Source organism: Entelurus aequoreus, linkage group LG04, assembly GCF_033978785.1.
Source record: "Entelurus aequoreus isolate RoL-2023_Sb linkage group LG04, RoL_Eaeq_v1.1, whole genome shotgun sequence".
In the NCBI taxonomy this organism is placed as follows: Eukaryota; Metazoa; Chordata; class Actinopteri; order Syngnathiformes; family Syngnathidae; genus Entelurus; species Entelurus aequoreus.
This window is the reverse complement of record NC_084734.1, coordinates 28612102-28756280: the sequence shown is the minus strand read 5'-3', so window position 1 is coordinate 28756280 and position 144179 is coordinate 28612102. Positions and strand designations below refer to the sequence as shown.

General features: G+C 40.9%; 3 protein-coding genes across 3 annotated transcripts; 1 reads left to right on the top strand and 2 right to left on the bottom strand.

Moving 5' to 3' along the window:
• Nucleotides 1-40193: 40193 nt before the first annotated feature.
• On the top strand, nt 40194-86039 carry ylpm1 (YLP motif containing 1). The gene is made up of 21 exons (XM_062044535.1): nt 40194-41012; nt 44514-44729; nt 44861-45049; nt 45141-45628; nt 47571-50423; nt 57883-58006; nt 58067-58163; nt 58226-58306; nt 64698-64878; nt 72139-72326; nt 72415-72563; nt 72636-72698; nt 72786-72905; nt 73393-73569; nt 73645-73728; nt 73803-73886; nt 74013-74087; nt 82443-82494; nt 84125-84252; nt 85376-85561; nt 85822-86039. The coding sequence occupies exons 1-20, from the start codon at nt 40497-40499 to the stop codon at nt 85520-85522; spliced, it is 6012 nt and encodes a 2003-aa protein (XP_061900519.1). The 5' UTR covers nt 40194-40496; the 3' UTR covers nt 85523-85561; nt 85822-86039.
• Nucleotides 86040-87403: 1364 nt separating this feature from the next.
• LOC133648441 (prospero homeobox protein 1-like) lies at nt 87404-104959 on the bottom strand. Its single transcript, XM_062044536.1, has 5 exons — nt 104932-104959; nt 103934-104840; nt 101661-101762; nt 101363-101557; nt 87404-89987 (listed from the first exon to the last, which is right to left on the bottom strand). The coding sequence occupies exons 2-5, from the start codon at nt 104837-104839 to the stop codon at nt 89826-89828; spliced, it is 1365 nt and encodes a 454-aa protein (XP_061900520.1). The 5' UTR covers nt 104840; nt 104932-104959; the 3' UTR covers nt 87404-89825.
• Nucleotides 104960-116272: 11313 nt separating this feature from the next.
• Nucleotides 116273-141804, bottom strand: LOC133648443 (jun dimerization protein 2-like). The gene is made up of 5 exons (XM_062044540.1): nt 141662-141804; nt 140962-141005; nt 117644-117861; nt 117268-117372; nt 116273-117167 (listed from the first exon to the last, which is right to left on the bottom strand). Exons 3-5 carry the CDS (start codon nt 117836-117838, stop codon nt 116976-116978), a joined length of 492 nt encoding a protein of 163 aa, XP_061900524.1. The 5' UTR covers nt 117839-117861; nt 140962-141005; nt 141662-141804; the 3' UTR covers nt 116273-116975.
• Between the last annotated feature and the right edge of the window lie 2375 nt (nt 141805-144179).

The following is a 144179-nucleotide window of genomic DNA, read 5'->3' as shown; positions in this document are numbered from 1 at the left end:
GGTGCATTCTTCCATCACATGCCCAGATAATTCCCAGCATGCTACACACTACAGCAGTGCTATTGAGGCCACACTAGTATTTGAGCCCAAGGACTTCATCCAGTCAGGTAAGTTTTGATGATATTACTGGGGTAAATATATTTGATCTATGGTATTTAAGTTTAATAGCGGTGTAATTGCTTGTTACTGTATGACTGTAGACTACTCCAGCAGACTTCCACTCAAGCTAGCTAGCTGTTCCTGTACTTGTTAAATGATTTTGGGGCCAATATCTCTAGCTAGCTAGGTTTATGTACCATTACAGTCTCATAATGAACCGAAAATATTTCTCCGTTAGCCGTGATGCTAATTTTCTCAATGTTAAATCCCATTAATTTATGCTAACAACGTTAGCGATCCGAATTTACCTTTTTTGTGATCTGTAAAGTTCACCTTGCAAATACTAAATCAAAACAGGTGGTTTCCTCTACTTCTGTTCTGCTAGCCATTCTGTTGTCATACAAGAATGTAGGTTATAGTTTGATATAGCATGCTGATTGAGTGTTCATTTATTCATTAAGCCTATTTCTATTCATTTGTCCATCAGTAAAATATTTTTAAAGACTACTCTAATTGTTTAGCTGATTATTTATATCTGTTTGTGGCATTGCATTAGTGTTTTACAAGCTTCTCATCTTATTCTACAGAATAAGATGGACGGTGTCCAACTTTGAATAATCAAAAAATTGTCAAAATTTCCAAACTTTCCGAGCTTAACTTCCCGTGGTAAATTTCCGGAAAGTTTCCGGAAATTTACCGGAAACTTTCCACCCCTTTGCAACTCTAGTTAGAATAACACATAATGTTGGTGCTAGATAACATTCAAACCCACTATTTGGTGCATTTGCAAACAGCTAAAATTATGCACAAAGAAAACAATAACCTGCCACCCAAAAACGTACATTTCTTCTCAACAAAGAGGAGAAATATAACTTTAAGAAAAACATCTGTGTGCACGTATAACACTTAAAACCTTTAGTTTTTCAGTATATGGATTTAAAATATGGAATGGATTAAGCAAAGTAGTCAGACAATTACACTTGGACTTAGACAAACTTTATTGATCCACAAGGGAAATTGTTCCACACAGTAGCTCAGTTACAAAGGATGGAAAGGGTAAGGATGGAAACAATAATGCAGGTGTAAAGTAGACAAAAAATTTACCATAGTAGCAATATAAAATATAACATATAAGTCATATTTAGATATTATACATACAGTATATAAAATATACTGACATATTATATTATTATATTATATTATATTTTTATATAATACATACAATATATAATAAATCCCAATTACCATGTACAATATTACAGTATATGTAACAGCTGAAGCAAAAAAAAAAAGGGCAATATAAAATAGAGAGTAGATCCAAAGTTTGTCAATCCGGTTTAAGTCCCTTTTGCTGGTGCTGCGCCCCCAACAAACCACTGCAAAGTACAGGGCACTGGCCACAACAGGCTGAAAAAAGATCAACAGCTTGCTGCACACATTAAAGGACCTAAACTTCCTCAGTAAAAAGAGTCTGCTCATGCCCTTCTTGTATAGACCTTTGCTGTTGTCCTTCCAGTCCAGTCCACTGTTTAAGTGGACTCCAAGGTACTAATGTATGTGTATGTACTAAATGTACTAATATGATCATTTTCAAGAAACTGTTCTAACTTAAAGTTTACTAAGTATAAAGAAGAAGAATCAAGATAAACTTCCTGAACCCTATTTAAAAAAAATAGATAATCTTATTCATCTCATTGGTGAACCATAAATGACTTAACTATTTATGAGGAATTTAATTATTGTTTATTTATGTATTTGTATAAACGGCGTGGCCCCTGTTTAACTGCAATTGTAAAATTGACAAAAAAGAAACATATAACAATAACATGTTGTTGCATTCCCACGTTTCATGGGCAAGCAGGTCAAGCGTAATGGGAAAAAAAAGTAATAATAAACATTGCAAACACACAAGGAAAAGGTGTCAGTGGTGGTTAATGGGGCAACAGAAGAAAAAAAAACTCCCCTCTTAATTAATTTTCGGTCTGTCCATACAAGGTTGATCCATGAAAAGCCATTCATTTCACACAGCACACAATTTTCATATTTAATGAGCATGACTCCAATACAATTACTGTAATTAGTCACAAAGCTCACTCATGGCCAATGGGACTCGCCCACCATTATTAGTGGCTCTTATTAACGATGTTGCACATGTGGAGCTCGCAGGGTAATTGGGGGCATGTGTGGGTGTGGGAACAACAGGAGGTGGGGGTTAGCGGAGCATTGGGAAGCCTTGGTGGTATCAGTGGGTTTATACAACCCACTGATACAACAACACATAAATAATAGATCAAGCAGCTGGAAAAATAACACATTTCAACATTCCATCTGTCAACTGTAAATAGAGTCATATAAAAATTATACTAGAACAATGTAAAACTACTTACCCGGTTGAAGACGCCTGACAGACACACAATTTAAAGGCCTACTGAAACCCACTACTACCGACCACGCAGTCTGATAGTTTATATATCAATAATGAAATCTTATCATTGCAACACATGCCAATACGGCCGGGTTAACTTATAAAGTGCAATTTTAAATTTCCCGCTAAACTTCCGGTTGAAAACGTCTTTGTATTATGACGTATGCGCGTGACGTCAATTGAATCCTATACAAAAAGCTCTGTTTTCATCTCAAAATTCCACAGTATTCTGGACATCTGTGTTGGTGAATCTTTTGCAATTTGTTTAATGAACAATGAAGACTGCAAAGAAGAAAGTTGTAGGTGGGATCGGTGTATTAGCGATGGACTACAGCAACACAACCAGGAGGACTTTGAGATGGATAGCAGACGCGCTAGCCGCCGACCTCACCTTGACTTCCTCTGTCTCCAGGCCGCCGACCGCATCTGTGATCGGGTGAAGTCCTTCATCGCGCCGTCGATCGCTGGAACGCAGGTGAGTACGGGTGTTGATGAGCAGATGAGGGCTGGCTGTCGTAGGTGGATAGCTAATGTTTTTAGCTTAGCTCTGTGAGGTCCGGTTGCTAAGTTAGCTTCAATGGCGTCGTTAGCAACAGCATTGTTAAGCTTCGCCAAGCTGGAAAGCATTAACCGTGTAGTTACAGGTCCATGGTTGAATAGCAGGGGTTTATTTATTTTGTTTCTATATGCAGTTAAGCACGATGCTATCACGTTAGCTCCGTAGCTAAAGTGCTTCGCCGATGTATTGTAGTGGAGATAAAAGTCACTGTGAATGTCCATTTCGCGTTCTCGACTCTCATTTTCAAGAGGATATAGTATCCGAGGTGGTTTAAAATACAAATCCGTGATCCACAATAGAAAAAGGAGAAAGTGTGGAATCCAATGAGCCAGCTTGTACCTAAGTTACGGTCAGAGCGAAAAAAGATGCGTCCTGCACTGCACTCTAGTCCTTCACTCTAACGTCCCTCATCCACAAATCTTTCATCCTGGCTCAAATGAATGGGGTAATCGTCGCTTTCTCGGTCCGAATCACTCTCGCTGCATTGAAAACAATGGGGAAATGTGAGGAGCCTTTCAATTTGTGACGTCACGCTACTTCCGGTACAGGCAAGGCTTTTTTTATCAGCGACCAAAAGTTGCAACTTTATTGTCGATGTTCTCTACTAAATCCTTTCAGCAAAAATATGGCAATATCGCGAAATGATCAAGTATGACACATAGAATGGATCTGCTATCCCCGTTTAAATTTTAAAAATTTATTTCAGTAGGCCTTTAAAGCAGTGCTATTCAACTGGCGGCTTGGGGGGCAATTCTGGTCAGTTCAAAACTTGATAGACAAATATTTTTGCAGCAAATGCCTAAAAACAATAGAGTGATCCTGTTGTACAGAGGAACTTGGACCACTGTCAACACATTGGCAAATCCTTACGTTGACATTTGAACCTTACTGGTAATGTGTATTTCTGGTCTTGTCATCCTCCTTTGGACAGAAGGACGACACGGCAGTGCAGCCGGATCAAAAGAGACGTCGGAGACGCTTTACTGAACCAAAAGTTGCTTTATTACAAGCGAGCGTCATTATTCAAGACTGCAGTACCTAGTGGAGAAAGTCAAAAAGATATGTTCCTCCTAACTTGGAGAAGCCAAACCATCAGTTTTATATTCCTCCTTCCTGTCTCTGTGTGTGTGTGCTAAGTCAGGAGAGCGCATCCTGACCATGTGTGTAAGTGACTGGGAAGACAACAGATGTATACCAGTACCCCGTAGGTTGACGCTAACATAAGCAAGGAATCTCTCCTTAAGGATAGAGCTATCACTTTTGCATTCCGAAGCCTGGTTTTATTGCTTCTTCTCGTGAGAGAGCTCATTCCAGTCCACATGTGAATGTCCAACTAAGGCTCTTAATTTATTATGGGCTCAACCATTTTTTACTTAAACCCGGTGGTTCACTTTCTCCAAGTTGAATATAAACATTCATCGTACGTAGAACATAATATAAGTTAATTAATTTACTTCATTGGCAAACATAAAACACTGGGGTCCAAAATTGTTATTTACATGACTGAGGCGTTCCTCAAGGTATCCCTTTAAGTCTTCTCCTTTTTGACAGTTACACTTTTTCTGTAATATGATTTATGTAACTAAAGTGTTGCTGTAGCTTGTTTACTTCAGATGCAGCAAGTAACTTATTTGATATAGTAGTGGTGTTCCTCAAGGTTCCATTTTAGGTCCTCTCTTTTTTCCCATTTGTGCTATTCAGCTGGCGGCCTGCAAGTTACCGTATTTTCCGGACCATAGAGCGCACCGTTTTATCACCATTATAAGGGGCACTGCCGATGAGCGGGTCTATTTAGGTCTATTTTCATACAAAAGGCACATTAAAGGAGTCATATTATTTTAATTTTTTTTCTAAATGTAAAACACTTCCTTGTGGTCTACATAACATGTAATGGTGGTTCCTTGGTCAAAATGTTGCATAGATTATGTTTTACAGATCATGTTCAAGCCGCTTTCTGACAGTCGCTTCAGGAAGCGCCGTTTTGTGGGTGGTCTTATTTACGTGGATCACCTTCGACAGCGTCTTCTCCCCGTCATCTTTGTTGTAGCGGTGTAGCGTGCAAGGACGGGAGTGTAAGAAGTGTCAAAAGATGGAGCTAACTGTTTTAATGACATTCAGACTTTACTTAAATCAATAACGAAGCAGCATCTTCTCATCCGTGGCTCACTAGTGCAACACCGGAAATGTGTCCCATGAAAAACCATCCGACCAGAACTCTCTAATAACTAAAGTTCATTGGGTGAATAATGTAAACTCACTACACCGGTATGTTTTAGCGCTTTCATGGCGAGTTCACTGACAGATATAAGTAAGAACTTTACACTACTTTATATTAGAAATGGCAACAGCAGAAGATGAATGTCCCATAACAAGAAGATAGAGAAAAAGAAGAAACTTATTGACTACTTTGTCGGCACGGACTACAAAGGCGGACGCATGCAAATTGTCAGGACTTATGCAGATCCCAAATACAGATCAGCAGGTATTAGAAGGTAAGAAAAGTTGCTTTTGCGAAACAAAATCTAGATAATATGTCTTACCTTATACATACGCCTTAATAATGCTCGTATGTTTAAAGTGCCAACAATCCATCAAGCGGTGCGGCTTCATAGCTTACCAAAGTTGTACTAAAACATTTTGATAGATTTCTGAATGCCGTGTGTAATGTTCTATATTTTCAATGGCACAAACAAAATGTTGATGTTGTTTACTTGAGTGATATTGCCATCATATTGCAGTCTACACGTAGCACTTATGTTTGACTGCCATCTACTGGTCACACTTATCATTACACCATGTACCAAATAAAATAGCTTCCAGTTCGGTAAGCAAAACCAGAATTATTCTGTACATTAGGTGCTGCGAGTTTTGAGAAAAAAAAATATTTTAAGTGTGCCTTATATTTCAGAAAATACAGTAGCTTTTTTGCAGAGGGTCCTTAAACAGCAAAACACTGAAAAAATAAATAGACCAAAATCAAATGTCTACTGTATACGACGCTGGTTCTCCGGACTTTACAAAATAAGACATGTTCCCCCCGGCCCCCGGTCCTTAGCTTTCTGGAAATGTGGCCCCTCAAACCAACTCAGTTGAATGGCCCTGATTTAGAGGGTACAGCAAAGTGTTTGCTCATGGCACCTAATGATGTTTGGTGTCGTTGTTTGCAGTGCTGGGATTAATAAATAGTGGTTTGTTTGTTTTCACAGTAAAGGTTTGAACTCCATGCATTCGTTAATTTGTGGCAGCCTGCCAAGTACACTTTTATACCCCCACAAATAAATTTGGGACTTCCTGTTTGCACCAGCTCTTAAACACCTTATAGTGGGAGTGTCTGTAAATGTACTGTTATGATCCGTTTCCCGGATCATGTGTTATTTGATTTTGACTCCCTCAGTTCTGTTTTCAGCAGCCTTGAGTTTGTGTGTTTTGGTTACCATGGGTGCTGACTAGTTTCACCTGCCTCTGATTAGTGTCCGGGGCGCTCACCTGCTGCCGGGCACTAATCAGAGAGCTATTTATTCCCGTTTTTTTCCACCCTCGGTCTGGCTTTCTTGTTTGCACTACGCAACAATGACGACGTCTACTATTTGCTTCCATGCACTACACTACGTTAAGTATTTCTACGATCTTTGATTGCTGTTCCTGTGCTAAGCATCGCCATAGCTCCCACGCTATTGGCACACTTTTCTGTCTTTTTGTATTTTTGCATGTTTCATGGACAATAAATCATTGTCTCACCCGCACCTTGCCTCCGGAGTTCCTGCTGCATCTTGGGAGAACGATCCGCGCAGTAAAATGCGACCCCGTCCTTAAATGTACCTTAAAAGTCTGCGAGCTATAGAGCGTTTTCTATTCGGGCTCCAGTACTATGAAATGCCCTTCCGGTAACAGTTAGAGATGCTACCTCAGTAGAAGCATTTAAGTCCCATCTTAAAACTCATTTGTATACTCTGGCCTTTAAATAGACCCCCTTTTTAGACCAGTTGATCTGCCGTTTCTTTTCTCCTCTGCCCCCTCTCCCTTGTGGAGGGTGGGGCACAGGTCCGGTAGCCATGGATGAAGTGCTGGCTGTACAGAGTCGGGACCCGGGGTGGACCGCTCGCCTGTGCATCGGTTGGGGACATCTCTGCGCTGCTGACCTGCCTCCGCTCGGGATGGTCTCCTGCTGGCCCCACTATGGACTGGACTCTCACTATTATGTTAGATCCACTATGGACTGGACTTTCACAATATTATGCTAGACCCACTCGACGTCCATTGGATCCGGTCTCCCCTAGGGGGGGTCACCCACATCTGCGGTCCTCTCCAAGGTTTCTCATAGTCATTCACATTGACATCCCACTGGGTTGTGAGTTTTTCCTTGTCCTGTTGTGGGCTCTGAACCGAGGATGTCGTCGTGGCTCGTGCAGCCCTTTGAGACACTTGTGATTTAGGGCTATATAAATAAACATTGATTGATTGATTGATTGATTGTGACAACTCCATTGTAACTCAGCTTTTTGACACACCTGGTCTGCTAGAGAATAAGAGGACATAGTGTTGCCATCCAAATTTTCTTGTTTTGCTTTTCAAATTTTTTTCTCATTTGTTGACTCCCCCACAGTGTCCGTAAGAATTACATGCACATGCGTCATGGCCAACTTTGCAAATTAGAAGATGTCATCTCGTTGTGTTTACCATTCCTACTGTATGGTGTCTCTCGTTGTGCTTGATATTGCGTTATATTGAAAAAGTCAACATTGGAGGCGCAAATCCAATTGCATGCATTTTTACAAGCTGTAAATTATGTCAATCCTCCGCATCGTCGCCGCACAAAAGGCCCACGAGGTCAGCCCGGCGAGAGGCGGCAGAACAATCCCATTTACTGTGAATAATGATACCGCAGTGTCTGACATTTTGGAACTTCTTCTGATTCTTATTAAACCTGCAGAGCCTTGTTGTCATAAAGAGCAACTCCAGTGGTTTGTTGTTGGCAATAGTTGACGTCATGGTTTTAAAAGGAAACAACCAAATAGAAGTGACCTCAAGTCCTTTATCCAATTAGGGAAAGAGTTACCACTGAGTTAATTAGTTGACGCCATAAGAGGGAAAACATATTAACAGCAGCTAATTAGTGGAACTGAGCCAAAGAAATTTAGTTGGCTTTTATTAGACGTGGGGAAAAGACAACAATTGAGGCAAATCTGAAAAGACTGTGGTGGTACTAATCAGAGAGGACATGTTTTGTTTTGGAGACGCTCTTCGGGGACGCTCAAGTTTGAAAAGCAGCTCAAAGTGACTGAGGTCATGACAGCCGTGGCTTTTACACATAAAAGATGCCTTTGTTGTTTTTAAACACCTTTTCTATTAGAGTCCAAAAGAGTTAGGATTAGGATTAGGATTAGGATTAACCTCAACCCAAATGAAAAATGATGACCCTATTAACTTAAAATATTGCAGAGGATATGTATTTATTCAACTGCCGGCGTTCATTTCAGGAAGTTGAGTGTAAACCGTTACTTCAACAAAAGGTGCATATACCTTTCTATGCCAATGTGTCTTATTGTATTGTATTATTGGAATTTGTCAAGGGAAACCCCGCGAATGCTCCAAAGCATTCACACATATGGTTTTCTACACCAAAATTCATCTATTTACTGTTATTATTCTGCTATTTCTTCTTCTCCAGATTTTGGCGCGCTCCACCTTACACATTTTCCCCCCGATTCAAACCGTTCCAACTTCAAACTGTTCAGCCTATTCGGGAATCGCGGGGTTTCCCTTGACAAATTCCAAAAATTCCCAGATTTCCCAGAATTCAAGGTTTTCCGCGACATTTTTCCCCATTCAAAATGAATTGGCCATTTTTCAAACGTCCACCATTTCCACATTTTTCAACCTATTCCAAACCATTTCACCTTCAACACATTACACTCATTCTGGAAATTCAATCTACCTTTTTTTCCAAGTAAAAAGAAATTCCAGGATTTTCCAGAATTCCTGGTTTTCCAAAGCCCTATTTCCACCCTTTATTCTGGCGACTACTCCTTCCACATTTTTCAACGCATTTCAACCGTTCCACCGTCAAAACATTGCTCTTAATCAGGTCAAAAAACTAAGTTCTTCTTTGAACTGAAAAAAATCCTGATTTTCCTGAAATTCCAGGAATTCCGTAACACCATTTCTCATTTCAACATGTTACTACTTCAACATTTCTCGACCGATTTGAAAAATTCAACACCAACCATTTCAACCATTCAGACCAATCAAGTTTTTTACCATTTTCAAAAAAAATTACAGATTTTCCTGAAATTCCCTAATACCATTTACTACTTCAACATTTATTGCCCTATTTAAACAATTCCAACACCAACCAATTCAGCTCATTCAGGACATTTTCGCTCCTAATCATTTTCCAAAAAATCCCGCTTTTTCCAAAATTCCCAAATTTCCAGGAAGTTCCCATTGAAATGAATGGAACATTTTTCCAAGTTGCACAATTCCCACATTTTTCAACCTATTCAAACCATTCCAACATCAACACATTCCACTCATCCTGGACATTCAAACTAACACTTTCCCAAGTTCCAAACCAAATACTGGTTTTCCTAGAAATTTAAACTCTTCAACATTCGAGCCATTCCAACATTCAAACTAGTCTTACATTCATACTACATTCTGTCAGCATTTCAGTTCAACTTCAGCATTGGAGCATTTACACGCAATTCCTTCAGGAATTGCCTCATCTAGTTCTTATGTATTGTTTTGATTTAAAATGGCATGGGAGACAACTCTATCTTGTCCTTAGTTTTCTCCCTCGTCCTTCCTTCTCCCACGTCCCTCTGCGTTACCTTGATGCCAAACCTCCATGACCTAGGCCAAGATCAATAGCCCAGTTTAAAGAGGATGGACTGTGTAAATAGAGAGCATAGATCCTGCCGATGAGGATATCTCAACCACTGATGGCCTCTGACTGGTGCGGCAGCATTTGATCAAGTCTCAACATTGACGCCTGCCAATACGTTGGCCACAACGTTTGCATCCTGTCAACTTGAAATGTGTCAAGGCCCTTTAGATGATTGTATACTGAAGTGTTACCTTCAGGGTCAAGCTGGGATTTGGACTTGTAGTCAAATATTGTCAAGTAATCACTCGATAGGAGCTTCTATTGTGGAGTCGCAATTGGTTTGGTTCACAGTGGTGGATGTGTATTTATTTATCAACACTCTGATCCTCATTCCTCTATCTTTATTTAATAATATTGTAAACAAAAACATGTTTCGTTGTTAAACAATGACATAAATACAAACAAATATGTGTACACAATGTATAGATAACTTAATTTACAAACATTAAATTTAAAAAATACCGTATTTTCTGGAATATAGGACGCACCGGATTATAAGACGCACTGCCGATGAGCGGGTCTAGTCAGGTTTTTTACCTTATACACACACCATAATAATACTCGTATGTTAAAGCACATCAAGCGGTGCGGCTTCATAGCTTACCAAAGTCGTACTAAAACATTTTGATAGATTTTTGAGCGCCGTGTGTAACGTTCTATATTTTCAATGGAACATATAAAATGTTGGTGTTGTTCACTTGAGTCATATTGCAGTCTACACGTATCTCTTATGTGTGACTGCCATTATATTGCAGTCTACACGTATCTCTTATGTGTGACTGCCATTATATTACAGTCTACACATATCTCTTATGTGTGGCTGCCATCATATTACAGTCTACACGTATCTCTTATATGTGACTGCCATCGTATTCAACACTTATCTCTTATGTGTGACTGCCATTATATTGCAGTCTATAAGTATCTCTTATGTTTGACTGCCATCTACTGGTCACACTTATCATCACACCATGTACCAAATAAAATAGCTTCGAGGTTGGTAAGCAAAACCAGAATAATTCCTTACATTATAAGTTATAAGGCGCACTGTCGAGTTTTGAGGAAAAAAAAATATTTTAAGTGCGCCTTATAGTCCATAAAATATGGTAATTAATTTTTATATACACCACCAATCAAAAGTTTAGACACACCTTTGCATTTAAATAGCATGAAAGAGTGTCTCTAAACTTTGACTGCTATTAAATATTGCAGAAATAAATATGCTATCAAAATGTTTTTATTTTTCCGACCCACATTTTTAGAGAATTGTTGTGCTAAATTACCATTGCAAGATGATATATTTAGAAAATATATTTTAAAAATATTGTTGAAGGAAATAATAATTAATTTATTTCAATATTTTTTTTACAAATACTATATAGAAATACATAATTATTGCATAATTTATGTAGCTTTAAAAATACCCAAAAGTTATACTATTGTATTATAAAAAAAATTAACAATGTATCATGCTTCATTAAAGTAATTATATATTTAGTTTTAAGTGCTCAGCGCCATAGCTTCGCTTGTGTTGTTTCTCTTTTTGTAGCAGTAAAGGTGTGTGAATATTTATACAGTACCATACAGCCTCTAACCCCACACGTGTGACTGTGAGGGGGCGGCAAAAATAACCTGACTTTCAAATGTGAACATTTGCTGGTTCACTTCAATCAATCAATCAATCAATGTTTATTTATATAGCCCTAAATCACAAGTGTCTCAAAGGGCTGTACAAGCCACAACGACATCCTCGGTACAGAGCCCACATACGGGCAAGGAAAAACTCACCCCAGTGGGACGTCGGTGAATGACTATGAGAAACCTTGGAGAGGACCGCATATGTGGGTAACCCCCCCCCCTCTAGGGGAGACCGAAAGCAACGGATGTCGAGTGGGTCTGACATAACATTGTGAAAGTCCAGTCCACAGTGGATCCAACACATCAGCGGGAGTCCAGTCCACAGCGGGGCCAACAGGAAACCATCCCGAGCGGAGACGGGTCAGCAGCGCAGAGATGTCCCCAACCGATGCACAGGCTAGTGGTCCACCCGGGGTCCCGGCTCTGGACAGCCAGCACTTCATCCATGGCCACCGGACCTATGCGACTCCCCCTCGCAAGGGACAGGGGAGAAGAGGAGAGAAGAAAAGAAACGGCAGATCAACTGGTCTAAAAAAGGGGGGGTCTATTTAAAGGCTAGATTATACAAATGAGTTTTAAGATGGGACTTAAATGCTTCTACTGAGGTAGCATCTCTAACTGTTACCGGGAGGGCATTCCAGAGTACTGGAGCCCGAATAGAAAACGCTCTATAGCCCGCAGACTTTTTTTTGGCTCTGGGAATCACTAATAAGCCGGAGTTCTTTGTACGCAGATTTCTTGTCGGGACATATGGTACAATACAATCGGCGAGATAGGCTGGAGCTAAACCGTGTAATATTTTATACGTAAGTAGTAAAACCTTAAAGTCGCATCTTAAGTGCACAGGAAGCCAGTGCAAGTGAGCCAGTATAGGCGTAATATGATCAAACTTTCTTGTTTTTGTCAAAAGCCTTGCAGCCGCATTTTGTACCAACTGTAATCTTTTAATGCTAGACATAGGGAGGCCCGAAAATAATACGTTACAGTAATCGAGACGAGACGTAACGAACGCATGAATAATGATCTCAGCGTCGCTAGTGGACAAGATGGAACGAATTTTAGCGATATTACGGAGATGAAAGAAGGCCGTTTTAGTAACACTCTTAATGTGTGACTCAAACGAGAGAGTTGGGTCGAAGATAATACCCAGATTCTTTACCGAGTCTCCTTGTTTAATTGTTTGGTTGTCAAATGTTAAGGTGGTATTATTAAATAGATGTTGGTGTCTAGCAGGACCGATAATCAGCATTTCCGTTTTCTTAGCGTTGAGTTGCAAAAAGTTAGCGGACATCCATTGTTTAATTTCATTAAGACACGCCTCCAGCTGACTACAGTCCGGCGTGTTGGTCAGCTTTAGGGGCATGTAGAGTTGAGTGTCATCAGCATAACAGTGAAAGCTAACACCGTACTTGCGTATGATGTCACCCAGCGGCAGCATGTAAATACTAAAGAGTGCAGGGCCAAGAACCGAACCCTGGGGAACTCCGCACGTTACCTTGACATAGTCCGAGGTCACATTGTTATGGGAGACGCACTGCATCCTGTCAGTAAGATAAGAGTTAAACCAAGACAAGGCTAAGTCTGACATACCAATACGTGTTTTGATACGCTCTAATAAAATATTATGATCGACGGTATCGAAAGCGGCGCTAAGATCAAGAAGCAGCAACATAGATGACGCATCAGAATCCATGTTTTAGTGGTGCAGCACACTCACCAATAGATATTGCTGGTAAACATGTTGATTTTGCCTTGCATTTCTACTTGGTATGTTTATATTTACTTTCCTTGTGGTAAGAAAGATCCATTAAGCCTCGGGGATTGTAAAGAAAATGATAAAGTAATTTTAAGACGATTGAAAACTGTAAATCTCTCTAGGTCGTCCTCAGACGAGCCTTCCATCGTTGCTTCCAGTCATCCCGATTCTCCATACATTTGGCCAGTTCCTTGGTACTCTGAGCTCCTGCATCCTTCTTGAGTACATCAACGTATGTTAGTGTGGGACGTCCTCTTGACCGATGCCCATGTGTTGGTTCCCACAGTACCAATTTGCTGGCTGGCAGCTCCTGATGCCTTTGGCAGTGCCCTGCTAGTCTCATTCTCCTTACAGCAATCTTCTCGCTCACCCTTGGTATTCCCCTGTAGAGGACTCTGTTGGTTACGTGCGCACTCTTGTTGATGTTATGCACTAACTATCCATTTAATGATAAAATACTTTTTGTGGACCTTAAATTCCTCTGCATCTTATTGTTTTTTTGACTTACAAAACCAGTGAAGTTGGCACGTTGTGGAAATCGTAAATAAAAACAAAATACAATAATTTGCAAATCCTTTTCAACTTATATTCAGTTGAATAGACTGCAAAGAGAAGATACTTAACGTTCGAACTGGAAAACGTTGTTTTTTGCAAATATTACCTCATTTCGAATTTGATGCCTGTAACATGTTTCAAAAAAGCTGGCACAAGTGGCAAAAAAGACTGAAAAAGTTTAGGAATTCTCATCAGACACTTATTTGGAACATCCCACATGTGAACAGGCTAATTGGGAACAGGTGGGTGCCATGATTGGGTATAAAAGCAGCTTCCATGAAATGCTCTGTCATTCACAAACAAGGATGGGGCGAGGGTCACCACTTTGTGAACAAATGCGTGAGAAAATTGTCGAACAGTTGGTCATGTAACACAGTGGTAAAAAGGCCTCTGTCCCAACTTTTTTGCAATGTGTTGCTGCCATTAAATTCTAAGTTAATGATTATTTGCAAAAAACAAATAAGTGTCTCAGTTCGAACATTAAATATTTATTTGCAGTCTATTCAATTGCATATATGCTGAAAATGATTTGCAAATCATCGTATTCTGTTTTTATTTACGAATTACACAATGTGCCATCTTCACTAGTTTTGGGTTTTGTAATATTAACTTACTTTGACGCCTATACGGCAGTAAACAAGGGTTTTTAAAAGAGATCATATCCATTATTTCCCATAGAAAAACTGTTTTGTCTGCGCTGCCTGTGTTCAATGGCACAGTAGTTTAAGTGTTGCTATTATCCATTCCCTGCTGTATGCATGCATATCTGGAGATTTATTTGTTTTTGAAAGGTTCTATAGATGGCAAAAGCGGATAGCATCTCAGCATGAGGACTTGTTGAGTTGGAATAAAAAGATGACTCACCTTTATTTGCACAGCATGCATATCCGCGCTTTAACCTGCTAGCCATAATTCTGCTTATCTCACATGTGACAGTACATATAAAGCGTCCCATTATGGCCTATACTTGCACGTTACTTTATGCACGCACCGTAGCTTTGCTCGGCTCGTATTAATCAAAAGCCTGCCTTTATGACAAAAAGCAAATGGTCATAAATGCTCTTATCAACACTCTCTAATAGTGCAGATCAGATACTATTCCGTATCATTTTTATCATCGTGACCACTCCCTTGCCTTTGCGAGAATCGTTTATAACCGGCCGACAGCTTATCGGCATTGAAGGACCTCAACCTGTTTATTTATATTTAAATATATTTATGTGCTTGTCTTTTTCCCCCGCAACAGGCCAGCTGGCTTGATGTATGTCTCATCGTCAGTGGCCGTTTTACTGTCGCTATGGGCCACATGGGCAATTGCCCAGGGCCGCATTCTATAGGGGGGCGCCCCAAGCATGAGGGGGGAAAATTTGCTCATCAGGTCAGGATATGTGTATCAGATCAACCCCCCCCCCCGCCCCCAATACTGCTCACGTGGAGTGGCTAAAGCAGGGATGTCAAACGGAGAGCAGTTTGGTAAGTGTAAAAATGAGCTGCTCTTTTAAATGAAAGAAACTGCTGTTCTAAATGTGTCCACTGGATGTCGCAATAGCAATTCTGCTAGGCAAACAAATGGTTTATACCAATCAAGAGGTACTCAGTAGAGCAGGGCTGTGGTTCCTCCCCCTCGACCCAACGTAAAACTTGCCATTTTACTGCTTCTTTGGCACCCTCATTTCTCCAAAATGTCTCAGTCAAAAAAGAAAAAAGTAGACGGAGAGTGTTCTGAGAAAAATGATCATCGTGTTGCGCTTTTAATCTGGTGAATTATGTCCTCAAAGCAACCGCTACACACGTCCCCCCAGAATTCGCCGTCACAAAGGAACTAAACAGTCAATGGACAGGAGCACGGACGGGCCGACCAGACCGCGTGCGCCGGACTGGTACTAACGCCGGGGAGTCTGCAGGGGGGACCGGCAGGGCATCTTCACTGTCGATGGTCCCGTAGAAGGATGCAAAACATTATCATGGGGCCTAGGTAGAGCGGGCGGACGACCCCGGCGCGGGGGTACGACCGTGGTAACCAGCTGACTAAGATCCAAGTGGGCCGCTTTAAAGGCCACTGGAAACCCACTACTACCGACCACGCAGTCTGATAGTTTATATATCAATGATGAAATCTTAACATTGCAACACATGCCAATACGGCCGGGTTAGATTACTAAGGTGCAATTTTAAATTTCGCGTGAAATATCCTGCTGAAAACGTCTCGGTATGATGACGCCTGCGCGTGACATCACGGATTGTAGAGGACATTTTGGGACAGCATTGTGGCCAGCTATTAAGTCGTCTTGTTTTCATCGCAAAATTCCACAATATTCTGGACATCTGTGTTGGTGAATCTTTTGCAATTTGTTCAATGAACAATGGAGACAGCAAAGAAGAAAGCTGTAGGTGGGAAGCGGTGTATTTCGGCAGGCTGCAGCAACACAAAAACAGCCGATGTTTCATTGTTCACATTCCCGAAAGATGACAGTCAAGCTTTACCATTGGCCTGTGGAGAACTGGGACAACAGAGACTCTTACCAGGAGGACTTTGAGTTGGATACGCACACGCAGTACCGTGAGTACGTACGCAGCTGCGGCTTCCAAACATTTGATCGCTTGCCCGTACGTGCGTGCCGCTATGTGCATGTCACGTAAGTAACTTTGGGGACTTTGGGGAAATATATGTGCTGTATGAACATTGGGGAGGTGAACGGTACTTTGGGCTGTGGGATTGAGTGTGTTGTGCGGGTGTTTGATTTGTATTGGCGGGTTATATGGAAAGGAAGGGGGAGGTGTTTGTTATACGGGATTAATTTGTGGCATATTAAATATAAGCCTGGTTGTGTTGTGGCTAATAGAGTATATATATGTCTTGTGTTTATTTACTGTTTTAGTCATTCCCAGCTGAATATCAGGTCCCACCCGCCTCTCACAGCATCTTCCCTATCTGAATCGCTTCCACTGCCCTCTAGTCCTTCACTCTCACTTTCCTCATCCACGAATCTTTCATCCTCGCTCAAATTAATGGGGAAATCGTTGCTTTCTCGGTCCGAATCGCTCTCGCTGCTGGTGGCCATGATTGTAAAGAATGTGCAGATGTGAGGAGCTTCACTACCTGTGACGTCACGCGCATATCGTCTGCTACTTCCGGTACAGGCAAGGCTTTTTTATCAGCGACCAAAAGTTGCAAACTTTATCGTCGATGTTCTCTACTAAATCCTTTCAGCAAAAATATGGCAATATCGTGAAATGATCAAGTATGACACATAGAATGGACCTGCTATCCCCGTTTAAATAAGAAAATCGCATTTCAGTAGGCCTTTAAGCCGGTCCACTGTGATTCCTTCAGACCGACCCCCGATATCCAACAGGAAATGCTTGTTCTGCTCTCCAGGACACAAAATGGCCCATCGTAAGGAGGTTGAAGGGGGCCGCAATGGGTGTCGTGGCGAACAAAAACAAATGCCGCTCTTCGTAAAGATACGGGAACATGAGACGGCGTAAGGCCGTGTTGGGAAGTGGGGATGGGGGCAAAACCCTTGGCGGCATCGCGGAGAGGGCGGACAAAGGTGCCATAGTGCTAGGAATAAATTCACCTGGCACTCGCAAAGGCTGGCCATACACCAACTCTGCCGATGAAGACTGCAGGTCTTCCTTGGGGGCAGTCTGAAGCCAGGGGTAGTCGCATAGAAGATTTTCCGCCAACCTGGCTGGGAAAACTGTTTTTTTCTAAGGTAGATTTCGTCCGGGGCTATCATCAGGTGCCGGTCCACCCCTCTGATATCCCAAAGACAGCGGTCATCACCCCATTTGGACTGTTTGAATTTTTACGGATGCCTTTTGGCCATAAGAGCGCCGCACAGACTTTCCAGCGGCTGATGGACTCTGTTTTACGTGACTTGCCGTTTCTGTTTGTCTACTTGGACGACATTCTGGTAGCGAGCACTTCTCAGGTTGAGCATATTACCCACCTCAGGACCCTTTTTCAGCGCCTTAGCCAACACGGGCTCATTGTTAAGTGCCAGTTCGGCTTGTCTGTAATCGACTTCCTTGGACATCACGTCGGGGTCACCATGTGTTGCGCTTGTAATCTGGTGAATTATGTCCTTAAAGCAACCGCTACAATCCTCCTATTTATTCGCGGAAGTGAATGGGAAATCACATATCTTTGTGATCAAGTTTTCTCTGTAGTGAGCATCAATGAAACACAACTACACTCAAGGCTCACGCACTTGAAAAACATCCCAAAATTGTCTGCCACTCAAGATGTTGTCAGGTTTGTCACTGACAGTTTAGTTATGTTTTGCTTTTTCCTCTGTGTTTGTTTTTATTTCCTGTCAGCGCTCTAATTTTGGTTTAGTTTCCTGCTTGTCTCCCTGAGCGCTGTTTCCCCTCAGCTGCGGCTGATTGGCACCGGGCCACACCTGGTGTCAATCAGCCGGCTGCTATTTAGACCTACCTTGCCCTCCAGTCAGGGCTGGAGTATTGTAGCTGTAAGCTGTATGCTGTGGATCGTTTGCTGGTTCCTGTTTCCTGTTTCCAGTTTGCCTGTTCCTGGTTCCTGGTTTGTGTTTTGCCTTAATTTTGGACATTAAATTATGTTTTCCTGCACCAAACCTGCCATCTCTGCATCTTGGGGTTCGTCACCACCAATACATGACAGATGTGTCGCCTGGTACTGATGCACATGTGAGAGCTAACAGATGCCAGGTTTTAGGAGTAAAATAAACAATTTGTAACCCCACTTAAAATGCTGCATGAGACATGACCGCACCTTGATATAGTTCTGTGAAAATGACGGTCTTATGTGGAAATTTCAAGAAAGGGAGCAGTCTGTGATTTAATACTGTCAGTCTCTTAAGTTCATACGTTTGGTTTGTTGCACAGCTTTTATTTTTCTATCCACACAAAAGGATGCCTACAAGGTGGGGAGTAACTCAACCCTCATAATTAGTTTCTATCTCCGTTTGTATGATTTGTTGAGTTAGCTCAGCTTGACGTGTCTTTATCACACTCGTAAATGTATTATGGTGTGACCCAGCAGGTTTTTGACATGATGTATTTTTTCTTTCTATACATTTCTATTGAGATACAGGTTAAATGGGTTATACTTGTATAGCGCTTTTCTACCTTCATGGTACTCAAAGAGCTTTGACAATATTTCCACATTCACCCATTCACACACAGACATTCACACACTGATGGCAGGAACTACCATGCAAGGCCCAAACCACGACCCATCAGAAGCAAGGGTGAAGGAAGTGTCTTGCCCAAGGACAGAACGGTGTCAAACTCAAGGCCCAAGGGCCCGCTACATCATTTTATATGGCCCGCGAAAGCCTGAAAATAACATGTGCCGATAAAATACTTCATTTTTTCTTACTAAATGTATTCATTCTGTGATGATCTGTTGCCCAGATCATGTTTTGTTTTAGTTTAAGACTCTCTTTGTTCTGTTTCAGCACCCCTGGGTTTGTGTTTGTTTGTTGCTATGGGTACTGATTATTTTCAATTGCCTCTGATTAGTGTTCGGGACGCTCACTTGCTCCCGGGCACTAATCAGACAGCTATTCATTCCTGCCTTTCGCCACACTCGGTCTGGCTGTTTTGTTTGCTCCTGCAACAAGTTACGTTAGTCCTCCTTTGATTCCTGTTTCTATGTTAGCTTTCCAGTGCTAGTTTTCTGCCTTAGCTCCTTGTGCAATCGGCACGCTCTTCTTGTATTTTTTTGTATTTTTCCTGCATTTTTATATTATGGACTGATTTATAAATCATTGCCCTACCTGCATGCTGCCTCTGGAGTTCCGTCTGAATCTCGGGGAAACGATCCGCGCACAAACATGTGACCCCACCGTAACACCATCTATCCATCCATCCATTTTCTACCGCTTATTCCCTTTGGGGTCGCGGGGGGCACTGGAGCCTATCTCAGCTACAATCGGGCGGAAGGCGGGGTACACCCTGGACAAGTCGCCACCTCATCGCAGGGCCAACACAGATAGACAGACAACATTCACACTCACATTCACACACTAGGGCCAATTTAGTGTTGCCAATCAACCTATCCCCAGGTGCATGGCTTTGGAGGTGGGATTTTTTGACAGTTGACTGTTAAAATAACAATAAGTACTTAAATATCTACTTGACTTATGATTTGAAAGCAATGTATCCATTCATCCATCCAGAGTACACTGTAAAAATATTAATCAATTTTACTGTAAATAAAAAAGAGATGGCAGGCGTAGCGCAGGAAAACATGAAGGATACGGGAACCAGGAACCAAGAAACAGGATAAAAGGTTACAGGAACCAGGAAACAGGATCACATGTTACAGGAACCAGGAAACAGGAACTGGGATAACAGGTTACAGAAAACCGGCAACAGGATACAGGATACAATCATCGAGCCCTGACTGGAGGGCGAGGCAGGCATAAATAGTAGCTTGATTGGCAATTGCAACCAGGTGTGCCTGGCTGCCAATCAGGGACAGGTGAGGTAAACGAGCGCTCAGGGAGACGTGCAGGAAATGAAAGCAAAATAAAAACGCTGACAGGAAATAAACACAAACACAGAGGAAACCCCAAACATAATCAAACAGTCTGACATTTTTCCCATTTACAGTAATACACTGTAAAGACCACAACTGTAAATTTTACAATAAAAAAAACAGTGGTAATGTTTTTCTATTGACAGTAATAGGCTATAAAAGTGTTACGGTAAAATTTAGGTAACTGAGCATCCAGTTTTTATTGTAAAAACTACAGATTTTTTGAAGTAATGTAAAAAGAAAGACTGTTTAAGTGCTTTGAAGCATGATGTGTCCGTGGCATCAAAACATTTTTTTTCCAGAGAATCGCGATTTCAAATGCAAGAAATTGGTGATATTTTGCAAAAGCGTGCATGTATGCACCCTTCGAGCGACACAATGTAGTCCAAAGAAACTGTGCAATATCCCAGCCAAGTGGAGACTTTTAATCCTCTCCAAATGTCGCCATGAGTAATTAATGTTATAGAAAATGGTTGCATGGGAGAGCGTTGTTTGTTATGTTAGCATGTTTTCAACACCGGATGAAATTTCCGACCTTAGCGTAGGGTACTCCCCCTTTAATTTGGAGCCGTTTGATTAATCAATTAATATTCCTCCCTGTCCCTCTCTCAAGGTCTTTTTTATAAACCATGTCATTAATAAAAACAGACATTCAATTAGCAGCCAAATCTTGATTGCCAATTTTTGTCATAACACTGCTATTATAAGCGCCCCTTTTTTCCCCTTCCTTCTTTCTTCTTTTTGCTTTGTTGTAGTTGGATGTCTTGGAAGAATGAACTAATTTCATTAATCTAATTGTCATGGCTCTCAACCGTCCTGCTAATAAGTACAAATGAGTATGATTAATCAATTTGACGATGTAAACTCATTCAATTAGAAATTTTCAAAGGCGAGAGGGTGTGTTGGGGTGATACGGAGGTGGCGTTGGTGTCATGGGGAGGTGGGCAGCGCCGTGTGAGGGGGAAAGCTGGCCCACAATGTTGACGAAGCTGGTCATTTGTCATTGTGAGCGATAAAAATATACCTAGAGAGGCAGAGGGCAGATGATGCGCTCTCTACTTTAGCAGAACTTACAAAATACTGAGAAATGATGCTGTAAAAGTTACAAAACTTTAACTTTATATATATATATATATATATATATATATATATATATATATATATATATATATATATATATATATATATATATATATATATATATATATATATATATATATATAGTGGTATTATTGTGTATTATTTTGTTGGATTATTAATAAAACATAAATAAATAAATAGATGAATAAATAAAAAAATAAAAAAAAAAATATATATATATATATATATATATATATATATATATATATATATATATATATATATATATATATATATATATATATATATATATATATATATATATATATATATATATATATATATATATATATATATATATATATATATATATATATATATATATATATATATATATATATATATATATTTGTTTTTTGTTGTTGTTTTTTTTTGTTTGTTTGTTTTTTATGAATCAATCCAACAAAATAGTACACAATGACATTGCTATTCTGAATGTTGCTGGGCCGGGTTTGGTTTTGGAATTGGAATTGTATTATTATGGTATTATTGTGTATTATTTTGTTGGATTGATTAATAAAAAATAAATATATATATACATATATATGTATTATTTTTTTATAATATATAAAATATATATGTATATATATATATATATATATATATATATATATATATAACGCTATATATATATATATATATATATATATATATATATATATATATATATATATATATATATATATATATATATATATATATATATATATATATATATATATATATATATATATATATATATATATATATATATATATATATATATATATATATATATATATATATATATATATATATTTGTTTTTTGTTGTTGTTTTTTTTTTTTTTTTTTTTTTATGAATCAATCCAACAAAATAGTACACAATGACATTGCTATTCTGAATGTTGCTGGGCCGGGTTTGGTTTTGGAATTGGAATTGTATTATTATGGTATTATTGTGTATTATTTTGTTGGATTGATTAATAAAAAATAAATATATATATACATATATATATATTATTTTTTTATAATATATAAAATATATATGTATATATATACATATATATATATATATATATATATATATATATATATATATATATATATATATATATATATATATATATATATATATATATATATATATATATATATATTTATTTTTTTATTTTTTTTTTTAAATATATATATATATATATATGTATACAAAAGGTTCAGCGCAATTGAGAGGACACACAAACATGACACAAAACAATCCAAAAGTAGTCAAACAAATATGGATAATATCAACAACAGTATCACTATTAATAACGATTCCAACATAGATTAGAAATCGCTCATTGACATTATCAATACAGCCATTTATAAAAAATAAAATAAAAACATTTAATGAATGAACAATAGTGTTACAGTGGCTTACACTTGTGTCACATTTCATAAGCTTGACTACACATAGTGTCCAATTTTTTCCACAAAGATAAAAGAAGTCATATTTTAGGTTCATTTAATAGTTAAAACAAATGTAAATAATGAATCCCATATTCCAATATATGACTCATTATTATCTAAACTAAATGCAGTTTTTTCTACTGATATCATTTCCATAGCTTGTGTATACCAGTCAGTATGAGTTGGACTATCAACATCTATTCATCTTGTTTGTATTACCCGTTTTGTTACGATACGTATTGAAAGAAATGTGAGCCTCATCTACTAAGATCCAAATAACGCTCTAAACAGCGTGTGCAAACTGTAAGAATGTGTGTTGCGTTTGATCTACTAAGACTGTGTGTGTACAATTGATAACTTGTACAGACCGCCTTATTTAAATTAGGTTTTTGCGCCTACTTTGTGGCTTTCACCATGGTGACACTCAATCATTTACTGCACATTCATGCGATCATGCTCCTGCTTGTGGCGTTTTGTATGTTTTGAAACATGCTGCAGACATGTACCACTTTTTATGGGCATTTAGATGCAGTCCTGCAGTGCAGCTACAAACCCCGTTTCCATATGAGTTGGGAAATTGTGTTAGATGTAAATATAAATGGAATACAATGATTTGCAAATCCTTTTCAATCCATATTCAATTGAATGCACTACAAAGACAAGATATTTGATGTTCAAACTCATAAACTTTATTTATTTTTTGCAAATAATAATTAACTTAGAATTTCATGGCTGCAACACGTGCCAAAGTAGTTGGGAAAGGGCATGTTGACCACTGTGTTACATGGCTTTTCCTTTTAACAACACTCAGTAAACGTTTGGGAACTGAGGAGACACATTTTTTAAGCTTCTCAGGTGGAATTCTTCCCCATTCTTGCTTGATGTACAGCTTAAGTTGTTCAACAGTCCGGGGGTCTCTGTTGTGTTATTTTAGGCTTCATAATGCGCCACACATTTTCAATGGGAGACAGGTCTGGACTACAGGCAGGCCAGTCTAGTACCCGCACTCTTTTACTATGAAGCCACGTTGATGTAACACATGGCTTGGCATTGTCTTGCTGAAATAAGCAGGGGCGTCCATGGTAACATTGCTTGGATGGCAACATATGTTGCTCCAAAACCTGTATGTACCTTTCAGCATTAATGGCGCCTTCACAGATGTGTAAGTTACCCATGTCTTGGGCTCTAATACACCGACATACCATCACAGATGCTGGCTTTTCAACGTTACGCCTATAACAATCCGGATGGTTCTTTTCCTCTTTGGTCCAGAGGACACGACGTCCCCAGTTTTCAAAAACAATTTGACATGTGGACTCGTCAGACCACAGAACACTTTTCCACTTTGTATCAGTCCATCTTAGATGAGCTCAGGCCCAGCGAAGCCGACGGCGTTTCTGGGTGTTGTTGATAAACGGTTTTCGCTTTGCATAGGAGAGTTTTAACTTGCACTTACAGATGTAGCGACCAACTGTAGTTACTGACAGTGGGTTTCTGAAGTGTTCCTGAGCCCATGTGGTGATATCCTTTACACACTGATGTCGCTTGTTGATGCAGTACCACCTGAGGGATCGAAGGTCACGAGCTTAGCTGCTTACGTGCAGTGATTTCTCCAGATTCTCTGAACCCTTTGATGATATTACGGACCGTAGATGGTGAAATCCCTAAATTCCTTGCAATAGCTGGTTGAGAAAGGTTTTTCTTAAACTGTTCAACAATTTGCTCACGCATTTGTTGACAAAGTGGTGACCCTCGCCCCATCCTTGTTTGTGAATGACTGAGCATTTCATGGAATCTACTTTTATACCCAATCATGGCACCCACCTGTTCCCAATTTGCCTGTTCACCTGTGGGATGTTCCAAATAAGTGTTTGATGAGCATTCCTCAACTTTATCAGTATTTATTACCACCTTTCCCAACTTCTTTGTCACGTGTTGCTGGCATCAAATTCTAAAGTTAATGATTATTTGGAGAAAAAAAAAATGTTTATCAGTTTGAACATCAAATATGTTGTCTTTGTAGCATATTCAACTGAATATGGGTTAAAAATGATTTGCAAATCATTGTATTCCATTTATATTTACATCTAACACAATTTCCCAACTCATATGGGAACGGGGTTTGTACAACAGAAACCACTTTTTTAGAGTGCTTAAGGTGCGCTCATAGGAGAGGCTGGCACCTATTGCAAGCGTGGTTCCAGACACAAGAAAACATAGTTATATAAATAAAACAAATGTCATTAAAACCCCGCCCTCCTCCCCAAAAAAACTTTAACATTTCTCAATTTAATTTGTTTAAATCAGCCACTTAAATTATCCAGCAGCTGTAAAATTAGAAAATGATATTGCTGATTAGGCAATATGCCTAATATTTCTATTTTTGACAGTCCATATATTGTATATTGACAAGCATTTGTAGGACGAAGCTGCAGCGTGATCGCCTCCTTTTTGTTTTTGCTCCCATTTTTAATTAGTTGAACTCAAAGATCTAAAACTTTTACTATATACACAAAAAACCTATTCCTGTCAAATATTATTACAAATCTGTCTAAATCTGTGTTAGTGAGCATTTCTTCTTTGCCAAAATAAACTTCCCACAATAAAATGTGCAGTTTTATCACACAGCACAATGCCAAAGATGTCACAAGTTTTGAGGGAGCGTGCAGTTGGCATGTTGACTGCGGGAATGTTCACCAGAGCTGTTGCATGCGATATGTATTTTCATTTGTCTGCCATAAGCTGTCTCCAAAGGCGTTTCAGAAAATTTGGCAGTACATTCAACCGGCCTCACAAACGCAGACCATGTGTCACCACACCAGCCCAGGACCTCACATCCAGCAGGTGCACCTCCATGATTGTCTGAGACCAGCCACCCGGACAGCTGCTGCAACAAATTGGTTAGCATAACCAAATCATTTCTGCACAACCTGTGAGAAACCATCTCAGGGAAGCTCATCTGCATGCTCGTTGTCCTCATCAGAATCTCAACCTGACTGCAGTTTGTCGTCGTAACCAACTTAAATGGGCAAATGCTCACATTCGATGGCGTCTGGCACGTTGGAGAGGTGTTCTCTTCACGAATGAAACCAGGAATTCTGGAAAATCCTGGAATTTTTTTGAACTTGGAAAAAGGGTAGTTTGAATTTCCAGAATGGTGAAATGTGTTGAAGATAGAATGGTATGAGTAGGTTGAAAAATTTGAAAATGATGGAAGTTTGAAAAATGGCCAATTAATTTTGAATGGGAAAAATGTCCCGGAAAAACCTGGAATTCTGGAAAATCTGGGAATTTTTGGAAAGGGAAAGCCCGCACTTCCCGAATAAGCTGAACAGTTTGAAGTTGGAACGGTTTGAATCGGGTGAAAAATGTGGAAGGTAGAGCGCGCCAAAATCTGGAGAAGAAGAAGAAGAATATGTTGAACTAGATGAGACAATTCCTGAAGGAATTGCGTGTGAATGCTGAAATGCTGACATTGAACTGAAATCCTGGAATTTTTTTAGAATTGTTGAAGTACAGCACACAATTCCCAAACAGGCTGAATATTTTTGAAGTTGGAAGGGTTTGAATCAGATGGAAAATGTGGGAATTGTAGAACTTTGAAAAATGTCCCATAATTTCAATGGGAATTTCCAAAAAATTTGGGAATTTCGGAAAAAGCAGGACTTTTTTATTTTAAATGATTTTAAAAAGCTTGAATGGTCTGAATGAGTTGAAATGGTTGGTGTTGGAATTTTTCAAATCGGTCGAGAAATGTTTAAGTAGTAACATTTTTAAAGGCCTACTGAAATGAATTGTTTTTATTTGAACGGGGATAGCAGATCCATTCTATGTGTCATACTTGATCATTTCGCGATATTGCCATATTTTTGCTGAAAGGATTTAGTAGAGAACATCGACGATAAAGTTCGCAACTTTTGGTCGCTGATAAAAAAAAGCCTTGCCTGTACCGGAAGTAGCGTAACATCGCAGGTTGAAGGGCTCCTCACATTTCCCCGTTGTTTTCAATGCAGCGAGAGCGATTCGGACCGAGAAAGCGGCGATTTCCCCATCAATTTGAGCCAGGATGAAAGATTTGTGGATGAGGAACGTGAGAGTGAAGGACTAGAGTGCAGTGCAGGACGTATCTTTTTTTGCTCTGACCGTAACTTAGGTACAAGCTGGCTCATTGGATTCCACACTTTCTCCTTTTTCTATTGTGGATCACAGATTTTTATGTTAAACCACCTCGGATACTAGATCCTCTTGAAAATGAGAGTCGAGAACGCGAAATGGACATTCACAGTAACTTTTATCTCCACTGTTGCTAACGACGCCATTGAAGCTAAATTAGCAACGGGGCCTCACAGAGCTATGCTAAAAACATTAGCTATCCACCTACGCCAGCCAGCCCTCATCTGCTCATCAACACCCGTGATCACCTGCGTTCCAGCGATCGACGGTGCGACGAAGGACTTCACCCGGTCATCGATGCTGTCGGCGGCTAGCGTCGGATAGCGCGTCTGCTATCCACCTCAAAGTCCTCCTGGTTGTGTTGCTGCAGCCAGCCGCTAATACACCGATCCCACCTACAACTTTCTTCTTTGCAGTCTTCATTGTTCATTAAACAAATTGCAAAAGATTCACCAACAAAGATGTCCAGAATACTGTGGAATTTTTAGATAAAAACAGAGCTTTTTGTATTGGATTCAATGGAGTCCGAATACTTCCGTTTCAACCATTGACGTCACGCGCATACGTCATCATACATAGACGTTTTCAACCGGAAGTTTAGCGGGAAATTTAAAATTGCACTTTATAAGTTAACCCGGCCGTATTGGCACGTGTTGCAATGTTAAGATTTCATCATTGATATATAAATCAGACTGCGTGGTCGGTAGTAGTGGGTTTCAGTAGGCCTTTAATTGAGACATGGTAGGAACAGGTAGACACGGGGAATTTTTCCAGTTCGAAAACTACTTCGTTTTTTGTCCTGATTAAGAGGAATATTTTGACGGAACGGTTGAAGTGGGTTGAAAAATGTGGAAGGAGTCGTCGTCAGAAAAAACGGTCAAAAAAGGGTTTGAAAAAATTGGAATTCCGGAATTTTTTTGAACTTGGAAAAATAATAGTTTGAATGTCCAGGATGAGTGAAATGTGTTGAAGGTAGAATGGTATGAATAGGTTGAAAATGTGGAAATGGTGGACATTTGAAAAATGGACAATTCATTTTGAATGGGAAAAATGTCTAGGGAAAGCCCGCGATTCCAGAATAGGTTGAACAGTTTGAAGTTGGAACGGTTTGAATCGGGTGAAAAATGTGTAAGGTAAAGTGCGCCAAAATCTGGAGAAGAAGAATAATCATAAGTTTAACTCGATGAGGCAATTCCTGAAGGATTGCGTGTGAATGCTCCAATGCTAACATTGAACTGAAATCCTGGGGAAAAAATTTAATTGTTGAAGTAGAGCACACAATTCCCAAACAGGCTGAATATTTTGAAGTTGGAAAGGTTTGAATCAGATTGAAAATGTGGGAATTGTGGAACTTGGAAGAATGTCCCATTGATTTCAATGAGAATTTCCAAAAAATGTGGGAATTTCGGGAAAAGCGTGACTTTTTTTTGAAAATGGTAAAAAAAAAAAACTTGAATGGTCTGACTGAGTTGAAATGGTTGGTGTTGGAATTTTTCAAATCGGTCGAGAAATGTTTAAGTAGTAACATTTTTAATTGAGACATGGTAAGAACAGGTAGACACAGGGAATTTTTCCAGTTCGAAAAACTACTTAGTTTTTTGTCCTGATTAAGAGGAATATTTTGACGGTGGAACAGTTGAAGTGGGTTGAAAAATGTGGAAGGAGTCGTCGTCAGAAAAAAGGGTCAAAAAAGGGTTTGAAAAAAACAGATTTCCGGGAATTCCTGGAATTTTTTTGAACTTGGAAAAATAATAGTTTGAATGTCCAGGATGAGTGAAATGTGTTGAAGGTAGAATGGTATGAATAGGTTGAAAAATGTGGAAATGGTGGAAGTTTGAAAAATGGCCAATTCATTTTGAATGGGAAAAATGTCCCGGAAAAACCTGGAATTCTGTGAAATCTGGGAATTTTTGGAATTTGTTAAGGGAAAGCCCGCGATTCCCGAATAGGTTGAACAGTTTGAAGTTGGAACGGTTTGAATCGGGTGAAAAATGCGGAAGGTAGAGCGCGACAAAATCTGGAGAAGAATAATAATAATACGTTTAACTAGGGTGTACCCCCCGCCTTCCGCCCGATTGTAGCTGAGACTGCGATGAGGTGGCGACTTGTCCAGGGTGTATCCCCCGCCTTCCGCCCGATTGTAGCTGAGATAGGCTCCAGCACCCCCCGCGACCCCGAAGGGAATAAGCGGTAGAAAATGGATGGATGGATGGAAGTTTAACTAGATGAGGCAATTCCTGAAGGAATTGCGTGTGAGTGCTCCAATGCTGACATTGAACTAAAATCCTGGAATTTTTTTAGAATTGTTGAAGTACAGCACACAATTCACAAACAGGCTGAATATTTTGAAGTTGGAAGGGTTTGAATCAGATGAAAATGTGGGCGTTGTGGAACCTTGAAGAATGTCCCATTGATTTCAATGGGAATTTCCAAAAAAATTGGGAATTTCGGAAAAAACGGGCCTTTTTTTGAAAATGGTAAAAAAAAAAAAAAAAAAAAAAAAAAGCTTGAATGGTCTGAATAAGGAAAAATGGTTGGTGTTGGAATTTTTCAAATCGGTCGAGAAATGATTAAGTAGTAACATTTTTATTTGAGAAATGGTATAAAGGAATTCCTGGAATTTTGGGAAAACCGTGATTTTTTTCCCGTTCGAATAACAACTTTGTTTTTTTTCCTGATTAAGAGGAATATTTTGGACAGTAGAACGGTTGAAGTGGGTTGAAAAATGTGGAAGGAGTCATCGCCAGAAAAAAAGAGTCAAAAAAAGGTTTGAAAAAATGAGAATTATGGGAATTCCTGGAAAAAATTTAACCTGGAAATATAATACTTTGAATGTACAGGATGAGTGGAATATGTTGAGGGTGGAATGGTTTGAATATGTTGAAAAATCTGGAAATGGTGGAAGTTTGAAAAATGGCCAAGTATATATGTGTATGTGTATGCATGTGTATGTGTGTATGTGTACATGTGTATGTTTATGTGTATGTATATATATATGTATGTATATTTCTGGGGGTACGTTCTGGGCCTGCCTGTCGGGTGGGGGTCGGCGCCTCAGGCTACTGCATCCGGACTGCGTGTCTGGAGCTCCTGGGTCCCGCCGTCCATCCCTTCCGGGTGCCCGTCTTGGTTGGGGCCTGCTGGGTCTGGTCCCTGCGTCTACTGTGGTGGCTTGGTGCTGCAGGGTATTCCGAGGTGCTGCGAGTCGGCCAGTTGTTGGGGTAGTGACCTTGTGTGTCAGCATGTCTGTGATCTTCTTTTAATTCTTTTTTTTATTTTTTATTTTTTATTTTTTTATTTTTTTATTTTTTATAAATAGATTTAATTATTTATTTATTTTTTTTCCTTTTTTTTTTTTTTTTTTTTTTTTAAATATATTTTATTAATATTATTATTATTATTATTATTATTATGTATTTATTTATTTTATTTATTTATTCCCCTACCTCAGGGGGGACTCGGCGGGGCGGTTGCTGGTTGTTCCATCTCCATCGTTGGGGTCCCTGCGGGTGGGGTGGGTGGTTCCTGTGGCCCCGTGCTGGGTGGTCCTGTGGCGGCCGGCTTGGGTGGGGTGGCCGTGGGCTGGCCTCGCCGCGCTCTCCGGGGGTGGGGGGGGGCTCGTGGGGGCCCTGTTGTCGGTGGGGCGGGGGCGGTCTTCCCGTCCGGTTGCGGGGGGTCTCCGGGCCCCTCGGGCGGGGCGTCCCGCCTTTCTGTCCGTGTGGGGTGTGGTCTCTCGCTGGCTTGGGGTCTGGCTGCCCCCTGTTTTTCTCGTGCCTTGTCCTCTGCCGGGTGCGTCTGTCTGCGGCCTGCTGCTGGCCCTTGTGGGCGGCACGGTGGGCCAGGCTCTGGGGTTCCTGTCGCTGTCCGGCTTGGCTGCGTGGGGGCGGTGGCCCCTGGTTCCCTGGGCACCACACCTACTGTTTGTGGGATGGGCTCTCGGGGAGGCTGGGGCCGTACTCTGGCTCCCGCACACACTGGGAGTCAAATGTATTGTACATGCAAATTCACATATACTCACACACATACATACAGAAATACATAGGTACCTACGCTCCCACATAAATATACAAATAAATACAGTACATATTTACACACTCAAAGTTCGTACATCCACACGCACATTCATTATACAAACATACTGTATACACATACTGTACATATACATTCACTGTAAAAACATACATATACACATACTGTACATATACACTCACTGTACAAACACACACATACACATACTACACATACATTCACTGTACAAACACACACATACATATACTGTACATATACATTCACTGTACAAACACACATATACACATACTGTACATATACATTCACTGTTCAAACACACATATACACATACTGTACATATACATTCACTGTACAAGCACACATACACATACTGTACATATACAAGTACATATGCACACATACACTCATGCACATAATCACGTTTCATCAAACATATATTAACGTTGTTGCCCTAGGGTAAACTGGGTATAACACATGGCACACTGACAAAGCTTAACCTATTGTTACTATAACAATCTACAAGGTTAATGTAGGTTGCTTCTCTTTCTTCCCCTCCATTTTTCTGCATTCTTTCATATCTCAAGTTATCATTACGTATATGTATTGTTGCATTTGAACAATTGTATTGTTGATAATAAAGGTAAAGTACTGGTATTGTTTATTATCAATAGCACTATTTATATTGGTATTCATATTGCTCCATTTTTAGTGTAATAATGCTCATTGTCATTTCTGTATTTTTTTTTAAATTTTCGCTAACTGCTTATTTGCTATTACTTTTACCATCATATTTGTACATGTCGTATTTGCTGATGTTGCTCTGTTGTTGTTGTTGTTGTTGTTGTGTTTGCTGTTGTTGTTTTTGTCTCTCTGTCTAATCCCCCTCTTGTCCCCACAATTCCCCCCTCTGTCTTCCTTTTTCTCTCTTTCTATCCCCTCCTGCTCCGGCCCGGCTGCACCAAATGATAATATAAATACATTTAATAAAGTCAAAATACAAGTAAGGCAACAAGAGAAGTATCCTACACTTCTCTTTTGTAAAGTAAATCTGAACAGCCGATATGGGCATCTACATCTGCTATATGATTTGCCCGAGAAGCTGGGCAGGACATTATTAAAAAAAAAAAAAAAAAATGGCCAAGTAATTTTGAATGGGAAAAACCTGGAATTCTGGGAAATTTGGGGAATTTGTGATGGGAAAGCCCAGGATTCCTGAATAGGCTGAACAGTTTGAAGTTGGTTTGAATCGGGTCAAAAATGTGGAATTTAGAGCTCGGCAAAATCTGGAGAAGAAGAATAATAATACGTTTTTAAAAAATTTATGAATTTTGGCGTTAAAAAACATATGTGTGAAAACACAATTATTAATTTTCTTCCTGTAAATACACACAACGTTGGCTCTTATAAGGGGTATAAGCAGGTGCATGACCCTTTAACACTCTCAGACTATTTCCATCCATCCATCCATTTTCTACCGCTTGTCCCTTTTTTCGTGTCGCGGGGGGTGCTGCATTTCCAAAGGCATTATTAAAATGAAGCGTATCCATGCATGTTATATTCAATTCAGGGCAAGCCCAGTAGATAAAATTGTTAGAGGCTGAAGTGAGTAAGGTAAGGATAGCCGTGCGGAATGTTTACAAGTCATGTGGATGGCTGCATGGGACAAGTGCGAGATCTTATTAGTATATTTGCAAGCTGCTACACTGAGTGGAAACGTGCTGGCGCAGCAGTTTGAGTGATGCCCTTTAATGCGCTTTATCTTATCAGGCCAGCATCACCTCTATTCAAACAAAATCTGATTGAGCAGCATGATGTTGTCGGGAAAGGGGGTCTTAAACCTGGCAATAGTTTCTAACTCGTGGAGCTGCGGTATAACAGCGCAGACAATTAGGCTGTTTGGCGTACGGAGGCTTTAAAATGTCATAGCAATTAATCTATCCAGCCATCAAACAATATTCTGGAAACAAAGTCAAAGGAGGGGGGCACGGCGCTGATCAATCCACATCACTTTTCTCCTCACCGGGTTATGGGAAAATTGATTTGCCAAACAAAGCATTTTGGATGCAGTGTTGGGGATCCATTAGCCTCCATTGAGCATTTTGTTTAACATAGGATTTTCATCCCAGAGAAAATGCAGTGTCCTCAATACTGTGAGCCGGGGGCTTTACGATTTCTGATTTCTTTGTTCTTGCTTGGACAGCTTTGCAAAGTGCTGATCAACATTGAAGAAAGGTGCACTTTTAATCCTTTGCAAAATATTTGGGAGGCTTGCGCGCGTGAGCGTCAATGACACAGGTTGAGGATGTTTATTTGGACACCAGAAAGGAGTTTGCATCTATAGGCTGTATGAGGACTCCCTCTGTGCAGCGTATTATTCTAACTGTATCACATCGTGCCCGTCATGCTGTTCTATAGAGGAGAGAACTTCCTCTACGGGATTTATTCCACCATCCCATCCCCTGATATTGTCTCTTCCCGTCAAGGCGAGGCCTCTGGTGACCTCATCTCGTTCACCCAGGACGCCTTAAAGCGGAGAGAAGCGCATCCCGAATAGCCCATTTCCCCCACTTTTAACACCCCTTCAATGTCATCAGTGAAATATGAAGTCATTAGGCAATATTAAAACACTGCTGACAAACTAATTAACAGGGTGGTCTTGATTAATCCGCTTTAACGATTCTTTTTTAAGTGGCTCCGGTCAAAATGAATACAGTTTTACTGGTGGTTTTAAGTTTAGAAAAAGTATAATAAATACTCCTCAAGGGCAAATTTGGAAAAATTCTATAGGTTCTCTATAGCAGTGGTCCCCAACCACCGGTCCGCGGACTGGTACCGGGCCGCACAAGAAATAAAATAAAATAAAAATTATTATTTTATTTTTTTTCATTAGATCAACATAAAAAACACAATATATACATTATATATCAATATATGTCAATAAAGTCTGCAGGGATACAGTCCGTAAGCACACATGATTGTATTTCTTTATGAAAAGAAAAAAAAAAGAAAAAAAAGAAAATAAAATAAATTATCTGATCAATCGGTGGAGCAGGCAGGGCATGGGCAAAAAAAATGACAATGGGCCCACTCTGGGAAACTGTTGTCACAAATGTTGTTGTTTTTTAATTGTCCTGAGAAAGAAAAAGTCAAAACGAGGAGGCTTGTGCTTCATTAAATGGTGGCTATGTTGTTGAAATACAAAAATAAACAACCTAAACACACCAGCTGAAGAGAATAAGAAAACAAAAAACATAGCTGTATTTTATCTCTGGTGTGCAATGGAGCACACTTGTGTTGTTGTTAGTTGGATCCACGGTCAATGTATCAGAGATAAACATTCAGCTAAATCATCATAATGGTGACCTCTATTGGAAAAATCTAAAAACTGTTAGTTTATTCTGTTGATTTTGTTATTTTGCACACGAAAATGCACACAACAATTCTTTTCTCGTGTATTCATATATTGTTCAAGACAAATAGTACAAAAATAGTTCCACACAAATCATTTTAAAAAGGCACACAAAAAAATCACCACGGCAATACATATGACTTTTGTGATCATGACTGTGGTGATAATTATGAATACAATTGTAAATATTATTATTACTGAATGTGACCCCAAAAAGGGACAAGCGGTAGAAAATGGATGGATGGATGGTGACCACTCATGGCTCTTTCTTCTTGAGGTAGAAATGGTTGTGTAAATGGGGACCCCTTGTGGTGGAATTCTATATCACTTCTATGATACAACGGGTGGAATTAAGTCCTAAAAACATACAAAAGTAAAAAGTTAAAGAAAACCAATGTCATGAAATCAGATTACGATTCGATTTCTGGTCATTGTAATATTGTAATAGGTTTTATTTTTATTAGCAGTATTTTAAGTGTGTTTGATTATACCAAAAAAATCAGTGGTGTGCCGTCAGGGCCAACAAGGCCTTCTCTGCTGACCTAACATAACCAGAAATCATGATCATAATTAAAGATAAAAGTATTTTTTAATTTACTTTCCCTAAATATCTAAAGGTATCTGAAAAATAACAAGATCTGATAGCTCAGTTACAGCTCATTTTATTACCTATTTTGTGTTATGTGTTTTATGTTGCACGATTACACCAAGAAAAATTCCTAGTTTGTGAACCCATTCTCAAACAATGGCAATAAAAAACGATTCTGATTCTTTTCATGTCATATTATGCTCTTTCCAGTGCTGTTGTTTTTAGTTTTAGTTTTGTATCCAATCATGCTGTACCAAATCTGCCAGACGGCTTCAGATTCAGCAATGCGGGCGTCCGTGCACTGTAAGTGAACGGGGACACACACTGATAGACAGTTGCAATAGCCAATCAGATCACGAGTTGTTGTCAGTAAGGCCTTTTAGCTCAGTGTTTTTCAACCTTTTTTGAGCAAAGGGACATTTTTTTCATTGAAAAAATCCCGGGGCCCACCACCAGCAGAAAACATAAAAAAATGAAACTCAGCAGCCGATATTTACAGTAAAAAGTAATTGTCGCAATTGTTGGATATAAGTTCAAACCATAACCAACTATGCATCACTATAGCTCGTCTCAAAGTAGGTGTACTGTCACGACCTGTCACATCACGCCGTGACTTATTTTTAGTTTTTTGGTGTTTTCCTGTGTGTTGTGTTTTAGTTCTTGTCTTGCGCTCCTATGTCGTTGTTGATTGTCATGTCATGTACGGATGTACTTTGTGGACACCATCTGCTGCTCCACACGCTGTAAGTCTTTGCTGTCGTCCAGCATTCTGTTTTTGTTTACTTTGCAGCCAGTTCAATTTTAGTTTCGTTTTGCATAGCCTTCCTTAAGCTTCAATGTCTTTACTTCATGGCACTTGCCTTTTGTTTATTTTTGATTTAAGCATTAGACACCTTTTTACCTGTATGCTGCCTCCCGCTGTGTCTGTATATTGTGATGACGACAAACCATGTTCCCGACATCCACAAAGCAATTAGCTACCTGCTGCCACCTACTGATATGGGAGAGTATTACACGGTTACTCTGCCGCGCTCTAGACAGCACAGACACTCAACAACGGCACATTATTTGCGGATTATAATTACTGGTTTGCAAAAAATATTTTTAACCCAATTAGGTGAAATGACATAATCTCCCACGGCACACCAGACAGTATCTCACGGTACACTCGTGTGCCGCAGCACAGTGGTTGAAAAGCACTGTTCTAGATGGCCTAAGGTTAAACGTGACATTTACACGTCCTGTGTTTGGATACTCAACGGGACTGTTAGCGGATGAATTTGAGAACACATAGAGTTAAGAGACAGTTACAATAACCAATCAGATCACAAGTTGTTGACAGTAGCTATTCTGTTACAACTAAAAAGTTGTAAACTCTTGTTGTTACAGTGTGTCATGCTTGTCATTTAATTAACATTGTTACATATGCATTTGTCGCCATCATGTGGTCAGGGCAGTTAATATATCTTTGAGAAGTGTGTACTTTGAATCAAACTTTATCGACCGGAAGTTGCATAAGCCAAGCCGAGAAATGTACGGTATGTGTTTAAATTGCTGATGCATTTTAATTGATTTTTAAAGGCGCCAGAAAATAACCCGTTTCGTACACTGTTGATGTGATTATTTTTTCTTTTCATTTTCATTTATTCATTTATTTCAGGCAATGACATAAAAAAAAAAGTACAAGGTAGGCAACATGTAATAACCTAAATTAATATAATGCAAAAGGTAATGTACAGTATGTAAGCATGATGGTCCAGTTTTGCCTGAAAGGGAGTGGGAAGAAGATAACTTATTTAATCCCACCCCCAGTTCTCCATTCAGTGATTAATACATTGAGCTTCACTGTTACTTTAAGGGTTATAATACAAATGTTGTATCATGGTGACATTATCACAGGTAACAATAATTATTACACTGTAACAATAATTTGCATCAACAATGTAGTAAGAATGAACATACCAACAATGGTAGTAGACAAAATACCAACAATGGTAATAGACAAAATACCAACAATGGTAATAGACAACATACCAACAATGGTAATAGACTACATAGCAATAATGGTAAGGAAAAATTGAGCACATGTTAACATTTTGAGACAGAGTACAACAGCAGGTCAAATTAAAGACCCTCATCTCTATATTTGAACCAGACCCCATGTTTGTATAATAGTTTAAATCGATTAATAGTTTGGCATTGCTTGTGTTGTAAGTCCAGTTTGTTCCATAGTTGTACTCCGCATGCAGACACACAAAAACGTTTACGTGTGGTTTGAGCTCTCGGCAATGAGAAATATCCAAAACCTCTCAAGTTATAAGCCTACACTCAAGTTATAAAATTGTTTTGTATATTATGCGGCAATAATTTGTTAAATGCTTTATATAAGATTATTGATGTATTATATTTAACAAGATCATCAAATGTGAGCAACACCCAGTAGAGTGTAAATGTGTTCCTGTATAGTATTTCTCCAGCAATGATCATGTGGTGACATCAATTATGGTACTGACCCCGAAAGGGACAAGCGGTAGAAGATGGATGGATGGAAAGGAAAACACTGGAGGCCTAGGTGGGAAACGCACGGCCCGCCACTGCAAAAAATGGATTTGGTGTCGACCAAATTATTAAAATACAGTAAAACACATCGTATTGATTGATTGATTGATTGAAACTTTTATTAGTAAATTGCACAGTTCAGTACATATTCCGTACAATTGACCAAATAAGTTTTTCAACTTGTTTAAGTCGGGGTCCACTTAAATCGATTCATGGTACAGATATATACTATCATCGTAATACAGTCCTCACACAAGATAATCAACAGAGTATATACTTTGAAATATTTATATTATTTACAATCCGGGGTGTGGGATGTGGAGGGGGGGGGGGGTTAGGTTTGGTTGATATCAGCACTTCAGTCATCAACAATTGCATTATCAGAGTAATGGACATTGAAACAGTGTAGGTCTGACTTGGTAGGATATGTACAGCAAGTAGTGGACATAGAGAGAGAGAGATCAGAAAGCATAAGAACAAGTATCTACATTTGATTATTTACATTTGATTATTTACAATCCGGGGAGGTGGGATGTGGAATGGGGAGGGTGTTAGTTTAGGGTTGAAGTTGACTGGAGGTGTTCTTTTAGTGCGGTTTTGAAGGAGGATAGAGATGCCCTTTCTTTTACACCTGTTGGGAGTGCATTCCATATTGATGTGGCATAGAAGGAGAATGAGTTAAGACCTTTGTTAGATCGGAATCTGGGTTTTAACATGGTTAGTGGAGCTCCCCCTGGTGTTGTGGTTATGGCAGTCATTTACGTTATGGAAGTAGTTTGACATGTACTTCGGTATCAAGGAGGTGTAGCGGATTTTATAGACTAGGCTCAATGCAAGTTGTTTTACTCTGTCCTCCACCCTGAGCCAGCCCACTTTGGAGAAGTGGGTAGGAGTGAGGTGGGATCTGGGGTGGAGGTCTATAGAAGAAATCTGACTAGCTTGTTCTGGGATGTTTGGAGTTGAGATTTGAGGGTTTTGGAGGTGCTGGGGTACCAGGAGGTGCAAGCGTAATCGAAAAAGGGTTTGCTAGAATCTTCATGGTGCTTTTGTTGACCAGAGAGGAGATTCTGTAGAGAAATCTTGTTCGTTGGTTGACCTTTTTGATTACCTTGGTAGCCATTTTATCACAGGAAAGATTAGCCTCTAGAATGGAACCTAGGTAGGTGACCTAATCTTTCCTGGTGATAACAATATCACCCACTTTTATAGTGAAGTCACTGACTTTCTTAAGGTTGATGTGGGACCCAAATAGGATGGATTCCGTTTTACCCAAGTGTATGGATAGCTTGTTGTCAGCGAGCCAGGTGCAAATTCTACAGAGTTTAAGCACTGAGGATTTTCTCCACCTGTGACTTGTCCTTGCCGGATACCAGCAGGGCCGAGTCATCCGCAAACTGGAACAATTCACAGTCGCATGCTGATGACATGTCGTTTATGTATATTAGGAACAGTAAAGGCCCTAATATACTGCCTTGGGGGACTCCACTGCTTACTGAGGGGAGGGGGGCACGGCACCGTTCACCTCTACCACCTGTTTCCTCCCCTCCAAGTAAGATTGCATGCAGCTCGATGAAGTTTTATCAAATCCGATTGCTCTGAGCTTATCCAACAGTATAGCGTGGTTAACGGTGTCAAAGGCCTTCTGAAGGTCCAGCATGACCATGCCGCAGTATTTGCCCGCGTCCACCTCATGTTTGATGTGGTCGGTCAGATAGAGAAGGCATATGTCAGTGGAGTGGTTAGTTCTGAAGCCGGATTGGAATTTGTACATGAGTTTTTTAGTGGCAAGGTAACTATCGACCTGTTCATAAACTATTTTTTCCATTACTTTCGAAATGGAACTGAGAATAGAAACAGGTCGGTAGTTGCTAGATTCTAATTTGCTTCCTTTTTTAAAAAGGGGAATTACTCTTGCTATCTTTAAATCTTTTGGTACTTGGCCTTGTGTAATTGAGAGGTTTATTATGTGTGTGATGATTGGGGAAATGGTGGTGGCAGAGTCCCTGAGGAATCTGGAGGGGATATTGTCAAGGCCTGTAGCCTTGTTTGGGTGGAGCGCGCTCAATTTTTTAAGCACCTCGTCAGCTGAGACCATTTCTAATTTGAAATCGTTGTTGGAGACTCCTAGCTTTCCGTAAAAGGCTTTAATGTGTTCTAAACCAAACGAACCAGAGTGGTGGGACAGCTTGTTAACTAGAGTTGTGGCTATGCTGGTGAAAAAGGTGTTAAGTCTGCTTACTACCTCCATGTCTTACCCGCACATTTTCTTTAAATTACTGTTACAATTACAATTAATTGCACCAAAAATTATAAATATTCCAATTAAACGGTTTAGGTGGAAAAAAATGTATAATACATATTTTTTGTAGTTTAGTTTTGAGAACCGGTCTTACCGGAAGTGGTCACACAAATTATCGGACGTCACGTCGTCATCTTGTGAACTGCGCCGCTTCACAGCCCATCTTAACCGACGGATGTATCAAAATACTCGACGGATAAAAGTGCACGGTATTTGACATATCTTAATAGAATAAGGGTCGGGTGTTTAATTGTGATTATAAGGTTAAATGGTCCATATGACCATGCGCCACCACAGTAAGCGAGCTAGCTAGCTCGGTCTGTGTTAGCATTAGCATTGTTAGCATTTAACATTGTTTAGCATCCAGGCCCCGGTTCAATGTGAGCACAAAGGCTGTGCTCCATCTTCTCTTCAGAGCAATGTTTCCTTCCTGGGGGAATTACGGTGCACCGCCATCGCAGAACTATGGAGGGCCTGGACCTCGGAAAATGCCTGGTGGAGGACACGTTGGTCCCCAGGCGGGATACGGCGGCCTACAGGCCCCGCAGGGTGGCTCTCTCTTCTCCAGTCTGCAGGAGCAGCACCTTCAGCAGATGCAGCAGCTGCAGATGCTCCACCAGAAGCAGCTCCAGACGGTGCTGCACCACGGCAATGCGGCTCCACCTTACGGCGGAGGACACCCGGACGGGTTTCCGGCACCACCGTCGTGGCAATCTACAGAACCGGGCCACTTGGACGGCGAAGGGGGGACCCAGCTTCATTTAAAAGGCGGGGGCGCGTTACCGACACCACCCGACCTGTCGAAGCCGCCGCAGACTGAGTCTCAGCCGGCTCCCCCTCTATCCGAGCCCCCGTCATCGAAACTTCTCGATTCCAATGCTGCTCTTAAGGCTAACGATGGGAAAACACAGGAAGACGACAAATCGTCTTTGCAGGTATGTCCTCTCCTCTGGGGGAAAAAAAAGTCTTACCCGCACATTTTCTTTAAATTACTGTAAAGGTAACACAAAAAATGCCAAAGAAAAAAACTGCACATGTTGAAAACACAACAAGTCCCAAAACAATCGTCAATCTATCAATAAATGTTTACCTATATAGCCCCAAATCACGAGTGTCTCAAAGGGCTGCACAAACCACAACGTAATATTGTGAGAGTCCAGTCCATAGTGGATCTAACATAAAAGTGTGAGAGTCCAGTCCATAGTGGATCTAACATTAATATTGTGAGAGTCCAGTCCATAGTGGATCTAACATAATATTGTGAGAGTCTAGTCCATAGTGGATCTAACATAATAGTGTGAGAGTCCAGTCCATAGTGGGGCCAGCAGGAGATCATCTTGAGTGGAGACAGGTCAGCAGCGCAGAGGCGTCCCCAAGTGATGCACAGATGAGTGGTCCACCCTGGGTCCCGACTTTGGACAGCTAGCGCTTCATCTGTGATCACCGAATTTGTGAAAAAGAAACGGCAGATCGACTGATCTAAAAGGGGGTCTATTTAAAGGCTATAAATGCTAGAGTATATAAATGAGTTTTAAGATGGGACTTAAATGCTTTTACTGTGTTCCATCCATCCATCTTCTACCGCTTGTCCCTTTCGGGGTCGCGTGCGGTGCTGGAGCCTATCCCAGCTGCATTCGGGCAGAAGGCGGTGTACACCCTGGACAAGTCGCCACCTCATCACAGGGCCAACACAGATAGACAGACAAAAATCACATTCACACACTAGGGACGATTTTAGTGTTGCCAATCAACCTATCCCCAGGTGCATGTCTTTGGAGGTGGGAGGATGCCAGAATACCCAGAGGGAACCCACGCAATCACGGGGAGAACATGCAAACTCCACACAGAAAGATCCTGAGCCCGGGATTGAATTCGGAACCTTCATATTGTGAGGCACATGCACAAACCCCGGTTCCACCGTGCTGCCCTATTTTTTTTAGATTTAGAGTCTAAAACCAAACAAACAAACGACTGTGTTAAAAAATGCAACTTCAACCCTCATTTTAATTTGCCTGGCAGAGGTTTTCAAGTATTGCGGCCTAAAAGGATGTTAATGAAATTTTGTATTCATTTAAAATACTTCTTTGTGGTCTACATAACATGTAATGGTGGTTCTTTGGTCAAAATGTTTCATAAATTATGTTTTACAGACCGTTTCTCGCCATCTCTTCAGGATGCGCTGTTTTGGTGGGGGTCTTTTTTATGTCATCCATGCTATAGTTTTTAGTAAGTAAGTAAATTTTATTTACAAAGCGCTTTTAACAGATAAAATCACAAAGCGCTGTACAAAACATAGGTGAAGTAAAACAACAATTCAATTTAAAACAACAGGGGCAACATCATAAAAAGGATGCAAAGTGGATTAAAAATTATAGTTAAAAGGTGCTTTAACTAAAAGCTTTACTAAAAAGAGAAGTTTTCAAATGTTTCTTAAAAGTTTCAACACAGTCAAGTGCAAATTGTTCCAGAGTCTGGGAGCTATAGCCTGGAATGCCAGGTCTCCACGGGTTTTAAAACAAGTTTTTGGGATCTTTAGAAGACCCTGGCCTGAAGACCGGAGGCTGCGCCGTGAAGAGTAGGGCCATAGCAAGTCAGTGATGTACTGAGAGGCCCCACCATGCAATGCACGGAATGTCAGGACTAAAATCTTAAACTCAATGCGGAATTTAACTGGAAGCCAATGAAGACTGGATAAAATGGGGATAATATGGGCTGTTCTGGGTGCACCGGTCAAAAGTCTGGCAGCCGCATTTTGTACAGTCTGTAGTCTCTTTAGCGTTGACTTGTTGAAAAGAGTGAAGAGAGATTTGCAATAGTCAATGTGAGACGAAATGAAGGTGTGAATGATCATTTCAAGATCCAATTTTGACAACAAATTTCTCACTTTAGAAATATTTCTGAGGTAATAAAAACAGTTTTTGGTCAGTTGAAGGCAGTGACCCTCCAAAGTCATGTACTGATCAAACACAACTCCAAGGTTTCTGAGGCTGTTTTTAACAGATGCACCCAGAGCACCAAGGGAGTTCTTGATCAGGGGATCTTTTTATCGGGAGCAATTTTCAGAGTTTCCGTTTTGTTACAAGTTATCTGGAGGAAATCTGAGGACAACCAGTTTTTAATACAGGATACGCACTCCCAAGAACTCAGATAACTCATTTAGAGTCTACTGACAAATATCAATTCAAATTACAGGTTGGAATCTTTGGACACCTCATGAACCGATTACGATCACGATTCAGGTGCTACTTTCAATTAAAAATTGATTATTTGATGCATGTATAATTTATATACAGTACAGGCCAAAAGTTTGGACACACCTCATTTCAATGCATTTTCTTTATTTTCAAGACTATTTACCTTGTGGATTTGTCACTGAAGGCATCAAAACTATGACACTTATGAAGTGAAAACCATTTCAGGTGACTACCTCTTGAAGCTCACCGAGAGAATGCCAAGAGTGTGCAAAGCCGTAATCAGAGCAAAGGGTGGCTATTTTGAAGGAACTAAAATATAAAACATGTCTTCAGTTTTGTCACCTTTTTTTGTTGAGTACATAACTCCACATGTGTTCATTCATAGTTTTGATGCCGGAATAATGCAGTTTTACATAATTTTTGTGTCACTAAAGAAGCGTTTATCACTTCCAACTTAAAAAAAGTTATTTTTTAATAAGAAACAGTTCAATTATTTCCCACATTTATTAAATTCAAGAAAATGTGCGCAAAACTGGAACATAAGGAAGTACCCTACAATAAAGGAGCTGGTCAGATCTCTTAAGTGAGGTGGTCACAAATTGGGCAGATTCCAAACGGCTCGTTTGGAGACGGTATGAAGGAAAGCAAGATTGGTTTGATTTCACGTTTTTGGGACTTATGCATATCCGAAATACATAAATACAGGTACCAATAGGTAAGAAAAGTTATTTTTACATAAAAGGTCCCCTGTAAGAAAATTTGCTGAGGTAACTTTACTTTAACCAAAGGTAAATGTATTTGAAGCTACAGTGAGAACAACATTAGGCCTGGATAGACTAAGCAGGGGACCTCCAGTTGTATATTTTCTCTGGAGGGCAAGGGGCACTGTGCCACTTTGAAACCCCCCTTAGATTATCAAATTCTGACACTGACATATCCTGGATTTTTAACGTGTGTGACAAGCAAAATGGAAAAATATCGAAGTAGTGTCAGCATTTATGAAATTAATTATTAGTACTCTAATTACTAATAGAGACGAGAATTATAAAGTAGTCAATATGCAACTTTATTTAGTACATGATATTTTTCCGGTTAGGGTTGGAAATTATATGTTGTAATTATTAATCTGCCACTGTTTGTCACTAATGTATGTGTCATTTCATATGTCAGTATTTTGCCAGTTGATTCAGCTCAGCATGCACCTCAATAACAAAATTAAATCCATATGATTATTTTACCCAGAATCAGCAGCAACTTTGGTACCAGCAACATCTTCAGAACCTGCACAAGTTAAGGCAAGAGAAACAGAACCAAAAAGATGCCAACTTTGCTATGTCGCAGACAGCGCCACCCAATTGCCAAGGCAAACAGCCTCCACCTCCACCAGAAACACCAATGGGTGCACCGCCTCCGCCCCCTCCTAAGGAGGAGCCCCCAGCACCACCTCCACCTCCAGAGGTGAGCTTTTTTGGTTTTGTGTGTTGGAAATGGTTTTCTATGTAAAGTCAAGGAATGGGACTTCTTATATTGGCCCACTGAGTCTGATGGCAAAATTGAGGTCCAATCTTGCTTTTGTTTCTGTGTTTAAGCCGGAGTCAAAGAAAGACTCAGAAGAGAATGTCCGTCTCCAGCAGTTACAGGCTGCAGCGGCTCAATGGCAGCAGGTTCAGCAGCAGAGAGTAAGCTTACATTACCAGGCTCTTATGCAACAGCATGAGAGTCTTCAGAAGATACTGGAAAAGTATCAGCAGCTAATTCAGCAACCTCCAAACCTACAGGTGGATAAAAACACCCATCTCGACCCTTCCAATGTTTGTTTTAATCTCGCACTGTCAGACCAAAGATTGGAATTGTTTTGTTTTTTTGCAGACCATGTCAAATGAAATGCAGCTGAGGCATTATGAAATACAAAAGCAGCAGTTCACTCCTCTTTACCAAGACTGGGAAAATTCCTTCAGGTTGTGGTTCGAGCAGTTCCAAACGTATCCCCACAAAGACCAGCTGCATGACTACGAGCACCAGTGGAAGCAGTGGCAGGATCAGATGAATGCCACCAATGGCCACCTTTTAGAGAGGATCGCAACTCTCACTGCAATGGTGCCGTACGCTGCAAGCCAATATAATAATGTCGTTATGGGGCAATATGGAGCATACCCTGGACAGGACATGCAAATGCCGCCGCCACCAGTAAATGCAGGTATGCAGTCGACCGCGGTTGCTGCCGGTCCCACACCCCAAGGGCAGCCGCCCACACCAGCTATCGCACCACAACATGCAGGCGGGCCCCCTCCTGGAGTCGGACCCACAGGTCATCCAAATATTCCACCGCCAAACTTCAACAACATGGGGGGTCCATGGTCAGTTCCAGTTTCTGTTTTTGGTGCAATTGTAAAATATTACAGTAGTTGTCCTGGTTAGTAGATATGTAACGATAAACGGTAATAACTATAACCGCGGTAAAACTTCTGACTGTTAGTATTACCAAAATAGTTTAAAATTATTGAAAAAAACATGAATGACAACTAGGACTGCGTCAATAAAACTATATCAATATATATTGGATAGACACGTAATCGATATCAATAAAAAATGTTTGATTTGAGCATTGAAAGGAACAGCCAATCACGTAAAAGTGTCAACTATCAAGTTTGGTTGCACTGTCTTGCTGTTGATTCTCTGCATGGAGTGAGAAGAGAAATTAAAAATGAATGCTGCAAAGAGCGAAATAATTGTTGATAAAACAAGAAGAGTCACCTTGACAATATGACCATAGTCCTTCGCCACGCTCATCTTTTCTTTTCAACCCACGTCGGATGTACAGAAACAACAGGTAGGAACTACAGTGCAGGTATGTTTAAATAAAATAACAAACGTGCTGCTTTAAGATAATATTTCGGTCCAATAATATTTAAATAATTATTACGGCATAAGATACATTCATTACTATACTTACATTAGAATAACAGACCAAAGTAAATGTTACACAGATCGCGTAACTTCCTGGCAATAAACCTGCAAAAAAATGTATTCTCAGGTTTTTCTGTTTACATTTTAACTTCTTGCACTATTTTGTTACACTTAGTTATGCATTTCTTACATATAACTTATTTTTTCATCTTGATTTAAAGAGGTTGTTGTTAAGTGTGTATTGTGTTTACATTTAGTTTTTTCCATTGTTGTGTTGACATTTCCTTACCGTTCTGCCTTCGGACGGCGTGGCGAAGTTGGTAGAGTGGCTGTGCCAGCAATCGGAGTGTTGCTGGTTACTGGGGTTCAATTCCCACCTTCTACCTTCCTAGTCACGTCCCCTTTGCCTCTGATGGCTGCTGGTTAGCGCCTTGCATGGCAGCTCCCGCCATCAGTGTGTGAATGTGTGTGTGAATGGGTAAATGTGGAAATAGTGTCAAAGCGCTTTGAGTACCTTGAAGGTAGAAAAGCGCTATACAAGTATAACCCATTTATCATTTATCATTATAGCTGAGGGGATAATAATTAGGGGAAGGTTACCTTTAGAAATAGAAATGTTAAAATGTACTATATTTTTCTACTGGTCCACATTTTCCATAGGTCATAAAAAATATCAATAATTATCGATATCAATTAAAAGATAAACATTTTCAGCCATATCACCCAGACTTACTGACAACCGCACTTTTATAAACTTGTGGACCGACGAGCGTTAGCTTGATCGCTAGCTTAAATGCTAACATTAATAAAGAAGACATTCGCATCGTTCCCCATTAAGAAACATCATACCCCAATCTAATCCTGTATAAACATTACTGTTTGAACAACTAAGATATTCACATTGACCATAAAGGCTGTGCTGTCTTACCACAAAGTGATACATCTATACTCAACATTGCCGAGTGGACACAAACTCATGTGATGTCACTTAAACAGTAGGTGAACACCTAATTTAAATGTATTAAATAAAAATTGTAAAATGTTAAGAAGATAAACATTTTTAAATGCAATTTTTTAAATAACATGGCTATTTTTAAACCAGAACAATATTTTTAAAAAATTCTGTCATGTAAGTATATTGTATTTTTATCTATATATTTTCAAATAAAAAATGTTTTGAATTATTTTAGTGTGTACAAATACTTTTTGACCACATTCAATCACCTTGATAATTTTTGGTCACAATAACCATGATATGACATTTTTATATCGTTACATCCCAGCTGGTTAGCATAGGACAATAATTGTATTGAAATCATCATTTACTAGTTCACATGCATTTATGTAGTTTTTTGCTAATCTTATTTATATTTTGTTGTCTTTATTTTTCAGTGTAAACACCCCTGCTTTCAATCAGGCACATATGTCATTTGATGGAAAGCCAAGATTTGATCAACCCACACAACGTTTTGACCGCCCCCCTCCATTGACTCAACTTCAACCCACACAGCAATTTGATGGTCCCCCTCGCTTTGATCAACCACATCAGCGTTTTGATGGTCCCCCTCGCTTTAACCAACCAGTGTCACGCTTTGAGGGTCCTCCCCAGTTTGATCATGCCGGTCAGAATTTTGATAATCCCCCAAGATTTGACCATCCACTAAGAAATAACCCACCCCGATTTGGTAGGCAGTCTAGATTTGATCAGCCCCCAAAACAGACTGGCCCAACAGTGCCCCCACAAAGACAACCGGAAACTCTGACTCAAGGAGAGCAAATTCCCAGACCACCTCTCAATGTGGCTTCTTCATTACAACCTATCAAGAAGTCTGAGTCTGATCAACAGAAGAGAAATTCTAAATTTATTACTGCGAAAGATACGACAGATGATATGGTTCAAAGTGATGGATTTTTTATCCCCACTGATCCAATACCACAAACCAAGTTTCCAGACAAAATTGATAATTCTGAAAATACTTCTAATATCGAAAAGCCCAAACCTTTAAACACCAAGTCTACTAACCTTGAATCCAAACAAACCAATGTACCAGATGGACCGTTGAAAAATGACAACAACCCCACAGTGGCACCAGAGAAAAGACAGGAGACTCCACCATCCAAAACAGAACCTGCAAGGCCTCCCCTGGGTAAAGTCCCTGTGCAAGGTGCGGGACGAGGTCAGGCCCCGGTGTCTGTCCAAGGTGCGGGACGAGGTCAGGCCCCGGTGTCTGTCCAAGGTGCGGGACGAGGTCAGCCCCCGGTGTCTGTCCAAAATGCGGGACGGGGTCAGCCCCCGGTGTCTGTCCAAGGTGTGGGACGAGGTCAACCCCCAGTGTCTGTCCAAGGTGCAGGCCGAGGTCAACCCCCGGTTTCTGTCCAGGGTGCAGGACGAGGTCAGCCCCCAGTGTCTGTCCAGGGTGCAGGACGAGGTCAGCCCCCAGTGTCTGTCCAAGGTGCAGGACGAGGTCAGCCCCCGGTGTCTGTCCAAGGTAGAGGACGAGGTCATCCCCCGATGTCTGTCCAAGGTAGAGGACGGGGTAATGAGCAGAGGGGGCATGAAGACTTCAGAGGACATAGCATTGTACCCTCTAAAGGGCAGATTAATGAAGTGTCTCAAGATTTTATGCCACCCGAGGAAGAAGAATCTGTGCAGGAGCAACAAGACTACCAATGGCAGGATCCTTCATTTGAGGAGTTTGGTGGTGAGGTGTCTGAGGCACCTGATGAGGAAATGTGGATGCCTGAGGATCATCACTTCCAAACAGAAGAGGAATATTATGAAGAACCAATGCAAGGACATCCTATGGGAAGAGGGGGGTTCTCGATGATAAGAGGACGTCCCCCTATGGGCCGAGGATGTGGCCCCATGGGTCGAGGGGGTCTTCTTTTAGGCCGAGGAGGACCACCAATGGGCCGAGGAGGACCTCCAATGGGCAGAGGTGGGCTGCCTATGGGTAGAGGAACTCCACCCATGGGACGTGGAGGTCCACCCATGGGACGTGGAGGTCCACCCATGGGACGCGGCGGTCCACCCATGGGGCGGGGAGGTCCACCCATGGGGCGCGGAGGTCCACCCATGGGGCGCGGCGGTCCCCCCATGGGCCGAGGGTTCCCCCCCATGGGCCGAGGCGGCCCCCCCATGGGCCGAGGCGGCCCACCCATGGGACGAGGAGGTCCTCCCTTGGGAGGGGGAGAACAAATGAACAGTCAATGGGAAGAAACCGAGACAGATGAGTACTACGAAGAAGAAGAGGCTTATTGGGAAGAGGGTAGACCTCCAAATAGAGGAATGAGACTCCCATTTCCACCTGGCCGTGGTCGTCCTGGGTTCATGCATCGGGGACGAGGACCACCGTCTCATTTAGCACACGGCCCAATGGATGAGGAGTCATTCGGTCATGACACTGATGATATGGAAATAGATCCATCAGAACATTACACGAATGACCCTCATAACTTCCCAATGCACCCAGGTGGAGGAAGAGGCAGACTGCCTCCACCACCCCATGAAGCAATAGGTCCTGACGGGGAATCATTTTATAATGAAGAAATTGAGGGTGAACAGGATTGGCTGTCACCCCATGGGAGACCTCTAATGTCGCATGAAGTCATGGAAAGGGGTGGAATGATGAGAAGGCCGATGGGACGTGGTATGGCAAGAGGTATGATGCGGTCAGGGTCGTCACATGAACATGAAGAGGGATACAGTGAGGTTTATGTTGAGGACTATGGTCATGGAGAAGATCGCTGGCGGCCACCGCATCCTGATGAAACTCAACATGAGGCCAGGTTCTTTGATTCTAAATGGGACCGAGAGCGACCCTCACCGGAACGGGACTTTCCGCAACACTTGCCTTCCTCGGAGCGCTTCAGGGAAGACCGTTGGCTGGATGACAGAGAGAGAGGTCCTCAATATCCATATGATGATGAATACGACAGAAGTAGAGGCGACATTAGAATCCGCGACTTCTCGAACGAGCCTCCGAAAGACTTATCACAGCTTCCTCCAGAATGGGATCGGCCTTCAAGACTTTACCCACCATCAGAAAGAATGTATCCCTCTTATGGGGATCACAGGGACGAACCTCCTTTGGACAGGCCTCCACACCATGAACCTGTTCAAAACTTGCCAGAAAGCGCTATTGATTTAGCAGCACAAGGAGCAGGCGGAGGAAACGTGCTTGCTCTTTCTCAGCGGCAACATGAAATCATCTTGAAAGCAGCTCAAGAACTTAAACGCATAAGGTAAGGTAATTCTGCTCCATTATCAGTTATACTTTAAAATGTGTTTAAATATATTCAGGGTTTCCCCTAGCTTGCCAATATACTTTTAGCAGTGGAGGCGTGGCTAAAGGAGTGGTCAATATGACATCATCATATAATTTGTATAGTTGCCGATGAAGCATTTATTTTCTTTAAAAAGGCTAATAAAATGTCCATAAATTTAGAAACAAGTCTGTGTTATTGGTAATTAGTATTAACTAGGGCTGTCGAAGTTAATGCAATAACGTGTTAACTAGAAGTGGGGAAAATAACCGATTTTTAGATGCATCGGAATTCGGACATGGATGATTATAGAATCGATTAGTAAACGTCAATCGGTAATGGATTTATTTACTGTAAATAAAGTAATGCAGACAGGTCTAAAATTTGGCTAAATGTAACGAGACACCTCACCGAAAGAGCCGAACAGCTCCTTTACTAGCAGGCACATTATGGTCCAGTTTTGCACACATTTTCATTAATTTAACTGTTTCTTATTCCAAATGAATTGTTTTTTTTAAGTTGCAAGTGATAAATATAAATTTAGTGAAACGAGGTGGCGACTTGTCCAGGGTGTACCCTGCCTACAGCAGGAATGCAGCTGAGATAGGCTCTAGCAACCCCAAAAGGGACAAGCGGTAGAAAATGGATGGAAAATAAATGTAAAACTGCATCAATGTACATAAATTAAAGATGCATCAATAATCAATTTTTAGTTGAATCATAGCTCCTGAATCGTAATCGAATCGTGAGGTACCCAAAAGTTCCCACCTCTAGTGTTAACTACAAGTTATTTTAGTGGCGATCATTTTTTTTTTATGTGCATGGGTCCTGACTTCTTTCTGACCATCGGTCCATTCCGTAGCGTAGGGTAATGTACTGCATTCAGTTACTGTTGAGCCACAAAATTGAAAATAGCGAGTAGAAATGCATTAAAAAAAGGGTACATTATGGAAATTTCAGATTCAAAGCCATGGCAAGTCGTTCTCCCGACAAAACAAGACTTTTTATCTTCAATCGCCATGAGCCAATATCACTTTACCACTTGTAGAAAGGAGGAGCTTCACGCCCTTGTTTACCGTATTTTCCGCACTATAAGGCGCACCGGATTATAAGGCAAACCTTCAATGAATGGCATATTTCAAAACTTTGTTCATATATAAGGCGCACCTATGCATCCATTAGATGGAGCTGCGCTAAAGGGAATGTCAACAAAACAGTCAGGTCAGTCAAACTTTATTAATAGATTACAAACCAGCGTTCTGACAACTCAGCAAGGTATAACAGTAGTGCAACATTTATATCACATAGTTGAGGGGAACTTTTCCCTGATTCAATAAACACATAAAAAACAGTGATACTGTTACGGTAAATCGAACGTTAGTGTAATCACAATAAAGTAACACTCGAAATAGTGCGGAGCAATAACAATATATCAATAACTCAACGTTGCTCAAACGTTAATGTCACACGACACACAAAATAAACATGTAAAGCTCACTTTATGAAGTTATTCCTCATCGACGAATCCCTCGAATTCTTTTTCTTCAGAGTCCGAATTAAACAGTTGGGCGGATACGGCATCCAACATCCATCTCGTCGAAGTCATCATTAATCGAGCCAGTGTCGCTGCTGCTCTATTCCCGTGTTCTACTGCGTGACTGATCGTCTTAAGTTTAAACTCTGCGTCGTAAGTGTGTCTCTTAATAGGAGCCATTTAGGGTCTTTACATAAACAAACAAATGGAAATCAAAACGGCACGCCTCGAGCAGTCATATATCCCAGCATGCACCGCACGCTTCTTCTTCTACGGGGGCGGCTGCTTACCATAGAAGAAGAACTTCTTCTACGGGGGAAAATTAAGTTGGCGGCTGCTTACCGTAGAAGAAGAAGCGATTCTTCTTCTACGGAGGATAAAGAAGTTGGCGGCTACTTACCGTAGTTGCGAAACCTAAACTTTATGAAAATTAAGTTTAGGTTTGTTGTGGTTCAATATTGGTCCAAATATAAGGCGCACCGGATTATAAGGCGCACTGTCAATTTTGACAAAATTGGAGGTTTTAAGTTGCGCCTTGTAGTGCGGAAAATACGGTACATTAAAGTTGAGTGCATCGGTAACATAAAATGTAGATTGTTACTCTAACTGCTTTAGTAAGATGGAATAAAAGCTCAGCAGAAAAAAAGACAGTAGACAGGAAGTCTAGAGCAGTGGTGTGCCGTCCAGGCCAGCAAGGCCTTCTCTGCTGGCCTAACATAACCAGAAATCATGATCATAATTAAAGATAAAAGTAATTTTTAATTTACTTTCCCTAAACACCTAAAAGTATTCATATTCTCCAAATGTCATATTATGCTCCTTACAGCGCTGTTGTTTTTAGTTTATAGAGTTTTTATCCAATCAGAATTCAGCTAGCTTATGTTGCCATGCTGTACCAAATCTGCCAGAAGCCTTCAGATTCAGCAATGCGGGCATCCGTGCGCTGCAAGGGAACGGGGACATAGAGTGATAGACAGTTGCAATAGCCAATCAGATCACGCGTTGTCAGTAAGGCCTTCTAGATGGCCTAAGGCAGATATATAGTGATGTTATGATCCAGGTAACGTAAGAACTCCATTACCCAGCATGCGAAGTAGCCCCGTTTAGGTTGTTAAATGTAGACTTGCTAGCTGGATGTTATTGACGAGCACGCTGAGGAGTAAACTTTAAGAACTCAGCCAACACGCCTCGTCTGCATCTTTTATGATTAGACAAGACAACACATATATTTGCAAGACCATTTTCAAGAAGGATATTTAAAGAGAAACTACATCTTGTGAGACGATGTCGGCCAACCCCGGAAGCTAGCTCAGCTGTTGATGAAATGTGAGTTCAGATATTTTATTTCTTTATTTTTTAACATTTAAAATGTTTTTTTGCAATTTTAATTTTGACAGTACTACTGAAGATATGTTTTAATTGCTGATGCGGGTTTATTGATTTTGAAATGCGCAAGAAAATAACACGTTTTGTACAATGCCCAGTAGTGCATAATTGTGTTTCTGTGTAGTATTTCTCCAGCAGTGGTCATGTGGTGACATAAATGATGGTATTTTGAGAGGTAATTATTAAGGTCGGGCATCACTGAAGCCTAGGTGGGAAACGCACGGCCCGCCACTGGTCTCGAGTCACTTTTATCAGAGGCTTTCGTCAAAACATGTCAAGAATCCTAAGACCAATCACACACTTCCAGCTTCATAATATTAGCGCTACGCGTCACATCGGTTCTAGCAACCAAAACGATGAAAAATCCTCTTACTTGGACTTAAACTTTAATGATCCGCAAGGGAAATTGTTCCACACAGTAGCTCAGTTCCAAAGGATGGAAGGGATAATGCAGGTAGAAAGTAGACTAAAAATGTACCGTAGTAGCAAAATAACATATATGTAATATTTACATATTATGTATGCAGTATATGATATACTGATATATTATATAGGGGTGTAACGGTGCACAAAAATTTCGGTTCAGTACGTACCTCGGTTTAGAGGTCACGGTTCGGTTCATTTTCGGTACAGTAAGAAAACAACAAAATATACATTTTTTGGTTATTTATTTACCAAATTTTTAAACAATGGCATAACATACATATACACACAGGGTCCATTGCCAGGGTTAATGTGGTCAGCATTTATATAATAAAAACTAAAGGCCTACTGAAATGAATTTTTTTCATTTAAACGGGGATGGCAGATCCATTCTATGTGTCATACTTGATCATTTCGCGATATTGCCATATTTTTGCTGAAAGGATTTAGTAGAGAACATCGACGATAAAGTTCGCAACTTTTGGTCGCTGATAAAAAAAAGCCTTGCCTGTACCGGAAGTAGCGTGACGTCACAGGTTGAAAGGCTCCTCACATTTCCCCATTGCAGCGAGAGCGATTCGGACCGAGAAAGCGACGATTACCCCATTAATTTGAGCCAGGATGAAAGATTCGTGGATGAGGAACGTGAGAGTGAAGGACTAGAGTGCAGTGCAGGACACACCTTTTTTCGCTCTGACCGTAACTTAGGTACAAGCTGGCTCATTGGATTCCACACTCTCTCCTTTTTCTACTGTGGATCACGGATTTGTATTTTAAACCACCTCGGATACTATATACTCTTGAAAATGAGAGTCGAGAACGCGAAATGGACATTCACAGTGACTTTTATCTCCACGACAATACATCGGCGAAGCTTAGCTACGGGACCTCACGGAGCTAACGTGATAGCATCGGCCTTAACTGCAGATAGAAACAAAAGAAATAAACCCCTGACTGGAGGGATAGACAGAAAATCAACAATACTATTAAACCATGGACCTGTAACTACACGGTTAATGCTTTCCAGCCTGGCGAAGCTTAACAATGCTGTTGCTAACGACGCCATCAAAGCTAATTTAGCAACGGGACTTCACAGAGCTATGCTAAAAACATTAGCTATCCACCTACGACAGCCAGCCCTCATCTGCTCATCAGCGATCGACGGAGCGACGAAGGACTTCACCCGATCATCAATGCGGTCGGCGGCTAGCGTCGGATAGCCCGTCTGCTATCCAAGTCAAAGTCCTCCTGGTTGTGTTGCTGCAGCCAGCCGCTAATACACCGATCCCACCTACAGCTTTCTTCTTTGCAGTTTTCATTGTTCATTAAACAAATTGCAAAAGATTCACCAACACAGATGTCCAGAATACTGTGGAATTTTGCGATGAAAACCGAGCTTTTTGTATTGGATACAATGTGTCCGAATACTTCCGTTTCAACGATTGACGTCACACGCATATGTCATCATACATAGACGTTTTCAACCGGAAGTTTTGCGGGAAATTTAAAATTGCACTTTATAAGTTAACCCGGCCGTATTGGCATGTGTTGCAATGTTAAGATTTCCTCATTGATATATAAACTATCAGACTGCGTGGTCGGTAGTAGTGGGTTTCAATGGGCCTCTAAATAAGCTAAGGCTCAGAATGGTTTCTTAATAAAACCTTTCTACATATAAAGTGCTTTTTTTAATTGATTGATTGAGACTTTTATTAGTAGATTGCACAGTACAGTACATATTCCGTACAATTGACCACTAAATGGTAACACCCGAATAAGTTTTTCAACTTGTTTAAGTCGGTGTCCACGTTAAACAACATTAAAGTGCCTCAAGTTGTTGCTCGGATTAAAGAAAATGACAAAACTTTTCTTCTACATATAAAAAGTGCAACATTAAACAGTTTCAAGTCAACTCAGCCTCAGATTAACCCCCCCCCTTCCCCCCAGCCTGGCTAACTTGGCAGTAAGAGGATATATGGGCTTATTGTTCTTCCACCATAGAAGTGGGTCAAAATCTACTTTTTAATGCAATATGGACTTAAATCTGCTGCTATAAAAACATTTGTTATTGCTTTAGCCTTGCCTGACTCGCCGAGGAGAGGCTGCTTGAATGTGTGACGCTTCAAATGGGTTAGCATGTTTGACGTGTTGTCAGAAGCAGCTGCTGAACAATGTCGGCAAACCACCGTCCTCCATTGTTGTATCTTGCAGCCAACATGTTCCCAAACGGGAGATCTTAACGAGGCAGGAGGGTCTTCCAGCTCTGGCTTTTACATGTTGTCGTAGCCCGGTCGTTGCTAGCATGCTGTGTGTTGTGCCTCGGTGTGCATGGTTTACACAACGTGCGGTACGCTACTTAATATGTCCGTGTGGAAACTCGTTCGGTACACCTCCGAACCGAACCAAAACCCCCGTACCGAAACGGTTCAATACAAATCCATGTACCGTTACACCCCTAATATTATATCATATTTTTATCTACATATTTTGTTTCCAAACGGTGCCTGTACACGGCAGTAAAACAGCTGATCAAACAAAAAAGAAGTAATCTTCATGGACCCACTAGCTGCAGAAGCTTGCTCTCTAGTCAGCTAAACAGACTCAATATTTTCACTGTGAATTTACTTGGGAATTTGTGAAACTGAAAAAATACAAAAAGAATGCCATTGTAAGTTAATAATACTAAGACAGACACTCGTAAACTTGTTCGCATATTAGCAAATGCTAACGATGCAAGCTTCATTACATTACGATAGCACATACAGATATGAATGCAAGCACTCCTACAGACACCACACATGGGACAGTTTAGTAAGTATAAATAATTGTAGTTATATTGTAAAACTTACAAACATTGCTTGGAGTGATGGATGAAGAATCAATACGAGTAGAAATGCTACGAACGACTAGAAGACGGAATATCACTTGTACTTCCGGTTCAAAGCACTAAACCGGAGGAAATACCCTGCAGCACTTGCAGTGAGCAAACTTGTCTAAAAGCTGGCGTCGTAGCACAATTAAACAACACACCTTTTCAGTGTCTCTGCCTGTGTTTAATAAAACTATCGAACACAACATTATGGTCGTTAGCTAAGAAAAATTCATAAATTAGCCACAGGGCTCAAAGCGTAGCAAAAACATAGGGGCTCATAGCCTGTAATTTACGTTAGTTTTTCTATATCGTTTTGCTCTACGTTTCAATTGTGGCTTATTGTACAATGTAACACAGGCTGTATACCAGTGGTGGCAGCTGGTCTTTCAAGTAGAGGAAGCTCATTTTCAGCTCCTCTTTAAACACAAACACAGTAACCAATAAAATACATAAAGATGCTAGATTTTACAAAGAAATTGCTCACAGCATTGTAAAATTCTCGATATCCACATGGAACAGAAGAAGGAAAGTATAAAAATGCTGTGGCAGTGGTTTATAATTTTAGATCGCTGATTTGCTCATTTTGCTCTCAAAAAAAAGGGATTCAGCCTCAGACAAATCATCCAATTATCATGCTGGCATCCATGCCAACTGAGGCCGAGCCCACTTCTCATTCACTATTTGTCCAATGATTGTATAGCTTGGTAGCAGTGGACTAACCCACTCTATGCTCTGAATGAATGAGAAGAATGTTGTGAGTTGTCGTGGAATTAGCTGAACACATTTTGACGCTTATTTAGTCAATGAAATGTAAACACACAAATTAATATTTGACCACTTTTTTTATATTTTAGGGGAAGCTGAGCTTCCCTTGCAGTCTTACAGCAATCGCCACTGCGGTATGCTCATATGCCCATTAGGTTTTCAAAGTGAACAGCCTATGGCATGTTAAAACAAGGCAGGTAAGGCGGAAGTCGGCAAGTCAGATCCGTAACTATGGGACAAGGATTGGCTCTAAGTACTTGGTGGGTCGGGCTGACGTGCAATGCACGTGCCGTAACGGGAGGAGCCACCGCCTAAGCTGCCAGCCGCCGGAGCCAAGTTGCGGGCAGCGCCACGGTCGTACTGCCGACACCGCTATCAATTGCGTGTAGGGGAAACCCTGATGTACTTTTGAAAAAGCCCCTCAGTAGATTGAGTTCTGTGTTCTTTTGGCTTTATAGGGAACTGCAGGAGGGCATGCCTGTTGATGTTGAATCTCAGCCTGCACCAGCTAACACATTACCTGAGCTCCCCGCTGGGCTCCTTGGTTTGGAGATCCCACCAGAAGTCAGAAATGCTCTAAAGGTAATTGTTACTGTTCGTTATTATCATTTGTCTTTGTAACACTTAACAAATATGACATAGGGCATGACTTCAGCTGCTCAGACAACTTCATCTTGGGATACTAATCCTGCTGGACCTGCAGTAATTCCAAAGACTGTGGAATACGGGCACGGACACGGTATGTCAGTGCAAGCCGTAATCTATCATTTGTAAGTTTTACACTTTTTTTTATGTTTTTAGAGCTCAGTGGCACTGTTGAGCGGATAGCTTACGGCGAGCGAATTGTATTGAGGCCTGACCCAGACAGGGGATATGAAAAAGGTAAGTTTAAAGCTTAAAATGTTGATGTATTATTCATCCAACAATTTTAAATAAGTCTCAAAAGTTTTACTATAGTGTGTTGAAAGTAGGGCTGGGCGATATGGCCTTTTTTAAATATTGATATTTTTAGGCGATACACGATATATATCTCGATATTTTGCCTTAGCCTTGAATGAACACTTGATGCATATAATCACAGCAGTATGATGATTCTATGTGTGTAAATTAAGACATTCTTCTTCATACTGCATTAATATATGCTCATTTTAAACTTTCATGCAGAGAGGGAAATCACAAGTCAATTTAGCAAAATTATTTATTAAACAGTTTTTAAGCAGTGGAACACACATTCATGTCATTTCCAAAACAGAAAGTGCAAGATTGTCAGAGACATTTTAAAACAAGCTATAAGTGCACTTTTGTGCATGATGACACACAAGATATTTCAATAAGTGTCACATAAAAATGAGCTGCATATCAAATAGTATATGTAAATGTTCTGTTTTTGCATTGCGCATTATTATGGTACACTCTTTTAGTGTATTTACGGTAATTCCCAGCATGCATTGCTCTATGCGCGGGCTCCGGTGTTTAGTCTGTTATGTGAACGGCAGTGGCCGGTTTGTTATGGTGTTCCCTCAGTAAAGTATACGTATAAAAAGAAGAAGGTTGTCGTCATTGAGTTATCAATGGTAGCAGAGGATGGCTAACAACGCTAACTACAGAGTCCCTCCTGCGTTTGAAGAAAAGAAGTCATATGAGAGCTGGAAAAATGAGGTTGAAATGTGGATACGTGTTACCGATCTGGATAAGGAGAAACAAGCATTAGCTGTTGCTCTCTCACTGAGGGGGAGAGCTAGAGATACAGCTTTGGAAATACCTGCGGATGATTTGAACAAAGATGACGGGATGAAGACCCTTGTAAAGGCATTGGATAATGTATTCTTAAAAGAAGAAAAGGACAGAGCTTATGATGCATACACGGACTTTGACAAGATTCGGAGAGAAAACGAAGTTTCCATGGTGGATTACATCGTTCAGTTCGAGCAGAGGTACAACAAAATGCGCAAATTTGACATGGTTCTTCCCGACGCTGTTTTGGCATTCAAGTTGTTGGATACAGCCAGTCTCGATGTTAAAGATAAACAGCTTGCGCTTACAGCTTGTTCAACACTTACATTTGCAAGCATGAAGTCAGCTTTAAAAAGGATTTTTGGAGACAATGTGCAGCCGCCCACATGCAGCGGGGGAATTCACATGCGCGAAGATGTTGCTTTTTATGTGGATCAAAGGAAAAGAGACGGAAGGAAATTTCGTTCCCAACCCGACCAAAAGGGGGCGCCATTGACTGGCTCAAACCCACTGGATAGGTTCGGCAGAAGATCTAAGTGCGCTATCTGCCAGAGTACATTTCACTGGGCTAAGGACTGCCCAAATAAGGCTGAACATGTAAAAATGACAGAGGAAAATGCAGAGACAGAAACAATTGAAGAGTGCAATGTTACATTGTTTTCTAAAGAGTCAGTTTCTGATGCTGAAATACTCATGGTAGAAGCCTTAGGTTCAGCTGTAATTGACACTGCATGCACCAGAACAGTCTGTGGTGAAAAATGGCTGGAGAATTACATTCATACACTGAAGGAGAGTGACAAGAAAAAAATGGAAAATACACAGAGTAGAAGAGCTTTTAAGTTTGGTGATGGACAAGTTGTTCATTCCATAAAAAAAGTAAAAGTCCCAGCAAAAATAGGACAAACCAGGTGCCACATAGAGACTGAGGTGGTCTCAGTGAACATTCCTTTACTACTAAGTAAAACGTCACTTAAGAGGGCAAAAGCAGTGCTTGACATTGAGAATGATAAAGCCACAATGTTTCAGAAACCAGTGCCTCTTGAGATTACATCCTCAGGACACTACTGTGTAAACATAGTGGACAGAGATTGCACAGCCACCCGTGAGAATGAACCCCAAACTGATGAAGTTCTGGCCATAACAGATGGCATGAGTAAAGATGAAAAACTCAAAGTATTGGTGAAACTTCACAAGCAGTTTGGACATGCCTCAGTTGATAAACTCAAAAAATTACTAATTAGTGCTGGAAGTAATGATGATGAGAGTGTTACTATTCTGAATGACATCGTAAGTAGCTGTGAAACATGTCTCAAGTACAACAAGCCCAAACCAAAGCCATCAGTTGGTCTACCAATGGCTTCAACATACAATGAAACTGTGGCATTAGATCTACACGAGCTAGAACCAAATGTGTGGTACCTCCACATGATTGATCACTTCACCAGGTTCAGTGCTGGTAGCATTGTTACAACAAAAAAATCCAGTGAAATTGTGAGGCACTTTATTCATTCCTGGGTGAGTGTTCATGGAGCCCCATCTAAGATTTTTTGTGACAATGGAGGTGAATTCAATAACGAGGAAATGAGGGACATGGCTGAGAACTTTAATATTGAAGTGAAAACCACTGCTGCCTACAGTCCATGGAGTAATGGATTGATGGAAAGACATAACCAGACCCTTACAGAGATCCTGTTAAAAGTGAAGAAAAGCAGTGTTTGTGACTGGAAAACAGCCTTAGATTGGGCCTTGATGGCAAAGAATACAATGCACAATGTGCATGGATTTAGTCCATACCAGCTGGTGTTTGGACAAAACCCGAACCTACCTTCTGTGCTGGTTGATAAACCACCTGCCCTGGAGGGCACTACCATGAGTAAATGGGTAGGACAGCACATTTCAGCATTACATGAAGCAAGGACAGCGTTTACTGAGGCAGAGTGCTCTGAGAGAATCAGGAGAGCTCTGCGCACACAGCTTCGCAGCACAGATGAATACTACGAAACTGGAGATAAAGTGTACTACAAAAGAATGGACTGCAATGAATGGAAAGGCCCTGGGGTGGTAATTGGACGAGACGGGGTGGTAATATTTGTTAGACATGGAGGCTCCTATGTCCGGGTGCATCGCTGTAGACTGCGCAAGGCCACAGATCACTACACTGACACGTCTCGTGACAGCCAAGAAAGCCAGACAGAACTTAATGCAGCAAAATGTGGTATTGAACATGTTGAAGATCTACCCAATACTGTATCTAGTGATGGAGACAGTGTGCCTAACACAGAGAATGCGGCAGGGAGCTCTAATAATGACAGAGACAGCAATGAGCAAGATAATGATCCATCTGACAGACAACCTTCTATCATAAGAACAGACCGTAGTATGAATCTAAAAGCAGGACAATTCATTAAGTATGGGGAAAGAGACACTGGAATTTTACACACAGCAAAAGTGCTAGGTCGAGCAGGAAAGGCAACTGGAAAACACAAGAACTGGTACCATCTGGAGTACATTGAGCCAGTTAACCTCACTGGCACAACAAGGTCAGCTGACCTTTCACAGGTTGACACACTGCAGATTCAGTCATTGGACAGGGTGGAACAGCCATCTGATCACGAGGATGTACTTGTTACAAAGGATGTGTCATTTGAATCAGCTAAACTTACTGAAATCAGTAACTGGGAGAAACACGGTGTGTTTGATGAAGTAAAAAACATGGGACAAAAATGTATTTCCACAAGATGGGTGTGTACACTCAAAGACACATCAGACGGCATAGTTCCAAAAGCAAGGCTAGTGGCGAGAGGATTTGAAGAGCTAAACACAAAAGATCTCCCAAAAGACTCGCCAACATGTGCCTCAGAGTCTCTTAGACTACTCATGTCTGTGATATGTCAAAACCGATGGACACCCCACTCTATGGACATTAAGTCAGCATTCCTTCAAGGAAATGAGTTATCCCGAGACATCTATGTTCGTCCACCACCTGAAGCCAAGAGTGAGGGAACTCTATGGAAGCTAAACAAATGTGTTTATGGACTAAATGATGCATCACTGTACTGGTACAATAGGGTTAAAGAAACAATGTTGCAAACTGGAGGAAAGATGTCACAAATTGACCCTGCTATATTTTATTGGTTGGATAAAGATTGTAATGTGTCTGGGGTGCTTGCTTGTCATGTTGATGATTTCATCTGGGGTGGTTCACAGATTTTCACAACAACTATAATCCCTCACCTGCAATCTGCCTTTCAAGTGGGCAGAGAAGAACATGACAGCTTTCGCTATGTAGGCATGGAGTATGTCACTGCAAATGGAGTAACATGTATGCATCAAGACAATTACATACAGAATCTCCAGCCAATTCACATAGACATCTCCAGAGCCATGAGACGGGATGCTCTTTTGACTGAAAGTGAAATTGATGACCTGAGATCAAAAATAGGTCAACTTCTGTGGGTTGCCAGACAAAGTAGACCGGATATTATGTTTGATACATGTGTCCTTGCAGCTAACATAAAACATGCTACTGTGCAGACTTTACATGACACAAACAAGGTGGTGAGAAAATTGAAATCAGAACATGTGACACTGAAGTTTCAGAACCTGGGAAAAGACAGTTCTCTAAAGCTAGTAGTGTTCTGCGACGCCTCGCTGGGAAACCTTACAGATGGAGGCACTCAAGGGGGACATCTCATTCTGCTGATGGGTGAGGAAGGAAGATTCTCCCCTGTGTATTGGCAGTCAAAAAAGATCAGAAGAGTCGTACGGAGCACTCTTGCTGGAGAAACTCTTGCCCTTGCCGATGCTGTTGACAGTGCCATTTCTTTATCTGACCTTCATGCAGAACTTACCACAGGGAATGTATCACAACATGTCTTACCAATAGTGTGTGTCACTGATAACCACTCCCTTGCAGACGCCATCAAGTCTACTAAGTCAGTGACAGAGAAAAGGCTCCGCCTTGAAATAAGTGGCATCAAAGAACTTCTTCAGTGTAAAAGAATTCAACAGATTCTCTGGGCACCTACTGGAGAGCAGCTAGCTGACTGTTTGACAAAACGAGGTGCATCCGCACTTCAGCTCCTAAAGGCACTCAGTGTTGGAGAGTGGAAACTGGAATAGAGACTATTCTTTTGTGGACAGTTTTTTTTGTATAAGTTTTTTTGTTGATCACCATGTTCTTACATTTTCATACTTATGGACATTAATAATAGACTGATTTTTTGTGTTAAAAAAACTAAAAAGAAAAAGTGGGAGATTGTAAATGTTCTGTTTTTGCATTGCGCATTATTATGGTACACTCTTTTAGTGTATTTACGGTAATTCCCAGCATGCATTGCTCTATGCGCGGGCTCCGGTGTTTAGTCTGTTATGTGAACGGCAGTGGCCGGTTTGTTATGGTGTTCCCTCAGTAAAGTATACGTATAAAAAGAAGAAGGTTGTCGTCATTGAGTTATCAGTATATGTCCTACGGTGTTGATGTGGAAATAGTTGCTTCGGCATTTAGTTGGTGTGGCACCGAACGGAGATGTTGACATGATGTAAAGACATATTCCCGCTTGAAGCCAAACCACCGTCAGACGATGGACCCCGTGCTGTTTTTCTTGGGAATTAATTATTCCTCCATTTGTTACCAGATTCGCACCTTCTTTCTCTCATATTACCACTCAAACCACACCGTTAGCTGTTAGCATCACAGCTAACGTTACCATGTCGCTACTTCTCGCTCCGCGGGAGCGTGTGACGTTGCTCACGTGGCAGTATGTGACGTATGTAAGAAGGTGCGCTTGTTTTAAAGTCTCTGTGAGAAGGAGAGACAGGAAAGAGTGAGAAACGCATGCAGTTTAATGCCTCGCAGCTAAAAGCAACTGCGTGAGAATGTATACTCGAATATCACGATATAGTCATTTTTTATATCGCACAGAGACAAACCGCGATATATCGAGTATATCGATATATCGCCCAGCCCTAGTTGGAAGTGTGTTGGACAAAATCTTAATCTAGCCAAAGTCTAGCCTTAATGCTCAAATTTAAAGTGCTTTTAATAAACTATAATGCTATAGAGCTGTGTTTGCCTATCAATTAATCAATCAATGTGTCTTCAACAGTGTGTGGCTCCAAGAAGCACTGTTATGCATTTTGTTCACTTTTTACAGACACTGTTACTTTGTACTTGTCCAATGTAATAGATATATCTCATACAACAATGTAACATTAACGTGTGGAACAAAAGGACAAAAACATTAGCAATACAGGCATAGATAGCTATGTGAGCTGCTGTGCTTTAATATTACACTCACTTTTTAACATAATGTCACGCTAGGTAAGCCTGAAGAAAAACACAATTATCAAACTTACTGCTTCCACATATGTAGCTGGATAGTTGTGAGATTATGAGATAGCGAAGCCTTCTTTTATACAAAGCTGTGCTCCTCTATGGACACACTTCTGTAAGTACACCGTTAAAAATTGATTTTTCGCAAGGGACCTTCATTTTATGGCACAAGATCTTTTATGTATTGCTGTGTTCTGCTCCTAGAGCCGCTCCGAGATCCTTATGGCAGGGATCCATACTATGACAGACGCTCGGACCCTTACATGGACCGCCGTGAGTACAGCCGAGAAAGAGAGCTCTACAGAGAAAAACCTCCACCTGAATATGAAAGAGAAAGAGAAAGATTTGGGAGGGAACGCTATCCACCAAGAGAGCGAGATGGAAGGTAGTGCCTCATCAACCCCTATTTTCCAAGTTTTTAGAAGTGTTCTGCATTTATATGTAAAATTGTTCTTGCTTTTGTTTTCTAAATTAAAGCGTACTACTAATGGGTGAGGAAAGGTTCTCTTTCCTTACCTTACCATCAGTATGTGTCAGTCGGGCGAGGTGATCTCTATTAATATAAATTATTTTACATTGTTTTTAACTTGACAGTGTTAAAGCATCTAAAAACTAAAGATTAGTTCTGTTTTAACTAACATAGTGAGAATAGGTAGCAGCACGGTGGTACAGTTGTTAGCGCGTGTGCCTCACAATAAGAAGGTCCTGGGTTCGATCCCCGGGCTCGGGGTCTTTCTGTGTGGAGTTTGCCTGTTCTCCCCGTGACTGCGTGGGTTCCCTCCGGGTACTCTGGCTTCCTCCCACCTCCAAAGACATGCACCTGGGGATAGGTTGATTGGCAACACTAAATTTGCCCTAGTGTGTGAATATTATCTGTGTTGGCCCTGCGATGAGGTGGCGACTTGTCCAGGGTGTACCCCGCCTTCCGCTCAAGTGCAGCTGGGAAAGACTCCAGCACCCCCCGTGACCCCGAAAGGGACAAGCGGTACAGAATGGATGGATGAGTATAGGTTGTATTCAACTGACTTCATGACCGGCTCGTTAACTCTGCGAGGCACTAAGTGGTGGGCCAGCGAGCGTCTGTTGTCATAGCGCTCAGGGCGGTATTTTGCCTTTCTCAAAGAAAAAATGCCTTAGTCTGGTGATGTTTTAGGCACGAGTTTGCAGTGATCACTTCGTTAAAGGTTTGATATAACTTTAACGTTTAGTATTTCCCATTTAAATATTATTTTGATATTTATTTGTATTTCTTAAAACACATTTTTGTTACGAGCAATTGTAAATGAAGCTTGAGCACATACACAACTTTGAGATGTATAGTTATATTTTGATAACGGGGGAAAACGCATGTACTCGTAAACGACAGCGTACAACAAAAACGGCAACAAACATGACTAGACCAGTGGCGTGCGGTGAGGTTAATGTCTGGTGAGGCACGACTGCATCATCACATCCATCCATCCATCCATTTTCTACCGCTTATTCCCTTCGGGGTCGCGGGGGGCGCTGGAGCCTATCTCAGCTACAATCGGGCGGAAGGCGGGGTACACCCTGGACAAGTCGCCACCTCACCCAAGGGCCAACACAGATAGACAGACAACATTCACACTCACATTCACACACTAGGGACCATTTTAGTGTTGCCAATCAACCTATCCCCATGTCTTTGGAGGTGGGAGGAAGCCGGAGTACCCGGAGGGAACCCACACAGTCACGGGGAGGACATGCAAACTCCACACAGAAAGATCCCGAGCGCAGAATCGAACCCAGGACCTTCGTATTGTGAGGCAGACGCACTAACCCCTCTTTCACCGTGCTGCCCTGCATCATCACAGTCAAATTTAAAAACATATGAACCTGCAGTGCAGGTGTACCTAATGTTGTGTCCCTGCGGTCGTTCGCGGCTCCTGCAGCGCGAGCATTGTTGTTTTTGCACTTTTTGGCTTCTTGTTAAGTGACTTTTTTTGGGTGATTCGGTCTGGCACGTGGAGGGTTTGGGTGTGGGCTTTGGTTGGTGTGGCCGCGGCGCTCCCGTCGGGGGTGCATTCTGCGGCGGAGATGCTTGGCACCAGGAGGCGGGGTTATGAGACGAGCCTCACACAGTGTGTCTTTGCAGCAGTATTATGAATGCTCAGCACATTACACACATACAGTTGTTGACAAAATACACTGGACATTATATACCTCAGCTAACTAAACTATGGAAATGTATAATATAATTCATATAGCAATACGGTCTCACTGCACAGCAGCTCAGCAGTTAGCCGAGTCATTGTGCACAATCCATGTTGAGGCACAAATCAGTGACGTGCCTCAACTGGCTGCTGAATACCGCACCGTCTCTTCTCAGTATTTGAACGGCAAATGTGAAAATAAAAATAATCTAAAACTGGTGAAGTTAAATGGAAAATAACTTTAGTATAATCACTGGATACATATAACAATTTAATAAAAACATTTTTCTTTTTACTTTTTTTTTTCTTTCCATGATGGCAGGTGAGGCCCCGCCTCCCCTGCCTCTAGTGACGGCACGCCACTGGACTAGACATAAAGTTAAATCATGAAATGCAATCTTACCCGAGCAAAAGTGATGCATATTTATCTGGGAGCGTCTTGCTACCAATTTCCTTGACCCAGTCACACACAAAGAAGTTGTAGACTTCCATGTTTTTCCAAACTTCCATCTGTTTTGCTGTGTAGAATGGTATTTGGAGCACCAGATAGTTCAACATGTCTGGGAATGTGACAGACGGATATTCCCTCGACAAATCTTATTTTGGTAATGTATAGGGATAGATTCGGTTGCATAGTTTGCATTTTTTGCTCGCATCTGCTTTTAGTGGTAAGATCTGGGCCCCTTGCGTACTCAAATAGGTCGCACTCTGTTTGCTGCAGAGTGGCCATGTTGGTTTGTTGGCACAACACTTTGTTCATTTTCAATCAAAAGTCACGTGTCCGAAAAATCTATCTAACAGCAAATGAAATAAGATGAACATGGAAAAATATTTTACATTATTCAGGGTCTCCCCTAAACTGCCAAAATACCTGTGGTGGTGGGGTTGTGGTTATGGGCACAATGACATCATTGAGTAATTTGCTATGACGATATGGTTTTCTTTAAAAAGACTACAAAAATGTACAAACCTGTTTTTATTATTTAGTATTAACATTTTTTTTTTTTTCGTTATGCCATATTTTCAATTGGTACCGCTTGTTGTACAAGATACTTTGTTGAGATTTTTTTCAAGTGTTTACAGACTTTTATTGACTTTAAAAAAATTTTAAAACAGCTAAAAAATACATCTAGCATCTTCTTCTGGTGTTATTATAGAATGTACTCGTGTTTAGAGACTCTACTTCTGTCCCTCGGTGTCCCTGACAAAAAAGGCTAAAGCAAGCATGATGTCACACTTGCTTCGCGCTGTTGCTCTCGTTGGACTTTCTCTTCTTAAAAGCTGCCACTGTCCTCTTACGCTTAATATTTGCACATTTTGTACATGGCTGTCCGCGGGTATATCTGCAATATGTATAAAAATCACATACACATCGCAGACATGCTGACAACGCTCCAGACAATGGCGTGCGTTTTGTTTACATTCGGTTTCGGTAGCGTGGTTTTTGATGATCAAAGTATTTTTTTGGTGGTCAAGTTTTCGGTACATCACTTGTAAATAGAACACAAAAATAGGCTACATATACGACTTGTCCAGGGTGAACCCCGCCTTCCGCCCGAATGCAGCTGAGATAGGCTCCAGCACCCCCAGAGACCATGAAAGGGACAAGTGGTAGAAAATGGATGGATGGATATATCAATTCATACTGTAAAGACCAACTAATGTTAATGTTTTATGTTCGTGTGGTTTGGATTTTCAATTCATACTGTAAAGACCAACTAATGATAATGTTTTATGTTCGTGTGGTTTGGATTTGGTGTCAGTTTTTCCCATGTTTACAAACACACCATCCGTGCCTGAAAGGTGATTTGCGGAGAATGAGGAAGCGTTGTTGTGTGTCCGGCGGGGAAGCGAAGACTCAAGAACATGATAGTGTTTTCATGGGAGGTAAAACCTGTTGGAATTGTGCCGTTGTTTATCATAGGATTGGTAATAAAACTTAAAAATAGCGTCAGACTTTGATTTTTTTTCTGGGGGCTACAATATATTTTAATTAGTTTTCAAGTACAAATAAAAGCCCTTATTTTCAAGGTGTGGCGGTAATAAAAAATGCTGTGGCGTCGTGCCACATTCAATTACATTGAGGGGAAACCCTGATATAACAGTAAAACACATAAGAAAAACATAAAATAACACTGCAAAATATTTTACAGTCCCGTTGTAGGGATGGGAATTGATAAGATTTTCCCAGTTCCGACTTTTGAGTAACCTGCGAAATCCACCTTCTGGCACTTTTCCAGCGTCCATCCTTTTAGCTGGCTGTGGGCTTTGGCAAATACCACACATTTTGAAAATTGCCTTTTGTTTATTGCTGGTTTGCGGGCACTGATTCGATCATGGAGGCCATTTCAAGACAGAATTCTACAAACTGTTCGAGTTGACACGGAGACTTGACCAGGCCTAGTGGAGCTCTGCTGCAGTGGAAAGGGGTCTGGCTTTGACATTTTTGAGCCTACAAACGGTCCTCCCAAGCAGTTGTCTTCAAATATTTTTCTTATTTTTTGCAATTGACATTGAGACACATTGAAGGTGTCTGCCACCTTAGCAGTGGATCTGGTCTTCAGCCTCTTGATAATCAACGCTTTGGTCTCAGGGTGAGTCTTAGTCATATTGTCAGTTGCTGTGAAGGTCTGGTGTGCTGGGGTTCTTTTTTTACACGCCCATTAGTTGATTGATCGATGACTGATCACAGGGGAGGCTGTAATCTAAGATTGAGTGCATCATATGACAAGGTGACAAGACTTTTGTCCTTGCAAAAACTGACTCGGTGAGCTCTACCAAGCTGTGAATGTTAGAATGCTTTTCCGCAGTTTCGTTTTAGCACCAGAAAACTATTTCAAAAGCTGTTGGGAATAAGATTAGCCATTTCTCGTAAAAAAAAGAAAAAATTACTAAACATCTTTGAGGGGCATTTAAGGTCAACTTGTACACAAGCGACACAATTTTTATCAGGGACTGTACATGTTCAAAATAAACTTAAACCAACCAATATTTCAGGGATCCTCACAAATAAACCTTACAATGTATTAAATCTATAAACTGCTATAAAATTGAGTAGCTGGTGAGTTATAATGTAGCGAAATAGCATATTTTTACCAATTTTCCCAAAAGATTTCCTATATTTTGAAATGCAAATGTTGATGCTCCTCTTAGACACACACAATAAAGGTAAACCCAAAGCCAATGGCCACATAACAGCCCAATCCAGATCCCTCAAAAAATACTCCAATGACAATTTCAATTTAAAATTAGATGAGTGGGACTGGTCCCCTGTGCTCGCGAGCAACCTGGTCGATGTTGCTTGGGATCGCTTCAAAACGGCGTTCCTAAAGATACTAAATGACATGGCTCCCGTGAAAACAGTCAGGATCAAAGATTTTTAAAAAATTACATTAACGACAAAATAGAGGAAAACACAAATAAGCCACGTGAGCTCTGGAAAATTCTCAACAACCAGCTTCCTGGTTGCAGCCAGAAACTTAAAACCAGACTCACCAACATCAGCATCAAGGAGGGTGACTCCCTCATTACAGACAAAATGGAGGTAGCTAGCAGACTTAACATCTTTTTCACCAGCATAGCCGCAACTCTTGTCAACAAGCTGTCCCACCACTCTGGTCGCTTTGGTGTAGAACACATTAAAGCCTTCTACAGAAAGCTAGGAGTATCAAACGATGATTTCAAATTAGAAATGGTCACAGCTGATGAGGTGTTTAAAAAATTGAGCGCGCTCCACCCTAACAAGGCCACCGGCCTTGATAATATTCCCTCCAGATTCCTCAAGGACTCTGCATCCATCATTGCCCCGATCATCACGCACATAATAAACCTATCAATTACACAAGGCCAAGTACCAAAAGATTTTAAGATAGCAAGAGTAACTCCCCTCTTTAAAAAAGGAAGCAAATTGGAACCTGGCAACTACCGACCTGTTTCTGTTCTCAGTTCCATTTCGAAAGTAATGGAGAAAATAGTTTATGAACAGGTCGATAGTTACCTTGCCACTAATAAACTCATGTACAAATTCCAATCCGGCTTCAGAACTAACCACTCCACTGACACATGCCTTCTCTATCTGACCGACCACATCAAACATGAGGTGGACGCGGGCAAATACTGCGGCATGGTCATGCTGGACCTTCAGAAGGCCTTTGACACCGTTAACCACGCTATACTGTTGGATAAGCTCAGAGCAATCGGATTTAACAAAACCTCATGGAGCTGGATGCAATCTTACTTGGAGGGGAGGGAGCAGGTGGTAGAGGTGAACGGCACCGTGCCCCCCCCCCTCTCGGTGAGCTGTGGGGTCTATATTGGGACCTTTACTGTTCCTAATATACATAAACGATATGTCATCGGCATGCGACTGTGAATTGTTTTTGTTTGCGGATGACTCTGCCCTGCTGGTATCCGACAAGGACAAGTCACAGGTGGAGAAAATCCTCAGTGCTGAGCTCTGTAGAACTTGCACCTGGCTCGCTGACAACAAGCTATCCATACACTTGGGTAAAACGGAATCCATCCTGTTTGGGTCCCACATCAACCTTAAGAAAGTCAATGACTTCACTATAAAAGTGGGTGACATTGTTATCACCAGGAAAGATGAGGTCACCTACCTAGGTTCCATTCTAGAGGCTAACCTTTCCTGTAATAAAATGGCAACCAAGGTAATCAGAAAGGTTAACCAACGAACGAGATTTCTCTACAGAATCTCCTCTCTGGTCAACAAAAGCACCATGAGGATTCTGGCGGGAACTCTCGTTCAACCCTTTTTCGATTACGCATGCACCTCCTGGTACCCTAGCACCTCCAAAACCCTCAAATCTAAACTCCAAACATCTCAGAACAAGCTAGTCAGGTTACTTCTAGACCTCCACCCCAGATCCCACCTCACTCCTACCCACTTCTCCAAAGTGGGCTGGCTCAAGGTGGAGGACAGGGTTAAACAACTTGCACTGAGCCTAGTCTATAAAATCCGCTACACCTCCCTGATACCAAAGTTAATGTCAAACTACTTCCTTAACGTAAATGACCGCCATAACCACAACACCAGGGGGAGCTCCACTAACCATGTTAAACCCAGATTCCGAACTAACAAAGGTCTTAACTCATTCTCTTTCTATGCCACATCAATGTGGAATGCGCTCCCAACAGGTATAAAAGAAAGGGCATCTCTATCCTCCTTCAAAACGACGCATAAAACATGTTGCTACTGGTCCGACGTTTTCCAAAACATTTTAAAATAAAACAAACTTAAAGCCTTGTCCAGCTGTTTACTGACATACTATTCAGGTTTAGCTGATTTTTGCTGCAAATGAATATAAACTCCAAATGTTGGTTATCAGCCTCCTTGACTACTACTAATCGGTATCAACCCTGAAAAACCCATGTCGCCGAACTGTAATATAATTGCCCAGCCCTTTGTGCCAGTCTGAGGCAATGAATGCTATTTGTCTTTGTCTTCCATGTAGATCTCCACCGGCACCACATCTTCGTCCAGGATACAGAGAGCGAGACCGAGACTTTCACGAGAGAGACAGAAGTGGAAGCCGTGATCGAGAAGACCCTTTTGGCAGGCCCAGTTATGATAGACTTCCCTATGAGCGCTCTGCCCTCGACTGTGGGCCTGAACGCTATACCCATGGTTCTTCACCATTCGGTATGTTTGCAAATAGATATTTTACTCCTTAATTTTTTTAATTTAATTGTTTGTTTCATCCCAAAAACTCATTACTATCTCCCAATAGACAGAAGAGGTTACCCAGAGGATAGAGGGCCCCCAACTGCACCACTTGCACCCCCACCTCAACCACCGCCACAAGTCGAAAAGAAGCCTGAAATTAAGAACGTGGATGATATTCTGAAACAACCTGGAAGGAAATCCAGGCCAGAGAGGGTATTTACTCTTGCTTTGTTTGGTGTTGAATCACTTCATTTTAGTGCTCATTTGACATCTTTGTCATGACAGATTGTCATCATTATGAGAGGGTTTCCTGGCAGCGGAAAGAGCCATGTCGCAAAGCTCATACGGGTTAGTGGTATCACTTTAGGACACAGAAATACCTGAATACTTAAATGAAAGTAATAAATCTACTTCACCCTTGTCTGCAATGCAAAGGACAAGGAGGTGGACTGTGGCGGCGCTCCACCGAGAGTTCTGGTTTTAGACGACTATTTCATGAGCGAGGTTGAAAAAGTCGAGAAAGACCCAGACACGGGGAGGAGGGTCAAAAGAAAGGTGAGTGTCACTTATTCGTTATACACATGCAAATCCAGTATATTGTCCCCAACAGCATGACCGATAAATACTGTAAAACCAAATATGACTCAGATTTTTTAAATCATGGGTTGTCTTATGTTTAACCTCTAGCGAGTTAATACAGTGCATGCAAACCAGCAGGTGAAGAAATGTTTTTCTTTTTCTTTAGCAAATCAGCTTTATTTGTTCCTTAATTGTTTTGAAATTATGTTGAACTGTATCGTCCTTATTGAAATGAAGTTATATTCTATCACACACACCCAAACCAAAGTGAGCAAATAACAGGCGTTATGTTGCCAATTTTAAGATGGTGGTCATCAATGAACAGTCTAACTATCAAGCAGCTAAGAAATAATGGCAACAAAATATGAGGAATCAAATATTCCATCTTATATATACGATCTTCCCACATGCAGGTCAGTACAGTGAGTTACAATTGTAACAAAAAACGCTATCTTGTTTTCAGGTCCTCGAGTACGAGTATGAGCCGGAAATGGAGGATACCTACCGAAGCAACATGCTAAAGACTTTCAAGAAAACTCTGGATGACGGCTTTTTCCCTTTCATCATAATAGACACTATTAATGACAGGGTTAACCATTTTGATCAGTTCTGGAGCGCTGCTAAAACAAAAGGTTTTGAGGTGTGTTGTTTGTACATGCTGCCGTAAATCATGTCACGGTATTATGTGTTCGTTGATATTTTTGTTTTGTCAAAGGTTTATATTGCTGAAATAACTGCTGACACCCACACATGTGCAAAGAGAAATGCCCACGGACGCTCACTTAAGGACATAACCAAGGTCTGTAAAGTTAGGCTGCTTTTATAAGAATAAAAATTTAAAGGCTAAGTGTGGTTGTCGTGTCATCTATGCAGATAGCCAACAACTGGGAGTCCACGCCACGTCACATGGTCCGCTTGGATGTCCGATCCCTGCTACAGGATGCTGCTATAGAAGAGGTAAATTCTCCCTTTTGGATTTATTAGTGTGCCTATAATAGAAATGTTGAAATTCAATTGGAGGATAATTGGTAACATGGGTTCTTTCTAATTGCTCAAACTAATATAAAAACCCTTTGTTACTAGGTGGAAATGGAGGACTTTAATCCTGAGGATGAGCCAAAAGAAGCCAAGAGAGAGGAGGAAGAAGAGGGTGACCTGGTAGGAAATTATGCGCTTTTTACATTCTTGTAGTTAATAGAATTATTCACCACTCTTTGTTCATAATTAATAACATTATTTTATTAATCTATCAGGTTTTTAATTCAGATGTTTTTTTTGATCATGCCAATAATGCAATTATTGGGTGTGGTTATTGGAATAGAGTGACACAATAACAGAAACCTTCCAAGATACTCTGCTGTTAGGATGTAGTCATTTGTATTTTATTCCGGGGACAACCGAAAGTATTAACCAATTAACAGGGAATTATTGTACAGATGATGGAAATGCAGCCTGACTATGAAATATTGCTGTAGATTTGCTGCTTGTGGTATACACTGAAGCTTGTTGAGGTGGTTTGTTTACACATTTCTGTTAGGGCTGCACGATTATTTGTCTTTAATCCGCAATCTAATGAATTAATTAGGACGATGTTAAAAAAAATAAAAATTTGTTAAATCGACGTTGTCTTGCACCTCCAAGCGAAGCTCCTCCTTCCTGCGAGAGTGTTCTCCACTCCAGTCTGCATAGACATATGGAGCTCCCCACACACGTCAGTATTTCCCATTTATTGTTGCCCACAAATAAACACACAAATATACACTATCGTTCAAAAGTTTGGGGTAACATTGAAATGTCCTTATTTTTGAAGGAAAAGCACTGTACTTTTCAATGAAGATAACTTTAAACAAGTCTTAACTTTAAAGAAATACACTCTATACATTGCTAATGTGGTAAATGACTATTCTAGCTGCAAATGTCTGGTTTTTGGTGCAATATCTACATAGGTGTATAGAGGCCCATTTCCAGCAACAATCACTCCAGTGTTCTAATGGTACAATGTGTTTGCTCATTGGCTCAGAAGGCTAATTGATGATTAGAAAACCCTTGTGCAATCATGTTCACACATCTGAAAACAGTTTAGCTCGTTACAGAAGCTACAAAACTGACCTTCCTTTGAGCAGATTGAGTTTCTGGAGCATCACATTTGTGGGGTCAATTAGACCCCACAAATGTGATGCTCCAGAAAGAAAAAGAGAAATTTCATCTGAAACTCGACAGTCTATTCTTGTTCTTAGAAATGAAGGCTATTCCACAAAATTGTTTGGGTGACCCCAAACTTTTGAACGGTAGTGTATGTGTATATATATATACTGTATATGTGTGTATTTACATATATATATAAACTGTATATGTATGTGTATATATATATATATATACTGTATATGTATGTATAACATACATACATACACAGTGGTACCTCAGTATATGATAGGACTAGGCCTAATATGAATGACGATGGTCAAATGATACTGAAGGATCGATGTGCTACGAATCACAAGGAGTGATACTCTGTACCTTGATACTTCTCTACGGCGAACATAAAATTGCGTGCAAAGTGTAGAATGTCATGTTTGCTGCATGTTTCAATAATGCAGGAACAGCAGCTTTCAGCAACACAGGAACTCTTTGTTTACAACTTTGCAGGATATTCGCACTTGCTCCTGTCTGCGCCAGTACTTTTGTTTACATTTATTGTTCCACTCTACCGCTAAGACTTCTGGGTAATATAGTTACTCTGCATGTACCAACACACAGAAAACCTCCAACCACTTTTCTAATTGCTAAGAACTACAATAGTAACAGATTATGACAGATTCTACAATATGTATACAAAACATTCAGTGACTACTACCAATAATGTATTACTTATTCATTATTATCCAACACCTTCCTTACGTTCACACAGGAAGTAAAGTTAATTTGAACATGTAAAAGTTATGTACTATCTCATAGGTCAAAAGGCATGGAGAAGGCGTAGGATTGAAAATAAGATGTGCTTCTTTCTACTCCTTTTCAGATATGTTAAAATGTAATTGAATAACTGTATTTGATCAACAATTTTGCATATGGATCAACATACATATTTCACCAGGAAGGCGAAGTGTGGTACAGGAAACATTTGTGGAAAACAGCTTTTTCATTGGCCTGTATAGCACATTGAAGAAATAAAATAAACAAGAAACCATCCAAAAGTGAAAAATAGAGCAAAGGACAAAATGTAATGAGAAAAGGCTGACATGTTGATGCGAACAATGAATAAAAACACAAAGATTAGTCTTTAAGTATATGTATAACATTTCTTTAGCCTTTTATTAGCCTGTCTCATTACAAATAACATGATGCTATCAGCAGCCCCCACCTTTTTGTCTTTTGTAGTTTTACCAAGAAATCCTAATCGAAAATCAAGTTTTCAGAGCACAAAAAAAAAGTGAATGTTATTTTTGGCCAAAATCGTGCAGCCCTAAATTCCATACATTCTCAACAATGCAAGCATGCTTTTATAATGTTTTGGATTATACACTTTGAACCATAAAAGGGATGTCTGTTAGATCAGTCTAGCTGTTAACTGTCATTGCCCCCTTCTTTTTAACAGATGCACAATTGTTTGGATACAAAAAACATTTTTTGGAAATATGTACAATACATGTAACTTTTGCCTAATTTTGTCAATTGGGAAATATAACACCTAGCTGCTGTGTGGACAGCACTATTTTCCCAATTAACATGCGGAAAGTTCATCTAATAATTTGTAGTTAAACTGTAGCTAATAGCGATTGTTTGTATGCAACCATTTTATTTGTGTTCGGTGTTCCAGTTTGATAGTGATTGGTGCAGCACAAGACATTGCTATGACTTATCTTTAATATTGTTTTTAATGTCTGACTTTTAAATTATGAAACAAGTTTCATACGATTTTCAATTTGCAGCCTTTGAGGCAGATGTTTCACATTTGTACCAAATAATTTTTTTGCCTGTGTCTCAACAAAAGATTGGCGATATTCATTTTGTTATACCCAACAAACTTTTTTGAACACAAAATATAAACCCATTTTCAAAATGAACCTATTTGAGCTCAAAAGAATTATCAAATACTGGGGCCCTTGAGGACCTTTTAAAATGTATTTTGTATGTCTTTTAGGATGTACATTGAATTCTGAACTATTTAGTACAGATACCTTACGTTCAAAAATCCCTCCAGACCCCCACTCATAAAAACGGGCAGTGTCCCATGCACTTATATATATATATATATATATATATATATATATATATATATATATATATATATATATATATATATATATATATATATATATATATATATATATATATATATATATATGTATATATGTATGTATATATATGTATGTATATATATATATGTATGTATATATATGTATATATATATATATATATATATGTATATATGTATGTATATATATGTATGTATATATATATATGTATGTATATATATGTATATATATATATATATATATATGTATATATATATATATATATATATATGTATATATATATATATGTGTGTATATATATGTATACATATATATATGTGTGTATATATATATATATATATATATGTATATATATATATATATATATATATATATATATATATATATATATATATATATATATATATATATATATATATATATATATATATATATATATATGTGTGTGTGTGTGTGTATATATATATATATATATATATATATATATATATATATATATATATATATATATATAATAAAATTGTAACATTTTGTTGTATGATTTTTATCACTGGAAACATGACAAAATGTTCCTTTTTAGGACTTTGTTGATAGTCGTTTAATACTTCCTGTATTTTGGTAGAATTTCAAAGTTGACATAATGGGGTATTTTTTTGTTTACTATTTGCTCTTAAATGCAAAGAACAAAGCATGTGGGGCTTTGCTTCTTAAAATGCTTCATGTTTCGAACATTACAGTAAGTACTTCAGTACTACAGAAGTCAAGTTACTAAAATGTATTGTTTGTTCCACTGTGTCCTTGCACACAAAACAATAGTAAAATACATATCGCTGGGTTGCAACCACGTGACCTCGATTCACTTCCGCTTTTGCTTGGTGGGCAAACAATTCAAAAGCTCCCATTTATTTAGCAGCAGTATTGGAAAGTGTTAGAGTCAACTATAAAAGCCAGATATCATCAGGAAATAGCTGAATGTGATAGATTGGAGCTGTACAGTCTTAAGAAGAAAGACTTTTCATAATATTTTAGAGTCAACATCCCCTAAGTAGACTTCCAACTATCTGGCCGCCTACAGAAGAAGGCACATCATTTATTTTCATAAGCTATGAAAAACAAAATTGTACTTATTAAATCGTGCATAGGTAAGTAGGTATTTGATGGCATTGAGTAATCCGATCATTGTTTATTGGTGTTGTCAAGCAATTTGCTCATAACATCAAATGGATCAAATTTGTTTTTGTAGTCGCTCTTCTGTTGCCACCCAAATATTTTGCTGTCATAATTCGCCGCCTGCAGCTGCATTAATCGTGTAAAGTTATTTTTTTTTTCTGAAAGTTTAGTTGCATTTTTAAGTTGCTTTCCTGTTGTCCAGCAGTATCAAGATTAGGGATAGGCACCTTTCACATTTAATCCGATACGGTACCAATTCTGATAACTGGGAATCGAGACCAGTACTGAACAATACCAATTGAAAGTAATTTGGTATTTGTTCATGTGATAATAACTGTTCATTGTTTCATGATAAAATCTTTTTTTTATTCAATATTTAACATTATACTGATAAGTGTGCTGTTTAGTTATATCTGATTTTCTTACAGTTCTGAGTCTCATTTGTAAGTACTATATAGTAGACTTTGCATGCAGTTGCAATTCCTAGCAATTAGATGGCAGTATTACGTAGGCTACGGAGCACTACACAGAAGGCAGTTTTGCAGAGCAATGAGATTAAACCAACACATTGAAAGTGTCAGGATGTAAATAAGGTGACCAAAACTAAAAAAGTTTCTCTTTTTTGAATATATATACTGTGATATCACAAAGTATGCATTTATTTTAGTATGTCCTAGGTGTCCTGCTGTAGCCAGGAAGCAGTATTTGCCATTTACTTGAATGTCCCAGTCTTTAAGTATTGTACTTATTACACACCAGCTGTTTGATTGTAACGCGTAGCTTTGTTGTTTTAATGACCAAATTTGGAGGTGTTAAATTGAACATGTAAAATCTCTAATGTTAACCAGTTGCATGCAATATGACATATCCAATATAAATTAGCATCCAGCTAGTGCATTTTGAAAAGTGAGCGCTTTCTATCTGGCTTGTTGTTTGCATTGAAAATTGCAACTTTACCACTATGCAGTCCACTATGAATACACCTGTTTGGGCCGCCTCCAAGTCTGCAACCCGGCGTGACATCGCATGTAACAAAAGTATTTTATATTGTACCGTTTGATTTTACGTGAATCAATAAGTTACCAACCTATGAAAATAATCAGTACAATTTCCACAGACAAAAACAGCGCATTTATGCAGCATTTTTACTTCACTTTGCTTTCACTTACTGCTGCGAATATATTTGTTCGCCACCCCAAGCGCTTACATCTGTTACATGCAACCCAGCAAATACTTTAAAAATAAAAGTTAACACTATGTTTAATCTTAAAAAAAAAAAAACATTTTTAGGGCCCTGTGAGACCTTGAAACCCACGGTACATATTGGTAATTATTGATCTATGGAATGTTTTACCAAAAATTATTGAAGATTTCTTTAGCAATGAATATGTTGCTCATGGAAATGTGTCCTAGTTACCAAATGTCACTCAATATGTTCTCCATGCTTTACCGTAATTCTATTTTGGGCATTTTGCTTTGTAATCGTCTGCAATTATATTAATTTACCGTAATTTCCGGACTATAAGCCGCACCTGACTATAAGCCGCACCAGCTAAATTTAGGGAAAAATACAGATTGCTCCATATATAAGCCGCACCCGACTATAAGCCGCAGGGTTTTGATGTGTAATTACCGTAGTATATAGGGGTTCCTGCTACCACGGAGGGGATTGTCGGGACAGAGATGACTGTTTGGGAACGCAAAGCGTCCCATTTATTAACAATAAATCTTTCAATCATTCAATCAAACTTTCACATCTTTGACATGGCGAACAGCATTCGTGCAGAGTACAAATAATACAACGGTGCAAAGTAATACAAAGTGCTCGCCTGTACTTTATCAAAATAACCAGCCTACCGGTATATGAAAAGTCAGTCTTTAATCATTGTGTCATCGTCTTCCTCCTGCGTACTAAAACCACCGAAATCCTCTTTGTCGGTGTCGGAGAAGAACAGGCCGTAAATAAGCCGCACCCTTGTATAAGCCGCAGGGACCAGAACGAGGGGAAAAAGTAGCGGCTTATAGTCCGGAAATTACGGTATATTAGTTAAATATAATGTTCATTTTGGCAGAAAGTTCTGCCCTCCATAGGCTGTGTACATAATCATAAAGGTACTCAATTTAAGTTTCCTGTTATTTTTATTTGTTTATCAATTGACTGTGCACTTGTTTCGCCTTTGTATTTGCATGAACCCTCTTGGTGTCTAGTCTGTATTTTGTCCTCAAAACCAGAGTCTGCAAACCAGTTAGCACAGATGTGAAACTTGGTCAACAATGACTATTTGACTTTTTACATGGTCAATGGTGCATGCATTGTTTATTGAATATATCTGTTGTTTGTTTCACTGAAACATAAAATATCCTTAAACAATTTCCCTGAAATGGATCCCATATACATTGCATTTACTTCGAAAAACAAACTCAAATGAAAGCAAAATACTTGAAATAAATATTGTATACAAGGGTGTGATTTGTCAGTTTTTTTTCGGATTTTCATTTTGTCAGACCAAAATGGTCATTCCTTTTGAATCGTTTAAATCAATGGAGAATTTTTTTGGTGGGGGAACGTTGTTGAACAATTGATGAAAATGAATTGGATAATTTTGCTGGCCCCGATAAGGTGTGTGCGTGTTTTTTTTTTTGTCCTCGTGGCTCGCCTCCACAAACAAATGGAAGATAGTTCGGGTTTAGCACCTGGCCACGTTTGTTCCATACTGGGAACACAATTAATGGAGTGTACGGTATTATCTTTGTCTGTTTGGGGGGAGACGGAGCCTCAAAAAATCCACACACGCGGTGTCCAAGTCAGCTTTGTTATTTAGTCAACATTAGTCAACTCTACAGTATTTAATTTGTACTAATCAAGGCAAGTCAAATGTGTGCGACATATTTTTCCCTGACAGTGAGGTGAATAACAGTAATGTTGTGATTTAGGGTGCCATAATCGTCAGCAATATTAACCTTTAAAATATAGGCTACGCTGCATATCAAATCAAGCACTTTCACAACTGCGGTAGCAGAGGAGCAACAGCAGCCGGTCACTTTGCTTCAAATAGTGTCATAGGGCTTTGAGTACCTTGAAGGTAGAAAAGTGCTATACAAGTCCTCAGCGTGCATTAAAGACTGCACCGCTGTTATTAAATTGCGCATGTGTGGATGCTTGCACAACACACACTTTTGCTTGTCTCCCTGGGGTCCCACTAACAGGACCAATATTAACCATTGTGCTAAAGAAAGTTTGGAGACACTTTTTCCCCATGTGGTGTGCTCCCTATAGGAATTTGTGCACCCACTAAATCTTTGCTTGCGTATGAGTCCAGAGAATGAGTAAATGTAATTGAGCATTGAAGGACTTTCACTTGAGTAAAATCTGTACCCCTAATAATGTTATATGATTATATTTTGTCATTTAATAGACATGTTTCACACGATTAGGTCAAGTGCTGCTGTTCAATTGATGGCGCTTAGGACAGCTGCTGCACACCGCTGTTTTTTTTTATGGCGCGGGAAAAAAATGGATAGTTCAAGTCATCATGTAATGAGAAAAAGATTAAATGTTCATACGAATTATGAACAAAAACACAAAGCTTTGTTTTTAAATATATCAATTATTTATTTATCTTTTTTATTACATATTACACAATGGCATCACATTCACGCGCCCCCTCCAGGACTCCATTAATGCCAGTTAATTTGCCGACCTGTGGGAAACACTTTTACGTAAGATAATGAATAATAGTGACTAATAACGCGTTGCGTTAGGTGTATTTTTGTTCTGTGCCAATCACACCTATGTATATACATATAAGTATGTATATATATTTATGACCTTTCTGATGAAGAAAAAGATGGTCAAGGATTTAGATTTTTGATGTCTAGAACATTTGTTACACTCAACCGAAAAAGAGTACAGTATGTTTGCATGTTAACAACTGCTTTGTAGATCCTTTCTTTCTATTATAACTTGTCTTTTATTACACTTCTTGAACCAGTCTTTTCCATTTTGCTGCCGATTGCTATGCTGTCTTCCTCATATCCCACCATTTCCCCTCAATTAACTTCTGCAGTGTCTTTTTACATGATTTAGGGCTACATTCCAAAAAGCAAATGGGAGATGGACACATCTGAGGCAAAACTCGGTAGGTTGGTTCTTTCATGGTTTATGATTTCATTGTTTATTTGCATGAGTACTATTCACTGTCAGCATTAGCAGATCCATTTATGACGATAAACATCTTGTACTATATGTGCGCTATATTGTGTTCAATGCAGTGGGAAAAATAAGTATTTGATCCCATACTAACTTGCAAGCATTCCTAACCTAACAGACCGGTTTTGACCCATGAAGCACACAAACTAGTCCTATTCCTTTTGAGAAATACATCAAAGCTCAACTCATTGCATGGGTAAAGGACACCTGTTACAGTTACTTCCATCCAAGCCTTTCCATCAACATGGACAAGACCAAAGACCTCACAAAGCACCCTAGGAACAAGATTGTAGACCGACACAACACTTGAGCGGATGAAGCTTGGTTAAAAAGAGACCAATATAAATTCCCAAGTCGGACAAATACTTTATAACTGTCAATGGCCCTCACTATGGAGGTCCATGCAAGATTTCCCTTTGTAGGATAGGGATGATTCTGAGAAAAGTGAGGGACCTGCACAAACAAAAAGATGCCCTATCGAAAAAAGGGATTTGGCACCACCAGTAACCAAGAAAAACATCAGAAACACACTTTGCTGCAATGGATTAAGAGCCTGCTCAATAAGACTTGTCCAGGCCTGTCAATGAACAACTGAATGACCCAGACTAGGGTTGGGGGTGTAAATGATGTGAATGGTCTCATATGTTCACGACATGTGACCAAATTGTGCTCTATGGCAGTGGTCTCCAACCTTTTTTGCACCACGGACCGGTTTAATGTAGGCATTATTTCCAGGGACGGGCTATTCACTTGTGCCAGATAAATACAGCAAAAATAAGTGCATGAAAAATACAACTCACTATAACGCTGAATTAGTGGGAGCCTTGGGCTTGTTTCTTTGCAATGAGATCCCCAGCAGGTTCCATCAACCTGCTGGGCACTGCAGATGGAAATCAGAATTTGGCTACAATCTGTCACATTTATATTTTATATGTTCATTAATGTTCATGGTATCATGTCACAAAAGTTATAACAAATAGAACAAAGGGCAACTTCCTATGAGGGGGTTTTATTGTACATCTACAGTATATACAAGCTTATTGGTGGGACAGACGAAAGTTAAGTCGGAGAAATTGCAGTCGTGAATAAATTATTTAATGTTTCTCTGCGGCCCGGTACCCAATGCGTCACGGACCAGTACCCGTCCCCGGACCGGTGGTTGGGGACCACTGCTCTATGGCATCAGCTTGACTCGACATGTTTGGAGGCAGAAAAATGAACAACATTCCTATTGTCAAACATAGAAGTGGAAACATTCTGCTTTGGAGATGCTTCACTCGACAAACCTGCCATTAGAATCCTGGACTGTTTAACTTTAAGGGTGTAAACTTACAAAAGTAATAAGGGATCAAATACTTATTTTCCACTTTGTATACAGCCCAAAAACATAACCAATATTTGGGGGCATAAGCAGCCCCGCTTACCAGTAGAGTGAATGGGCAAGTTTAGTTGGTACAACTCAGAACTGACAGTGGTCCACCAGAGAACTAAAGTGTAGTTGTATAAATGTTGTAATGTATCGACAAGTGGACTGATTAGCAATAATCATATTTATACAGACAAGCTGGATGGTCTGAGGGGCAGCGGGAAGAGGAAGCGTGGAAGCGAGCACACGGCAGGCATGGGGGACTATCTTCAGCTGCCAGATGACTACGCCACCCGCAAGTCTCAGCCAGGAAAGAAAAGGGTAAATTGACACTTCTGTGCCACAAATCTTCTGAATTGATTACATACAAATTAGCATTGTTCTACTAAAGCATTGCTTAAATGTATTCAGCTGACTGTATTTCTTCAACTAGTGGTCTTTGCTCTTTAATAATCGTTCTTCTGCTATTAATTGCCTGGTGCATTGTCCATTTAAAAGTAAATGCCACACCTCCACGTTTACTTTAACCAGGGTATTCCCAGGGTCTTAAAAAGTCTAAAATCAAATCATTTTAATTTAAGGCCTTAACATGTTTTGAATTTTATTCAAATTTTGTAAAAAGTCTTAAGATACAACCATATAAGGTCTTAAAAATATATTAACGTGTTTATTTTAAAGCAAATGCATAAACTTCAGTCTCGCGTCAAAATGTTTTGATTTCTGAGAGTACCATTCTTAACATACCTTAAAGTACCAGTGCAGCCCGGTCATAATGTATCGAGCACAACCAGCCTGTGAGCTGTACATACGGCGCAGTATGTTACAGGAAAGTTTAGCTAGCAGCGGAGATTAAGAAATCAAAGCAGAGATATTTGTGTGAGATGGATTAGTGCAACAATTTGTGTCTGCAGAACAAACAAGTTAATGCGTGACGGAAGCCGACGTCACAACCTGGGTCAGGACCTGGTTGTGGAGCCGCCGTCGAGGGCAGCGTTTGTAAACATTGTGGTGAATGTGAATGGACCGATGACATAAAAGACGAAAATCCAGGACAAGTCAATGTGAGATGTGCTAAAACACCACAAATACCAAGACAACTTTACAAGGCTCGACAAAATGTTTTATTTACTACAGTTCTAGTCCGATACTAGCATGTGTTGCAATAGAGAGCATAAAAGCAGGAATAGCATCAAAAAAGCTTAAGTTTATGTAGGAAAGTGATAAAATTAATATTTATTAAGTATTGACTTATTATATTTAAATTTTAAGTTGTATTTTGCAGTATTTATTTTTTAACATTCTTTCAAAATGCATTTTCACAAATACACCCACGAAAGCACAATTCCATACCCCTTAAATATGTTTGGTACTGTAATTGAGTAAATATCCATCAATTTCCTGTTCATGAGGCCAAATCCTGGTCACCCTTTTATTTGTTGCTCAGGTGCGATGGGCTGACCTAGAAGAGCAAAAGGACGCCGATCGAAAACGTGCTATCGGCTTTGTGGTGGGCCAAACGGACTGGGACAAAATTACAGACGACAGTGGCGTGCTTGCACAGAAAGCGCTCAACCGTACAAAGTATTTCTAAGAAGATCATCTTAACCACTTGTTTCTGTTTTGTTTGAAGGTATGTATGTCTCTATTTTAATGCTAGGGTTTTTTAGATAACTGCCATCTTATTCATTTGCGAACTGGAAAATTGCCTTGACTTTGTTAAAAGTAATTTCATTGTCTTCCACAGTGGGTGTGATAAAATAATGTTACAGAACATGATGTGCTAATAACATCAGCACATTTTTCATATTAAAGTAAACAAGAACAGATTTATTGTAGCTCATCAATGTATGAGGTATAAATGTATCAACATTGTTTCTTTTTCTTCTGCAGGTGTCCAGAATATGAAAAATAAGACTCGGTCAGTCAAGTCTTTATTTTCCTTGATGAGGATTGCAAAATATTTTTAAGTCTACTTCTGGTCTATAAATTTTTTGTCATGATTTTATACGTTCATCTGTATTGTTGTTTCTTGACCCATATAGACTGTAAGAAAACAATAAAATTTCACACACTTCGAATAAACGTGGAGTTATTTTGCATGATAACTACAGTATCACTCATTAACACACATGAATGAATGTGAATATTTTCTGATAGCTTTACTTACACCCATGTGGTGTTTGCCAATACAAAACTGGTAATGTTGCCATTTTCTTGACAATTTCAAATGGTCATGTCCTTTTATTAATCCAATGTCCTCATGTCATGGGTTTAAAAAAAAGGATTAATATTTGGATGTAATAGCTGTACTTTGACGCAACTCATGCTTTACGTAACTACATAGTTTCTATGTTTGAGCAGTAACAATAGAAATGCCCTCCAAAGGCTGTTAGATGGTATACATGTATAATTGTTGTGACTGTTCGAATGTTCGAATCCCATGGATATATTTGATCCCATTTCATAGTTTGATTTTAGGAATTCTATTTCAAGGTCTTTCAATGTGAAATCTTTAAGGAACCTTTTCCATCTCAAAGTTGTGAAGATGCTGGTCACTTGAATGTAATAGCATGTTGTTATAGAGCAGTGTTTCCCCAAAGTGGGCTTTACTGGTGGTCCGCAAGTGACTTGTTGAACTTTGTGACATCACCTAAAACCTTCAAGTGATACAGATGATGTGAAAGGGTAGTCACATAAAAAGAAAATGGGGAATCAGTCTTTATTCTTTTGTTTTCTGTACTCTTGCTTTACTTATGAACCATTGTTTTCTGTGTAATTTGACCGTGTTTTACAAAAAGTGAGTACATTTCACTTAGTTTCTGTTTGGTTTTTTTCAAAATGTACTGTACAGTACCTCACATTTCAACAACTGTTTTGTTATCTTAAGGAACAATGTTGTAAATACTATTATAGTGTACAGCAGTGTTTCTTAAGCATAAGCCCGGGGTCCACTTTTGGGCGGCGAGCACCCTAGAGAGAGCCGCCAAAAAATATCGGTTTCTCAGCGGTGGTCCTTATGGGTTGCAGCGATACTCAGTTGTAATACACTTTTCCACCACTTGTGGCAGTAATCACAATCTCAAAAAAGAAGAAGTCTGGAGCTCGAGTCATAGAGAAGTTTAATAAGCTCAAAAAATGATGACTGAAGTGGTGAAGATGAGTCTTTTTAACTTTAATTTTATTGACAGGTAAACGTCTATTATTATTTAGTTTATTTACTTAATCACTGCATAATTTCCATCAGTTATTTATTAGTGCCTCCTTATGCAGCATTATTTGATTAGTACTTGTTTTTGTTATCAGCCTACCCTAAGCCTAAGGTTTATGTGCTAAATAAATATTTTTTGTGATCAACACATGGTTTCATAACATTTGACATGGTTGTTAAACTGTGTGTCAGTTAGATGTAATTATTGAATATGATTAAAACCAAGAGTAAAATTACGAATTCAGTGTTAATATTTGAGTGGGCCCTGAGGTCAAAAAGGTTAAGAAGCCCTGCTGTACAGCTTGTTGGAGCAGTTGCCCTTTAGCTGCTGAAAATGAATCATCCATCCATTTTTAACGCTTGTCAACATATCCATTATTGTATAAACCGTCTTGGTTGAGGGCTGCATGAGCGCTGGGAGTATTGTGGAACTACAGTTCATTGAAAGGAAACATTAATTCCAGCATGTACTTGGAAGTCAGTTTTCGAGTTGTTCAACTGCTAAACCATTTGAGTCCACTGTATAATACACTTTTGAGAAACACTGTTCTATTGTACATCTAGCTTTATTACTTTTGAAGATTTCAGCTGCACTTTCACCAATTAAACATTTTTATGAAGAGGATACATTTCCATCTTTAAAACCTGAAGAACTTCCTGGAATTCCCGTCGTTATCAACAGTCTTGTATTGGAATGTCACACTGAACCCAAGGACCATCTGTCAAGACTGAAGAACAAACTCTTGCTGCATGAGTTCATGGTGAGTACAAAGAACAGTGCATAACTTTTATTTCCACTTGCGTCATTTACTCATTTTGCAACATTTCCAAGAAAACTTTTTGGGGGGAGGCATGGCATTGTGTCCTTGGGCAAGACACTCGATCCACCTGCTCCCAGTGCCACCCACACTGGTTTAAATGTTGCTTAAAGATGTAGATAATGGGTTTTACTATGTAAAGTGCTTTGAGTCACTTAAGATAAAGTGCTATATAAATATAATTCACTTCACTTTAAAGAAACAAAAAAGCCAAAAAGTGTCTCAAAGGTCTTTTAACCGCAACTCTTTACTATACATTTACTTTTCCCCAAGACATCTGCTTCGAAAACGTATACATTCAAGACGTTGGAATGAAAAGATTTTGATTGCGCTACTATTAAGAAGAGAGTGGGCAAATGAGTAATCCCCAATGTTAATTAACACAATGTAACCACTGCTGCTGGTTAACCGCATAACCAAAACCAATTCAGGGTCAAGAAGATTAGCACCCTAAACCTTTGAACATTTCTCAAATATTGTCCAGTGCCTACAATGTTCATAACATTATTTATATTAAACCATTCCTCAATGGTATGGCCTCATTTTGGTATTAAACCATTCCTCAATGGTATGGCCTCATTTTGGTACATTTTTAAATGTCTGAATGAAAAAATTATAGTGAAAACTGACATGGTCAAAGTTATTACTGTAGCCCCCATGTAAGTTTGAGCTTTAAAACACACCAATTAGTTATGAAGCACATATGAGCAATCACTAACACTGAGTCTCATTGAAGTAACCCAAAAAGCGACGTTAGTATCAGTTGATCGAAAGGGACTTGCTCTCGAGGTGTCTTGTTAGGAAGGGAAATCATCATTCCAAAAAGTAAGAGAATCAGTGTGGACCTCAGATTGAAGATCGTTGAGCCTGTGCAATGCAAAAGCACAAAACTAATTTTGGCAGATGTAAACCTGGATGTGGTTAAATAAGCAACATTTCTAGAACTAATTTCTGGATTCTAATTCAAGACGTGAATTAGAATTTCCGCCATTTCTCATAAAGACTTGATGATTCACGTCATATTGTTGTGAGGGTGCGTCATTGTGGTGGACTTCAGGGCCACCTCCAACAAAAACTCAATTGTTCTCACAGCAGAACGTCAAACATCGACTAAAAAATGCCAGAGAGAATTTGAAATGGGGAATACGTTTTGGAAACTAAAAGTTCTTGTGTGGCTCATTAAAGCATAGATCTCAGTTTTATGTAGAATCTGCTGAAGGTTAAGATCCATGCTCAAAGGCCAATCAATTTGGATGATCTTTAAAAAAAGGGACGTGGAAGAATGCACTAACATCCCTCATTAGACATGTGGCGACTTAATTACAAACTTGTCGAAGAAACGTGTTTCAATTCAGCAAATGTTAATTTAGCGTTATGGAGATGTTTTAGTTCTACTCAATTTATCTGTAGGTGAAAATTCAAGTGTCATTAAATATCCATCAAAAATTGACTTTTTTTACGTGAATGTCTTGGAAATTATTTAACAAAGCTACGCACTACAAATCTTTGCAGATCCAATAAACATCTTTGTGTCAACATTGCTTTTTCTAATGTTATGTGGACTAACAAACAATACTTCTCAGGTCCCACAAGCTGTAATTTGTGTGTGACATACAAAATAAGTTTTTCGATCACATTTTTTAAGGCTATCATATACCATTGTTCTATTGACTGTAAATGCTGTACAAGCCTGGTAATTACATTGTGCTTCTCAGTCTACTGCAGGACCAGCTGCTATAGAAGCAGTCATGTTCTTACCTAATTTCAATTGACATTTCCAATATTATGTTCCCCATTGAAAGTAAGTCCACATTGTGACTGACTACTGTGGCAAAGGATGTTCAGTAGTAGTCTGCATGACTGTTATTTCATTCATAACTCATGAACTCAGCAGGAATGTCGGTGTCTAGTTTACAGATCACTTTGTAGATGGCTTTTTTCCAGGATGGATCTCGATCCTTGCCTGTAGAAATGGCAATGTAGAATTGTCTCAGTGTAATCGCTGCCACTTCCAGGAACCGATCCGGGACCTGTTTGTGCAAAGACTCAAATAAGACCCCTTTACATCAAATATACTCTAAAATTGAGTGTGTATGTGTATGTATATATGTATATATATACATATATATGTATATATATATATATATATATATATATATATATATATATATATATATATATATATATATATATATATATATATATATGTATATATGTATATATATATGCATATATATATACATATATATATATATATATATACATATGCATATATATATATATACATGTATATGTATATATATATACATATGCATATATATATATATATATACGTGTGTATATATATATATGTGTGTGTGTGTGTATATATATGTGTATATATATATGTGTATACATATATATAAATATATATCAGTGGCGTGCGGTGAGGTTAATGTCTGGTGAGGCACTGCATCATCACAGTCAGATTTACAAACATGTGAACCCTAAATAGTATCTTATTCACCATGTGATTGGCAGCAGTTAACGGGTTATGTTTAAAAGCTCATACCAGCATTCTTTACACAACTGTAGCACACAAAAATGCACATTTAATAAAAAAAAACATTATTATGGTCTTACCTTTCGTGCTGGGCAGCTTTGCGTGTGTACCACGGCGTTTGAAAAGAACGGGTCTTCTGTCCCGAAGTCAAAAGCAAACCTTTTAGCACCGGCGTTGGTATACCTTTAATTATTACCTCCTGCTTCGATTGAAAGTCCCGTTTAGAAAACTGTTTTATTTTACATATGTAATCCTCCATGTTTTTAATAAAAGTCCAGGCGAGAGGAAATAAACAATAGTTGCAAACCTTTTTTTTTTTTTTTCTTCTGCGGCCGAGGAATGATCTCTGGGATCACTACCGCCCTCTACCACCAGAAGGCCGGATTACTGCGAGCCTCAACCAGTACGTTTTTTGCAGCAGATTTATGAATGCTCAGCACAAGAAATACGTTACACGCATACAGTTTTTGACAAAATACACTGTACATTATATACCACAGCTAACTAAACTATGCCATAGTTTAGTTAGCTGATATAATTCATATAGCAATACAGTCTCACTGCACAGCAGCTCAGCAGTTAGCCGAGTCATTGTGCACAATCCATGTTGAGGCACAAATCAGTGACGTGCCTCAACTGGCTGCTGATCACCGCGCCGTCTCTTCTCAGTATTTGAACGGCAAATGTGAAAATAAAAATAATCTAAAACTGGTGAAGTTAAATGGAAAACAACTTTAGTATAATCACTGGATACATATAACAATTTAATTATTTTTTTCTTTTTACATGTTTTTTCTTTCCATGACGGCAGGTGAGGCCCCGCCTCCCCTGCCTCTAGTGACGGCACGCCACTGATATATATATATATATATATATATATATATATATATATATATATATATATATATATATATATATATATATATATATATATATATATATATATATATATATATATATATATATATATATAATAACATTGTAACATTTTGTTGTATGATTTTTATCACTGGAAACATGACAAAATGTTCCTTTTTAGGACTTTGTTGATAGTCGTTTTCAAAGTTGACATAATGGGGGTATTTTTTTGTTTACTATTTGCTCTTAAATGCAAAGAACAAAGCATGTGGGGCTTTGCTTCGAAATGCTTCACGTTCCGAACATTACAGTAAGTACTTCTAGAGTGTATTTCTTTAAAGTTAAGACTAGTTTAAAGTTATCTTCATTGAAAATAAGGAAATTTCAATGTGACCCCAAACTTTTGAACGGTAGTGTACATATACAGTATATATATACACACACACATATATATATATACACATATATACATAAATATGTGTGTATATATATATATATATATATACATATATATGTGTATATATATATATACTGTATATGTACACTACCGTTCAAAAGTTTGGGGTCACATTGAAATTTCCTTATTTTCAATGAAGATAACTTTAAACTAGTCTTAACTTTAAAGAAATACACTCAATACATTGCTAATGTGGTAAATGACTATTCTAGCTGCAAATGTCTGGTTTTTGGTGCAATAGCTACATAGGTGTATAGAGGCCCATTTCCAGCAACTATCACTCCAGTGTTCTAATGGTACAATGTGTTTGCTCATTGGCTCAGAAGGCTAATTGATGATTAGAAAACCCTTGTGCAATCATGTTCACACATCTGAAAACAGTTTAGCTCGTTACAGAAGCTACAAAACTGACCTTCCTTTGAGCAGATTGAGTTTCTGGAGCATCACATTTGTGGGGTCAATTAAACGCTCAAAATGGCCAGAAAAAAAGAAATTTCATCTGAAACTCGACAGTCTATTCTTGTTCTTAGAAATGAAGGCTATTCCACAAAATTGTTTGGGTGACCCCAAACTTTTGAACGGTAGTGTATGTGTATATATATATACTGTATATGTGTGTATGTACATATATATATATATATATATATATATATATATATATATATATATATATATATATATATATATATATATATATATATATATATATATATATATACTGTATATGTATGTATAACATACATACATACACAGTGGTACCTCAGTATATGATAGGACTAGGCCTAATATGAATGACGATGGTCAAATGATACTGAAGGATTGATGTGCTACGAATCACAAGGAGTGATACTCTGTACCTTGTCACTGATACAATTGCGTTGTCGTTTGACTGTTTATCTGGAAGTGCTTTTAATGCCTCCCCAGTGACACCTTGTACAAAATTGTAGTCAGGCGTTGCTTGCCGTGTTTGACAGATTTTTGTTGCCGTCATCAATCTTAATTTTAACTAAAAAATATTAATTCTGAAATGTAGGATTATTTTTGATCTTGTCGCGCTAATAAGGTAAATGTTTTTTTTTTTTCTGTTTACGACTTGGCGTATTGTCCAGAGTTGCACGTTTCATATTCTGCATAGCTACTGTTACAACGAAAATATAATATGATTCCCGATAAATGTATTTGCAGGTCAAAAGTAGTGACTTTCAATGCAGCAGATGGCGCCATTATGACACATCAACACAGTATCAGTGCTGTGTCCATACAGCCAGTAAGTGTGCCATTTACCCATCACAACCAAATAAGTATGAATGAAGAATGGATAAATTAAAACTTAACATTACTTTTACACAAACGCCACCTCCGAACATAGGGACAAGGTCTTTATTGAATTCACTCTTCACCTTTATCAAAGTGCTTGCACTCACAACTTTATTTGCCCCCCTGGTGGCTTATTTTGCAGTACTCAGAGTACAGAAACTGTCACTGGCCACTTGATTTCGCAGAATCATACGCAGATGAATGTTTGTTACATGCAGTGTTTGGCTGTACGATAGACGAGATGGTAAACAAATTGTGACAGAGGTACTACTGTGTGTGTGTGTGTGTGTGTGTGTGTGTGTGTGTGTGTGTGTGTGTGTGTGTGTGTGTGTGTGTGTGTGTGTGTGTGTGTGTGTGTGTGTGTGTGTGTGTGTGTGTGTGTGTGTGTGTGTGTGTGTGTGTGTGTGTGTGTGTGTATACACACACACACATACACATTTTATATATATATACATACACACAGTGCATATTATTTGTATTCCAAAGTGACCATGCTAAAGCAAGGTAAGTACAATATTGACATGAATATAAGATAATATATTGTGGAGGGGGGCGTGGTCGGCGCGCTGGCTGCAGGAGCGGTGTGTACCAGGGCCGGTTTTGGAACACAGCTGACAGGTGATTAGATTGCCCAGCTGGGGCTGGTTTTCTAATCACTTGTTGTCTTGATCAGTAGCGGTCGGGAGCGGAAGGAGGAGGAGGTCTTGGAGAGAAGGAAGAGACAAATATTTGATGAGGCGGAATGAAAAGTCAAGAGTCGAGTTACGAACATTAACGAGCAATAAAGCTTTGTGGAACGCTGGACTCAAGTGAAAGTGTGTGACCAACAACACCCACTAAAAGGCAACCTCTACATCTGGCGCCCAATCAAAGAACGGATCACGGACCATGACAGCACCCAACCCACTAGCAGCGTTGGGGCCCACTAGCAGCGTTGGGGCAGGTCCTGGTGGGGGTGGCAGCGGCCAGCCAACGGCAGATGGAGGTAGTCCAAGTGCAGGTGGCGCAGCAGAGCCAGATCCTGCAAGCATTGGAGGAGCAGGTCGGAACAGCGGCGCCAACATCAGCGGCCGTGGTCGTACATCGGATGTCTGAGGCAGAGGATGCACAGGCATTCCTGGATATGTTTGAGTCCACGGCGGTGGCATGCGCTTGGCCAGAAGAGGAGTGGGCAGTACCGCTGCTGGCGGGAGAAGCGCAACAAGCGTCGCTCAGCCTACCGCCATGTTCCCGGATGAGGTTCCTGGAACCTGAGGCGGGCGGTGCTAGACCGGACATGGTCTTCCAGCAAAGACCACAGGCGCCAGTTCCGGGTGCTGCGTCTGGGCCCGGAGGATCGGCCTTTCGTGCTGGGGCAGCAGTTGCGTGACGCGGCGGTGCGCTGGCTGCAGCCGAGGGAGGCCGACGGCAGGGTGATGGAGCTGATCCTCCTGGAACAGTTCCTGGAAGCGATCCTGGCACGGACATTGGCCTGGGTTCGTTACCAACGCCCTCAAGACCTGGCAGCGGCGGTGATGTTGGCTGGGGACCACTTGGCGGTGCACCACGAGATGCGGAAGGGGGAGAAGGCCCCGGAAGCGGCTGAGCAACACTAACTTTCCCGAGCAACACTAACTTTCCCGTTTTTTCAGGTCCCGGCCGCGTCGGATGCTGTGGTTCCCCCGCAAACGGCTCCTCAAATGCCTGGGCAGGCGTGCTGGAGGTGTGGGTAGCCCGCTCATAGAGGTAGGGCAGGTGATCCGGGTTGTCGGCCCTCCAGCCACCTCCCCCGGGCCGGGAGGGACATACTATGTACCGGTAAGGATACAAGGGAGTACACACCGGGTAATGGTGGATTCGGGCTGCGAGCAGTCCACGATCCACCAGAGCCAGGTTCGACCCGGGGCTCTGAGGAAGGATACACGGATGAGGATTAAATGTGTGCATGGGGATATTCACGAGTACCCTATTGTGCCGGTGGAAAAAATTTTCAAAAGGAAAAAATATAGTGTTAAGGTAATGTAAGTTCGCACCTGGCGCACCTGGCACTAACTAATAAGTTAGTGAAACAGTGCGCAGGGGTGCACTCACGACCGGAGGTAAATGGAATATCTGCGCTGTTCTCAGCGGCGACGCGAGGTCATCCGACACTGCCAAAGGGGAGGGGAAACCGGCAGAGGCTTCGCAAGAAGTCCCCCAATGGTACCCCGTGGCCGATTTTCCACTTGAGCAGATCCCGAAGCAGTGCCGCTGCGGTCCATCTCCGCAAAGAGTGTAGCGCAAGCGCTGTTTCAGATCATCTCCCGAGTCGGAATCCCTAAAGAGATTCTGACTGACCAGGGCACGTACTTTATGTCATGCACGATAAAGGAGCTGTACGGATTATTGGGGATCAAATCCATTCGGACCAGCGTCTACCACCCACAGACCGACGGGCTGGTGGAGAGGCTGAATAGGACATTGAAATCCATGATCCGTAAGTTCGTGCACAAGGACAAACCAAATTGGCATAAATGGTTGGATCCCCTGTTATTTGCAGTGCGGGAGGTTCCCCAGACATCAACAGGGTTTTCCCCCTTTTAATTATTGTTCGGTAGAAGGCCGCACGGGGTGCTGGACCTAGTTAAAGAAAGCTGGGAGGAAGGTCCAAGCCCCAGCAAAAATGAAATCCAATACGTCATGGACTTGAGAGCAAAACTCCACACATTGGGGCACTTGTCACGTGAGAATTTGCTCCCGGCCCAGGAGCGTCAGCAGCGCCTGTATAACAAGGGGACGCAACTCAGAAAAATTTTCACCGGGAGATAAAGTACTTGTATTACTCCCAACATCCAGCTCCAAGTTACTCGCCAAGTGGCAAGGACCCTTTGTGGTCACACGACGAGTGGGTGACGTTGATTATAAGGTCAGGCGTTCTGACCGGGGCGGAGCAACACAAATTTACCACCTCAACCTCCTTAAAATATGGAGGGAGGCGCAGCCTGTCTCCCTGGGGACGGTGATAGAGGAATGCGAAGAGCTGTGGCCGGGGGCCCCCCGCGCCTCCCGGCTCTCCCCTCTCCTCTGTGATAATCAGCTCACGCCGTCCCAGAGAGCAGATGTTGCCAGCTTGCAGCAACGCTTTGCTGATGTGTTCTCCCCCCTGCCAGGCTGCACGAACCTCATTCAGCATCACATTGAGACCAGCCCGGGCGTGACGGTGCGGTCTCGGCCCTATAGGTTACCCGAACACAAGCGCAAAGTGGTTGGGGAATAATTAAAAACTATGCTGGAATGTGATAGAAGAGTCACAGTGCGTGGTGCAGTCCCACAGTTCTGGTAGGGAAGAAAGATGGGTCTGTGCGGACTACCGCAGTGTAAATGAGGTGTCCCACGTCGACGCCTACCCAATGCCTTGGGTTGACAAGCTCCTGGACCGGCTGGGCACTGCTCGTTTTTTTACGACACTGGATTTGACCAAGGGCTACTGGCAGATTCCCTTGTCTCCAGAATCCAAGGAAAAAACGTTGTTCTCCACTCCGGAAGGATTATACCAGTTCGTGACCCTTCCGTTCGGCTTGTTCGATGCGCCCGCCACATTTCAGAGACTCATGGACCGGGTACTGCGTCCACATGCTGCATGTGCTTCCGCCTACCTGGATGATGTCATCATCCAGAGTGGCACCTGAGCGGAGCATATGCAGAGGGTGGGGGCGGTCCTCAAGTCCCTGAGGCAGGCGGGGCTCACCGCCAACCCGGCGAAGTGCGTGGTTGGCCGTAGGGAGGTACAGTATCTGGGATACCACTTGGGAGGAGGGCAGGTAGACAAAACAGCCGCAATTGCGGCCTGCCCGACTCCCAAGTCAAAAAAAGAGGTGGGGCAGTTCTTAGGGCTGGCAGGTTACTACTGGAGGTTCATCCCCCGGTTTACGGACCTGACCAGCCCACTAACTGACCTCACCCGAAAAGGTGCTCCAGAACTGGTCCAGTGGACGGGGCAGTGCCAGCAGGCATTTGAGAGGGTTAAGAAGGCCCTTTGCGAGGAGCCGGTCCTGCACATGCCTAAATTTTCCCTCCTGTTCTGTCGGGCAGAGGGCTGGGAGACGTTTTGTCCCAGCAGGCGGGGGGCGTTGACCGCCCAGTGCTGTACATCAGCAGAAAACTGTCGGACTGGGAGGCGAGGTACAGCACGGTGGAGAGAGAGTGCCTTGCCATCCGGTAGGCGGTAGGTGCCCTCCGGTACTACCTGCTGGGGCGCTCGTTCGGCCTCTGCTCAGACCACAAACCCCTCCAATGGCTCCACCGCATGAAGGATGCCAACGCACGGATCACCTGTTGGAATCTAGCTTTGCAGCCTTACAACTTCAGAGTGATCCACAGGCCGGGGGCGCAGATGGCCGTAGCTGACTTCCTCTCCCGCTCCCATACGGGGGGGTAGTAGGCGCGGCCGGACGACTTCCTGGCCTAAGTCTGGCGGTGGAGGTATGTGGAGGGGGGCGTGGTCGGCACGCTGGCTGCAGGAGCGGGGTGTGCCAGGGCCGGCTTTGGAACACAGCTGACAGGTGATTAGATTGCCCAGCTGGGGTTAGTTGTCTAATCACCTGTTGTCTTGATCAGTAGCAGTCGGGAGCGGAAGGAGGAGGAGGGCTTGGAGAGAAGGAAGAGACAAACATTTGACGAGGCGGACTGAAAAGTCGAGAGTCGTGTTACGAACATTAACGAGCAATAAAGCTTTGTGGAACTCCGAACGCTGGACTCAAGTGAAAGTGTGTGATCAACAGCACCCACTAGGAGGCAACTTCCACAGATACATTTTTCTCGAAAAAGAAAGGGGATTGTCTGGAGACCCAAACATGCAAACCAACAGCTGGTGCCAAACAATTTAGACTCTGAGCTTTTCTTCCTGTCACTCTCACACACCAGCGACCTAGACAGATTCCGCTGAGACCAGCTGGATAAACAGGACAGGAGTCATGATGCTATTTTTTTATTATCAATAAAAGAAAGTAATTTAACTTTCGAGCAGCTAACGTATATTATTCCCAATTGCTACTGTGTTGATAATTAAGGCCCCGCAAGGGCCCTATTGACATTGTTGTTTTTTCTTCAATACATTTGGACACCTTTTTGAAGCCACTAACATGCACAAAAAATGCCCCGTATTTTGAAATTGTGTCAGGTATGACAACATTTTATATTTACAACAAAGTTCTAAAGCTTAGTGGTATATCAGATTTTTTGTTTTTACCCTTTGTGTTAATATTTGGCTGTTTGTTGCGCTTCTTTTGTTTGTAAAATATGTCGATTGAGATGGGGTGTGATGTTCATATGTTGTCAATATTCTGTGTTGTAAATCGCACATTCTTTATTTAGATGTACTGTACATTCTGGGTGTCTCATTCAGTAAAAACATTTAAAATTTCATTTTTTAAGGCGGTCTGTCGAAACGTTTTTAGCATTCAATCAGACATTATTGTGAGGTTTTGTATTAGTGTTCCTAAAAATCAGATAGACCGGCCCCCAGACACATTTTTTTTATCTAAATTTGGCTCCCCGCGTCAAAATAACTGCCCAGGCCTGTCCTACGGGACTTGACAAAATGAGTCGCGGAAAAAATTACAGGTACTACACATACAGGTAATGATAAATTGCGAACAAAATGTGCCTACACCATGAGATGCCGGCGTGGTATGGCATCATACTTTGCTCCGATGGTTTTTGGCCATTTTTCAGCAAAAATAAGGGGTCGTACTTTTTTTAAGTTAAAGTGACAGCTACATAGAGGTGATGATAGCTTGCGAACAAATTTTGCGTGTGCCATAGGATATGGGCGTGGCATGGCGCCAAACATTGCTTCAATGATTTGCCACAAAACACGAAAAGTTAATAACTTGGCTCCACAAATTCAGATCTTGAGCTTATTTGGTAGAAGTTATAACACCCTGAAGTGCCAGATGGCCTTTCCTTCCTCTTTGTAGTGAGTGGTGTCTAGCGGTGAAAACTGCCCCACGCCATTACCAATCATTTCTGCACTTTAGCTGATCATACTAACCCGATGGGTGATGATAAATTGCAAAAATGTTTTGCAAATGACAGGATGTGGGTGTGGCATGGCACTAAGGGCGATGCAGACCCGCAAGGGCCATATTGCGATTGCTGTGTTTTTTCTTCTATACCAAAAATTGCCAGGGGCCGTTCTATATATATATATATATATATATATATATATATATATATATATATATATATATATATATATATATATATATCTGTCTTATTGTAGATTAGACAAATTGCCTTTTCCTTACACTGAACAAAAAAAAGTCACATATCCACTGATATTTAAAAACCTACACTCGGAGTCTATTTTACGTTTCCCCAACGTTTTCACCTTCTTTTTTTTCCCTCGTGTACTAATTGACTGAAAGAACGCGCACTCGTTTGCCCGACACTGCGGCGCGAGCGTGACGTTATCGATGGGAAAATGCATTTTTAGACAATATTTGCCTGAGCGGCTAGGAAACTCAAGTTGCAAGCGGTAGAAAATGGATTGATGGATGGACTAAAAAGGACAGATACAAAAAATTTAAAACAATTATTTTTTTTACTCTGGACCACCCGGGGCTGTATCTGGTCCGCGGACCGTAGTTTGGGGACACCCGTTCTATACGTTTGGACGCCTTTTTGAGGCCTGTAACATGCACAAAATGTCCCCATATTTTGCATGCTCGTCAGCTATAGCGAAAAATTTTATATTTTGGTGTCACTAAATTTTTGGTGGTGGGTCAGGTCATCGGGAACCACGTGACCGCAAACATTATACGTGCCGGCCGATTTGCATGAACCCAGCGGTGCAACATGGGCTAGAAGCTCGTTCAACGTTGCTCACAGCTTTATGGTTTTGTCTTTAATGCTTGCAAAAAAATGGGCTTTGAAAAAAAGACTTGTCTCACAGTATATAGATATATGCACTTTAACTTAGCGGTCAGTGTATTTGCATATCCTCCTGACAGCCAGCGTCCTCTGCAGTAGACATTTGTTTTTTCTCTAGTTGGTTACACATTTCAGATAATCAATGGCCTTGCAAAACACTAATGTCCCCTGCAGAGTACACTGGCTCTCTTATTTATATTTCTGCAGTATATACTTCAGTAGTTCTGCATGGTAACATTTTTAACTCCACCACCTTGTCATCATGTTGCTTTCCTGATGTTAAAATGTCTCTACCTCTAAACTGGAAGCACCCAGATGGAGTGAATCTGTGACTATAAAATGTGCCAAACATTTAATTGAATCAACTAAAACGGGGCTTTTTAAAGCGCAGAAAGCATAATACAATACAAGTAATACCCCAGGATAATCACCTTTTCTGGAGCATATTTTGGCCCAGACTATTGCTCATGTCTCGCCTTAGAAACTACAATACATGTGACCTCTAAACACAAATAAGCAGGTTTGAAAACATGTTTTTCTTTATTTTTCTCAATCTGCTGCACCCCTGAACTGTTTCTTGCGCCTACTTTGAACTAATCACTAGATGTTGTGTGTCTATAACCTAGAGCAGAACGTGGTTCTCAAAATCTTTCAACAAGTAGCAACTTAGAAAACACTTGGCTCTTGGTAACGCCACAATAACAACTTTAAAATATAGTAGCATGGTAGGCCTAAGTATTCATTAAAAACAAGGCAGAGGTTTTATTTATTTACATTAAATATTTTGGGCCTCTGTAACATTATACACAGTTTGAACAGTAACATTGTGTTTGAATACGGGAAAATAAAACACTGTACTTTAATCAAGTGGTTTTTTTTGGTGTACCACTGGTGGTACGGGTACCACAGTTTGACAATCCACTGATTTAGACAATTGTCACAATTCCCATAAATATTGAGCTATGCCATGTGTGTTTTTCACAACATAGCGATAGCTAAAATATACAATCTTAACGGTTTATTTCTGTGACATAAGAATCATCCCAGAAGTTTCTGAAGTTGAAAATGAAGAGTTAATAAATTACTTTGGCCCATTAATATTGAGTTTTACAGCGGGAGCCATTTTATTTAGGCATGCACGCATATCCTCCTGAGCACCAGCGATGTTCCTTACAAAGGACGCTGATTCTCAGGAGGGGTATTCATTAAAAAGGCCAAAGTACCCAAAACCTTGTGTATTTCATCAATACTGGTGCAAAACATCCTGAGTCAGATCGCTATTGGGCTTAACATTCTCAATCACTGTTATTTTTCTCCATATTTGAAGACATAAACCTCACCTGGAAGTCATTTCCTTTGTTGTAGTGCATATTGAGGGCCCTGAAAAGTTCCGACTCTCTCCCCACAGACAGCGCCCTGTCGTCGGCCGGCCCTCCCGTGACGGCGTGTCGGGCGAACTTCTCCATCTGGATGTAGTAGAACTCCCGGAAGTTGCTGAACCACTTGATGAGCTGGGAGGTGATGCAGCGCGTCAACTGGACGGGAGGGAGCGATACAGTTGAGTGATCTTTTCATCACCTTTTGTCCCACGGAGGTAGTCAAAGAGATGAGATGGTGAAGTGGCGTTTGTTTGCTCACCTGCACGTCACGGAAACACGTCTTTAGCACCGTTGAGCTTGGGTAGCGTGTGTAGAAGAACATCAGCTTTGCTTTCTTCAGATGGTTGGTCGTCAGACCTTCCTAAATGTGCTACAGGTAAGGACAACACACTCGATGCATTTTTAATTGAGGGCCATATCGCAGTTATGTTTGCCCTCAGAGGGCCACTTCCAACAGTGAATGATCTTATTACACAATTGCCTATGCATTTAATGATTTGGTTTTTTTACGTACATTGTATAAAAAAAAGGGTAGATTTTACAGTAAAAAACTGACAGGTCAGCCGCAAAAAATGTACTGTAAAATTTAGTGTTTTTTTCGGCATGGAAAAAACAGTTGCACTGTTTTTCACGGTACAAAATTGGCAGCTCAGTTGATAGATTGTTACTGTAAAATTTACAGTGTTTTTTTTATTTTTTTTACTGTAAATATAAAACTGCATTTTTACAGTAAAATTCTGGGAACTTAGCTGCTGGATTTTACCGTGTACTATTGTGAATAGCAAAACAGTACCACTGTTTTTTACAGTAAAAAACTGGCAGCTTCGTTGCAAAACAGTGGTGCTGTTTTTTCATGTACAGTAAAATGCTGTAAAACCACAGTAAATTTCATAAAGCCGCTGTAAAATCTAATTATAAAATTTGACAATTTGATGAATAACTTTCTTTGAAATCATAAGTCAAGCTGATTAAAAAGTATTTATTTGTGGTTTAACAAAAACATTGTTTGATTGTATATTTGTAACATAATATTTATGTTTAAAAAATTTGCGATTGCATTACGTAAATGTATTTTTTCTGTCCAAATGGAAAAAAACTAATACTTTTAGTAAGAAAATATAAAGTACTTTAATGACGTGTATTATTTCCAGGCTTTCGAGGGCCAAATAAAATGATGTGGCGGGCCAGATCTGGCCCCCGGGCCTTGAGTTTGACACCTGTGATTTATGTACGCTACTGATGCGCAATACCAAGGACTTTATTTCTGATCCGATACCGAGAAAATTCAGGCTGGTACCGGCGATATGGATACTTTGTGCAAATGTATCTTAGTGTGTCTGCTAAAATTGAAAAAGTTATGTTTTTCAAATAACATCAATAATATAATTACATATTTACTATGTATGTATTATATTTATTTATTTATTATTATATATCAAGTACCAATTATATAATGATTATTATATAATTATTTCAAACTGAAGTATAAGAATATAGCCAAACAAAGAACAAAATCATACAAAGTACTCGATTATGGTGTTTTAAACCATAACAAGTACAACATAACATAACAAAAGCATTAAAATAAATAAAATTATGCTATTCGAATAAAAGGTAAGTCACAATTCAGTTCCATGGACATGTTGACAAAAGCATTCGACATTGACACATTGCCTCTTTCACAAGTTGAGTTACTTTTTAACACTCTATTCTAGTTAATGATACACTATCTCAAATAGCTAAATTATCAATGTTTTGATTTGAGAATCAATATTAGGGCAGAAAGATCTGGTATCGATCCGTAGATCACGAGTGTACTTTGCTGACAAACTGAATCCCACCTTGATCCATGTCTGGGTCCCTTAAATTCCCCTCCCGCCATCCGAACTGTAGACCTTAAGCAGGGGTGTCAAACTAATTTTAGCTCAGGGGCCGCACGGAGGAAAATCTGTGCACACACGTATTAAAATCATGGGATTAAAGAAAAAAATAAAGACAACTTGAGATTGTTTTCTTTGTCTTACTTTGGCAAAAAGTAGAACAAACATGTTCTGAAAATATTACAATAAAAATATAGAAAAGACTACTGGCAGCGGTAGAGCTTAGATCCATGACGGAAAGAAGAATGTGAATGACCTTTTATAACTAAATAAATGTATATATGCATAAAAATGTGTTTTCTTTTGTATTATTTTTTCAATGAATTAAGTAACGTTTATGACAATTTTTTCCCAAAACACAATATAGAATGTGAGATATAACAGGATAATACATACATTTATCATTTGTTTTCAAAACCCCAAAAATGTACCCATTTTTGTGACTTAATGGGGTCCCTGAGACCCCATTCAGAAAATTCCTAGTGCCAACACTGATGGAGTATTGGTGCATGCAAAAGAGCAGCAGGCGGCAGTGGCCTGCGGGCCCGTTCTAATACTAATCCAATATCATCCCGGGGGCCATAGATAATTCATTCGCGGGACGGATCTGCCCCGCGGGCCTTGACTTTGATACATAGGACATAAAGGATACGCTGAGTATATAAAGGTTGTTCTTTCTGCCGGACTCACCCTTGACATACGGGAGGCAAAGATTGTCCAAAACCGCGCTCATGTGACCAGTTGGGCTCCTTGAAGACCTGGAGTTGACCTTTGATCGGACTGTGACCGAGTTCCACGGCGGGTCAAATGTTGCCCGTCTGGACTTCGTCTCTGAGCAGGGCCCGAGAGCGTTGCAATAGTTAAGGACCAAAGGGCCAGAATCAAGACTTAGTTGGTGGACTGCTGAGCCTTCCATTTGTGGTCTTTGTAGCACAAGAGAGAGCGCCTCGGTTTGAACATCTTGTACCTGCAACTCTTCCTTACAAGGATGTGCAATAAACTCTGCACCATCTTCTTTTTGTGGCAAGGGCATGCTTTTGAAAATGGAGTCGACGCTCCGACTGACCGCTCTGGATAGTTCATACTTCAAAACATCTGCCATCAGCTTGGAACTGAAGGCGTCCATCTTTGGGGTCTTCCATTCTCTGGGTCTGTTTTCACACTTTGCAAGACTTTCTTTCACCATGTCACCCGCCCTTTGCCTCATCTGGGATCGCAGCTCCTTCATCATTTCTTGCCCCTGCGTCCCAGATGTTTCTTCACGCCCGTCCTTCATCGCCACATCTGCGATCCGATCACCCGGCGTCATACCTCGAATGATGTTCTCCACTCGGGCACGCTTTGCTTGACGGCCGCTCCAATCCCATTTGGCCTCAGGAGTGCAGGGATGTTCTTCTGAACCATCCCTGCTACCATAATAAAGGCTTTCTAGTAGCTTCCTGCTCTTCTCACCCACTTGTCCTAAGGGGTTCAACACGTCTGGTACTTCTGATCCGGACTCAAAGTGTTGCTGGGCAGTGCAGTCATCTATGCTGGAACACAAGTTTTTGCTCCACATCCTGAGATGCATGCCAGATGAAGGCAGTACAGGAGAAACAATCAATAGTGCATCTTCTTCATCTACGTTGATAAAAAAAAATAGATTCATACCTGAGGTCCTCCTTTTCAAGGGAACTTCTCCGAGGATAAGAGGGCAGCAGGACTTAAAGACTCCATTCATTTGGGGCTGCCTTTAAGGCAAGGGGGTGTGTCCTCATGAGTTGGTGGCCACTCCCCTTGTTGCCATATTTCCCAGGATTGTACATCATTTAACAGTATTTTTCCACAGTAAAATACTGTAATCAAAATGTACTGTAACATTATAATAAATGACTATGATTTACAATATCCTTTTATTTTACAGCAGTTAATTATTTCACAGTAAAAGCCCTATGTATTATCACTTAAAATTACTGTAAATTCAAGCAGATTTGTCTCTTAAACTTAAAGGGTTCTGTAGGCTGCGTTGCACGCTATAGAGCACAGGTGTCAAACTCAAGGCCCGGGGGCCAGATTTGGCCCGCCACATTATAATTAATGTGGCCCGCAAAAGCCCTGAAATAATCAGTCAATAGAGCATTTTATCATTTACTAAATGTAATCTTTTCATTGTGACAGACAGAAATACATGTATTGCATGCTATTGAGTATATTTTAAACGTTATCTAATAATGCAACAAATATAATACTATCATTAATTTCAAACTTTTTCAAATTAAAACAAAAATAAATATCTGCTTGAGTTATATCAAAGCAAGTTATTTGTCAAATTGTACACTGCGGAAATGACAATAGATTTTACTGTAAAAAAAAATTTTAAAAAGCTGGCAGCACAGTTGCCAGGATTTTACAGTAAAAAAAACTAGTACTGTTTTTCCATTTACAGTAATATGCTGTAAAAACCATTGTAAATTTTACGGAGAAGTTGTGGCAACTCAGCTGCCAGTTTGTTTGTTTTTTACTGAAAAATAGATTTTTATTTTTTTTACAGTGTATGTAATACAAATATAATAATCAAATGCACAACAATTAATTTTATGATATCATGAGGTGAATTCTTATACATTTATATTCATAAATTATATACGGTTACAATCGGCCCTCGTAGGGCAGCCATAACTGCGATGTGGCCCTCCGTGTAACCGTGTTCGACACCCCTGCTATAGTGCAAGTGTGTATGCTGATAAAACCGGGAGTAATTAACTATGAAAATGCATTTGTGATTTTAGTGAAACAAGCTATAAAATTACTGAAAAATGTAAGCATTTAGTTAAAACTTTATAACAATTGACCGAAAAATCAATGCTATGCAGGTCCAGTAAAATGCTTTCAAGATATTTTACAGTCATATACTGTAAATGTTACTGTAAAAGTATTCATGTTTTTGAGTTTGAACCATTTTTGAAAAGTGACCTAAAATAACCCAAATTAAAGACAAAATGTAAATGTTTTTCATGTTTATGATCCATCCATCCATCCATGGGAGGGGCCATAGAGGTCGGGTGCAATGTGAGCTGGGCGGCAGCCGAAGGCATGGCACTTGGCGGTCCAATCCTCTGCGACATAAGCTAGCTCTTGGGACGTGGAATGTCACCTCACTGGGGGGAAGGAGCCTGAGCTAGTGCGCGAGGTGGAGAGCTGGATATAGTCGGACTCACTTCGACGCACAGCAAGGGCTCTGGAACTAGTTCTCTCGAGAGGGGCTGGACTCTCTTCCACACTGGCGTTGCACGCAGTGAGAGGCGACGGGCTGGGGTAGAAATTTTTGTTGCCCCCCGGTCTAAGCCTGCACGTTGGAGTTCAACCCAGTGGACGAGAGGGTAGCTTCCCACCCCTCTTGGGTGAGGGGACGGGTCCTGACTGTTGTTTGTGCTTACGCACCAAACAGCAGTTCAGAGTACCCACCCTTTTTGGATAAGTCGAACACGTTTCCAGTGAGGGTTGGACTCCGCCAGGGCTGCCCTTTGTCACCGATTCTGTTCATAACTTTTATGGACAGAATTTCTAGGCGCAGTCAGGGTGTTGAGGGGATCCGGTTTGGTGGCTGCAGGATTAGGTCTCTGCTTTTTGCAGATGATGTGGTCCTGATGGCTTCATCTGGCCAGGATTTTCAGCTCTCACTGGATGGGTCTTCAGCCGAGTGTGAATCGGCACCTCCAAGTCCGAGTCCATGGTTCTCGCCCGGAAAAAGGTGGAATGCCATCTCCGGGTTGGGTAGGAGACCCTGCCCCAAGTGGAGGAGTTCAAGTACCTCGGAGTCTTGTTCACAAGTGAGGGAAAAGTGGATTGTGAGATCGACAGGTGGATCGATGAGGCGTCTTCAGTAATGCGGATGCTGTATCGATCCGTTGTGGTGAAGAAGGAGCTGAGCCGGAAGGCAAAGCTCTCAATTTACCGGTCGATCTACGTTCCCATCCTCACCTATGGTCATGAGCTTTGGGTTATGACCGAAAGGACAAGATCACTGGTACAAGCGGACAAAATGAGTTTCCTCTGCCTGGTGGCGGGGCACTCCCTTAGAGATAGGGTGAGAAGCTCTGCCATCCGGGAGGAGCTCAAATTAAAGCTGCTGCTCTTCCACATCGAGAGGAGCCAGATGAGGTGGTTCGGGCATCTGGTCAGGATGCCACCCGAACGCATCCCAAGGGAGGTGTTTAGGGCACGTCCGACCGGTAGGAGGCCACAGGGAAGACCCAGGACACGTTGGGAAGACCATGTCTCACGGCTGGCCTGGGAACACCTCGGGATCCCCTGGGAAGAGCTGGACGAAGTGGCTGGGGAGAGGGAAGTCTGGGCTTCCCTGCTTAGGCTGCTGCCCCCGCAACCCGACCAAGCGGAAGAAGATGAATGGATGGATGGATGGATTGATTGCAATTAAAAAATATATATTTCTTAGATGCATTTGATTCTGCTTTATTGATTACCTTAAAATTCCTCTTACCAGCGCCTTCTGCCATGAACATTTTATTTTGTCCCAGTTACAAATGTCAAGGGAAAATGGTTGTGTTGTGCCACATGTGTCAAATGCATGCCCCAGGGGCCAGATAGGGGCCTGCCACATCATTTAATGTGGCCCATCATGTCATCTTAAGTGGACCGACATGTCATTCAATGTGGCCTTCCATGTTGTAGCCTGCAACATCATATGAAGTGGCCTGCCATGTGGTGGCCCGCCACATTATTTAAGGTGGCCCATCATGTCATCTTAAGTGGACTGCCATGTTGTGGCCTGTCACATCATTTAAAATTGACTTGCCATGTTGTGGTCTGCCACATCATTTAAAGTGGCCGTGCCACATCATCTATTGTGATATGCCACATCATTTAATGTTGTCCGCCGAGTCTTTTAAAGTGGCACTGAGGGCAGCCATAATTGCAATGTGGCCCTCAATAAAAACGCGTTTGACACCCTTTACAAAACACAAATGTCCATTGCAGAAGATGCTGGTTCCCAGGGGGTACACAGAGCGTCTGTGGTGTATTTGACTTGTCATAGTGAGGATTAGTACTGCTTTCACACTGAGAGTTTCTCCACAATCCTTTGAGTAACAGTTTTTGTGTCAACAGGAACTCAAAAATCATAATTGGTAATAAAAAAAGTAGTTTTGTAGTAGTGTATGTGTACTGAACACACCCAAAACTAGGATTAAAAGCAAATAATGCTTAAAGCAAAGTGTCACATAGTGACTTTCAGCTGGGGGTTTTTTTGTAAACCAACATAAAATCCTGCCACATTTTAGCGGAAGGGCAGCATTTTATCTCATGCCAGATTCTCCCCGGCAGATGAAATTGGGAGTCTTCAAAGCGTATTATCTCGCCCCGCTTCCTCGCTCTTGAGAAGCGCCAAATAATGAGATCTTTTTTATTTATTTTTATTTCCACAAAGTCTTAAGGGTTGCTTGGTCCTTTCTCCCACTGTCCAAACACGGCCTCGAGTGTGTGCAGCTGTGTGTCAACACCCCTCCAGTGTTTGTGTTTACTTTAATAATTGCAACAATGAGGCCCCTAATGTACGTCTTTGTTTCTGTGCCAGCACCTCCACGAATGTCTGAGCAACACGGTTTGCAAGCACCAACACCGAATTCATTAAGTGGACACAAAAACGCAGAATGTGAGATTAGCATGAGATACATGGCGCTCCTAATGGGCCTGAATAGGGCCAACAATAGTACGAGGGTTCCTTTTCATTTCAATGATTTACTCGTATTGCCACTCAAGATTCCATTAGCGGCTCCAAGATCCTAATAATTGGCGGCGTGTGCCAGTGGGAGCATAGAAATCTGAAGGGTTCTGAGGCAGGGTTTATTGTTTCAAAATTTGGCCAAATCTACGAATTTCCAATGGAGCGTCCCGATAAGACGTCTTTGTGTTCATTCACATGAAAGATGGCCCTTTGCAAACTGGCAGCTTGGCTGTTTGTTTTCATTAGTCTACATCAGAGGGATCATTTACCTAAATTATTCTTTTTTACCCCCTAATCTTTTAAATAAGACAATTATGTCAATGTTAGTTCAACTGAGGACAGTCTAGTTGAGTCTCCAGTTAGAATATGTGGTTGGACCATCCCTTACTACCCAAAACACATCATCTAGAGCAGTGGTTCTTAACTGTAGGTCCCCCAGGTGGCCGCCAAAAAATATGTTGTTTCTCAGCTGTGGTGCGTATGCAGTTGTAATACACTACTCCACCACTTGTGGCAGTAATGACAATATCAAACAAACAGAAGAAGTCTGGAGCTAAAGTCATAGAGACGTTTCTCAGGCACAAAAATTATGACTAAAGTGGGGAAGATGTATTTTTTATTTGCACTTTAATTTTGTTGAGTTTAGGAAACAAATACAGTACAGGCTAAAAGTTTGGACACACCTTCTCCTCATTCAATGTGTTTTCTTTATTTTCATGACTATTTACATTGTAGATTGTCACTGAAGGCATCAAAACTATGAATGAACACATGGAGTTATGTACTTAACAAAACCAAAAGGTGAAATAACTGAAAGCATGTTTTATATTCTAATTTCTTCAAAATAGCCACGCTTTGCTCTGATTACTGCTTTGCACACTCTTGGCATTCTCCTGTGAAGTGAAAACCATTACAGGTGACTACCTCTTAAAGGCCTACTGAAACCCACTACTACCGACCACGCAGTCTTGATAGTTTATATATCAATGATGAAATCTTAACATTGCAACACATGCCAATACGGCCGGGTTAACTTATAAAGTGCAATTTTAAATTTCCCGGGAAACTTCCGGCTGAAAACGTCTTGGTATGATGACGTTTGCGTGTGACGTCACGGGTTGAAGCAGACATTTTGGAATAGCACGGTGGCCATCTTAAGTCGTCTGTTTTCACCACATAATTCCACAGTATTCTGGACATCTGTGTTGGTGAATCTTTTGCAATTTGTTCAATTAACAATGGAGACTGCAAAGAAGAAAGCTGTAGGTGGGATCGGTGTATTAGCGGCTGGCTACAGCAACACAACCAGGAGGACTTTGAGTTGGATAGCAGACGCGCTACTGTGAGTACAGCTTTGGCTTCCAAACATTTGATCGCTTGCCCGTACGTGCATGCCGCTATGTGCATGTCACGTACGTAACTTTGGGGAAATATACTGTATGTTTCTTGCCGACTCTGATGGCGGCCGGGGTGTCGTCAAAAGCTACAATGCCGCCGCGCCGCTGTCCTCACCTGTCTGGGTTGACTTCCTCCGTCTCCGGGCCGCCGACCGCACCGATCATCGTGGTGAAGTCCTTCGTCGCGCCATCGATCGCTGGAACGCAGGTGAGCACAGGTGTTGATGAGCAGATGAGGGCTGGCGTAGGTGGAGAGCTAATGTTTTTAGCATAGCTCTGTCGAGGTCCCGTAGCTAAGTGAGCTTCAATGGCGTCGTTAGCAACAGCATTGCTAGGCTTCGCCAGGCGGCACAGCATTAACCGTGTGGTTACAGGTTCAGGGTTTGGTAGTATTGTTGATCTTCTGTCTATCCTTCCAGTCAGGGGCTTATTTCTTCTGTTTCTATTTGCAGTTAAGCATGATGCTATCACGTTAGCTCCGTAGCTAAAGTGCTTCGCCGATATATTGTCGTGGAGATAAAAGTCACTGTGAATGTCCATTTCGCGTTCTCGACTCTCATTTTCAAGAGGATATAGTATCCGAGGTGGTTTAAAATACAAATCCGTGATCCACAATAGAAAAAGGAGAGAGTGTGGAATCCTATGAGCCCTTGTACCTAAGTTACGGTCAGAGCGAAAAAAGATACGTCTTGTACTGCACTCTAATCCTTCACTCTCACTTTCCTCATCCACAAATCTTTCATCCTGGCTCAAATAATTGGGTAATCGTCGCTTTCTCGGTCCGAATCGCTCTCGCTGCTGGTGTAAACCATGTGCAAATGTGAAGACCCCTTCAACCTGTGACGTCACGCTACTTCCGGTATAGGCAAGGCTTTTTTTATCAGCGACCAAAAGTTGCGAACTTTATCGTCGATGTTCTCTACTAAATCCTTTCAGCAAAAATATGGCAATATCGCGAAATGATCAAGTATGACACATAGAATGGATCTGCTATCCCCGTTTAAATAAGAAAATTTCATTTCAGTAGGCCTTTAAAGCTCATCGAGAGAATGCTTAAAGTGTGCAAAGCAGTAATCAGAGCAAAGGGTGGCTATTTTGAAGAAACTAGAATATAAAACATGTTTTCCGTTACGTCACCTTTTTGTGTTAAGTACATAACTCCACATGTGTTCATTCATAGTTTTGATGCCCTCAGTGACAATCTACAATGTAAAGAAAACATAGAAGAATGAGAAAGTGTGTCCAAACTTTTGGCCTGTACTGAATAGCATTATTGCTTATTATAAGTTTAGTTGGAATGTATTCATTTTAGCACTGCATAATTAATTTGCATGTATTTTAATGAGTTTTTATGAGTCCTTTCCTGTGCAGTATTTTGAATCGTATTTAATTTGTAATCAGCCTGACCTCAGCCTTGATAATAATATTTGTGATTAACGCATGCTTTCATACCATTTGAGAAAATTGTAAACTGTAAGTAGGTCAGATATAATTATTGAATATTATTAGGTCAAGAGTACGATATTTAAGTGGGCCCCAGATCCCTCTGTTGTGGAAAAATTGGATCCCGAGGTAAAAAAAAAAAAAAAAAGGTTAAGAACCACTGATCGAGAGCAGCGATTCACACAACTCAAACTTTTTTCACCAGTTACCATCTCAGAAAATATTTGGCTCTCCAAGTACCAATGTAATGACCAACATTAAAATACAGTCGCATAGTAAGCCTAGTATTCATCAAAAACAAGGCATAGGTGATATTTAACATATATATTACATATTTTTGGCTACTACAACATTACACAGTGCACAAACATCATCAAGAAGGATACTCCATATAAAGTAAATATTTTCAGACTTCTTTGGTGTACTGCTAGATAGAGACCGTGTACCACACTTTAAAAATCACTGATCGGGAGGACCCCAAACTCTAGCGATGTTAGCGGTACGCCACATAATCATGGTTCTGTATGTAGCCCAGTTTTTCAGTACTATAATGGAACTATCATGGCAGCTGCAGAGTATTCTGCAGTGCTGCAAATTGGCCAACTGCTGGGGTAGTGACCTCGTGTGTCAGCATGTCTGTGATCTTTTTTTTTTGTTGTCTGCCCTCAGGGGGCGGATCCGCCAGGGCAGTTGCAGGATGTTCCATCTCCATCGTTGGGGTCACTGCAGGTGGGGTGGGTGGTTCCCGTGGCCCCGTGCTGGTCGGTCCTGCGGCGGCCGACTTGGGTGGGGCAGCCCTGGGCGGGCCCCTCCATGATCTCCTGGGGGGGTTGGCTCTCGTGGAGGGCCCGGTTGCTGGTGGGGCGGTCTTCCCGTCCGGCTGCGAGGAGTCTCTGTCTTTCTGCCCGCGTGGGGTGTGGTCTCTCGCTGGCTAGGGGGCTGGCTGTCTCCTTCTTCTCCTGTGCCGTGTCCTCTGCTAGGTGCGTCTGTCTATTGCCTGCTGCTGGCCCTGCCAGGCGGCACAATGCCTGTTCCTGTTGCTGGCCGGCCTGGCTGCGTGGGGCTGGTGGTCCCTTGTTCCCTGGGCACCACACCTGCTGTTTTGGGTAGGGCTCTCTGTGTGGCTGGAGCCGTACTTTGGGTCCCGCACACACTGGGAGAAAGATATATTGTACATACAAATTCACATACGTATATTCATTCATTAATACTTATATTAGTTTTTTTCAGAAACAGTTGACCGTTTTGATGATTGTTTTTATTGCCTGAAGTGCACCTTAATAATTCTCAATGCATAATATCCCTGTTCCCACATATTAATGTTAGTCCCGTTCCTGTTCCCTATGTGTTCATTCTCCGCTCATTACTAGGTCCCTCCTGTAGCCATGTTCCTAATGCATGAATAGTCCCTGCTTGTCGCCATGTTCCCCATGTCAAACCGAGCCCTTCCATTCTCTGCAAGCCTTGTCATGGTGCCTTTCCCCCTTTTTTTTTTTAAATTATTATTCTCTTACCATAGCAACTGGCAGGTGTACTGCAGTGTTGCTGACGTCATGGCTACAAATGTTCAGGTGTACTTTTTAGGAGGGGTAAATAGGTAAGGGTTCGATTAAGTCCCATCTGATCTGATTTAAATAGTCCAGGCCCAATTTGGATTTGAAGCTGAACTGGTAATTCACTAAAGTTCCAGAAGATGGCGCCCTTTGCTCACATCTGGCATTGTTGAGGTAATGCACAGTAGTCCATCGTTCCCATTGAACACTCTGGCTTTATCTGTTTGTTCAAATATGATCAGGTTTTACACTTCAGTCTTTCCTTAATTGCTTTGTTTGAACTTTTATCTTTATGGAGCCCGGATTGTGCAATATTTCTTGTGATCTTCCCAGTGTAATAAAAGTGAGCAATATTCAGTTATTTTTGCCTTCGCACCTTTCACGCAGTGGTGGGCCAGCAAGGCCTTCTTTGCTGGCCTAAAATAACCCGAAATCATGATCATAATTAAAGATAAAAGTAATTATTTTCTTCATGTCATATTATGCTCCTTTGACTTTTTAGGCCAGAGTTTGTATCCAATCAGAATTCAGCTTGCTTATGTTGCCATGCTGTACCAAATCTGCCCGGAGCCTTCAGAATCAACTATGCAGGTGTTGATTCTGTATGTAAGTGAACGGGGACATACAGGTGATAGACAATTGCCATAGCCAATCAGATCATGAGTTGTTGTCAGTTAGGCTTTCTAGCTGGCCTTACGCTGTGATTGTATACTCACTTTGGAGTCCCAAGTGAGTATCCAATCACAGGTTGTGAAAACAGGAAGTGGCACCGGAGCCATAGAAAGCCACAGAAAACTCACCTGTACTCACAAAGAAGGAGAGCAAAATGTTGATTAGGTGGCAGATATGTATTTGCAAGGCCATTTTCAAGAAGGATACTTAAAGGCCTACTGAAACCCACTACTACCGACCACGCAGTCTGATAGTTTATATATCAATGATGAAATCTTAACATTGCAACACATGCCAATACGGCCGGGTTAACTTATAAAGTGCAATTTTAAATTTCCCGTTAAACTTCCGGTTGAAAACGTCTTTGTATGATGACGTATGCGCGTGACGTCAATCGTTGAAACGGAAGTATTCAGACTCCATTGAATCCAATACAAAAAGCTCTGTTTTCATCTAAAAATTCCACAGTATTCTGGACATCTGTGTTGGTGAATCTTTTGCAATTTTTTTAATGAACAATGAAGACTGCAAAGAAGAAAGTTGTAGGTGGGATCGGTATATTAGCGGCGGCTACAGCAACACAACCAGGAGGACTTAGTTGGATAGCAGACGCGCTACCGTGAGTACAGCTTTGGTTTCCAAACATTTCATCGCTTGCCCGTACGTGTGTGTCGCTATGTGCATGTCACGTACGTAACTTTGGGGAAATATATGTTTCTTGCCGAGTCTGATGGCGGCCGGGGTGTCGTCGAAAGCTACAACGCCCGCCGCCGCACCGCTGTCCTCACCTTGACTTCCTCCGTCTCCGGGCCGCCGACCGCATCGATGATCGGGTGAAGAAGTCCTTCGTTGCGCCGTCGATCGCTGGAACGCAGGTGAGCACGGGTCGTGATGAGCAGATGAGAGCTGGCGTAGGTGGAGAGCTAATGTTATTAGCATAGCTCTGTCGAAGTCCCGTAGCTAAGTGAGCTTCAATGGCGTCGTTAGCAACAGCATTGTTAAGCTTCGCCAGCCTGGAAAGCATTAACCGTGTATTTACAGGTCCAGTGTTTAATAGTATTGTTGATTTTCTGTCTATCCTTCCAGTCAGGGGCTTATTTCTTTTGTTTCTATTTGCAGTTAAGCCCGATGCTATCACGTTAGCTCCGTAGCTAAAGTGTTTCGCCGATGTATTGTCATGGAGATAAAAGTCACTGTGAATGTCCATTTCGCGTTCTCGACTTTCATTTTCAAGAGGATATAGTATCCGAGGTGGTTTAAAATACAAATCCGTGATCCACAATAGAAAAAGGAGAGCGTGTGGAATCCAATGAGCCAGCTTGAACCTAAGTCACGGTCAGAGCGAAAAAAGATACGTCCTGCACTGCACTCTAATCCTTCTCTCACGTTCCTCACCACAAATCTTTCATCCTGGCTCAAATTAATGGGGAAATCGTCGCTTTCTCAGGCCGAATCGCTCTCGCTGCATTGAAAACAATGGGGAAATGTGAGGAGCCTTTCAACCTGCGACGTCACGCTACTTCCGGTACAGGCAAGGCTTTTTTTATCAGCAACCAAAAGTTGCGAACTTTATCGTCGATGTTCTCTACTAAATCCTTTCAGCAAAAATATGGCAATATCGCGAAATGATCAAGTATGACACAGAATGGATCTGCTATCCCCGTTCAAATAAAAAAAAATCATTTCAGTAGGCCTTTAAGAGAAACTACATCTTGTGAGACGAGGTCGGCCGACACCAGAAGCTATCCCGGCGGTGAAATGGTTTGCCCGCCACTTTCACACGAATCAACCACCTACGACCAACTACCGACTACAAGGGGTCCCACTGGCTTATACGGCGTCGAATGGATCCTACAATTTGTAAGTTCAAATATTTAATTTCTTAATTTTTTCATGTTTCATACAATTCTTTTAATTTTGACAGTACCACATAAGATGTTTTAATTCCTGAAGTGGGTTTATTGAATGTTAAATGCGCCGAAAAATAGACTGTTTTGTACACTGTTGAGGGGATTCTATGCAGAGTAGTGTGCAAGTGAGTTTCTGTATAGTATCTCCAGCCGTGTCCATGTGGTGACATAGATTACGGTATTTTGAGAGGTGAAGTCAGACCAAGTGGGACATCACTGAAGGCCTAGGGGAGAAACGCACGGCCCACCACTGCTTTCACGAGGGTTATAAAATAATCAAAACCTGCGCCTCAGTCGTTAGAAAATAGACTTTAATCTACTAGTTGGGGCTAACAGTCATACAAGGCAGATACATGTCCAGACATTGAAATACTGCTCAGCTGAAAATAGTACAATAAATGTTTTCACAGCTGTTTGACAGCACAACGTGACAACAGTTTGAATAAATCACATCAAGTGATCAACATATAATTTCATACATGTTTATGTGTACAAATCTGTATAAAAAGAACAATAACAGACATCATGGGTGCAAACAGGTTTTTTTGCGGCTTTGTGCTATTTTATGACGCCAGCGTCACCACAAATCGCATCAACCGCTGTGACTGCCATCTTTACAGTCCGCTGTATCCTAAACTAAAAGGCCTACTCTGTGTGTTCAACTGGCATACAAACGGGCGATGGTGTCCAGTCTGTTCAGGGCGTTAGTGGGGGAGCACCAGGATGATATCAGCGTCGCTTGCAGACTTTCCATTGGTCCCTTTGGTAGCTGGTTTCAAGTTGTGATGAGGCACAGCAGGTGACAAGACGTAGACACTGGAGATGCAACTGGGGGTTTTCCAGTCTTGCCATGGACAGAGCCAGCTCGTGTAGCAGTAGGTGTTTGAGCAGAGTCTCCAAATAATGTCCAGCATGGAGCTCAAGTGCTTACTTAGAAATGTTAAATGACACTAGGGGGGTAGTTCAGTGTGCGTCCCTTCCCCGTCCGCCGCTGGTTTCATTTGGCATCGGTGGACAGCTGCTCCAGCAAGGGGTTGGCCTCGCTCTCGGGGGTTTTGACGCTGTCGGTCCTCACGATGCAAGTGGGCCGGTGGAGGTTGAGCATCACCATGAGCTGCTGCCTCTCAAGGCGGAGCTCTTCGATCTGGGCCTTCAGCTCTGAGTTCACCATCTCCAAGCGCTCCGATTCCTGAACGGACATGATGCAACTTGACTGTGTGCGTTTCTCATTTTGGGCTACTTCATAGATGTCTGCTGTCATCATCAGCAGTGCTTGGTCATCAACTCACCTTTTGGAGGAAGTCTGTTCGCTCCTTTTTCTTGTTTCGGCATCGTGCCGCTGCTACTTTGTTTTTTTCTCGCCTGCGTTTCCTCCTGTCTTCGTCTTCATCCATCTGCATAGCAATAGGAAATAATGGGAATTCCTTGTGTAGCAACATCCAGTAATTCTTGTTTTAACCACACGAGGGGGCAAAATGTAAACCAAGAGTTGAATCTAATGTCTGTCAATATGTCTTTCTGAGAAGCAGCATGCTCTGCAGCAATCGTTTTTTTGCCATAGTTCCAAAATGTTAAATGGTGGCTATAGACTGAGCATATCTTCGGTTTTTGCTTATTAGACAAAAGTCTTTGGTGTCACTTCCTCTATTTCTCTTCCCCGCTTACCTCCGTCTTGATTGCAAGCGGCCTCTTCCCCAGCCTCCCCAGGAAGTGCAGCGGCGAGAACATGGCTCCCAGCTGGTGGAAGTCGGCCAGCTTGAGCTGGTCGGTGAGCGTAGTGGCCGAGATGCCCGCCAGCGGGCCCAGGCTGGGCAATGAGCCCGCCGCCAGCGAAGGGTCCGGTATCTGTCCCGGCATCATGTCCAACCCGGCCACCACCACCGCTACAAGACACACACAGAGGATAGGTTTAGACAACGTTTTTTTAGTTTAAAAAATGTAACTGAGCAAGTTACAAAGAGCCCCTTTAACTTCTTTTTGCACAGTTAAATATGTTCAAAATAAGGACGTGGGGTATATTTTAAAAGGGTTTCACCTCTGCCCTTAAAAGGGGAACTCCAGTTTTTTTTAGAATTTTGCCTATCAGTCACGATCATTATGGAAGACATGAGGACGGATGTATTGTTTTCAATGCATTCTAAGTCTTAATCAGTTTACAGCGGAGCCAATGAGATATCTTCTATTTCGCCCATAAAACCATATAAGCCATCCAAAAAGCGCCAACAATACTCCATTTACAAACCCTGTTTCCATATGAGTTGGGAAATTATGTTAGATGTAAATATAAACGGAATACAATGATTTGCAAATCATTTTCAACCCATATTCAGTTGAATATGCTACAAAGACAACATATTTGATGTTCAAACTGATAAACGTTTTTTTTTTGCAAATAAGTATTAACTTTATAATTTGATGCCAGCAACACGTGAGAAAGAAGTTGGGAAAGGTGGCAATAAATACTGATACAAATGAGGAATGCTCATCAAACACTTATTTGGAACACCCCACAGGTGAACAGTCAAATTGGGAACAGGTGGGTGCCATGATTGGGTATAAAAGTAGATTCCATGAAATGCTCAGACATTCACAAACAAGGATAGGGCGAGGGTCACCACTTTGTCAACAAATGCGTGAGCAAATTGTTGAACAGTTTAAGAAAAACCTTTCTCAACCAGCTATTGCAAGGAATTTAGGGATTTCACCATCTACGGTCCGTAATATCAAAGGGTTCAGAGAATCTGGAGAAATCACTGCACGTAAGCAGCTAAGCCCGTGACCTTCGGTCCCTCAGGCTGTACTGCATCAACAAGCGACATCAGTGTGTAAAGGATATCACCACATGGGCTCAGGAACACTTCAGAAACCCACTGTCAGTAACTACAGTTGGTCGCTACATCTGTAAGTGCAAGTTAAAACTCTCCTATGCAAGGCGAAAACCGTTTATCAACAACACCCAGAAACGTCGTCGGCTTCGCTGGGCCTGAGCTCATCTAAGATGGACTGATACAAAGTGGAAAAGTGTTCTGTGGTCTGACGAGTCCACATTTCAAATTGTTTTTGGAAACTGTGGACGTCGTGTCCTCCAGACCAAAGAGGAAAAGAACCATCCAGATTGTTATAGGCGCAAAGTTGAAAAGCCAGCATGTGTGATGGTATGGGGGTGTATTAGTGCCCAAGACATGGGTAACCTACACATCTGTGAAGGCGCCATTAATGCTGAAAGGTACATACAGGTTTTGGAGCAACATATGTTGCCATCCAAGCAACGTTACCATGGACGCCCCTGCTTATTTCATCAAGACATCAACGTGGCTTCATAGTAAAAGAGTGCGGGTACTAGACTGGCCTGCCTGTAGTCCAGACCTGTCTCCCATTGAAAATGTGTGGTGCATTATGAAGCCTAAAATACCACAACGGAGACCCCCGGACTGTTGAACAACTTAAGCTGTACATCAAGCAAGAATGGGAAAGAATTCCACCTGAGAAGCTTAAAAAATGTGTCTCCTCAGTTCCCAAACGTTTACTGAGTGTTGTTAAAAGGAAAGGCCATGTAACACAGTGGTGAACATGCCCTTTCCCAACTACTTTGGCACGTGTTGCAGCCATGAAATGCATCCTAATGACAGCAGACATTGTACAGTAAGTGATTTTTTAAATGTATGTTTGTTGGCTCTCATAAAGTCTGCAGTGAGTAATAAGCAGTGATGTTGAAAAAAAGCAAACATGAGTTTTTTAATATCAATGCTTAAAATGATCAAAATACGTAAGTATAAAATGTTATTATACATGTGGCCGTTACTACATTATATATATACTTACATCATATACAGTACAGGCCAAAAGGTTGGACACACCTCTTCATTCAATGCGTTTTCTTAATTTTCATGACTATTTACATAGAGGATTGTCACTGAAGGCATCAAAACTATAAATGAACACATGTGGAGTTATGTACTGAACAAAAAAAGGTGAAATAACTGAAAACATGTTTTATGAAAATGGATAGATGGATGTTGTAGTTTCTTCAAAATAGCCACCCTTTGCTCTGATTACTGCTTTGCACACTCTTGGCATTCTTTCGATGAGCTTCAAGCACACCTGTGAAGTGAAAATTTTTCAGGTGACTACCTCTTGAAGCTCATCGAGAGAATGCCAAGAGTGTGCAAAGCAGTAATCAGAGCAAAGGGTGGCTATTTTGAAGAAACTACAATATAAAATATGTTTTCAGTTATGTCACCTTTTGTTAAGTACATAACTCCACATGTGTTCATTCATAGTTTTGATGCCTTCAGTTACAATCTACAATGTAAATAGTCATGAAAATAAAGAAAACACATTGAAATGAGAAGGTGTGTCCAAACGTTTGGCCTGTACTGTATATAAAACCTTAATGAAAGTGTTTGGATTTTTTTTTAAGGCTTTATTGGCAGAATAGAGAGACTCGCATAGGCTCCATTGTAAGCGGACTTTTGATCAAATTAATTTTTACCATTTAGAAAACAAACAAACAAAAAATCATTGTCTTAGCTAAGGATTGTGAATGATAGGCAAATTCCCCAAAAAGTGCAGTTCCCTTCTAAAGATTAAAACCTCCATGTCCCATTGTTTTTAGTTTCTTAATATCAATTAACTTATTTTTACTCTTTGATGACCATTAATGTTATTAATTAAATGTGGATTTATAACATAGATATAGCCATTATTTCTATGATCTTATTCCACTGCAATACACAAGTCAGTGTACTAGGTATGACTGCACGTTCAAGAGGAACTAGGATAATGTGGGGAAACTAGCTTCTCCGATTGTCACCCCTCTCAGGACAGGTTGCATGGGAGGCGAACAAAGCCCCTCTCAGACGGAAGCAACAAAGACCAGCATTGTGCAATGCCCTCTAACAGCTGACCGTGCTGCCGGGGGACGAGCTGACAGACCAGGATGGATTGTAAGTTACACTGATTTTTTGTTTTGTTTTCAGCACTGCTATTAGGCTTGATCCATTACAAAAGCCATAGAGGATGGGTTATGTAACTCTATTCTAATGTACTCCACCCAGCTTATGGGCTGCTCTCAAAAGTGTTTTTACAGTTGGACTGGAATTAACTGTCCAGCACAGAGGAGACTGATTGTGACGAGCATGCAGGCTGAAAGATGGCTGCCTGAAAGGTTTTTTTAAACATGGAATGGAACTTCCTGCATTACTATTAGAGACATGTGACGCTCCACCTGTGCCGGTAGTCAATGTCCATATTTTTCATGTGACCTCTTCTTTTAGTCTGCATGATTTATTCGCTCCAAGGACAAGTTAGTGTGCCGAGCCAGACTTCAATGATGCATTTTATTATTTAATTCCTCCCTTCTTTGGGGACTTCTCTCTCTCGTCCACTCCTTCACGTATACTCCCATTTACACTGCGCTTGGCAGCCGCATGTTTTTACTGGAGAGGTAAAGAACAAGACACGCTCTGGTAAAAATCTTTCTTAGACAAAATTGCCTCTCAGTGAATACTCCCAAGAGGGGCGCAGGAATGGAGGCCGCCAAGGACTTTTCGTTTTGCAAAGTGGAAGACTGAAAGGGAAGGCAAACTCTATTTATACAATGTTGCACTTCAATTATTCCAAAAAACATGTGATTCCAAGATGCAACAAACACAAATGTGCATCCTTTTAGCAATAAGTAAGCAAATACCCCAAAAAGGCACAGTTTCCATACAAAAAATGGCTGTTAAAGTCGCACAAAACTCCAAAGTGTAACATAAGTGTAGCTCAAGAGCTCAGTATACAGCCAGCGTCCAAAGCAGGGACGTCAAACATGCGGCCCTGAACAGGTTCAAGCCGGCCCGGTAAATTAGTTTGCTAAGTATAAAATTGAGCTGCATGTTTATAATAAAGAAATTGCTGTTCTAAATGTGTCCACTGGATGTCGCATTAGTAATTCTGTTAGGCAAGCAAATAGTTTAAACCGGGGCGAGCAAGTATACCAGGCAAGAGGTACACTGTAAAGCGGGGCTGTGACTCCCACCCCTCGACCCAACATAAAACAAACAGAAGTAAAATAAACAATTGGTTATTAAATTAAAAGTAAATATAAATTAAAATACTCATACTCAAAATCATTGTCTTCTGTGCCAATGTAAAGAAAGTGAACAGTGTGTGATTTAGTACAATACTGTCAGTCTTTTAAGTTTGTTGAAATTGTTCACACTGCACAGCTTTTATTTTTCTATAGATTGCCTCGAAGGCAAAACATAGTTTCCACCTCGGTTTGTTGAGTTAGCACAGGATTAATATGTGGAAATGACAAATGAGGTAGTTGATACATAGAAGAGTTTTTATTTATGCTTTATTTAGTTTTTTGTTCCATCCTAGATGGGCTGTGACTTTTGCTCTGTAGATACACTGAGATTAAGTCTAAATTCATTCTTCATGCTGTTTTTGAAACTGCACCTCAGAATTTTGTTTTGTCAAGAGGGTTATTTGTGATATGTACATTTTCAGAATGTGATTGTTCTATTTTGGGCCCAAGTAAAACAAAGAAAACATTCTGAAGTTGTCGTAGTTGTATTTTTAACTTCTTATGCCATGATTTTACCCGTCCGGCCCACGTGGGAAAATATTTTCCTCCATGCTGCCCCTGAGCTAAAATTAGTTTGACACCCCTGATCTAAAGTTTAAATTAGTGCTGTCAAATGAGTCTTTTTTTTCAATCAGAATAATCAAACTTTTGAATTGGATTAATCAAGATTAATCACAGGTTATTAGGGATGTAACTGTATCAAAATGTCACGTAACTGTTACATCTCTGATAACCTGGGATTAATCTATTTTCACAGTATTATGCCCACGGTACGATAATATTGTGGTATATGTCCAAAAAAAAAAAGACGAAAAAATGTAATAGTGTGTAAAATGAAGTGTCAGGAACACACTTACTGTAATTGAACACAATCTTAATGCTAAAATGTTCTAATCATTTTTATTATATTATATATTTATATTTTTAAGGGCAAATAACTGTACAGGAACATCTACCGTTTCAAGCAAATATAAAAAATTTAAAAAAAACTTACAGTTGATGTCTTTAAAGTGACTGTAAACGTCCAGTGTAAAACAATAATGTACACTTTAGTGTCTTTCTATTTTTACTGTCTGAGAAGCAGTGTCCTCTACAATGGACATTTCTCATATCAGTTTGGAGAATGATGTTACTCAGAAAAGTGAACTAACAATTTAACTATAATCAGGTAAATATTTCACAAATTGATGTTTGGCTTCTCTGGCTTTAAATATCTTTTGTGGGTGACTGTTTATAAAGTGGCGACCTGTCCAGGCTTTAGCCCCCACGCGACATCGAGAGAGACAAGCAGTAGAAATATGAATGGATGAATTGAGGAGTTACCAAGTCGCTTTTTAGTTTACTTGTATTTATTTATTTTTGGTGATTTCCCCCCAGCTGGCTGTGTCACCTTGGAAATGCTCGAGGCAAAAGTGGGAGCCCTTTGCAGAACGCAGACTTTCTTACCTCCGCCAAAGAGATCATGTTTTCGCAACCTAACTCAAGAAGGTACGCATAGATTTTTTGATGAAATTTTCGGGAAATGTTCACAAAAAAACAGTTCCTCTCATCCACTACGAACACTTCACTTCTTGCTTACGGCATTCCACGCCCCCACCTTGCCGGTCCCACACTGCGTGTGCAGAGCATTCTGGGAGATGTAGTTTTTTTCAGACCTGGCCAAAGCGAAAGCGCCAGGAAAAAACTACACTCATTAAGTTTTCGTTTGATACGGTCACATGTCACCGTATTATTGTGAAAACTTAGAAACGGCAACACCGTGGTATCTACAATCCCTCACTTACATATTTTAAAATAACAATATTTAGACACAAATGCAATTTTATGGTCAGAATGTCATACAGGAAAAAAAAATATTTTTTTACTCAAATTCACTACATTTACTTACTTAAATTGTGTCAACAGTTTAGCTGAAGTCCAGTCCGGCTGTATTGTGGAGTGAAATTTGCCAATGAGCACACCAGTAGGAGTCATCTCACTCATATATGCACTGGCGTATGTATTGACCTAATCACTGATTGTGTCCCGACGGGATCACCACCTTATCGTGGTGGGGCACTTTGCGCGTCTCCATGACCCCTAGAGCTATGTCGGCTGGAGTCTTGTACTCCTGGCAGGGTTACCCATGCCGAACAGGTCGAAGGGTAGAGTCCAGACTAAGAGTGATCCCGAAGACCTCAACGGTAGAACAGGCAGAAGATGGTAGCAGTGAGAAGCATCACAATGGCTGTAAAAGTGGACGAAGGCTAAGGGAGCACACCCTGACAGAAAAGCAAGCTGGTGGCAGCAAGCTTTGAGGCGGTTTCCCAAAAACCTGGATTCCGACAGCTTCCTGCAGTTGTAAGAAGATGCCGGTCGTCTAGGGTCTCCCTTGCCACTGGAACGATCTTCTTACAATCAACGTAGTGGCGTTGGGAAAAGCGCACCCCTCATGCCACTCTAAAAACCATCATTGCGCAGGTATCTTCTTTACCTGAGTCTCCGACCTCAAAAGTCTGACGGCGATGGAGCGTCCAGTAATGGGGGCAGGTTTGAATGAGCTGGAAGCTCTTAGCTGGAACTCTGCACGTCAGCGGCACAGGACAACGGTCGTTAGCAGCTGGGATTGAGTGGCAGCTGTTTCCGGCATCCCCCTTGCAAAATGCAGACATGTCACTTTGGTAAGTGCCTATGCACCAACTCTGCCATCCAATGATGAAGAGAAGGACTGCTTCTACCAGGCACTCGATGACATCCTCAGTCACATCCCGAGGAGTGACAAAATCATGTTGCTTGGTGATTTCAATGCAAGAGTCGGAAAGAACACGCAAAACTGGAATGGTGTGATCGGCGCCCACGGCATTGGAAAAGTCAACCCCAATGGCATGAGACTCCTTAGTCTCTGTGCGGAACACGATCTTACCATCACAAACACCATCTTCCAACAAAAGAACAAATATAAGGCATCCTGGATGCATCCCAGGTCCAAACACTGGCACCTGATCGACTATGCGATCGTGAGGAGGGCTGACCTCAAGGACGTGCTCATTACAAGAGCTATGCGAGGGGCAGACTGCTGGACCGACCACCGCATGATTCTGACAAAGGTCAGAATGCACATTCGGCCCCTAACACGTCACGGTGCACCAAAGAGGAAAACACTCAACTGTGCCAGACTCTCCAGCAGCGACACCCGTGACAACTTCCGTCGCTCCCTAGCTGAGAAGCTGGCAGACATTGAGCCGCTGATCACCTCAGAGTCTGGGATGGATGAGAAGTGGACCTCTCTATCCACCATCCTCTTTGACACTGCAGCCCAAGCCATTGGTTTTAAAACCAAGAAACACCAGGACTGGTTTGACCAGAATGCTGGAGAGATCTCCACCCTCCTGTACAGAATGCACAAGGCACACAGAGCCACCCTGAACAACCCACAATCCCAATTCCATAAAAAGCAATGGCAAGCCCTTCGTTCTGAGGCCCAAACAACTCTCAGAAAACTGCAAGATGAGTGGTGGATCTCAAAGGCCAATGAAATCCAGTCTCACGCTGATAGAAACGATATGCACAGTTTCTATGATGCAGTGAAAACCATCTACGGCCCCAGAAACTGCTCCCTGGCACCTGTTAGATCTGCTGATGGAACATCTTTAATCAAGGATCAGGCTATGATAGTGGAGCGGTGGGCTGAGCATTTTAACACCGTGCTCAACCAGCCCACCCCAGTGGACCCAACTGTCCTTGCAGAGCTCCCTGAACATCCTAGCTTGCCAGATCTCGACCTCCCCCCAACCTTCAAAGAAATACTGCATGCAGTCAAAACCCTGAAAAACAATAAATCCCCTGGACCTGACAGCATCCCGGCTGAACTTCTCAAGGAAGGAGGCTACCTCTGTACACGGACACTGTATCTCTACATTTCAGAGGTGTGGAGACGAGAGTGTGTCCCGCAACAGTGGAAAGATGCCAACATTGTGACCATCTACAAGAACAAAGGAGACAAATCCATCTGCTCCAATAGTAGGGGTATCTCTCTGTTGGCCATTGCTGGAAAGGTCCCTACCAAGGTCATGCTCCGCAGACTCATCCCCGCAATATCAGAACGGGTCACCCCAGAGTCGCAGTGTGGTTTTCGGAAGGACAGGGGGACAGTTGACATGATCTTTGTGACACGTCAGCTCCAAGAGAAATGCCGGGAGCAGCACAAGGACTTGTTCATTGCCTTTGTCGACCTTTCAAAGGCATTTGACACAGTGAACAGGGACCTACTGTGGCAAGTCCTGAAGAGATTTGGGTGTCCACCCAAGTTTCTCACCATCCTTGCACAGTTCCATTCTGGGATGATGGCCCGAGTGGTAGTTGGAAGACACAGCTCAGAGCCCTTTGGTGTGAAAACTGGAGTGAAGCAGGGCTGTGTGCTGGCTCCAGTTCTCTTCAACATCTTCCTCGTCTGTGTCACAACACTGCTACGTAGGGAGATGGAGGAGCAGGCTGGAGTTACCATAGACTTCAGGCTTGATGGTAACCTGTTTAACATCAGGAGGCTACAGGCAACTACCAAGCTGACCTCAGAAACCATCATTGAACTGCAATACGCCGATGACTGTGCCCTGGTTGCCCATACACCACAGGCTCTGCAAAACATCCTCTCGGCAGCTGTAACTGCATATACCAGAATGGGACTGACGATCAACACCCAGAAGACAGAGGTACTCTGTCAGTCCAGTGCTGACCTCCCACAATACCCCACAATAACCCTCACAGCAGCAGGGCAACAGCTGCTCACGGTGCCCACCTTCAAATACCTGGGGAGCATAATGTCTGACACCTGCTCAATGGATGACGAGATCCAGAACCGCCTCAAGCAAGCATCAGCATCTTTTGGTCGTCTAAGGAGAAGGGTTTTTCAGAATAGCAACCTCAAACTCCACACCAAAGTGCTGGTCTACAGAGCAGTATGCATCACTGCATTACTGTACGGATGTGAGGCATGGACTATCTACAGCCGCCATCTGAGAAGCCTGGAGACCTTCCATGTAAGATGTCTGCAGAAGATCCTTGGCATCACATGGAAGGACAGAGTGCCGCACACAGAAGTGCTGGAGAGGGCAGGCAGCTGCAGCGTGGAGTCCATCATGACCCAACATCAACTCAGGTGGTTGGGGCATGTCATCCGAATGCCCAGCCATAGACTCCCACGCAGAATCCTCTATGGTCAGTTACACCTTGGCCAACGCAGTGCTGGTGGGCAGAAGAAGCGGTTCAAAGACCAAATGAAGACCACACTGAAGAGATGCCACATCAACCCCTCTTCACTGGAGGAACTTGCTTCCTGCCGAGACCTCTGGCGCTCCCACTCCTCACAGGGAGTGGATTATATAGAGGAACAGCGCACACAACACCGTGCAGCAAAGCGTGCGAAGAGGCATGCTCGCCAAGCCACCCCTGCTCCCACCAGCACCTCCTTCACATGCCCGGTCTGTAACCGCATCTGTGGATCCAGGATCGGACTGTTCAAACATCAGCAGACTCACAAATAAAAGAAGATGGTCATCATCGCATCGATGGACAACCATAAGCAAGTAAGTAAGTAAGCACTGATCGCATAACAACCCTGAGCCTTTCAGGTAACCATCCGCGGTTAAGGCAAAGGAGGATGTGCAGTCTAAATAAATTGCGTGATTAATCTGCGTATATACATGATTAATGCGACCATTTTTTGTGATTGATCAAATGAGTTAACTGTATTTTTGACAGACCTAATTTAAATGTTTTGCCTTTTTTACGACCACAAAAAGCGGAGTTAAGTGAAACAACCATACGAATGTTTTACATTGGTAACTTCTTTTTATACTTTATACTTTTATACTACTATGGGGACGGCGTGGCGAAGTTGGTAGAGTGGCTGTGCCAGCAATCGGAGGGTTGCTGGTTACTGGGGTTCAATCCCCACCTTCTACCATCCTAGTCACGTCCGTTGTGTCCTTGGGCAAGACACGTCACCCTTGCTCCTGATGTGTGCTGGTTAGCGCCTTGCATGGCAGCTCCCTCCATCAGTGTGTGAATGTGTGTGTGAATGGGTGAATGTGGAAATACTGTCAAAGCGCTTTGAGTACCTTGAAGGTAGAAAAGCGCTATACAAGTATAACCCATTTATCATTTAATTTACTTGTAGAAATATTTTTTTTTAAATATGAAGTGAGGCTGGCTCGAGACTGGCTTCCCCTTTGCCCTAAAATTCCAAACTTGAGTGTTCAGTCAACAGTCTCTTTCCACTTGTATGTTCATTAAAGTCTAGAACTGAATGGTTTCACTTTTGCTTTTATTATTAAAGAGAAACGGCACCTTTTTTTTTTGTCATTCATCATGATTGTGAACGACAGGCGAAATTCCAAAAAAAAAGTGCAGTTCCCCTTTAAAAGACTTATGATGATTTTTATCGTTGTGGGATCTTTCTGTGTGGAGTTTGCATGTTCTCCCCATGACTGCGGGGGTTCCCTCCGGGTACTCCGGCTTAATCCCACCTCCAAAGACATGCACCTGGAGATAGGTTGATTGGCAACACTAAATGGGCCTTAGTGTGTGAATGTGAGTGTGAATGTTGTCTGTCTATCTGTGTTGGCCCTATGATGAGTTGGCGACTTGTCCAGGATGAGCATCACCCAAAAGGGACAAGCGGTAGATAATGGATGGATGGATGGACTTTTAAATGTTGGATAGTCTGGGTAAACATTGCCAAAGTGTCAAATTATAAGATTCATGCATTTTGGCGTGAGCTTGCACGCAATTTTGAATGAGTCTGTACGCAGGGTTTCGCAGTCTGGCTACGTTGTGATATCACAGCAAGGTTGACATACTTCTTTGGACATTTAATATAGAGGGGGCGAAGCTTGCTTCAGAGAGTGAGGAAAGACAAAAAAGGTAGGATAAAGCATTATTTTCATGTAATCTTGGTATGTGCATGATATCCCTGACATGCAACATGCAGTGACATAAATTCTGCCAATAGCAGTTTGTTTATGCAGTCTAAATGTATATTGTAGCTTCCCGGAAGAGTTAGTGCTGCAAGGGGTTATGGGTATTTGTTCTGTTGTGTTTATGTTGTGTTCCGGTGCAGATGTTCTCCCAAAATGTGTTTGTCATTCTTGTTTGGTGTGGGTTCACGGTGTGGCACATATTTGTAACAGTGTTAAAGTTGTTTATACAACCACCCTTAGTGTGACCTGTATGGCTGTTGACCAAGTATGCCTTGCATTCACTTGCGTGTGTGTGAAAGGCCGTAGATATTATGTGACTGGGCCGGCACGCAAAGGCAGTGCCTTTAAGGTTTATTGGCGCTCTGTACTTCTCCCTACGTCCGTGTACACAGCGGCGTTTTAAAAAGTCATAAATTTTGCTTTTTGAAGATACCGATTATTTCCGATATTAGATTTTAAAGCATTTATCGGCAGTCCGATATTATTGGACATCCCTAATACATACATAAGTACATACATACATACACATGCATTTTTAACTGTGTTTTATATATAGAATGTTCTGTACTTATTGTGATTTTTATTATTTTCACTATATTTTCTGTTTTAAACTGTATAGCCCGAAAACTGTGTTATATAAATCAATCCAACTTGACCTTAAAACTTGAGTGTTTTTACATCCTAATTAGAACAGTGGTTCACTTATTTTTTTCACTTGTATGACCTTAACAACACCTTAAATCATGTCTTGTAAAATTCATATCAGGAGTTCCCATTCATTTGTGGCGACCCACCACAATTATATTCGGATCACCACAGAAAGATTTGGCGTGTTCGATCTTCTCACAAACACATTATAATGGGACTGTCTGTCTACCGGCCTTTCTAACCAACTCCGTACAGTAGATGGTATGGTAACTCTGCTTCTTAATACACCTCATACGGACATCCCACTTGGTCGCACATTGTCACGCATCTATTCATCAATATATAGTTATATACTGTATCAGATGGACAATGACGTGTACATTATCTTTCAAATCAGCGCACACTAACATGGAGCACATTAAACCTCATGAATGTTAGTTTCAAACGTTTGTGCAAAATGAAAAATTAAATCAACACCAAACCTAAAGTCAATAACTTTATGTTCTGTTATTAAAAAAGGTTTAAAAACATGAGCTAATGTGACATTTCTTATGACACACATGCTGAGTTTTGCATCACGGTTTATTACGCTAATTAGAAGATGATGATGTCATTTAGCGCCCGCAACCCAATGTCACAAGGGAAAACACTTTGCATGAATATTTGACCCGGAAACATATTTTGGAAAAAAGTGTTACAAAATCGGTATAAATGGTACGAGAGCAGCTGGTCAGTTTCCACTGTAAGAGAAAGTGACACCACAACATGCCATGAGAACACTCACTAGCCATATTCTTCATATTTTGTGCATGTGTATGGAAATTAGACTCCCATGCACATCTTATTGTGGAAACACTGACGTAGTTTCCAGCCTGAAAAAGATTAGATTCCAACTACAAGGACAGCGTGAATAGAGTTCAAGCGCATGAAAACGCACGCTGTGTACACAAACATTGCATCAGATCATGTGTTCCCATAGCTGCCAATTACAAGAAGTGAGTTATGCGCCATTCCGCAAGAGTTATTGTCATGTTGTAAAAACAACTCCAGCTGTAACTCCCGGCTTTTCACTTTAACACTTTTCAATATTTCATATATTCTGCTTTTCTAACTGCCTTGCAAGTCTCGGAATTCCCCTCTAGACTCGTAAGACACAAAGCACTCTGTGGTGCGCCACTCCACTCTAAACGTGTGTCAAATGTTTTAACCAGTTTTCATGAAGATGGGTATTTTCTTTTCCTGCCAGCTGTCAGCGTTTGATGATGCAACGGCGTTACTGTGCTTTTGCAGCCGAGCAGAAAAGCCCGTGCCGTGCCTTTTGGGCGCACGCTAGCCTCAAACAAAGACACCTACACAGGCCCGGCTGCAGCCTCTCTCGGGCCGAGCAGGGAGGACACCGGCCAAAGGGGTGTAGCAGAAATGTCCTGTTTTAGCTGTGGAATAGAGGACCGTGCTCAATGTCGTTTCTGGCCACGGCCCAAAACCAATCTGACTGGGCGCGTGTGTGTGTGTGTGTGTGTGTGTGCAGACAGTGTTTCCTGTATGTATCTTTAACTCCACAAGTCGCTTCGCTCGCCAACCCTCGGCTCACTTTCAGCTCAGTCCATTTCCTGAGTCATTCCTGAGAACAATTAGCAGCGCTGTGGAATTCCTTCCCAATAGCCAGCAGGACGACTGGCAGCCCCTATTATCCACATCCCCTATAGCCACGCTGAATGAGGGGGGGTACAGGGGTGCTTTCAAAGGCCTCTCATTACCTTTTATAGACGCTTTTTTTTTTTTTTTAAAGGGGCCCACTAAAGGCTTAAACTCAACAAGTACGATAATTTTAAGCATTTGTAGCACAGTTTGGTGAACCAGGCTGGTAGGGCTGGACGATGATGGCAAAAATAATAATCCCGATTATTTTGAGTGATACTGATATCACAAAAAGACCACTATTCATTCATTTGAACAGATGAGTATTTATTGTACCACCAAAACTTTAAAGGCCTACTGAAACCCACTACTACCGACCACGCAGTCTGATAGTTTATATATCAATGATGAAATCTTAACATTGCAACACATGCCAATACGGCCGGGTTAACTTATAAAGTGCAATTATAAATTTCCCTCTAAACTTCCGGTTGAAAACGTCTATGTATGATGACGTATGCGCGTGACGTCAATCGTTGAAACTGAAGTATTCGGACACATTGTATCCAATTTATCGCAAAATTCCACAGTATTCTGGACATCTGTGTTGGTGAATCTTTTGCAATTTGTTTAATGAACAATGAAGACTGCAAAGAAGAAAGCTGTAGGTGGGATCGGTGTATTAGCGGCTGGCTGCAGCAACACAACCAGGAGGACTTTGACTTGGATAGCAGACGCGCTGTCCGACGCTAGCCGCCGACCGCATTGATGATCGGGTGAAGTCCTTCGTCGCTCCGTTGATCGCTGGAACGCAGGTGAGCACGGGTGTTGATGAGCAGATGAGGGCTGGCTGGCGTAGGTGGATAGCTAATATTTTTAGCATAGCTCTGTGAGGTCCTGTTGCTAAGTTAGCTTCAATGGCGTTGTTAGCAACAGCATTGTTAAGCTTCGCCAGCCTGGAAAGCATTAACCTAGTAGTTACATGTCCATGGTTTAATAGTATTGTTGATTTTCTGTCTATCCTTCCAGTCAGGGGTTTATTTCTTTTGTTTCTATCTGCAGTTAAGCCCATTGCTATCACGTTAGCTCCGTAGCTAAAGTGCTTCGCTGATGTATTGTCGTGGAGATAAAAGTCACTGTGAATGTCCATTTCGCGTTCTCGACTCTCATTTTCAAGAGGATATAGTATCCAAGGTGGTTTGAAATACAAATCCGTGATCCACAATAGAAAAAGGAGAGAGTGTGGAATCCAATGAGCCAGCTTGTACCTAAGTTACGGTCAGAGCGAAAATAGATGCGTTCTGCACTGCACTCTAGTCCTTCACTCTCACTTTCCTCACCCACGAATCTTTCACCCTGGCTCAAATTAATGGGGTAATCGTCGCTTTCTCGGTCCGAATTGCTCTCGCTGCTGGTGTAAACAATGTGGAAATGTGAGGAGCCTTTCAACCTGTGACGCCACGCTACTTCCGGTACAGGCAAGGCTTTTTTTATCAGCGACCAAAAGTTGCGAACTTTATCGTCGATGTTCTCTAAATCTTTTCAGCAAAATATTGCAATATCGCGAACTGATCAAGTATGACACATAGAATGGATCTGCTATCCCCGTTTAAATAAAAAAAATTAATTTCAGTAGGCCTTTAAATATAATTTAAAAGAACGACCAAATAAAGTGATAACGAAAAGTAAAAATAATAATGATTGTAACAATAAATTAAAAATAATAGCAATAAAAAAATTCAGTTTTTCCGTAAAAAAATTTTTATTCTATTTTTTTAAAATCCTATACTTATTTTATCACCATAGGGCATGTGTGTCAAAGTCAAGGCCCAAGGGCCAGATCCGGCCCGTGAATGAATTATCTATGGCCCTCGGGATGATATTTGATTAGTATTAGAACCGTCGCCTGCTGCTGTTTTGCACACACCTATACTCCATCAGTGTTGGCTTTAGGAATTTTCAAAATGGGGTCCCAGGGACCCCATCAATCATAAAAATGGGGTCCCACAGTAAATTTTTGGGGTCCCACTTTTTTGTAACCGTTTTGAAAACAAATGATAAATGTACGCATTATCCTGTTATATCTCACATTCTATATTGTGTTTTGGAAAATAGTTGTCATAAGCATTACTTAATTCATTTTAAAAAAAATAATACAAAAGAAAACATTTTTATGCATATGTAAATGTATTCAGGCATAAACTTTCATTCACTTTGTTCTTTCCTTCATGGATCTAAACTTTACTGCTGCCGGTAATTTTTTCTATATTTTTGTTGTAATATTTTCAGTATGTGTTTGTTCTATTTTTGGCCAAAGTAAGACAAAGAAAACAATCTGAACTTGTCTTTATTTTTTAGTTTTAATGCCATTATTTTAATAGTCCGGCCCGCGTGTGCACAGATTTTCCTCCATGCGGCCCCTGAGCTAAAATGAGTTTAAAACCCCTGCTGTAGAGTATGTGCGTTTTTTGTCATAAATAAAATGTACTGGCCTGGCCCCACTATGGACTGGAGTCTCGCTGATGTGTTGGATGTCAGACCCACTCGACATCCATTGCTTTCGGTCTCCCCTAGAGGGGGGGGGGGGGGTGTCACCCACATATGCGGTCCTCTCCAAGGTTTCTCATAGTCATTCACACCGACGTCCCACTGGGGTGAGTTTTTCCTTGCCCGTATGTGGGCTCTGTACCGAGGATGTCGTTGTGGCTTGTGCAGCCCTTTGAGACACTTGTGATTTAGGGCTATATAAATAAACATTGATTGATTGATAATAAAATGTTTGTTAATTAAATGCAAAAATCCTCACACTGATTAGTTTGATACATTTTTGGACAATTTTGACCAGTATTTTAAGTCATAGCATTCCGTTCGTGGTTAAGTTATGCGGAAATCATATGGCCTTACTTTTTGTTGTTGAGTTTAGTTCTTGATTAGGCATACTAGCACAGCTTTAAGTAAAAGTAGCGACAACTCACACGCTCCACTAGCTCAGGAATTTGCATGCACAATGGGCGGCCCATTAATCAGTTAGTTTTTTCCCCGATTTTAACATTTTCATGATTGTCCATCTATCCATTTTCTACCGCTGGGGTCACGGGGGGGTACTGGAGCTAGGGGTGTAACGGTACACAAAAATTTCGGTTCGGTACGTACCTCGGTTTAGAGGTCACGGTTCGGTTCATTTTCGGTACAGTAAGAAAACAACAAAATGTACAGTAAATTTTTTGGTTATTTATTTACCAAATTTGTAAACAATGGCTTAATCCTTTTAACATTGGGAACACTATAACTTTTACATTGGGAACACTATAATAATTCTGCCCATGTTAATCAACATTAAACTGCCTCAAGTGTTTGCTCAGATTAAATAAAATGACAAAACTTTTCTTCTACATATAAAAAGTGCAACATTAAACAGTTTCAAGTCAACTCATCATGCTTAATTTATTACAGCATTTGGGAAGCCTGTAGTTGATTTTTATTATGTAAATGTTATAATTTTATCAACATGTGATAGCAGGGAACCTGCCATTCAAAGCTTTTCTGTCCGTAACACACACACACACACACACACACACACACACACACACTCCGCAAAATGAGCTAACGTTACGCTAAAAGCTAATTAGCCTTCACCTCAAGCCAGGACTGCAAGCGAGCTGAGCTGCAGTTTAAAGTTTCTAGAACGTCAACGGGCTCATAGTGATGTTACTAGTAGTTGACTGGGAGGTGTTTATTATAATTTGGGAGAGTTCGCTGCCTGGTGCTCACCTGCTAAACACCTACCTGCTCGACGCTGAAGCATTGACTACATGCGCTCTGAATACGCACTGCTGATTGGCTGTTACCGCTTTGAATACGCACTGCTGATTGGCTGTTACCGCTTTGTGTGTAACCAATCAGATGGTTGTGTGGGTGGGACAATGCTGGGGCTGTTTTTCTTCTAAAATTTAGTGGGTGCACCTTATAAACCGGTGCGCTCTATAGTCCCTAAAATACAGTAATCCTCTCTGTCGTAATTCACCACAATTCCTGTACTCTAAAACAGAGTTGGGCAAATATTTGGACTCGGGGGCCACATTGAGAGAAAAAAATGTGTCTGGGGGGCCTAGGTGTATGTGTGTATAAATGATATATACACATTAAGCTGTTAAAATCTGCTGTACAGTATGTGTGTTTGGGTCCCTTTTTTTCAGGAACACTAATACCAAAAGTCACAATGTCCGATAGAGTTCTAAAAACGTTGTTACCTCAAAAAAACAGAATTGAATTTTACAGTCTTTTACTGAATGGGACACCCAAAATGTAAATTAAAATAAAGAAAGTGGGATATACAATATTGACTATGAACAATAAAACAGTGACTGAATATTAACAACATATGAACATCGCTCCTCTTTTACTTCTCAGACCAGCTCCTCGATAGTTGTGTATCTTTTACAATCACGCAAAACACAACAAAAATGTAACAAACAGCAAAATATGAATGCAAAGTGTAATAAACACCTACAATATGATATATTATCACGTAAAAATCTGCTTCTGCATCTGTTTCTGACACATGGCCACGCCAAACCCCGCCCACTCTGGTTTGTTCCTCGTCTGAGCTGCTGTCATGTAGATTACCGTAATAACTCGTACAACCCCCAAAAGTGCAGATTTGAAATACTTTCTATAGTTCAAGACTTACGGTCATTTGAAAACAGGACTGCACATCATAATGGCGGCGACAGTTTTGATGTTAAAAGGTCTAAAAAAATTATGTAGAACGTCCGGTGGGCCAGGTCTGCCCTAAAAAGATGCCGGACAATTTGGAACACTTTCCAAAGAAAACTATTTTTTTAAATGCATGCCGTGTAGAACTGTACTACAGTGCAAATAGGGCTTTTGTGATTGAAAAGCAGCAGATGATACTTGTTAACCTCCTGAGAGCCAAAGTCCTCTGTAGTGGACACTTGTGTTTTGCCTAACAGGGCTGTATTAAAACAAATGTCCACTGCAGACGAAGCCGGTTCTCAGAAGGCTATAGCCCACATCAGTCCAACTTATTCTACCAAGTGCTGCATCCAGAAAAGTCAAAGCATGCAGGGGCAATTTTTATATTTTTTCATCCATCCATGCATCCATTTTCTACCGCTTGTCCCTTTCATTTTGTAAAAAAAAACAAAAAAACAGACATTATATACAGTACAGGCCAAAGGTTTGGACACACCTTCTCCTCATTCAATGCGTTTTCATGACTATTTACATTGTAGATTGTCACTGAAGGCATCGAAACTATGAATGAACACATTTGGAGTTATGTACTAAACAAAAAAAGGTGAAGTAACTGGAAAAAAAATTTATATTCTAGTTTCTTCAAAACAGCCACCCTTTGCACACTCTTGGCATTCTCTCGATGAGCTTCAAGCACACCTGTGAAGTGAAAACCATTTCTGGTGACTACCTCTTGAAGCGCATCGAGAGAATGCCAAGAGTGTGCGAAAAAGTAATCAGAGCAAAGGATGGCTATTTGGAAGAAACTAGAATATAAAACTTGTTTTCAGTTATTACACCTTTTTTTGTTAAGTACATAACTCCACATGTGTTCATTCATAGTTTTGATGCCTTCAGTGACAATCTACAATGTAAATAGTCATGAAAATAAAGAAAATGCATTGAATGAGGTGTGTTCAAACTTTACTGTACTGTATATTCAAAGACAAAGCATGTCAACTTTCCATTAGGTGACAAAGATATTGTTTTAGTTATGAGTATCAGTATTTCAGCTTTATACTATTTTTTCCTAAAATTTTACTGTAGATTTTTTATTTTATTTTGACAATATGCTGTGGGCCGACAAAACGTAAGCAGCGGGCCGCAAATGGCCCCCGTGCCACAATTTAGTCAGCCCTAATATAGTTTATACTAGAGCATAGGTGTCAAACTCAAGGCCTGTTGGTCAGATCTGGCCCGCCACATCAATTTGTGTGGCTCCCAAAAGGGTGGAAATAATATGTTAATAAAGTACCTTATCTTTTCTCAATAAATGTATTACAAAAATAAAAGTACTGTGTGCAATTACATATATTTTCACTTTAAATCATCTCTAATAATAAAACAAAATATTATATCATCATACATTTCAAAACAATGTTTTTGTTCAAATAAAGATAATACTTAAATATCTTATGATTTAAATCCAACAAATTGTTCATGCAAAAATTTTACAGTAACATTTTTTACAGTAAAATTCACTTACGTACCGGTATTCAATATAGAGTAATAATACACTATAAAAACACAACAACCATATATTTACAGTATAAAATAACTAACATGAATTTTTCCATAAAAAAATTGTGGTACCGTTTTTTCCATTCCATTTAATTTAATGCCATTTACTTATTTATTTTATATGGTGATGTGGGATCTGAGCCAAGGATGTCTTGTGGTTTGTGCAGCCCTTTGAGACACTCGTGATTTAGGGTTATATAAATAAACTTTGATTGATTGATTGATTGATATATGCTGTAAAAAAAAAAAAAGCAAATATTACGGTAAAATTGTGGCGACTGAGCTGACAGTTTTTAACAGTACACAGATTTTGTTTTGTACAGCTTGCATAAAAAAAGAAATAATAATCAAATACATAGACAATTATACACATGTTTTATATACTGTATACATTTATATTCATACTGTATATTATTCCCTGTTAAAAGCGGCCCTCTGAGGGCAACCATAACTGCGATGTGGCCCTCAATGAAAACGAGTTGACACGCCTGTACTAGAGTATGGTCCTTTTAAGCAAGCAGCACTGTTCCGCCTACGATTTGCATGGATAACGCTGCTAATGGCCAGCTAAATAGCGTTACATTAGCAGCAGGACAGCGTATAAATGGCAATGAATCAAAAACAAAAAAGCAGCTTGATTCGAAAAAATTAACAAAAATGGCGATGGGGGATTGGACTGGGACACCTTGCAATGGAAAGAGCTTTAGTGAGGAAAAAAACAGCAGACCAAAAGTATTTGTTGGCTAATTTATCGTTACTCCAGACCAGAGTTCCTTATTATTGCCATTTAATCAAAAAAGTCATACACACTTTTCAAGTTGCAATTAGCCGCTTTACCAGCGTTCTACCAGGTCTACTTCTCGACTAAAAAGGGAACACCAGCATCTCTGGCCCTTATAAAATGTTCACCTTCAGGCCACCAGTGAACAGCCAAGGCACACTTGCAAGCTTTCAGACATCATCATCATTAAGTCAGGCCCGGTGTGTTGACTTAGAGCCTTTCGCAATCCTCCGAGGAAAGCGGGAAATTTGTCTTGAGGACAGGAAACGTCCAAATATACAGTATGGACATTCCTGCCAGCCCCTCATCCTATTTTCTTTGGCTGCCATGACATTCCTCGTATGATGAGGCTTTGCGGTCATTAGGCGAGGTGACGGGTCCATGAAGTCATTGGCAGAAAATTAGATCTCTCTTAATTTCCATTGATGACCAAACTTTATATATTGTTAGCGACGGCAGCGTGTGGTTGTTAGTTTTTTGAGCCCATCGGAAAAAAAAATATTTTGGACAAATCCAAACACAAAGCATGTGCGTTGCTGTGTGATGGTTGGCTTCATTCCTGCCTGTTCCGAAAGTGTATTTTCTGCATCTTGGGTGGTCTTGGTTAAATTATAGCTATTTTGTCCCCCGCCATATTTTTGGATTAGGCCTCGGGCTCAGACATGGATTAAATAAGAGAGCCATTTTCAAACGTATGGCATTGACACCCGCGAAAAATCCAGCGCACAATCCCCTACAATAAGATAATGACCAAGCCCAGAAAATGTGATTTAATGCTGCCTGTTGAAGCAACGGCCGGGATTATGTAACGTGTCACTTTAATGCCGTTTGATACTTTGTCCTCGGTTTCGTCATACTCCAAAGCAGACTGTGATGAAACACTGTTCTGTTTGTCTTCCAGACCACAATGTTTATACGCAGAAAAAGGTGCATTTGTTGCGGGACATGTGGAAAGGCTTCTAAGGCCAACAATGCCCTACTGATAATGCGATACCCCCCCACCCTCTATCTCAACACCACCGCTGGTACCACCGAGCTCGCTGTTGCATAGTTGGCCGGCTCGCCTGCAATGCGTCTGCAGTCTGTGCACTGCGGTGCAGCCCTGGCAATTCCAGCTCCCCGCAGTTGCACTGGAAGGCATTTCTACTTAAAATAAACACCCCCACTCTTACCGCCCCCACCCGCCCACGTCCAGCCTCTCAGCACCTTGCCTGTCAAAGCCTTCGGCCATCAATCTGCCGCGGCAGTCCGTTTTACAACAAAACTATCCGCTGGATGTGCCCGGGCAGGTGCTGAGGGGGCATTTTGTACCTCGTTTGCCTAAAGCACACATGTAAAGGCGGCATGCAGCAGCTGGAGTGCATTGCATCACACATTTGGAAAACACTGAACCTATGAACCGGCAAGTCACACAGTCCCATCGTTTTTCCCATTCAATGTCCGGGACATTACTATTTAGGCCTTTCCGACCTTACAATAGAGTTCATTCATGTCAACACAGGCTTTTGCTGAAAACAACATATCAGTGTTGATAAATAACTGTACTAATAAAAGGGTGTTTTCAAATTCCGTCACATACTCAGTACTACCTTTAAGTAACCTACAAACTTTTGTGCTATTACAAAATCTTCAGCTTTAGTCACACACTGCCAGTTAAAGCTCCCATCCCTTATTGCTTAAACCAGGGTTTTTCCACCACTGTACCGCGGCACACTAGTGTGCTGTGAGATACAGTCTGGTGTGCCGTGGGAGATTATCTAATTTCACCTATTTGAGTTAAAAATATTTTTTGCAAACCAGTAATATTATAGTCTGCATATTACGTGTTGTTGTTGAGTGTCTGTGCTGTCTAGAGCTCGGCAGAGTAACCGTGTAATACTCTTCCATATCAGTAGGTGGCAGCCGGTAGCTAATTGCTTTGTAGATGTCGGGAACAGCGGGAGGCAGTGTGCAGGTAAAAAGGTGTCTAATGCTTAAACCAAAAATAAACCAAAGGTGAGTGCCCCTAAGAAAAGGCAGGAAGGCTTTGCAGAACGAAACTAAAACTGAACTGGCTACAAAGTAAACAAAAACAGAATGCTGGACGACAGCAAAGACTTACTGTGGAGCAAAGACGGCGTCCACAATGTACATCCGAACATGACATGACAATCAACAATGTCCCCACAAAGAAGGATAAAAACAACTGAAATATTCTTGATTGCTATAACAAAATAGATGCGGGAAATATTGCTCAAAGGAAGACATGAAACTGCTACAGGAAAATACCACAAAAAGAGAAAAAGACACCAAAATAGGAGCGCAAGACAAGAACTAAAACACTACACACAGGAATACAGCGAAAAAAACTCAAAATAAGTCAAGGCGTGATGTGACAGGTCGTGACAGTACGCCTACTTTGAGACAAGAGCTATAGTGATGCATGGTTGGTTATGCTTTAAAGTCATATCCAACAATTGCGACAATGACTTTTTATTGTCAACTGAGTTTAGTTTTTTAATGATTTCTGCTGGTGGTGTGCCTCTGGATTTTTTTCAACGCAAAAAATGTGCCTCGGCTCAAAAAAGGTTGAAAAACACTGGCTTCAACAACAAAACTTTGCACTTACTCAGAGAGAAGTTCTTCTGCCAATGGTTCGACTGTGTCTGCACACTGTGACAAGGGGAGAAAAGTGAAAAATTATTAGCATCAAGTCATTTTTGTATAAGATGTTAACAGCAGGGAACCACGATGGAAAAACATTATTTTTAAGACTGATGGACCTATTTAACTGATGTGAACACTTTATGCATCCTTTTTTTTAAAAAGCCTCACTAAAACCAAGCTAATTGCTGGAAATAGGTAAACTAGCCAGCCGAATCCCATGTCACAAATGTGTCTACAGATATAACAACATTATACGCGAAAGGACGTAGCTTAAAGTCGAGCTGTATCAGTTTAAATCTAAAAAGGGGTGAAAATTGAGTGGAGTCCGGCGCGGTCGGCTCGCGGCGTTACGTAACTGTTCACACGCGGGGCAACAAAAAACATGAAGTATAACAACACAATGTGTACATATTTCCCACACAAGTTGTCTTTAAACTAGGACAACTGTCTTAAAAGTGACACTCGTAACGACTAGTTGACACAAACTTTAAAAGTCATTAGCATAACGTGTTTTTTTACTGGATTTGATGGAGAAAAGCCGTCGAATAAAAAAGAGCACATATAAGCTACATGGATGATATTAAGTCAATGATATAACATTTAAATGTGTACAATAACAACACTATAGCCACTTAGCAAACAACACAAGGCGCCGGGCTTACCTGTTGTGCGCCCTAAATAAAGGAAACAAAATCCGCAGAGGATGGAGCAAAAAAAAAAAAAAAAAGACAAAGATTTATTCAGTGTGGGGGGAATGTAGGACTCGGCGGAGGGTTCGGGGACTATCTGGAGTGGTTGCGTCAGCCCGCTTATGTAGTGGGCCAGCTCTGGGAGAGCGGAGGAATGCGGAAGTGTCGGAGCCTGACGTCAGCTTGCATGCTGGCCGAGGTTGGCTAAGCCCCGCCCCTAGCAACCGAAAACAAACAGCGCCAGAGGAAAACTTTCAAGCAATAGATTGCGCATGTAAACACACACACACGTACTTGCACACGCTGAATTGTACTTAAAGTCACCGGAAGTCAACTCTAATTCTGTTTTTAGACATTTTTAAAAACACTATTGCTAAAAAAACAAACATAAAAAGTTGAGTTGAGTTATTTGGAACATGCATGCATACAACATGATACATCACAGTTTCCAGTTTCTGTATTCAACATGTTCGAAAAGGAGTAGGAAGAAGCAGAGCTTATTTAATCCTACCCCTGTTCCTTTACATAGCAGTTGCTAAAACTTTTGTTCACTTTCCGTTCTCAATGTATTCACAATATACTCCATAAGTAATGACCACCCATCCGTCCATTTTCGTTCGCTTATCCGAGGTCGGGTCGCGGGTGCAGCAGCCTAAGCAGGGGAGCCCAGACTTCCCTCTCCCCAGCCACTTCGTCCAGCTCTTCCCGGGGGATCCCGAGGGGTTCGCAGGCCAGACGGGAGACATAGCCTTCCCAACGTGTCCTGGGTCTTCCCCGTGGCCTCCTGCCGGTCGAACGTGCCCTAAACACCTCCCTAGGGATGCGTTCGGGTGGCATCCTGAGCAGATGCCCAAACCACCTCATCTGGCTCCTCTCAATGTGGAGGAGCAGCGGCTTTACTTTGAGCTCCTCCCGGATGATAGAGCTTCTCACCCTATCTCTAAAGGAGAGCCCCGACAACTCATTTCAGCCGCTTGTACCCGTGATCTTGTCCTTTCGGTCATAACCCAAAGCTCATGACCATAGGTGAGGATGGGAACGTAGATCGACCGGTAAATTGAGAGCTTTGCCTTCCGGCTCAGCTCCTTCTTCACCACAAGGGATCGATACGACATCCGCATTACTGAAGACGCCGCACCGATCTCACGATCCACTCTTCCCTCACTCGTAAACAAGACTCCGAGGTACTTGAACTCCTCCGCTTGGGGCAAGAGCTCCTCCCCAACTTGGAGATGGCACTCCACCCTTTCCCGGGCAAGAACCATGGACTCGGACTTGGAGGTGCTAATTGTCATACAACATGATACATCACAATTTCCAGTTTCTCTATTCAACATGTTCGAAAAGGAATAGGAAGAAGCAGAGCTTATTTAATCCTACCCCTTTTCCTTTACATAGCAGTTGCTAACACTTTAGTTCACTTGCCGTTCTCAATATACTCCATAAGTAATAACAATAAAAATAAATAAATAATAATTGGTGAAGTAAGTTATATTTTGTATGGTGAGATGAGTAAGATTATCTAGAAAATGAATGGATGGATGAAATAAATTCAGAATGTTTATCATGGTTCTTCTTCTTTTTACTTTGTAAACACTTTAAGTTTGAAGAGTTTCCTGAAATGGATCATATTAGTACATTGTTTGATTTCTTTGATTAATCCATTCCATAATTGAATTCCACATACTGATATACTGAAGGTCTTAAGTGTTGTATGTGCGTGCAAATGTTTTACATTACATTTTTCTCTAAGATTATATCTGTCCTCTTTTGTTAAGAATAATTGTTGTATATTCTTGGGTAGCAGGTTATAGTTTGCTTTGTGTATAAATTTAGCTGTTTGCAAATTCACTATGTCGTGGAATTTCAGTACTTTTGATTCAATAAATAAAGGATTTGCATGTTCTCTATATCCAACATTATGTATTATTCTAACTGATCTTTTTTGTAACACCGTTAATGAATGAAGTGTACCTTTGTAGTTATTTCCCCATATTTCTGCACAATAACTCAGATATGGTAACACTAGTGAGCAGTTGAGAATATGAAGTGATTTTTGGTCAAGAACATGTTTTGCTTTATTCATTATTGACATGTTTCTTGCTACTTTATGTTGTATATTTTTTACATGAGATTTCCAGTTCAATTTATCATCAATCATTATACCTACAAATTTGGTTTAATTTACTCTTTCAATTTCTATTCCGTCTATTTGTAATTGTGTTTCACTTTCTCTTCTTCTGTTACCAAATAGTATGATTTAAGTTTTACTGAGATTCAAAAATAGTCTGTTTTTGTCAAACCATCTTTTTAATTTGTTAATTTATTCTGTTATTATTTGTATTAGCTTCTGTGTGTGTCATGTGATGAGAAAAGGCTGAAATGTTGACACAAATAACACAGAGCTGACATGCAGAATGTTTTATTTATTTATATATTGTAATGTTTTTTAAAGTGAAACATATCCAAATGGCCCCTGTACCCTTTGATT

Coding starts and splice junctions, on each gene's coding strand:
- ylpm1 (XM_062044535.1), top strand. CDS start 40,497: ATGTTTCCTTCCTGGGGGAATTACGGTGCACCGCCATCGCAGAACTAT. Junction 58,007..58,066: donor AAGTCAGAAATGCTCTAAAG/GTAATTGTTACT, acceptor AATATGACATAG/GGCATGACTTCAGCTGCTCA. Junction 72,906..73,392: donor GGAGGAGGGTCAAAAGAAAG/GTGAGTGTCACT, acceptor TCTTGTTTTCAG/GTCCTCGAGTACGAGTATGA.
- LOC133648441 (XM_062044536.1), bottom strand. CDS start 104,839: ATGTGGAGCAAAAACTTGTGTTCCAGCATAGATGACTGCACTGCCCAG. Junction 101,763..103,933: donor ACAACCTTTATATACTCAGC/GTATCCTTTATG, acceptor TAGCACATTTAG/GAAGGTCTGACGACCAACCA. Junction 89,988..101,362: donor ACAAAGGAAATGACTTCCAG/GTGAGGTTTATG, acceptor TTGCACAAACAG/GTCCCGGATCGGTTCCTGGA.
- LOC133648443 (XM_062044540.1), bottom strand. CDS start 117,838: ATGATGCCGGGACAGATACCGGACCCTTCGCTGGCGGCGGGCTCATTG. Junction 117,373..117,643: donor CGCTTGCAATCAAGACGGAG/GTAAGCGGGGAA, acceptor ATTGCTATGCAG/ATGGATGAAGACGAAGACAG. Junction 117,168..117,267: donor GAACAGACTTCCTCCAAAAG/GTGAGTTGATGA, acceptor ATGTCCGTTCAG/GAATCGGAGCGCTTGGAGAT.